General features: G+C 40.6%; 1 long non-coding RNA gene across 2 annotated transcripts; it reads left to right on the top strand.

The window, feature by feature from the left end:
• The first annotated feature begins 17,237 nt into the window (after window positions 1–17,237).
• On the top strand, window positions 17,238–91,402 carry LOC112927584 (uncharacterized). Of its 2 annotated transcripts, none has more exons than XR_011995514.1 (3): window positions 17,238–17,373; window positions 76,258–76,554; window positions 88,251–91,402. It is a non-coding gene; the product is annotated as an uncharacterized lncRNA (long non-coding RNA). The 2 variants fall into 2 exon arrangements; XR_003236571.2 differs by lacking the exon at window positions 17,238–17,373 and adding an exon at window positions 60,331–60,577.
• The last annotated feature ends 52,777 nt before the right edge of the window (window positions 91,403–144,179 follow it).

A 144,179-nucleotide genomic window follows, 5' to 3' on the forward strand; every position in this document is an offset into this window, starting at 1 on the left:
ATGAATAAATGTATTATTTTTTCTCTGTTGCCCCTTGGGCAAATGGCAATAATGCAGCCTACCTTACCTGCTAATGTGATTAAGAGTGTGAATGTGCTCGCACTTGATACCATGCTTTGCCCATTGGTGGTGCTGGATAAATGTTTGTTAAATGAATCTGAATCTAGCTGAATATGAATAGAAAAAATGGTAACTCCCGTGAGGGTTTTTGGGTCCAATGATAACTTCTGTGCCAGAGTTTTCTAATACCTTGAATTGAATGCTAGATGTCATTTATTGAGTGGTACTTTAATAAGCAAAATATTAATGAAGCAACAGCCTTACTTCCCACCCCGCCCCCCCCCCCCCCTTTTTAACAGAGTGTATATTTAATCAGAGACTGAGATAATGGTTTTTTTACCTTATGGCTCTACATACTGTAGGAGAATCAAGGGAAGACCTGGGGATTAGAGTCCCAGTGTCAGGGCTTAAATTTTGACTCTGCCCTATACTGATTGTGAGGGGTTGCAGACAAGTCACTTACCTTCTTTTTGAGCCTTTGCTTCTTTGTAGAAGATTATTATAAATAGATGGGTCTCAGATTTGATATAAGAATCTCATGTGCTTATTTTATAAAAACAGTAAAAGGTGTCCTTTTACTACTGTTACTACTACTACACACCACTGCTGATGCCAATACAACTACTACTATTAAGTAACATCTCCTGGGAATTTCTAAGCCAAGCTGTAAGGAAAACATGCTACCACTGTGCAGATCTCAAAGTCCAAAGGGAAGCAGGGACCTGGACAAATTGCATTAACTGATTGTATGCAGTGATAGAACCTAGAAGCTTCTGTCACCATTGGTAAGCTGTCTGTTCCTTAACTCTGATCGTCACATCCCTTTAGACTTCTCTTGCCACCTCAGGGAGGTTCCAACACAGTCTGACAGATCTTTAGGACAGTGCCCCTTAGCTAACAAAGAAGGTCGTGGACTTGCACATGAAGAAATGGAAATGATGCACATTGTTGGTCTGTTAATATGCCATTTCTCTTTACTGTCTGTGTTTTTCAGAAGGTGAGCAGCAGTTTTACATAAATCAGTCTTTCCTCTTGAGCTGAGATTACAAGAAAAAGTCTAGAGGTATGACCTCAGTGCACCTTGGACAGGGGAAGTCGATAAGACGATGGGACTCTGGCCACAAGTCCAAGGAGTTGTTCTTAAAAGTGAATTGTGAACATTTAGGGTTATTTAAAGATTATACTGCAAGAAAGGTATATTTGTTTATGCTGTGTTTTCCTTAGGACTTGAAAAGAACTAGCAGCTTCCCTTGGGTGTCCTTCCTTATCCAACTGCCTTTCTTTTACTATTCCTTCGTTTCTTTTTGGAGAGATCACAGCAAATTGTGTGTCTGTGTGTGTGTGTGTGTGTGTGTGTGTGTGTTCTCAGTAGCACTAGAAAGAAAAAGATAGCCCTCCTTAAAATAGAATTACTGGGAGCATATCTCCTTAAAAGAAGCTGAGATAACAGATTTCATTAAAGCTGTGCTTTAATGGAATTGAAGGGAACTCTATCATTAAGATGTGTTTGCAGAAGGTAAGTAGAAAGTGATTTTAATTATTGAATGTTTCTAAATATATCCACCCACTCCTCCCCAACCAAGCAATGCACATCTGTAGTTCCAGGAGAAACTAAATAACATCATTGAAGGGTGACTGGAGATATCCAAACTAACCATGATTTGGCAAAGCATCTTCTTAATTTACCAAAGCAGAAACAGAATTTTCTACTTGTTTAGTGGAATCATATATTTTTTTAAATTTTATTTATTTATTCACGAGAGACACAGAGAAAGGAGACAGCAGGCTCTGCACAGGGAGCCCAATGTGGGACTTGATCCCGGGACTCCAGGATCAGGCCCTGGGCTGAAGGCGGCGCTAAACCGCTGAGCCACCCGGGCTGCCCTGGTATCATATATTAAAATATAACTACACTTCCTATTTTCTGATGAATTTACCGTGTTCCCTTTCAGACAGTAGTGAGGTTTTCATGTTTCTCTCCTAAGGATAGGTTTGCCACAGTCTGTATGTAGGACTATAGAATGTCCCAATTTGGGGTTTCTTAATTAAATTTTGAATCTTGAGACAGATATACTGCCAGAAAGTCTCAGAGATTTTCCTTAATGGGTATCCTGCTTTCCAGGAAATCAAACCAGGAGGTAGGAGATCTTATAGAGAAGCTATGGCCAGCATGGGTTGGAGTAGTAGGATAGAATAGCTTCAGGAGATGCCTTGGCAGATGTGGGCAGCCTCAGAGCATCCCCACCCCTTCATTGCTGTGAGTGCAGGGCTGCAGAATGTCTGTCTGAGTGGCGCAAGATGCGGCCCAAGAACTTGGAGCTGGAGAAACTTAACAGTTGGAACAAGAAAGATGATGGTAGACATCACGTGGGAACATGCATGTCTTAAAGATGGATAGCTATAGCATAATCTTGGGTAATTAGATCACCCTTTAAAAACAAAAGTCCTTGGGGCACCTGGGTGACTCAGTCGGTTGACCATCCAACTCGATTTCAGCTCATGTCTTGATCTCAAGGTCATGAGTTCAAGCCTCACATTGGGGAGCCTGCTTTAATAAATAAATTTTAAAAATAAAAATGAAAAAAAGGTCTTCAGCACATGAATATGTGACAATTGTAGCATTATTTGGGAAATAATGGAAAATAATTAGGTAAGTTAATTTGGGGTAGTTATAAAATTAGATAAGTTAATAAAGAACCTTTAATAACATGTGCTTTTAATCTCATGTGCTTGACATGAGATTTTGACTTGATATATGTAGCAATTAGGAGTGATTGCAGCTTTTCTAGAAGGGGATAGGCAAGGCGAAAATGCTTTGGAAAGCAAAAATGCTTTTGCATGGAAGAATGCAAAAGATATTAGGTGGAACAAAGACATTTAGGTATTTAAGGGTAAGGTCTGGGTCTTCCTTGTTTTTAAACTACTAGTGCCTCTGAGTACAGTCGAATACAATTAGCACTCAATAACTGTTTGTTGCATGAGCAAAAGAGAACAGTTCTTTTTTATTTTCTCATGGGAAACCAAGTGGATTCTGGCAATTTGAAGTAGATATGAGGAAGGCGTTTGGTTTTTGGTTTTGTTTTTTGGTGAGATATTACCCCTTGAAATAGAATTGTGGAATGATGTACAACATCTTGAGAGGTCTCTGTGGTTTAGATTTATTCTAGCCTCAATGGCAGAGCTACCTTTGCCCACCTTTCAACACTAACATGTATTTGACTTAGTGAACTGTATTTTGCACATGAAGAGTGCTAAAAACCTACCACTAGCCATGAAAAGGCATGGAGGAAACTGAATGCGTATTGCTAAGTGAAAGGAGCCTGTCTACTTCTGCTACATAATTCCAACAATATGGCACTATGGAAAAGGCAAATCTGTAAAGATGGTTAAAAAAAAATCAGAGTTGGGGGAAGGAAGGAGGGTTAAGTATTGGGGGCACAGAGGATTTGGAGGGCAGTTAAATTACCCGTATGACACTGTGATGGTGCTGTGGTGAAATGGTGTGATGATCCATATTTGTCAAAACCCATAGAACTGTATAGCACAGAGTGAACTCCGATGTACACTGTGGACTTCATTTAATAATATGTCTATTGGCTCATCAGTTGTAACAAATGAATTACACTAATGCAAGGTATTAATAATAGGAGAAGCTGGGAGGGGGTAGAGGAGGTATTGGAGAATTCTCTGTACTCTCTGCTCAATTTTTCCATGAGCGTAAAACTGCACTTAAAAAATGGTCAATTAGTAGTTTTTTAAAACCCCGTAAATCATCAAGACGGAGAGAAATGAGGATTCTTTTAATTTGAGGGAGCATTTTTACTTTACTAAAATGTCAGAACTGGTATACTATACCTCTCTTTCTTTCCTAGTTGGAAAGGATTGGGAGGCATTGGGAAAAGTACCATTATTCTCCTCTATCAGACAAAAATAAAAGTGAATTGTAGCAATCAGTTCCTTTCTGCATACTCCAAGCTGGAAGATACAGGAGAAAAAAGATCCTCTTTGACTTTTCTCCCTGGCAATTGATGGCTTCTGTTCTTGGCAGTTAAAAGCAGCAGACATGTGAGCAGGCATATGGAAATCAAAGGGCAGAATGTGGTTGAGTCCAGTCCTCATTCAGCGTGTTACAAAAGCAGGGTCCAGTATTCAAAAGACAGTGGCAGATCCCATTCCCATAACTTTGATTGTGCCTCCTACTCCAGTATTTCCCTGGGGTTGTGTCTCATTTCTGGGCACACTTTGGCGCTCTCGGTGTCACCATCGCCTGCATTAGGATGCCAAATGGTATTTCTAGTTTGTATTTAATTCTTATCCAGCTATTAAAGCGGACCTAGCCTTCTGTTGAATTTTTTTAACTCCGTTGGAAATTGAGCAGATGGATTTGAATTCCTAATTTTCTTCAAAAATGTGCCAAGCACTTGTTCCTTTGTTCCTTATTTTCCCCTTGACCAGTTCCTTGTGGCTTTGCATTTTTCCTCTTTAAAGACATCCCACTGATTAGTTTTGTCTCTCTGTGTTTGAGGCATATCATTGGTAGCTAAGTTCTCTAGAGTCTACTTCCCTTCTGTTTTGATACATTATCCACCTCGTTTCATATACCTAGTGTATATTTCCGCTGAAATATTACCAATGAAACCATTGAAAGTCATATTAATAATGCTAAAATGCAATTCACACTTCTTGAGATTGCTTCAGAAAGGGAAAGAAAAAAACATTCGTCTAGTGTTTCATTGAGTACTGTGATCCAGTTAATTTGCAAATTGTTTAATATAAATTATCTTATTTTAATCTCAGAGAATACCCCTCATCCACTCCTTTCTCAAGAAGTGGGATCATAATCCCATTTTACAGAATAGTGTAGTGTGACTTACAGAAATGGATTTGCCAAGATCAGATAGCTGATGAGCAGTAGAGTCAGGAGGCAAATCCACATTTATTTTATTCTATCATCTACCTTTCTCTTGGTTAAAAAAGCATTGGTTTTGCAATCTGAGGGATTTAAGTTTGACTTTTCCCTTTTGGGGAGTGGGGATGTCAGAACAGTTACATATATTACTTAAGCCTTAGTTTCTTTGTAAAATGGGAATGAGTTTAACTTTCAGTTTTGCTCTGAGAATTCAGAGATAATGAAAGCTAGTTCCTTACACTGAGCCTGGTGTGTGGTAATTTGCAGGGTGTCAGGTTTTTGTTTTTGCTTTATATTAAAGCTATTATATTTTTATTGATGATACCATTCATCTTGGGACAGAAAAGTGAACTGTGCTAATTTGAAACATATAAATGATGTGTTACTAGATCTGTGCCCTTTACCACACCATAGGAGCCCAGGGACTGAAGCCAGCTCTTGAAGTGTAGTCCTCTGCTGATGGCTGCAATCCCATTCCCCAGCCCTGTGGCCAGAAAGTTATTTGTAATGACCTGTTTTTCTCTCTTTTCTTAGAGGCTATGTTTTTCTGATGTGTAGCTACCTGTACAATTTAATGCCAGACTTTCTTCTTCCGTCAGCACACCTGTCCAAAACCTTCTTGCTAGAACCAAAGTGATCGGTTTTCCATCCTTAGTGAGACTCTTTCTGGATTAAAGGTCAGACGTCCACATCTCTAGCTCCCACTTTCCTTCTGCGGCTGCCTGTGCAAATAGCAGCATTACATTGACTTGTTTTGCCATCTTCTTCCTGCCTCTCTTACTGCCACTCAGATCGTAAAGCTTTACCTTGACTGAGTGCTTACTTGTCTTTGCCACAGGTTTTAGGACCTGAGATGCAGACCCCCAGATTATCAAAATGGAACAAAGAAAAGTAGTAATGAACAACACAAGCAATCATTGACCTTACACCGTATAACACATGGTATATATGTTATTTTAAATTAAACACATCTTGAAATTCCTTTTTGTTGCTAGAGTGTAGCGTTGCTTTTCTTTTTGTTTTCTTTAAAACACCCATCTCAACCTTGGAAAGTCGGCCTTGTTTTCAGGAAACAGAATCCAAGTTAGTCAATAAGAACTTTTACTAGTATAGGTAGGGGGAGCATGTTGATAATTTCCTGTATCTTGGTACATTGTTGCTGTCAATATACATATCTGAATGTCTGCTCTGCACCAAATGAAACTTGCATGGTGCCAGGCACAAATTACCAAACAGAAAAGGTCCAGGAGTGCGGGTGGGTGGGGAGTTTAAAGCATGAAAACATAAAGATGCTACACTTCAGCCCAGTGGGAGGCCAGCTTCTAGTTCTGATACAACCAGGAAGCTTTAGTTCCTACCAACAAGCCAGCAAGTGAAGATCTTCCTCCCAGCAACCTCTGTGGCACAAACAACGCAGGGTAGCTCGGTAGAGAACACCTAGACAGGGTGATGAGCTCAATGGCATTTTCCAAATGGGTTTGATGGAAAGCAAAGTCTCCTAAGTGGCATAAATGACTTGTGGTGTTGATGTAAAATGGGAACCTTGGCTCCTTACAAACAGAGACAGAGCAATGGTGTTGCAGTTAGGAATCTGAGCTCTGATACAATGAAACAACATCCTAGTTGCTCTGTGGTGGGATGAGAACAGATTGGGCAGCAAAAGATCAACAACCATCCTAACTGGACCAGGCCGATGATATTTTTAGATACACCGGCCAAGGGTTCAACTTCCTTACTAAGAAGGAGTTGGAAGTTAATACCAGAATATTACTGTGTGGAAATTGAATTTTGCTGTGTGCTAGCTACATACAAGCTAACAATCATGAATGGCAAGTAAAAATCCCCAAGTGGAAGTACTCCTCTGACTTCTGGGATAGATGGCTGCTTGGGCCAGGTGGTTCTGACCATTGGCAGTCAAGGCCTCAGAGGAGGCGATACCAGATACTTGGAAACCTTTATGGCACGTGGCTTATCCGAGTGGACCTCTGTTTTCTATACCATACGTCACAATAGTATGTAAAGAATATGAGAGACAGAGTCTCTTCCTTGAAAGAATTTATAATCTAGGGGCAAGGCAGGACACGTTAGAATATAACAAATACATTGGACGCCTGGGTGGCTCAGTGGTTGAGCATCTGCCTTGGGCTCAGGGCATGATTCCCCGTCTGAGGATCAAGTCCCGCATCGGGCTCCCTGTGGGGGGCCTACTTCTCCCTCTGCCTGTGTCTCTGCCTCTCTCTGTGTGTCTCTCATGAATAAACAAATATTTTTTTAAAAGAAAGAATACAACAAATACACAAAACTATTTTGTTTATATTTTATTAGCAAAGTACTACATGTGCATGATATATAGAAAGATAAACATGATAATAACAAAGTGGACTATAATTTTAAAATACAGTCAGTCCCCTGACCTGCCAGACCCTCCTTCCAGTCCCACTAGCCAGAGTCAACTTTTAACTGCTTTTATTTTTAGCTCCTCTGGTAGTTACGGTCTCAGCAGTAAAAAAAATACATGTTTACTACTTTCTCTTTATTGATAAACATTGTATATTATTTATTGCTCCCTATGCCAATAAGATTTAGGTCACCTCCACACTTCCTCCTGTCTATAATTGTACTATTGTGTTTATTTTTTCTGATTACTTTTAAAATTAATTAAATCTGTATTTTTCTATTCTGTCAACTTTTGATGGAATCCCCTTTCATTTTCTCTCCTTCAAGCCTCCTTCATCCCTTGCTCAATTCCAGTGTTAGAGCCTGAATCTTAGAATATAGAGGCTGATAAATTTACTTCCTGTTCTGTAAGGACATGTGAGTTTCCCTTGCTTCATATGCAAATTATTTAAATAGCAATATATGAATTTCTTTACAATGAAATGCAGTATTCATATTCTAGGTTTATTCTAGTTCCTTTACCAGTTAAGAGACCTGAGAAATCAGTAAAGGTAAAAAGGAGGGAGGACGATCCATGAAGGCATTAGGCAAGAGTCTTGGAAAGTACAGAAGACTCAAATGGGCAGGGAGGTCAGGGATGTAGAGGGGACAAGGAAGCAGAGTATGTAAAATGAGTCCGGGATGGTCAGGTGATAGGCAAGTGACAAGGCTATATGGAGAAAATTATTTCTTGGAGCAAAATGGTAGATAAAGTTGGAAAGGTAGTTTTGAACCAGATGGTTGGCTATGAGCCTCAGGCTGTCTGCTTCCCAAAAGTTGTAGCCTACACTTTCCCTGCCTCCACTTCCTGCTCGCTCTCTCTCTGCAACCTCTTTCAATCTGGTGTAAGCCCACACAGCTCTATTAAAATTGTTTTCAAAGACCACCAGAAACTTAATCTAATAATTTGGTCCTAACCCACAGCCTCCTTTAGGTCTGTGGGAACTGATACAATTGGCCATCATCTGCTTCTTGATATTTCTCATTCTCTTTATCTTGTGGCATCATATTCATCATATTCTTCTCCTGTGCCTCATTACTATTATTCCATTCTCTCTTTCAGTGTATTTTCTTTAGGGGTCTGTTGGGTTTCTGCATTTGACTCTTGTCTCTCTCTCCATTGGCTGTTCTATCTACTTCTTCTACCTACCCTATGCTTTGATTCCTGTGTCTCTAGCTTTGACTTTCCTCTCAGGTTCCAGACCTACCTCACATTTCAGTCTGAATAATCAGTCAAAGCTGTTTATACTCAGCATGTGCAAAACTTACCATATTCCCTTCCACCCTGGTTTCTCTCCCTGTTTTGTCTTCCTTAGTTTTGCCATTATCCATTACATCAGCTGGGGTCAGTGCTTCATGATAGCTCTTGATTTCAACCCCCACCGAGGCCTCCTCATACTCAGTCACAGGGTTCTATCAATTTTTTACATATGTCACTTGTCTGGCATTTCTGCCTACCTTTCCCTTCCGATGTGCTCCTGCCAGGGCTCCCTTTCTGCCTTATCAGTATTGAGACTAATGTTTCCTAAGCACTTACTAATGTCTCCTCATTTCAACCAGCCCTTCCTAGTAATCACAGACTTGAATGGGTCAGATCATTTTATCCTTTGCTCAGAATCCTCAATGATTCCACCTCATTGGCAGGATAAAGGTCTAATGCTTTGACCTAGCTTGGCCATTCCAGATCATCCAGTCAGTTTTTCCAGCACTATCTTCCACTATCAGCTCTCATGTAACCTGTAGTCGGGTATATTTCTGATTCCCCCCCAACCTGCCTTTTTTTGCTCCTCTGCCTAATTTCTGATTGGAACTCTTGATGTCTTTCACACAAAACTCCGTTCAGTTGCTACTTATGTCACAGAGGGCCTTTCTTGTGTATTGCCACTTTCCCTTCCTGCCTTTCCTTCCATTGGGGTAAAATGATTTGTTTTTCCTTCATTTTTCTTTATATGACTGAAATCTTAGGATAAGAAAGTGGCTTAATTTTATATCACCTCCTCCCTTCTTGTATAGGTGGGAGGAGTTTTTTAACATAATTAGAGAGTGGTATTTTAATGTAAAAGACATGCCTTTTGAGTTCAGAATACCTAATCGGAGCTTGGTTCCTATTAACCATTTTATCTTTAGCAAATCACCAAACCTCTTCAGCTTCTGTAAAATGGGGATAAATTTGTATCTCCCGTTCTGTGAGAACTAGAGTTCTGTGAGTTGATATCTTTGGAAACTGCAAGATTCTATGTTTCTTTTTCTTTTCAGAGTTTATAGTTTTTTTTTTTCTCTGAAACCCTGTCCCCCAGCCTGTTTTATTACTGTAAGATGGATGTTACCCATAAATTCTGTTTTACAGAAGACAGTATGAGAAAGGAATGAAGACTTACATTTATCTAAACAAATATCCTCTCTCGAAATGATTCATATGCCTAACAAATAAGAATTTTTGTCAAGCACGGTAAAGTACTTAGAACCACAGAGGCAAGCCCAGAAATCCCCAGCTGCCTCAGTGTCCCTTTCAAACCCAGGCATACTGTTGGCCTATTTAACCCAGAAAGCAGCACAGGTCTTTTCAGGGTCTCTAGAAAAAAGGGTCTAGAGAAGGCTTTCCGGCTAGATGTCCGGAAAAGATGTCCCCCTGACCACCAGAGGGCACTCTATGCAACGTCAGTGAACCATAGTAATGGAAAGACGTAGTGTAGACTTTGGAGTCCTGGGTTCCAATCTCTGTCTAATGTTTTATATTAATCAACCTACCCCGCGTTTCAGAATATGAAAAGTGGCTAATATCTACCTTGCATAATTGTTAAGATCACGTAAGTGAGAGCACCTACCCCTGGTACAGGCATAGGGTTGAGACTATGAGGTGCCTCTTTGCCTTCCTTCTTCCCATCTTCCCATCCCTGTATTCCAAGATTGAGTTCACTCTCTTGGTCTGGGTCAAGAGAGGCTTCCTATAAGGTGACTATTGATCAGAGCAGGGCAGTATCCCTTGACCCATCTCAGGGCCCCCCAGATCTCCGGGGTTGTCACTCTAAATATAGCTTTTGGATGAACAAGAAAATGCAACCAGTCAGCAGCTCCTAGTGGCTTCACAAAAGCAGTTATTGGCAGGGAGCCCACAGTTAGAGAGCGTGGAGACAAGAATAGTACTCAAGGCTAGTTCAGGGCTCTTTCTGCCAGTTTCTGCTGCCACTGCACATGTGGGCACAATTGGGGATTAACTCTTCCCTTCTTTTTGCAGCTTTCAGCCATGGCCTTTATTAAGTAGGAGCTGAATTTCAGTTACTTCTAGAAAAATTATTTTCCTATACTTAATAAAGTGGCATGTTAAACTTATGTACAGAACCTTTGTTTACCATCCCTGAATTACAAATACTGATTTCAGGCTTTTCAAGTTGATTACCAGGCTGACCTTGTGTATCCACTCAAGTGGGTTTTGTATAAATCACCACCAACCTGAGACTTAGGCCTCTTGAAAAAAAATCACAGGCTCTATTTTGGCAGACACTAGCTCATTTATGTTTCCAGTAACTTTTAAGCATGATTATTGCCTTGCCATGCTTTTCCTAACCACTTAGCTTTATTGTGGTGGTTGCATAGACTTAAGATATCAGATTTCATTTGGCCTGTTTCCGTGGCTAATTCATTAATCTGCACTTGACAGAACAGGGGAGATATCTGTTCCCTTACCCTGATGGCTAGTGGTGGTTGGTATAGGTCATTGAGTTTCCGTATCCATGTCTAGTCTGTGCATCCCAGAATACTCGCTTTCTGGAGGCCAACAAGAATAGAGCCTGAGTGTTAGGAAAGAGAAATCTCTCCATGAATCTTATGGAAAAGACTGAGTCAGAAGCACATACACAAAAGATTAAGTGTTCTTTTCTTCATTGAATAACGTAGGGTTTGGTTCTAGATATTAGCTGGTTCCTCTCAAGCTAGCTTGAGGAACATGGATCTCAGTGTTTACTGAGATCGAGATAGCTTGGAAGGCAGGCTGTTGGCTGAGCAGCTAACAAGAGCAAAGATAAGAAGAGGGATTCATGAATGGCAGTCACTAAAAATTCCAATTTGATGAGCATTTACTGTACCAAATGCCTTATGTACATCATTCTACTTGACCCTCAAAACAACCCTCTGAGGTTAGGCATTATAATAATCCCTATTTCACAGATGAGAAAATGGAAGTTAAAAGAGACTAAGTTACTTGACCAAGGCCATTTGGCAATAAATTCAAGGCTCCATTAAAGTCATCATATAAATCATTTTACTAGTTAAAAATACAAGAGAGCATTTTACTTGATTGTCACTTCTTAGAAGTAGAATCAGTCACACTGATTGAGCACTCACTACTCTGTTCTAGTCCCTGATCAGGTTTATTACCTCAAGAAAGACTTTTCTTACCCCTTATGGCTGGTTGGCCAGCCTATCCCCTCCATGCTCCATCATACGTACCAGATCTGCTTTCCCACACTGTACTGAAACTGCCTGTGTGTGACAGCCCCTTTAGGTTGTGAGCAGCCTAAAGGTGTGGTGGGAACTGGGTCCTATTATCTGTCTCTCTTTAACACTGGGCAGAAGGCCTATATTATAGTAGCTGCTCAGGAAATGTTTGCCAGATAAAAACAAAGTCTGCAGAGAGCTAGCCAACGTCTTCGCGATGAATGAATTCCAGATTAAGTACAGAGGGGTCCAATAGGAGTTTAGCACAGAGTATTAGGAGACAGAAATTTCTCCTTAAATTTTGTAGAAGTAAATGGACCTACAGATGCCCATACAGAAAACATCATTGAGGTTTTTTTTAAATGGTCTTTTATGGAAATACATGAATGCAAAGTTCACGTTGCGTCCTTCTTTATCTGACACCTTCTCAAAGTGAATGTTGCTATACAGCACCAATCAGTAAACATTCATTGACTGGTAGAAGATGCCAGGACATAAAGGAGATTACTGGTCTTCCTCAAGATGTGTGCTGAGATGCTGTCTTAGCCTATTCTGGCTGCAGTGATAATATCATAGACCAGAGGGCTTATAAACAGCAGAAAGTTATTGCTCACAGTTCTTGAGGCTGGAAGTCCAAGATCAAAGTGCCAGCATGGTCAGTTTTTTAGTGAGGGCCCACCTCTGCCTTGCGGGCTGCCAACTTTTCCTTATGTCCTCACATGCCACAGGAGGCAAGGGAGTTCTCTGAGCCTCTTGTATAGGGACACTAATCCCATTCATGAGGGCTTTACCCCTTATGACCTAATCATCTCCCAGAGACCCATCTCCCAAGACCATCACCTTGGGGATTAGGGTTTCAACGTATGAATTTTGCAGGTACACACATTCAGACCAGAGTGTATTTTTCAAAGTGCTGTCTACACTGACTAAAATCACTCATGTCTGTCCATAAAGGACCTGAACTAAAGATGTCCTTCGGACGGGGGGTTAAATATCGACGTAAACCTTGCCAGATTCAGCTCTGTGTGGTCTGTGACTGTAAGCTGCAAAACTATATGGCAGACATTCTTGGGATGGGAATTGGAGCCTTTTTCATGGTCCTCTATTCCGGACCCATGGGAAGGTTTCAGTTCAGCCATTTATCATTTGAGTGTCTGCACCTTGGTTTTAGAAACAGATATGAAGGCCTCAGGAAATGGAATATCAAGAAATTGTGTATGGTAATGAAGTGTGACTTTATTCTCAATATCATTTTTGCAGGTGCCTGCTACTGTGCTGTGGGAACAAAAACAGGCACTATTCTGTGGCACAGGATCTTGATGTTTATCTCTCTGCGAAGGGTTGGATTTAGGATGCTTCATTATCAGAAAGGGACTCAGGGTTTGAAGTGCAGGTTCTGTTGGGTAACAAGTTTAGGACCAAGATCAACTACATTGCCAAGAGACCACAGGAATTTCTGTTCTCTCATTGGTCTTGAAGTAGAGTCAAGGTCTGTATGTAGACAAACACCACGTGAAATAAAAAAACCTTCAGTGTTTATTGTTTTTTTTGCTTTCTTTACAAATGCAGATTGGTTAGAGAAGAAGACTCTGTCCTATGGATGGATCTGTCCTTAAAGCATTATGGGAAAGTCTCCTATTATTCCATGCATTTATACTCTCGACCTGGCTAGACTGTTAGTTCCATTAGTATAACAATTTATCTTTGATTATGCATATGTGTGTGTGTGTGTGTAGATTTGTATTTAGATTTAATTAATTAATTAATTTATTTATTTATTTATTTATTCATTCATTCATGAGAGACATGGAGAGAGAAAGGCAGAGACACAGGCAGAGGAAGAAGCAGGCTCCTTGGGGGGAACCCGATGTGGGACTCAATCCCAGGACCCTGGGTTCATGCCCTGAGCCGAAGGCAGATGCTCAACCACTGAGCCACCCAGGTGTCCTGTGATTGCTTTTTTTTTTTTTTCCTGTGATTGCTTATATATTTTCCCTACTTGTTATAATATTTGAATATAAAGAGGGGCTCAATAACTGTGGTGACCAAATGAGCAAGATATTTGGAAACACATTTTGAGTAGAGATGCAATGTCACCATGACCTTTGTTCTCTAGTAAGGAAGAGACAAGAAATTTAGCTGTTTCTCCAGATGCCCTGGTTTAGAGTAGTTGTTTTGCCCTGTCCTGCCCTGCCCTCCATTCCTTTCTCTTCCTAATTTCCCTCCCCTCCCCACCCTCATCTTGCCCTCCTTTTCCCTTCTTTCTGTCCTTTCCTTTTAAGAAAATATATTTGAATTGGGGAAGGTTTCTTAAGGATATGAGTGTCGAGGGTGTCAAAGATGCAGTAAAAAAGACACAGGTTCTGTTTGGATTGCCTCTCAACCTTTAAGTATGTTTTGTTATTTGGAAAATGTGGGTATGACATCTATCTTACAGAGTTGGTTGCAAGAATTAAAGATTTGAAAAGTGCCTGTGGTTATTAGTAATTGGCATCAAAGGAACTCAACAAATGGTATAAATTACATTGTTTGCGAAAAACTTAGAATGGAAATTTACAACCCATTTTTCCTGCTAAACTGGATACTATGTTAGTCATTCCCCCAAACTCTTAGAAAATGGAGTAGCACAAAAAGGCTCTAATTCCCATCCCAAGAATATCTTCCATACAGTTTTACCGCTGACAAGAACAGACCCACAGAGAGCACTCTGTATTTTTTGGTATGCCAGTAACTCAATCTAAAACCATCTATTTTCCCACAATTTTTAAAAATTTGTATGTGTGATAAACCTATTTATTTTTTTTTTGTAAATAAGTGTTCCAAGGCACAGTATTAAGCCCCCAATATTGAATCTGTGGGTGGATCTATGGGTGAATGATAAATATGAAAGTTAATGTGAAATATCAGCTGGATCCTAACCTACAGTTAGAAAAAAATAATTGATTGAGAACAAAGGCCTTACCTGTTTGACATGCTTTAGCCAGTGAAGGGTAAATATGACAATGAAAGTGCTGAGCACGATTATTCAGAATAAGAAAAACAAATTTCTCAAGACTCATTTTCTTGATTACCATTTTTCAGATGATGTGACTTTGACACAGGATATTTCTACTTGGTGCACATCCTAAAATATCTTGCACTAATATAGCCTTTCATTCAATTTTTTTAAAGATTTGATTCATCAGAAGGAAGTTTGTTGTAAGAGAAGGATGTGGAATTCAGTGATAGGCAGACCTGAGTTTGAAATGTAGCAACACCATTAAGGGACAGTGTGATTTTTGTGGTATAATTAAAAAAATAAATATTTGGGTTTTGTCCATTGTCTCTTAGAACTCCAAGTTCCTAAAACTCTTGGAACTTACTGTCTTTTGTGTGCTAATGAGGTGACTCCTCCTGGAAAGGAGTCCCTACACAGTCATGTGCTTGGAGGGCTAAAACTTTCATCTGTACCCCTTGACTTCCTGGATGGGGGGAGGGGCTAGAGGTTGGGTTCAGTTACCAATGACCAATGATTTAATCAGTTGTGCACATATCATGAAACCTCCATAAAAACCCCTGGATGATGGGGTTCAGGGAGCTTCTGGATTGCTAAGCATGTTGATGTACTAGAAAGATGGCACACGTGGAGCAGGCATGGAAGTTCTGCACCACCCTCCCCTAGCACCCCAGACCTTGCCCTGTGCATCCCTTTCATTTGGCTGTCCATGAATGGTATCCTTTAACCATAATCTTTTCCTGAGTTCTGAGTGTTGTTCTAGGGAACTAACAAACTCGAATAAGTAATAAGAATCCTGAATTGAGGGCAGCCCCAGTGGCTCGGTGGTTTGGTGCCGCCATCGGCCCAGGGTGTGATCCTGGAGATCCAGGATCGAGTCCCATGTTGGGCTCCCTGCATGGAGCCTGCGCCTCCCTCTGCCTGTGTCTCTGCGCCTCTCTCTCTGTCCATCATGAATAAATAAATAAAACCTTAAAAAAAAAAGAATACTGAATTGGCAGTTGGCCTGGCAGAAATGTGGGTAGCCTGAGTCCCCCATTTGTTATCTGGCTTCTGAAGTGGGGGCAGTCTTGTGGGACCGAACCCTTAAGCTCTGGGGTCTGTGCTAACTTTGGATGGTTCACGTCAGAACTGAAATAATTGTTGGACTCCTCATTGCTGCAGGAGAATTGGGGAAGTGGTCTAGAAAAATCACATGTTAAGAAAAAAAAAACCTACACAATTCTTAAGGGAAATTTCTTTAACTACAATGAACTTTTTTGTAATCTATCTGAAAAATGGAGGACGAGGGCATTCTAAAACCTCATAGGGTGATTAGGAGATATATAGATCTAAATGACGTACATATTAATTCCCCTCCCTCATTTTCCTACTTAACTTTTAAGGAAGTGCTAGCCATCTGTGCAGTACTATTCAGAATGGGATGGAGAACATGGCAGATAAATAACATGATGATGGCTCTAAATTACATACTGAAGATATGGAAAGGGGAATTCTAGGAGCTCTGCATGAAATGGGGAAATGTGGAGTTATCTTTTGAAGTATAGTAATAGTTTAGCAGCCAAGTCATCCAAATATTAATAACTTGATAACCTGAAGGAAGAGCTATCATCGCATATTATCCCAGTCTTGTTGAACCTTGTTTTCCTTTTTCAAATGACTTAAATGAAATTATGGAGGGCTTGCCTGGCAGATATATTGAGAGAGAGAACTTGTGTTTGATCAGTGAGAATTTAAAATAATTTTTCTTAGGCTTAGAACTGTGGACCAGAACCAATAGGTGAATTTTCCCGGCAGAAATTTTAACACATGTGACACCAAGGTTGGTTGTAGACTCCCACTCGGGGATGGCTGGAGCCCATCTAACCTACTGTCTTGTTGCAGAGCCTGTACACTAGGACAGAGTGTCCAGAGAGGAAAAGAAGAGGTGGGGCGGGGGGAGTAGGGAAGCTAGGCCAGCTTAGGAGGAGTTTGAGGGTCTGTGCTGTTTCACTAAGAGAACAGGTGTTGTAACTTTGTTGATTTATTTGAAGTTCTGTCTCTCACGTTCAAGGAGAGGCAAGCTAATTCTGGTCACTCTAGAAAATAGTATTAGAACCAATGGGCTTATAGTACTGAGAGGTAAAATGCAGTTGCAATTAGGAAAGACTTTTCTGATAATTAGGGGAATTCAAAAGTTGAATAGGCCACCTTATAATGTATAGAAAGGTTCTCGTCGCTAAAAATTTCAAGCACAGGGTGCACAGTACAGTGATTAGGTTAGACAGCCTCCTCCAATTCCTTAGTAAATCCTCTAAATCATTTCTTAAATGTCAAATAACATCAAAACCAAAGAAATACATATATAATTCAGCTAACCTGGACAAGTCAAATTTAAGTTTTTATCCTGTTTTAGGTCCCCTTCCAAAGAGAGGAGATGGTGACATGTTATGGGGTTGAGTGTACCACATGTGCATTCTCAGGTTTCTTGATCGACCTCTCCAGTGAACTACCCACAGCCTCTGATTCACCAGATCACAGTCATCAAAAGTGCCGGTCGGTGAGTGATCTTACCTAAAGAACCTTGCAGTGAAAAGTATGTTTTTTGGATATCTTACAGTGTTTTCAGTGTATACTTCTCTTATCCTTTAGACTTTAAGAGGATGGGAGAGGGAGGGACGGTATTTGTTGAGACAGACCCAGCTAGATTCCTATCCACCATTCATTTCTCCTGACTTCCTTGCTAACAGAATCCAGATTGTATGCCCAGCTCAGGGAGAGAATCACTGTCCCAGGCTCCCTCACAAGTAGGGGCAGTCAGGTGATACTGCTAATGATGTTTACCTGGAAGTCAGTCAACCAGGGCCTTTTCAAGGCCCATTCATGCCTTAAACATGGATTCCTGACTGGAGCAAATACAGCTGTCTTGAGACTATAAAGGGAAAGCCCAGAGAATTTTAGAAACATCAGCCCTGGCATTGCTGAGCCATTGAACAAACCTCAGCAACTACCTTGGCCTGGTAGTTGAGATACCTGCCTTGAGATATATATATATCTGCACTTGTATTTTCTGCCACTTGCAGTTGAAATTACTCCTAATTGGTCACTTGCGCATAGCCTTTATTCACTGGTCAACAAATAATACTAGAGCTTTGGCTCTGTACCATGTGAAGTGCTAGTCCCTGGATACAGAGGTGAATGAGACATGGATCCTTCCTTCAAAGAGCTCTCACACTCGGTCCTAAAATCCAGAAGAACTTTAGGCAGCAGCCTAAGAAGAAAAGTTAGATGCTCTGTTTTTCTTTTCCTGGAGTCTAGAACTCTAAGATGTATCCACTAGAATGTTGGGAGGACAGCTGTGCCAGGAACAGTGGCTGAGGATGACCTAACATCTGAGCTTGGCTCTCCACATGCTTCTCTGAGCCTGTGCTGCTGACATTGTGGTGGCATCTGTTTTTGGTGATTTAGCCATTGAGAAAGAAGAGGTGTGAGTAGTGTTTACATCGATTTGATGGGATGTTAAATAGCATTAATTTTCTGAGTACTTTATTTAGCTTAATTTGTTTAAAAGGTACATTACCACTGTAAACTGTGAATAATATATTTAGAGATTTCTATTTAAAAACCATGTGAATGCTCTCTGTAAGATGTGTTTAGAAGTGACAGTTTACTCCCGAATACCTTTATGATCATGTATTAATATTTTCAGGGAGGATGATAAATATATTCTATTTATATATATATATATATATATATATATATATATATATAAATATATAACCCCCAAAAACTATATATACACTATATATAGATATTTAAATAACCTCTGTAAAATAAAAACTTTAAGAGAACTCCTGAAAGGGAAATGAACCAAGTGATCATCTAATGCCATTCAATATTGGGACTTGGTGTGATCAAGATCATCTTTCTACTTTCCTGACTTTATTCTAGTTTTATTTTAATTAGGATGTATTATTTTTATTTCTAGAAAGAATGAGTGTAGGGAATTATGTACTGAGCCATGACAAATGAATTGACATAGAAACAGCACAGCCATTTTTAATCTGTTTATATAAATAGATCTGTATAATTATCATTAAGCATCATAAGCAGATACTGCTAAAAAGAACAGTTCTATTTACTCAAATTGAAGTTGGATTTTATTACAATATATAGCATAATAAGTTAGATTACATTTTAGAGAGAATGAGATAATGATAACATTAAAGCCATTATATTTATCATATCTACATAATGTGTATCTGGACATTAATACCTATTTATTAAGCAGATGGTGTTACATATCCAAAGGTTTGGTATCTGTAACCTAAAAGTGGTGATACCTTCTTTTGGGGATGTTGAAAGGGAGAGGAGACTATATTCTGACTTATCCTTTTTCATGTAATATACGATTCTAGAATCTTCTGTGGAGTCTTTTCCCTGAATGAGGATATTGGATTCTTGAATCCATGAAGCCACCGTAAGAAGATCACACAATCAGATATTTTAGAGTTTGAAAAGATGATGAAATAGAAACTTAGTGATAAAGGTATCTTATTCAGTTATTTTTTTAACAATCATTAATACTTACCTGAGATACAAAGATGATTAGTGATGGTTCATGCATCACTAGCAGTTAGTGCTGGGGAGTGGTTCCAGTGGAGAAGAAGCAGGCAAGCTTGACTCGTGGAAATCAAGGGAATGAGAGGATGCCATGGTAAGAATGAAAAGTATCCGTTGCTAGCATCTATGTCAGGCAGGGTGGAGCCATTGGTGACCTTCACTTAAGTAGACTCGTGGGAAGGGTGAGGGCAGAAACCAGCTCCTGGAGGAGAGGCAAGGTGACGGAAGGCAAGTGTTGGATTTGGCAGTTTTCTCCTTCAAGGGTCAGTTGGGGTGCTGGGACCAGAATTCAAGTCTCCTGCCTCTTGGATTATTACTTGTTCTAGTAAAGCATGCTGAGAGTTCAGTGAATGCAGAATTCTATCAGTGTTGAAAGTTTAGTAATACCTCGCTTCCTATTTCTCAGCAGGAGCAGCATGTTGGATCTTTATAACCCTAATCAGATCTCACTACCTGACCTGGGCCAGGCTTCAGGGCAGCGGGCTCCTGTTTTTTGGCATGGAAGGGCTCCTTGGAAGCAGGGACTCTGGTTTTATGTACATATGTGTTTATGGACATGGTTATCTCCTTTCAGCCCCCACTGGTCTTTTATTTTCTCTAAAAATAAACCAGGGACATCTTTGCCAAGGGCATGGCCACTCCCACTCTCTCTCTCTGTTGAACTTTGGAACGTTTGGCTAATTAGCCAAAGTTAGACCAGATAAGACTAGTCACCTCCAAGAAAGCCCTGCTCCTTCATTTCTGTCAAATTGCCCATCCCTCTGAAGTCCAAATTCCCTGATTATTTCACAGTTCCTTTACTCTGGTTCCTCCAAATATTCGCACTCCGCTGGATCCTTTCCATTGTGCGCACAGAAACATTCTTTGCTTTGTTAACAGTTACCCCCCCCCCCCCCCCCCCCCCCCCCCCCGCACTCAGCTGTTCATCAGAGTGCTATTCAGCCAGAATTTAAAACCTTCATCTTCCTCAGGATGTTGTTTCCCCAAATTGCTTCTCATTGAAGACCGATCTTCCCCTAACCTCCACATTTTTGTGGGACTGGAAAGGAGGCTTGCCATTCTCCCAGATTCCCAAAGAATTCCCAGCCCATTAACTCGCTCCCCTCCCCCCATTTAAACCTTCTCTCGCTTTGGAGGTCAAGCCTCCCAATTCCATCCCTTCAACCCTTCCCCTTCACTGTGGCCCACCAGCTTGCTTGCCCCTCTCTCCTGTGGAAACTTCGAGGCCCGGGTACAGAGTTTCCTTCTTTTTGGTGCTAACTCCCCGAGTATCAGTGTGTCCCTAGCTACTGAACAAACCCAGAGAATAAAAGTGTTCATTTCAGTTGGCCTCTTCGGCATTTTTTCATTCCCGTTTTGAGCAGGGCTGTGAAGAGGGAAGCCAATTCCTGGCGAGCAGCGTGGAGCAGGAGCGAGCTGGGGCCGAGGGGCAGCTCCCAGGTCACTCTCTCGCTAAGACCGCCCTGGGGCTCCAGGGAAACAGGAGACTTTGTAAATAACTGCAGCCTATTCCGGCAGGATCTTAAACTCCTGGACCACAATGAGAAAGAGAAGCTGTTTGTTTCAGGTGCCCCCGGGGCTCAGGTAGCCCTTGATAGTAGGACAGCAGGTTTTACAAAGAGCCAGGATATTCCAGCTAATCAGGGAATAGCTTGTCAGCAAGTGGGGAAAAAAAAATCTTTCAATCATAATATTATTAATAAAGAAAAGCCAGAGAGTTCCAGGAGGCTCTGATAACAAAGCACAAATATGTTACAGTTTTTGGTGAAAGGAACTCAAAATAGTTTCCTCCCTGGTTTCCTCGGCTTGGGAGTCTGTCTTTTCTCTGGCAGCTTAGCTTTATCTGTGTTGTGTCAGTTAGATTTGACCTGTGAGGGAAGATCTTTGCTTTTCATTTCTGCTAGCTGCACGAGTTTCTTGCTGGGCAATGCTTTTGCTTCATCCCTTTTAATGGGTGACCAAAGCGATAAGTGCCGGGGGTGAAGGAGGAAGCCGTCTTATTCAGAAACCGGAATAATTCCAAGAGTCCATTGAATGGAGAGGCCGGTCTAAGAGTCTGCCTTGGACCGTCCCTATCTTGGCTTTTACTGGGAACTGAGGTTAGGGAGGTTGGGGGGAGGACTAAGGACTGAAATGGGGGGTCGGGGGTGGGTAGGGGAAGCAAGGAAGAGACAAAATGTTATTTCTCTTGTATATTGAATTTATCTTCCAGGTACATGCCCCAGTTGCAGAAAAAAGCCCCCAAAACCAGCTATTCAGAATGTTCTAAATGGACAACTAAAAAGCTTAAACTCTGAGTTATATATTTTTTTTAATTTTTTTATGATAGTCACAGAGAGAGAGAGAGAGAGAGAGGCAGAGACATAGGCAGAGGGAGAAGCAGGCTCCATGCACCGGGAGCCCAACGTGGGATTCGATCCCGGGTTTCCAGGATTGCGCCCTGGGCCAAAGGCAGGCGCCAAACTGCTGCGCCACCCAGGGATCCCTGAGTTCTAATTTTAGCTCTGATTTAATTCTTGAATGTTGCAGCCAGAAACTTAGGGATCCTCATGGAATGGAGGCTTTCCATTTTACAGCTGAGCAGATTGAGGCCGCAGGAGAATATACCAACTTGCTCAAGGCATTGTAGCCATGCTCTTTATCAGTAACCTTCTTGCAGCATTTTGCCTCCAAAAACAAACCCAAATTCCCCGAGATCCATCCCTCTTAAATGGTAAGATTCTTTTATCTTTACTAAAACTCTTAAAAATTTTATAGACTAATTTTTCTGAGAAGTCAGTGCACTTTATAGTCCTGATCTTTCATTTCACATCACTCTTATTAAATAAAGGACTTGGGTTCCTGAGGACAGTTAATACTCAGAAGGTGTGTATGACTTGTTCAAGATAAAAAGGAATTGAGAACAAAAGCTGGAAGTGACTTAGAAACCAAATCTATATTTAACAGAAAAAGTGACTTTCCAGAGTGTACCCAGCAGGGAGGAGGCTTCAGATGTAGGGAATCACTGTTATTAATCATACTGTCATGTAGGTCATTGAAGGTGATGACCTATTTGACTCGAGAGAACCCTGAGCCAGTTTATTTCCTTACCCTAATCTTCCTGCTTCCTGGTCAAATCAAGACCCAACCGCGCCATGCATCTTTCTGCTTTTAAATGATTTCACTGATCTGACTCAATATTTCTATTTGCCATCCCGTATTACACGAACAAACAGTCCGATAAAGGAAAGGCCAGTCTCTAACCCATTTCTTGCTCGTGCTGTCAGCCCTTTCTTCTGCTTGTCTTCAGCTGAACAGGAAGCAGGGTCTCGTGAACCATTTAGTCTTGGCCCAACTTGGCCAGGACACGGTGCAGAAGACAGAACATTACTTTGTACTTTTCCTGATAATTCCTCGATTGACTGTATTTCTTGACTCTTTCTATTTAACCCATATCTTAGTATACGACCTTGAAAGCCAATATTTTTTTGTCGTTGTTTTATGATTCCTCTTAACTTCCCCTTGGTCCAATTGGAGAATGTCATGGGATTAAAACCAGTGGGAGTTGAGATGAAAACATCACTTGTAGGAACTAGCAGAACTCATAATCTTAGGTAGAAAGCAATAGAAAAACCTTGCTGTAGAAAAAGTAACAACAACAACATCAATCCCCGAAAAGTTATACGGTGATTTGATATTTGTGAAACCTTAGCAATGGGAATGGACACATTCCACTTGAAGAGAAGGTTATTGGCCAGCAAATGGTAGTGACAGATAATTCTTTATTTTTCACTTAAATTGTCATTTCCTCTAGCATACAAGTCAGAGTAGTAATATGCTGGTGGTGGTGGGTATTGAGAGAACAGTTTGGGTTTTTTCCTACCTCATTCTTGTATGAAAAGGTCACTTCCTACCACTAGAGGTGAGACTATTTAAATGGCACTCTCTTATTTTCAGTAGTATATCTATGATCTTTCCAAATGATTCATGAAAAGTAAAACATTAACATTCTGGGATGAGGATTTTTCTTTCTTTCCTTTTTAAAGAGTTTTAAGTAGCAGTGGCTCCCAATTCTGTAGTGTGACTTTGGGTGGATAATTACTACAGAATACTGCAGACCTTTCTTCCCCCCGTAGGGTGATTGATTTTAACCTTTCTCCTCTGCCAAACCTTTGTTCTGTGCATGACATTTCAACCCCCACCACTTCCTATGTTCTATTTTGCTAAAGAAAATTGCATTTTCTATTTCTGGATAAAGCATGGTTGTTTGTGTCAGTCAATTTAACACAATACACCAGTTCTTATTTGTGCAGAGGAAGCACTAATAAGATTCTAGCAGGAGATGGGTCCTGAGCCCATGACCAAGCCTCCTGTTGGGCCCGGAAGACGGAAGCCACAATAATCCATTACTGACGAAGCTACTTAACGGTGATATAGCACCATTTTGTCTCAGAGACCTCCAGGTAGTATGAAGTCTGTTTCCTACCCTACACACTCATTCTACAAACGATACGTGAACATAAAGGAAAATGGTTGTGTGGATAGTGGAAAGGACAGGAGTTCTAGAGAGTGTGACCTAACTTTTCTGATCCCTGCTTCGCCATTTGCCAGGTCTGAGCCATAAGACATATTACATATCATTTCCGAGCCTCGGGTTCCTCATCAAAAAATGAGGATTAAAGAGATCATTTCTAACTTGCAGGGTTGGTGGGGGAATGAACTAAGATAATGAACACAAAGCTCTTAGCACAGTGCGTGTTCCATGGGAGGCACTCCGTAAGTAGCTATTAGGATGAGATAGCTCCTATAGGGAAGGACATACTGTGTTTTGATGAAGTAAGCAATTGTTATTCTGAGTTGTCTTTTGGTTAAAAACATGGTTATAGACCTCCCGCTCTTTTGTTCCATAGAGTATATTAGCTGTGGAGAAAGTTGAAAATATTCGATTTCACTGCAGTTTATGCCATAATTCATTTGGCATTCAATGAATGACTGCTGGATGCTCTGTGCTGTTCTAGATGCCTAAGTCAAGAAGTAAAAACAAAGAGCAAAGAGGCGGTGTGACGGAAAGAGAGAGCACAGGGTCTGGCAGAGGAAGGAGGTAGACACGGCTCCGCATTCTGTCTCCGTATTTACTATGTCATTTAGGCAGGTCGTTTAATTTCTCTGAGCCTAGTTTCTGGATCTCTAAAATGTGAATAATAATACACACCTCACAGGGTTGTGATAATAGGTATAAAGCAGTTATGATCGGGGATGATACTTAAAATGCTCCCTAACCAGCATGGTCAGGGCATTTATGAGCCAGAAAGTACCAGCTGTAGAAAACCTAGAAAGTGGTACGTACCGATGGAATAGGAGCCGTGCTGCTAGTCCCGCTAGAACAGGGGCCATGAATGTAGTACAGAAGAGCCCAGGTTTTAGTTTGGGGGTTGGGAGTTCATTATATTTTTTTATCTTCTGTATATTAATGACGTTTTGACATCTTAAAACCATTCTGGCCATTTTATTGGCTGGCCCTTTGGGAAGTAGCCAACTCTTAGAGATTGCAAAGGGCTCAGCCTCTGGGAGCAGGCCTCTGAGCAGCAGACTAACCAATCCAGAGCCATACCTCCTTTATCCAGTCTGTGCACTCCAGGAGACCATATCCCTCTGCCCTAACCATCTCAGAGCCTGGTACCAGGCCACTAGGCACCACCCTAATAGCCCAAAGCTTGAAGAAATCATTCAAACTCACCAGTCCTGAAGTGTTTAGCCTGCCATGCCTTGCCTTACCTGAGGAAACCCCATTAAAGGTTCTGTCCTAGACTTTCCTCTGCTCCTGTCTTCTGCCCCCTGACTGAAAGCTGGCATATCCCCTGTGTCCCTGCATGGTGGCAGTGCCTCCCGTCTCTAGGACCCACAAGTGTAAGAGATTTTTATTTTCCTGAGCCTCTCCTGTGTCTCCTCTTAGAGCCACATGTGCATCATGTTGAGCACAGCAACCAGGAGTGGACAGGGAGACAGGGAGATGATTGCCATATTGTATGAAACCTGCTCTGCTGAGAGTCCCCGCAAGGGTGGAGAGCACCGTGTAGGGAGCCTCCGAGTCTAGCTCATGGGGGCGGTGGGGGGATCCGGGAGGGTTAGGAAAGAAGAGAGAACATCTGAATTGAGTGTTGAAGGATGCACACAAGAGTTGGCAGGCAGAGATAGCCCCGTGCGGAGGGAAAAGCCTGTGCCACAGCATGGCAGTGCACACGTGTGAGATGTGTTTAGGGAAGGGGGCCCAGGAGAGGGCCTCTGGGGCTGGGCAAGGGATAAAACTGCAATTTACATCAGGGCTAGAGCTTGAAGGACCTTCCAAACCACTCTGATGTATGTGAGAAGCAGTTTGGAAAGGGAGAAACACGGGAAGGAAGAGCGAGCTGTGTTGCTGTCTGGGTCAGTGAGAGATGAGGACCCAAGGGGTATACCAGACCCAGAGATGTGCTAGACATGGAAGAGCAGGATCTATGTCAGTCACTGGGAATTGGGATGGGGGAGCAGGCAGCTGAAGACAACTCCTGGGTCTTTCACCTGAGCAATGGGGGCATGCAGGGTTCCCAGAAGAGGGGATGGTTTTAGGGCCAAGGGCTTCTCTGTTTATGCAACTGCATCATTCCCCCTGCCTATCGGGTCAAGTAAGGCTTGCTGCTGCTTTCTTCTGGTTTGTTGGGTTTTTTTTTTTTTTTTTTTTGGTCTCACAGCTGTAAATATTTCATGCCAGCGGCCATGTTTCTGTTTTATTTTGGGAATGGCACTTTAACTGGTTTTTCAGTTTAAACGGCTCAGGAACTGAAGGGCCATTTTTGTCTTCAGGGATATGTTTGGTGCCGAAGATGGTAGACAGTTGGGTGTGGGTGAGGACACATAGCGCCTGAGGTCTTGCAGCTTAGAAGTAACATCTTGTCGTTTGAGGATAACACTGCCAAAGGTGCGTGGGTGTATCTTTGAAGAAACAAAACAAAAAAAAAAAGCATGACCAGCAATCCGATCTGGGCGAGGTATCTATAAAAGTCATTATTTTAGTTATTGCTTTAACTCTTATGGAACTGCCTTACTGGCCTTACTGATGGCCCGTTGTTCAAAGTGAACTGCCCCCCATTGCTTTCAGGGGGTGGTTGGCCAGCCTCTCAGCAGATTTTTTTTTTTTTTGGCACTGTCCTGTTACATGGATTCATTTAGAATTTTGCTTTTGTGTTTCCTCTCCCCACCATCCTTGGCAGCAGCTAGTAATCACCCACCCCCGGGGCTACAGAGCACAACAGGCCCCTGGTCCATGTGTTCCAGCAGGCAGTATTTCAGAGCCAGGAAGGCGGTACAGAAGCCAGGCCTTACTATCTCTGTACTGCTCTGTGGCACTGAAACGATTTTGAAGAGGGATGGATTTATAAGACAATTCCTTTCTTATTGTAACAGGTGCCTATCCAACTTTTGGATTCTAAAGAGATTTGCAATGTCTGGAATTTTCTTGACAGCATGCATTTCAGGTGTTTTAAGTTTCCAGTTTGTAAAAAAAAAAAAAAAAAAAAAAAAAAAAACTAAGAACCAGGCTCTTTATATCCATCACATCATTTACTACTATAACAACTACTGTGGGCTGCGTTCATGAGCTCTTCCATATGTTAGGCCCCATGCTAAGCACTTTACCGAGATTATCTGAGCTCGTCTTCACAACAACCCCATGAAGTAGGACATGGGTACCTTTGAGTCTCAGATGACAAAACTGGAGCTTTAAGAGGCCATATCACTGGTTCAGGTTCACTCAGCTCTAAGTGGTCAAAAGTCCAACCCGGACCCTCATCACTTAGAATTTGTACTCCTAGCTACCACATTCTACAGCCCTGCGAGGTAAATACATATAAATGGTAACCAATTTTAAAGAAAACGAGACTGAGGCTTAGAAAGGCTTAGAATCTGGGACCCAGATCCCTCTGACTTTAGAGGCAGCCGCATTGCTCTCTGGGGCACCAGGTGAACAAAGCATTACTTTCAATGAATTATTTTATCGTCTCCTGACCCTGAATCCTGGGACCTTCAGAGTGAGCTCATGAGAGCGGTAGCACTTTTGCTCTAACACCTGCCATTCTTTCTCACCATCGGAGACAAAAAAGTACATAAAACAAGAATATTTGCATCATATATTGTTAACTATTAAATCCCAGAGTCAGTTTGGGCTGGCAACATTGCTGAGTCTTTGCTGTATACCAAGCACCATGCCATTAAGATCAAGATGTGGGAGGATTTCTACCTCTTTCTTTGGAGTTTACCATCTTCAGAGAAATACAGGACAGCTATTTATTTTTGTATTTATGCAAATTATATATACATATACGATGCTAAAACATAAAAACAACATATGGTTTAGAAGAATTTCCGTCAGTGCTCCAGGCATCTCCCGATACAAAATAGCGTGGCTGCTTGATAACACAGGTTCCAGCGGAGTTGGATACACAGCGGATAGAGATCACAGCCTCGGCCGGGTGCAGAATCTGGGAAGTGAGGGGCTCTTCTGGGGATGGGTGCCATTTCTCTACTCGCACTCTAGTTTGCCAGCTTCATTCATGATAAACAATTGCATTTTAAAGACGGTTGATCAGTGGCTAAGGGGAGAAACCTAGAAAGAGGAACACTTATTGGAGGATCCAGCCCGTCCTTTTGGGTTGAAACCAGCCCAAAGCACTGATCTGTTTCATAGCACAGATTTGACACACTTAGCAGAATTGGAGGCTTAGGCTTCTAAATCAGAAACAGAGGACAGCATAGAACCAGCTCCTAATGAGCCTAATCACCACTCTCGCTAATCAGGCAGAAAGGATAAAGCCTTTTTAAAAACTGAAGAGGGAAGATAAGAAAGAGGAAAGGAACAGAGAGTTCTCAGGCTCTATTCATGTGCCGGGGTTGTGGTTTTTACTGTCTTCACGACAAGTAGGTGAGGCAGATACTGTGCTTAATTCCATGTTGTAGGTGGTAAAACCTAGGCTTCAGAGTTTGCGGGATTTGCGCAAGATCATGCAGCCAGGAGGTGGTATACCAGAATGTATCCAACTCTTTCTGATGTGAGGAAGAGCTTGTTCTTTTTCTACCACAGTGAAAAGCTTTCCTGAAAGACTCCAAATCACTGCCAAATGGCATTTGCAGTCTTTGGGTACATCCTGCATTGAGATTTGGCAGAAACCCTGGAAACCAAAGGTGAGCAGTATGGCCAGCACACGGCTGGGGACTCTTCAGCTCTCTCTCCTCCCGGGCTGCTGGGTAGTAAGCATGGTCCTCGCTTTACACACCAGGCTTCATTTGTTCTGTGTACCACAATGCGGTCCCACTGCCTATAGTTCAGGAGGCAATTAATTTTCCCAATATTCTCCAATTTTTGGCATGTACTGAATGCAGCCAGAGAGACTCAGCCAGGATCGTATCAAGGACTTATGCCTGTGTCTGTGCGGAGGGATGTGCAGTTGCCATAGCAGCAATCAATCTGCTAAATAACTGGTAACATAAACTGATTCAAAGGCAAAGACTGATTTGGGTCAGGGAATGGCACTCTATAAAAGACAACTTCTCTGTGACTTCTGAGGATTTTTTTAGCTTTTACGGATAGCCTTAGGAATGCAGAGTGAGGGACTGCTCAGATGTAAGAGGGGTGTGTGCCCCTCAAGAGAGGAGCACTGTGCTGTTCCTGGGCAGTTAGAATGGGAAATTCATCAATTCCCAGAGGCTGAGGACCAACAACAGAAATAACAGCATCCATTTATTGAGTTCTCTCCATGTCCTGGGATGCTTCTCTTTCTTGTTTTTTTTTTTTTTTTTCAAAAGGAAATGCTATTTCTTCTTGGCCACCTACATGGAAAGGATTGTGGGGTTCTGATTCTGTTTTCTATGTTGTGCAATGCTGCTAATTATTTTTAATCCAACATGAAAACCAGATCTTACAACAAGAGGACTTGGCATCCCCAGAGGTAGTACTGACCAGTTTAAGTGATTCAGGTTATTGTGCTGAAAGATGAAAAAAATATTAAAGCTGTTTTTTCTTTTCCTCTGGGTTTTAAAACAGTACCATTTTGATCTAGCTTTTGGGTAAGCTTGGCTAGGGGAAAAGCATTTCTGGTCTATAGGAAGAGGTAGCATGTTGTAAAGCAGAAAGTACTGGCTTGATCGTCTGTGTTGACTCACGGGCTCTGCCACTTTCTTGCTGTGATCTTGGGTATTTAACTTCTATCCTTTTGGCCTCAGTTGTCAACACTATAAAACAGGGATGGCGACGGGGATGGTGGTGATGGTGGTGATGGTCATGATGATGATGATGGTGGTGGTGGTGGTGCTGGTGATACCACTTAATTCTCAGTTGCTTAAAATACTTCTTGGAGTGAGATAGAGGTAAAAATTGCCTCACAAGCTAAAAAAGTAAAGATACTTATAGATTGTTTTTTACATCAGGGAGGCTATTCCCTCATTCAAGTCTCCTAATTTTTTATTTTTGTTATTTTGCTTAGTGGCTCTGAATTAAATATTTAACAGATTGCTGGGTATGTGGCTATGGTTAAACAAAGTCTGCAAATTATGAGACAATCCTTCACCTTTCAATCTTGTTTTTGGTCACTAAACTCGTTGGTGCTGCAGAGGAGTTTGGGCCCCAGGAGCCTGTTAGAAGGAGATTCAGACTCCCCTTTATGTTTTCTGTTCCCTCTTTTCTGATTCTGTGACTGAAAATCAGGAGGGGAGGCAGGCATTGTGGGCTGCATTCCCATTTGGAAGCCTCCACTTGCCAGGGTGCTCAGCCACAGAGCTGGGTCAGGAACGCTGTAAATGAACTGTATGCAATGTGCAATTTGGCTCAGCCGTGCCAGCTGGAATACACCTCTAGGAGCTGAGCAGGTGAGTTCATTTGGGGGATCCTACTGTTTTTCAGCCTCTCAGCAGAAAGGACGGCGATTTCTGGTGAAAATGTAGTCTTCAAGCCAGCTCTTTTCGTGTGGACTGTCATTGGGTTATAAACATCATACAGGCAGGGCTGGGCAGCATTTTGAGCTTGTGACCTGGAGGTGAAAGTTTAGCCCATCCCTTCCAATCATTCTTCCCCATGAGGTGGTATTTTTGCATTGACCTAGAGCCCCTCTCCTGGTTTTCTGTGCATGGCACTGCTGTAATTCGTGGCTTCGAAATAAGTGCTCAATTTTTTTTCCCGTGTGTAGACATTGATTTTTTTTCTTTTTAAACCTACAAGGCAAAGGGAACTTGTGCCTGCTATCTGAATATCTCTAATTAGGCTACTTGTGCAAATCTACCAATTGACTTTAATAGATTGGATCCAATTCTGCAACTGTCGGAGGGGAAATGAGATTTCTTTGCCTCCCTAGTTATCTTTGGTACTTTAAGTACAGACAGATTTCCCAAATTCTACAGCAGGCAAGAGTTGCCGAGTCAGAAAGCAGGATTTAATCATAACACAGGTAAATTATCTCTGCCATGAGAAAATCAGAGCAGTAAATGAAACATGAGTCCACTTCACTAGGAGGTCATGTATGTTACGGCGCCACACCGACCTGCTTCTCTGATTATAGATAGTTGAGGCTTTCAAACCTTCATTGTTTTCTTTTTTCTTCTTTTCCTCTTTATATTCCACTGAGCTTTGTTTACTACTTCAGCTTCTCTGCGTTCTACCAATTAAGCCCAAAATTGCCAGTTAAGACAAAATACATATGAAAGAGAGGAGGCGGTGAGAAAGTGGACAAAAGCAATGGAGAATAAAGTTTAAAATTGCTCGTTTCTTCCTCTCCACATCATTTTCCTGGCAGCTGTGTTAGTAAAGGAGAGACTGGGGTTTGCGTGATGGATAACCAGTCACTTACCAGTTGGAATCCCTGGGCAGTCTTGTGCAGCAGTTTCCCCCTTTCTCATGGTTTCACTGTCCCCCACCCATTCCACTTTCCGTGATTTTGCTTTCCTTGGTTTCAGCCCTCCCTTGCCCCACCCCCCACCAACTATGGTCAGGAAGCAGATGATCCTCCTTCTGAGATATCCCCAGAAGGTCAGTAGTAGCCTCTGCTGTGTCCTGGTGCCCATGGCATTCCCCTCACTTCACCTCCTCACATAGGCATTTTATCCTCTCACATCATCAAAGAAGGGTAAGTGCAATATAATAAGGTACTTTGAGAGACCACATTCACATCACTTGTATTACTTTGTTGTAATTGTTGTATTTTTTTTGAAAGCTGTTGTTAATCTCTTACTGTGTGTAATTTATAACTTTAGCTTTATCATAGGTATGTACATACAGGAAATAATGTGTGACTGTAAGGTCCCCTACTGTCCTCAATTTTAGGTATTCAGTGGGGATCCCGTGCATAAGGGAACGCTTTTGTAAAACAATGTAAGAGGCAAAGTTTGTCATTTGAGCCCATCCTCTTTCTATCTTATCTTGATGCTTGCTGCTCAAGTTCCAGTGCACACCTGGGCTCCTCCACATGCAATATTATTGGATAATATTTATAGAAGTTTACAGTATGCCAGCCACTGTTCTAAGTGCTTTAGGTGGGTCATCTCATCATTTTATAAAAGCCCTAAAAGGAAACTCATACCATCTTCATTTACAGATGAGTAAACTGAAGCAATAGGAAAGTACAGTACTTCTCTGAAGGTCACACAGTTACTAAAGTGGGACTAGGATTCAAATCCAGGCAGTTTAACCTGACAGTGTTTTTGTTTTTGCATTACTTTCTAATTATAAAAGTATTCTGTGTTTATTGTAGAAGACATTTTGAAATATTTTGAAACCTAGAGAAGAAAATGAAACCATCTACTCTCTTGACTACTCTGGTAAAACTACATTTTGTTGCAGTGCGTTCCATTATTTCATCTAAATATACAAATATATCTTATGAACATTGCTGAGGTTGTGCTTCAGATACACAGTATCTTACTCTTTTTTTTTTTTTGCAGTCAACATTCTAGTGAACATTTTCCCATGCTATTGTTTTCTTTTAAGATTTTATTTATTTATATGAAAGCAAAAGAGAGAAGAAAGCATGAGCAGGGGGAGAGGTAGAGGGAAAGAGGCAAGCAGATCCCTGTTGAGCAGGGAGCCTGAGACAGAGCCCCATCCTATGACCTTGAGATCATGACCTGAGCTGAAGTCAGATGCTTAACTAACTGTGCCGCCCAGGCACCTCTCCCATGCTGTTGTTATAAGTTCTTCTCTTGGAATTAACCTTGTGTAATTAACCATTCACCTGTTTTTGGACATGTAGGATATTTCTAATATTTACATTTTCATGGTGGGATTAAGGCCTGTTTTGCTTAAGGGGAAAAATGAATCTTTTTAAAATATAAAGGCAAGAAGGAATGCAGTTTGGAGGTCAAAAGTCCTTTGATCCAGATTTATTTTCCTTTTTCAAATTGTCATTTTCACTTTATTTACATTTTTTAATGCTTTGATTCCTCAAGTCTGCTTTCCTTTTACATCTGTACTTACAGATGAGTGAAATTCAGCGTTATGATAGTCTGACAGTCTGTATAGCAAATCTTATTCATAGACTATAGTGGGCTTCATTTGGTAGCATATTTCTTGGTTTTCTGGAAAATCTTTAGTGTTACTCTGTCTCCAGTTACATTTGTGCTATATACCCCAAGGAGCTCCTTATTTTCAACTTAATCATACACCTGCTGTTTGTGTGTGTGTGTGTGTGTGTGTGTGTGTGTGGTACTGGATACTCGACTGGGCCAAGGGAAATGAACCAAGTCACACATGACTCTCATCTTGAGGACCTGTGAGTCTAGGCAAGGTTGAGAATGAAGAGCAAGGATTATGGCTTTAATGATTCAGTGCTTTGATACATATGGTTAATGGTCATAAAGGGTTATAGGAACCCAGCTTAAAATGCATGCTTCCTAGGGGCAGTAGATTTCAGCAAAATCTATGGATAAACAAGATGTCTTTAAGCTTAACCTGGAAAAGTGATTATGAATTTTGGAGGCAGATAGGTAGGCAAAGGGCACACTTTATAGAAGGACAATTATTCCTAAGAGGTGGGGTTTGTTCAGGATACATGTATAATGCAGACTGGGTCAGCGGAGGGTGAACAATGGTTAAAGAGGGAGGTGTAATGAATCACAGAGAGCGAGGTGCCAGCTTGAGAGGTTCTGATTATGTTCTGTAGACATTGATACACGAATGAGGCATTTAAGCCAAGGACATGATCTCAATTCTCAGGACCTCACAAGCTCAGAAGGGGCATCTTAGGTACCAGGGGGGCTATCCTTACTCATCTTCCCTTCTGTCTTCTTCGGATTTTGTAACCTGATTCCTATTAAATGCCTGGGGCCTCTGGAAAGTCATTCAAAAACTTTACAATATCTAAATATGCAGTTTCTCTACTCTCAGTGTCCTGTGGAACCATTTCAGACCTCTACAGTTAACCCATTCATGGCCTGCAGCACCTGGAGGACCCTGTTTCTTTCCTGCCTCGGCTGTATTACTTAGGTTTGATCAGCTGCAGTCAAAAAACAACACCCAAACTCAGTCACTTAATGCCCTAGCTCCCTCCCATTTTAGCCTAAGCAGATCAGGGCAGAGGTGCGTGGAGGGGTGGAATGTCTCTGGTTCATGCATTTGTTCATGGTCCCAGGCTTCCCTAGGAATTCCACTCATGTTTCATTGGCCAGAATTCAGCCTCAAGGCCAGACCTGATCTCGAGGAGGCTGGGAATGTGGGAAGATTCTCCCCCAGGAGAAAAGAAATGTAGTTTGGTGCCCACCCAGTTATGGCATACGAGGATAGGACTGTAGTTATGAAAGGCTTTAGTTCTGAAGGGAGGCATCTCCAGAACTACAGGTGAGGCTTTCTGGTTTTGGGGATAGCCCCTGCTCACAGCTATTGAATCATTTATGAGATTTAGCTAATTCAGTGTGGGTTGATAGTCTGACTTATGTGCCCAGATTTTTGATTTCTGCTTTTTATCCAGAATTTTTTTTTTTATCTTTGTCCCTACTTGGTAAAGCTCTTACCGCGTAAAAGCGTTTATGCCTTCTACTTTCCATCTAGTGTAGAAGTAGTGATTGTGAATCAGTCTTCAAGTTGTAAATGCAAAATTGAATATTCTATCAAAATAGTTCTATTAATTTAGTGCCATCTTAAGAAGGTAAATCAGAAGCCACTGAAAGGCTGAAAAAACTGTAAGACAGTGTGCTCAGACTACATTTATAATAGAAGAAACTGCAAAAATTATCTTCAGTTTGATTTTATTTATCTTTATAAAAGTGACTCTTATGCTTTTTGTTCCAATCTCCATATATAACATTTGCTGTTTTCACCCTGTCCCCCACCAAACGAGTCACTCTGTCATATAAGTCATATTCTGTTGTGTTCTGTTACCTCCACACCTGCCTTACTTAATTCTATGCAATCAGGAATGTGTTATGGAGAACATAATTAGCACTGCCAGCAGACCAGCATGAGGCTGCATGTGCACGCGTGTGTGTGTGTGTGTGTGTGTGTGTGTGTAAGACAGAGGAGATGCTTCTGGGTAAGGAAATACATTTTAGTTTCAAATTACACAGTAACTGTTGTAAGCCCCAAGGGTTAGGAGTTAGAACAGAAAGTATATTTTGGTAATATCGTTGACAATTAACAGGTATTTTTTTGGTTTCTCCTTTTATCCCTTCCAGTCCGGCTCTCCCTTCTTCCCTGACAGCCCATCTATCAGTCTAGGACATTCAGAATGAGAGACAAGGCTCTGGGCAGCCCCGTGGCCACCAGGTTAACTTCCCCAATAACTTCCCGAACTTCAGACCTCAAACCTCAATTCAAATGACCCTACCGTGAGGAAGGCTTCCTTGACCCATGAGGCTGGCTTGGTGCCCTTGCAGCCCACCTCCTTCACATTCTTGTTCTCTGCCCAGCACTGGTCACACTGCATTGTATCATACATAGTACTCTTAAATTAGCTTTTGATAAATTATCCACTGTAATCCTGGCACCTAGCACAATTGCTGGCACATGATTGACACTCAACCAGTATTTTTTGAATGATTGGGGTAACTGGAGATACTTTAAAAGCAGGCACACCTGGATTTCTACTTTGACTCTGCTGGTTCCTAGCTTTAGGTCTGTGGGCAATTTAGTTAATCGTTTTATGACCCAATCCCCAGAGCTGGAAAATACAGATATAAGTCCTACTTGCATGGTTGTTCTGAACATTTTAGATTAAGCAAAACAGTGTACATACAGGAGAATCCCTATCCCGTAGATACAAATGCAGTGTCAGTTGTCATCCATGGGGAACAGAGGAGGAGTTAGAACAGGGCAGTGACAGAATGAACGTGGTGCTTTATGAAAGATGAATCTGGTGACATGGTGCGGAAGAGATGAGGAAGGGAGTAGGGAAACTGCTGCATGCTTCTTGGTATAAGATGACACGGCCTGAACTTGTGTGGAGTTATCATTCCAGATGTCATCTCTGGGTGCAGCAGTTCACTCTGTGGCACTATTTAGGTGGCTTATGAATGTGACAACTACTCATTGAGCTGCCTCACTGAGCTCTTGGCCATTTTGCCAGCAGGTGCCAGCTTGGGTTAGTCAGGCTCCTAACTAAATGAGGAACAGTGACTCATTGAGACCCTCTTAAAAATGAGTTTATTTTAAGGATATCCTTCAAATGAAACAGGAAGGCTATGGGAATCTAAGACAATTTTCTCTTTTTTAACATTCACCATTTCACTATCATGGTGTGTCTTCTTTCTGCAGATTTGCTCTTTTATTTCTCCCTGATTACTTTCTAGACTCCTCTAGTGCACATCCCACAAGGCTGTCCTGTGTTTGTGTTAGTCACCATAGGCCCATGTGGAGTGTGTTTTGTGCTAGACCAGATCATGGGTCCTCAGCCTGGCTGGGAAAGAACATCCTTTAGGCCTCTTTTCTCCATGACAATGAAAACCACTGGGGTCAAGTAGAAAGTGACTTGGGGATGGCAGATAGCGTGACTGGCACGCCCAGGATGGAGCCGTTGAGAGGGCAACACACCTCAGCTGATGCTAATGGAAAAACTGATCCTGTCTGTTAGTGTAAACATGGGCCTGGTATAATGGCAGGGGCCCACTGACATAAGCAAGAAAGGGAATGTGGCTTCAGGATCATCTGAAAGAAGAGGTAATAGAAGATCGTCGGACAGAATACTCCAAGAGAAGTACATTAGTAATTTAAGAAATAATTGTTGGTGCCTTCCATGTGCACTGTACCAGGTGCTAAAGGTACAGTGGTGAACAAGACAGAGTCCCTGCCCTCATGAAGCTTATATTCTACTGTGAGAAGATAATGAAAAGGCAAGCAAATAAATTTGTGTTATAATTTCAGGTGGAGATAAGCCTATGAAGACAAACATAGTTGCATCAAGGGCCCCTGGATGTGGTGGATCACCAATCTCATTTACTCTTCCACGTGAACGCAGATAGCCTATGTTTTCCAACCTCCCTTGCATGTCAGCTGTGACCATTTGACCGAGGTCTGGTCATTGAAATGTGGGAAGAGGTGATGTGTGCCCCTTCCAGGCCTGACCCCTAAAGACCTCCCACTTGTGGGCCTCTCTGCTTTTCCCATTTTGGCCTGCTTGGAAGAAAACAGCTCCTCAGGCAACCCTGGGCATCCTTAGTTAACAATAGTTGGAGTCGTAAGACGGGGTTACTTGAATCACTGCGTGGAGGAAAGCTGCCCTGCAGGAATGCCTACCATGATTGTTATGTGAGTGAGAAATAAACTTAACCAGTGGTTGCCTTAACCAGTGCCAGCATCACATCTCAGATCTTATAAATGTAAATTCCTGGGCCATACCCCAGACATACAGGATCAGACATGTGAGAGCTGTCTGGGTTTTAAGAAGTCCTCCAGATGATGCTGATGTGTGCTAAAGCTTGGAATGTTCTAAATTGTGGAGATTCTGGGGTTTATGTGTTATATCAGTGAGCATTATCTTAACTATTAGAGTAATTTGAGTGGTGGCATGGGGTTAGCAATTTGAAATGGAGTGGTCATGAAATAGTTTTGTGGGCATGACATTTCAGTTAAGGGAAGGAGGAGCCACAAGAAGATGTGGGGAAAGACCATTTTAAGCACCAGAAAGCAATTGCAGGGAACTTGAGCGAACAGGTCTGCTATAGCTGCATAACAAAGAGGAGACTGATACGGTCAGAGAAGAACAATGACTGGGAAAGAGTAGGAGAGGAGATCAGAATGGAAAGCTGGGACCAGATCACATTAGGTCTAACAGACCATGGATAGCTTTAGATCTCTTCTAAGTGCAATGTGATTTATTTATTCAACCAGCTTTTTGTGTGTGTGGTAAAATATACACATATATAGTTTATTATTTTAAACCATTTTAACTGTACAGTTTAACATAAGCATTAAGTGAATCAGTAGTCCTGGGCAAACCGTCATGGCTATTCGTCTAGAACTGTTGGATCATCCCAAACAGAAACTACCTATTAAACAGTAACTCCCCGTATCTTGTTCTCTTCCAGGCCCAGGTAGATTCCCTTCTACTTTCTTTCTTTTTGAATTTGCCTATTTTAAACTCTTTATATAAATAGAATCACATAGTATTTGTCCTTTTGTGTCTGGCTTATTTCACTTAACATTAGTATTTCCAGGTTCATCCGTGGTATAGCATGTGTCAGAATTTCCTTCCTCTTTAAGGCTGAATAATATTCCATTTTATGGCTGTACAATGTTCTGTTCATCCATTCTTCTCGTGGTGGACACTTGGGTTCCCCCTGCCCTCGGCTGCTGTGAATGCTGCTGGAACATGAGTGCAGAGATTCTGTGTGAGATTCTGCTATCAGTTCTTCTGGGCAAGCGAACGTGGTGAGTGCTCTGCAGCCATATACTGAGAGGGAGGAGATGCGTGGGCACTCATTCCAGGTAAGAGGAAGGAGTCAGGTAAAGATCAGCCGGGATCTGTTATAGTGATAAGATAACGCCCATGCAGTGCACCTGGGAGCGTCACCAGCTCGTGTCTGGGAAAGTTTCCTAGGGGAGGCGGTGCTGACTCAGTCTGAAAGAAAAAATAGAAATGAAGCAGGTGAAGAAGAGAGGGAGGGCTGTTCCAGGTAGATGGCAGAGCATGGAGGCAGAGGCATGAATGTGTCATCTGCCGGAGAAGCCCAGGCTGGCTCAGGGTGGATGAGTGTGAAGTGGGGGAGGTGGAGGACATGCAGTGGAGGAGGGTGAAGTGGGGGAGGGTGGAGGAGATGCAGCTGACAAGATAAGCCAGGACCTGGCAAGAGATGTTACAGAGCCTGACACTAATCCCTTAGGGCAGTGGTTCTTAATCTTGACTGCACTTGAGAATTGCTCAACAGCTTTCAAAAACCTCCGACGTGGAGCCTGATTCCACCCCCGTACATTCTGGCTTCACTGGTCTGGGCTGGGGCCAGGACATTGGCATTTCTGACATTTCCCCAGGTAATTCCAGTGTGCAGCCAGGGTTGAGAGGCATTGCCTCAGGCAAGGGGAAAGCTTTCGGAAGGTTTTAAGCAGGGGAGTAACAAGATCAGATTCTTTCTTAACCACCTGCACATATTTCAATGTAAAGTGAGTTTTATGGCTGATGAGGCCTCCTTGGGGAGAGGCCCTTCTCTATGCTCTGAGGCTCCGTTTGTTCCACTAAACTTCACTAAAATGAAGATACTCCTTAAACACCTCAAGGGCTCTCGTGAAGACTGCATTTCATCCCCGCTCAGAGCAGAGGGTGGCCCACGTCTTCTGGTCAGAGGTGACAGCGACCGAGGAGCCGCAGGCAGGGGCCCTGGGCTGGCAGGGCGGAGCGGCCCGGCGCTGCGCTCGCCTGAGAAAGACAAGCAGGCGTGGCTCTGGCTGGCTGAGCCTCCTCCCGGGCAGAGGGCCGGCCGCGGCCTCTCCGGCTTCCACGCCGCTGCCCTCCGTCGGAGTCTTGTTTCCTTAACGGGAGACTTCCTGATGAGTAGGACGAATTTACAGTTGGTTTGGAATGAAAAGTAAAAGCTGATGCAGCTGTGCGTGCTGAGGATGAGGGCGCGAGGCGAGGCAGCACCTGCCCACTGGCTTCGGTGCAGCCTCCACGCAGTGGCAGGGGCGCGTGGTGTTTGCTTGTTTCCATCTTTCTGGAGCCAAAAATCCCATAGCGGAGCCCTTCACCTGCTCCCTCTACCTCTTCCCAAGAGCCACGTGTGTGACTAGGATCAAATACCAAAGGCTCAGAAGCCTGATTCTGGGGATCCCTGGGTGGCTCAGCGGTTTAGTGCCTGCCTTCGGCCCAGGGCGTGATCCTGGAGTCCCGGGATCGAGTCCCACATCGGGCTCCCTGCACGGAGCCTGCTTCTCCCTCTGCCTGTGTCTCTGCCCCTCTCTCTCTCTCTCTCTGTGTGTGTGTCTCTCATGAATAAATAAATAAGATCTCTAAAAAAAAAAAAAAACAGAGAAGATCTCAAATTGAATTAAAGAAAAAAAAAAAAGGCCTGATTCTGACTTGTATCTTTTCTTAGGGCACAACAGCCCTTAATTTTGGGAGGTGTGGGGGTGTCCTTTTTTTTCTGCCTTTACCACCCTGGAGGCCCTGAACCGTGCCTCTGGCCATTTTGTGCATTGAGCGCATTAGGCGGATTTTTAAAGTGTGTCTGGTTGCTTGAGGGTCAGTAAGAATCCACCGATCATGCTAGGAAAGGGAAGGGGAGGAATGAGGATGACCCCAGTAGCCTTGAGACGGAGAGAGGAATGCAGGGGGGTAGTGGGTCTCTGTGTATCTTGCTTCTTCAAATGCAAGTTAACAGAAAGATCTGGCCACTGTCCTCTGTGTGGAACCATTATATGTTGAAGTTGCTCCCAGAGCGGTAAAATCGCAGGCCTCTCCTACCCCACTGGTAGTAGAGCCAAACTTGATGTGAGGTGGGGCACCCAGAAACCCTGGCACATTGGGAAGCATCCACCAAAGTCTTGCTTACATATCCTTGACACTGCATTCTGAGGTCACACGGACAGTTGAAATCATTGCACACCTCTGCTCTCTTCCATTTCTGTAGGCAGTTGAGTAGTTGCTGTCAATTTTAGGGGAAATCTAGATCTGATGGCCTAAATGTTAAAGGATGCAGTGTTTTGTTCTCTCTAGGTTGGAGACATCACCTTGTTAGCTGGATTTATTTTTAGGTTTGGTACCATTCTTTCCCAATAAGCTGGTTCTCCGTTATTTTAAAATAACACCACGGGGTTAATAGTGCATTCAGGGCAAGCGTTTGAGCCTGTGGCTGTCTCTGGGACAGTCCTGGAGCCCTAGCCCAGCAGGGGACCCTGTGATTCCTAACCTCAGTAACAGGGCCTGGCCATGCATGCATGCTCAGATGACGGGCCATCTGTGCCCTGCCTTGCGCCAACTCCTAAAGTACCTCGCTTGACAAATTAAAGGTGAGGAAGCCTCAGGCTTCCCTAGCTTCTTGTGAATGTGGAAATCAGTCCTTTTGAAGTCAAGTGAGGTTGAGGAAATAAGAGAAAGGACCCTCCTGAAAATGTACCCGACGTGTCTCATCAGTTCCTTCATTGAACTCTTGTGAAGCAGGTATTTCTGTGTTTTACAGATGAAGGAATGAAAGCTTCAAATGACTGAGCAACCTGCCCAAGATCACACAGCAAGACGGGTGGCACCCAGAATTCAAAGCCAGGCATGAGTGCTCGGCTCTATGCCCGGGTTTCTCAAAATGTCAGCTATTGACATTTTAGAGGGATAATTCTCTATTATCTGCTCTGTGCCTTGTAGGGTGTCTAGCAGGATCCCTGGCTTCTGTTCTAGGTAACAGTGGTACCCCATCACCTCTACCCCAAAGGTAACAACCAAAACTGTCCCTAGACATTGCCGTTGGTGGGCAAAATCATCCCATCCCCAGATGAGGACCACTGTCCTATATTAAATACGTGTGTTTTCTCAATTCGTACAACAACCCTGTATATCAGGTACCATTTCCTCATCATTTTGTGGATGAATGTTCAGAGCCTACAGAAAGTGTGAGTTGGCCAAGGTCATACAACTTGGATAAACAGGTTGAGAATACATAGCATCTCTGAGTCTCTTCTTTCTCCCTAGGTACAGAGTGATGGATCCTGCATTAAAACCAGGCAAGTGTAACACCAAAGTCTTTTTTCCTTGGCCACTTTACCGGGCATTTGGAAAGTTTAGTGTTTGTGAAAATAAACCAGAGAGCTTTTTAAAAACTCATATTCATGATAGATTCAAATCTAGTAGACCTGTGGAGGGGGCACAGGAATGTGTATTATGAAACACACAGTGATGTAGGGATGCTGTGGTTCAGGGAGCCTGAACTGAGATACACTGAATGCTGTTCTTGGCCGTGTTTGAAGTGACCCTGAGATTAAAAAAAAAAAAAAAAACTGTGGAGAAAGAATGAAGGTGATGAGTGGAAGGGGTTTGGGATGAGACCTGATGTGCAAGTTTTGCAGAATCCAGTTTAATTGCCAGACTTAGAGGGTGATGAACATGTGTAGTCCCAAGTGACCCGAAGTGCTGGCTGGGATAAGGGATATCTCCTAGACCTTGGGATGATACGTCCAGTGCTTCGAATCCTCTCCGCCCCCTAATGTTGGATACCAAGGTTGAGTGGGCTGTCTCATTTGGAAGCAGTGCATCCTGAAATTCTAAAAACGGTTACAGTTAAACAAAAACAGCTGTGTCAATTTCCAATTTCCGCTCTATTCAGATTCACACTCTGCCTCCTCTCTTCTCTCAGAGGCTCTGGGAGGGACGCAGACACATACACACACACACACACACACACACACACACGTCCACACACACGCGCATACTGTCGCCTTTCTCTCGCTCACACTTGACTTCATTTCTCCATGGAGAGGGAACGTTTCTAGTTTTCCAAAAAGGAATCACAATCAAGAGAAGCCACAAGAGCCCAGACTACAATAAAATGCTACAATATGCTTTCAAGCTGGAGCAACTAAAAAGCTGAGAAGGAAGGCGGCAGCATAATGCCTATTTTTATCTTCAACTATAATCTACCCACTTGTGGTTTCATAGCTGTCAGGAGGCAGAAAAGGACACGTAATCAGCCCACCGTTCTCTGCTCGCATCCTCCATCCGTGTGACACAGATGGGGGTGTGTGTGTGCACATACATGGATATTTTAAAACAACTGTCAGAGGGTTCGATTGAACTCGCACCTGAGGCCAGGTTTTGCTTTTGGGTTTTTGGTTTTGTTTTGTTTAGAACCTGTCCTTTTGTCCCCTATTTCTGGGTAACCAGAAGGTGAAAAGCTTGTGATTAAAACCCGTTCTCTAGATGTCAAGGAATAACGGTTACTACTAGATGGCCCGAAGGAACAGCGGGGCACCTCTTTAGTCTTTTCTAGCCTTGCAGACTGGGTCATGGGTATGTCCTAACCTCCTGGGCACAACTCATGAATCTGGAGATTGCGTATCTCCTTTAGAGGCAGGCACACAGACCAGCGGAAACAGCAGCCTTGGAATCCAGAGGCCACCATGTACAAGTTCTGTGACCTCCAGTAAGTTACTCAACCTCTCTAGGACCTCAGCATCTTCATCTGTACGAAGCGGCTGAAAGTACCTGTGTGATGGATTGTGGAGAGAATCCAATAATGAATGCAAGCACCAAGTGGTATCACCCGGCAGAGGCTAAGGAAATGCTGCTTACTAATACTATTAATTTTGCTATTTCTGTTTTATTTGTATCAGTGCCTTAGTAGTAGAAGGGGAAGTAGTAGTTTGGGGGTGGGGTTTCTGTGTCTGTTCTCTATACGTTGTTATTTTCAGTGGTTACTCTCCTGTGTTGCTGGCATAGGGTATTGATGAGGTTACTATGTTCCTACAGCATCGTCATAGGCAAGTCCCAGGAGTAACCTCCTTTATGATGTGGTGGTAAGATTCTTTGAAAGTCTGATGCCCCAGCATTTTCCCTTGACTGGCAGATAAGAGACTTAAAATCTTCAAGGAGAAGCTCTTTCCCTCTGACGCTTGCTCTTTTAGCTATTGGAGTGACATCTCAGTGTAAATGGAGGAGCTGGGAGTAAGTTTGGTGATGATTCTTCAGGGAGTCGTGACACCAGGAATCACACAGAGCTCCGTCTGAGGGCTCCCCTGCCTTTTACTAGCCACGTGAACCTGCGATTGTTGTTGTATCTTTCAAGGATTCAATTTCGTCATCTGTGAAATAATACCTTTATTGGGTCATAGTGAGGTTCAGAGTGTGACAACACTTGGTAAACTCCATAGCTCTGGAAAACTGCTAGCTGACCATCGTGATCATTAAAGACGACAGAGGGATGATCTCGCCTTCCCAAGAGCTGAAGTCGCAAGAATCCTATTAGCTCATTTGGGCCACAAACCAATTTCTATAAATGAAGCACTTGGATTTTCGAGTGTGGTTTTTTGCTCTGTGCTTTACCCCAGCCTGCATGCAGAGCCCGAGCCACACACCACACAGTCAGTTCTTTGTCTGAAAGCTCATTAATGCAGCCACAACTCGCACAGAAGAGCAGCTGTTTGGTGGCGTCTAGCTCACTGAGCGGGACACACAGGTACTGCTGCTGCTATTAAGCATTTGCAAGATGACAGATTGCTTCAATGAAGTGTCCATGTGCTTCTCCATTATAATGCCTCAGGTTGAGAAAAAAAAAAGCCAGGACCCACCAAAAAGCTTTCACAGATTGGAAAGTGCACAGTTTGGGGGTGTTTAGCACTTCAGCACATGCTCTGTGACTGTGCATTCAAGGCAACATGTCAGAAGAAATTAGTCTGCAGCAGGCCACATATGTCAGCCAGCCGGTGGGAGCATGTGCCTGACACCCAGGCTAGGGACTCCGAAGAACAGGCTGCTTACCTTAAAACCCCCGCAAGCTGAGCATGTTGGCGACATTGTCCAGCCTCTCACGCTCCGGTCAGGTATTGCTGAGGAGGAGCACGAGTGTGGATAGGGAAGAAGGACGCAGTGCGAAGGGGAGAAAAGGAATCTCGTGTCATTTACTCTGCGTTAGGCAGAGAGAGGCGTGCACTGCTCACGTGAACACACTCAATACAACCATGCTGCCAGGCGGGCAGAAGATCAAAGCTCAGAGAGGTCACTTGGCTTACAAGTCCTCTAACAAGAGAGTCCCCCCCAAAATGATGTCGAGAATCTGGAGTGTACGGACACTCCTGCCCTTTTATGGAGCATGTGCCTGTAAAAGGGGTGAGGTTCATTTCCTTTTTGAACACATGTACCCGCTGGACCGTCACCCTCAGGGCAGAAACTCTGGCAGGCTCTGTTCTCCAACAGTGTGCATGTTCAGGCCTTGTTGGGTTCCTATTTGGGGACATCCTTCCTCAGTCTCCAGAGACCCGGTAACAGTGAGTTACCGCCTCCTGCAGGTTGGGTTTGACAAGTGGTCGCGAGAGTGAGTAGGAGTCTGTTAAAGGCCGGGCAGAGAGGAGCTAAGGTCAAGGGCAGCGGTGGTAGAGGCCTGGGCATACGTGAGAGAGAACGAGCCAGACGCTGTGAGAGAGGTGAGGGGGGAACGATTCCAGCTTGGGAAGTGGTGTTGACGCAGTACAGCTTCCCACTAAATCTGGGAGGAAGAGGAACGATGTCCTGGAGGGAGTGGGGTCAGGACAGGAGTCAGAGGGAACGTGCTCCGTCGGAGAGGACAGGCCCGCTGCTCTGGGCTTGGGAGTCAGGAGGGAGCTGGGAGTCGGCAGTTGGGGAGTAAGTGATCAGAGGAACCACGTGTGGTGGCTGCTGTTGTGTGTCAGCTGGACGGGACAAAGGGATTCCCACATTGCTGGTAAGGTGCTGTTTCTGGGTTCATTTTTGGAGGTGTTTCCAGTTGACTTAGCATTTGAATCAGTAGACTGCGTAAAGATCACCCTCACCAGTGGGGTGGGCATCGTCTCATCTGTCGAGGGCCCAATGGAACAAGAAGGTAGAGAAAGGGCATATTCTCTCTCTCTCTCTCTCTGTTACTGTTTTTTCTTCCTCACCTGAGACCTCCATCTCCTCCTGCCCTCAGACATTGGAGCCCCTGGTTTTCTGGAGCCTCAGATTCCAAGACTTAACACCAGCTGCTTGTACCCCCACCACATCTTGTCCCTGGTCCAGGTTCTTAGGCTTGTCGCCCCAGACTGGGAGTATCATATTTTCAATCTGGTTCTCAGACAATCAGACTCAGACTGATTTACACCACCGGTTTTTTCCTGGGTCTCAGGCTTGCAGACAGCAGAACGTGGGGCTTCTCTGCCTCCGTAATCGCATGAGGCACTTCCTATAATAAATTTCCTCTTATCTATATCTGTATTTATCCTGTTGGTTCTGTTGCTCTGGAGAACCCTGACTAATACACCATGACAGCAGATAGGATGGGGAGAGTGAAAAGAACACTGAAACTTAATGCTGTACAAAGGGTGTGAAGAAGAGGAGGGATGTTAGTGACTCTTGAGTAGCATCACCTCTGTTTCAAGCATATCCTCACAACCAGATTTAAATTGACTTAAATGTGTGAGAAGTGGAAGAAGAACATGATCATATTGTTTAGGCCAATCATCTTCTCCAGGCTTGGCCTTATGAAGCTCGTCAAAGAAGGCGGGCCGATGCTGAGTGACAAGTCAGTTCCTGACAGGTATGTGTGCACAACATAGACACACGCACAGTGCACCCCTCAGTCACACAGGCTGGGTTACACTGACTAAACTCTTGTTGTTGTTGTTTTATTATTTTTTTAAAGATTGTTGTATTTATTTATTCATGAAAGACACAGAGAAGCAGAGAGAGAGAGAGAGGCAGAGGGACAAGCAGGCTACATGCAAGGAGCCTGATGTGCGACTCATCCCAGGACCCCGGGATCATGCCCTAAGCCAAAGGCAGACGCTCAACTGCTGAGCCACTCAGGTGTCCTGACTAGCCTTAAAGTGTAGAAGGAAGGAAGAGTGTGGTAGAGAGCAACTGGAATACAGTGTCAACTATTGTCACCAGTCCTCTTCTTTGGTTCAGTGGTACCAAGGCAACAGCTCAGAGAGTTCTCCCTTTTGCTGAATTCTGTCTCTTCGTTGGATGGGGATGTCATCTGCCTAAACATGTGGATTGTGGATGTTACCAGGGGCCTGTGCTAAAGGAGCTCAGACTGGGGAAGACAAAGGCAGAGTGAGACATCAGCTTTTTTTTTTTTTTTTTTTTTTGAGACATCAGCTCTTAAACACTCATGCACACCTGGGCATGTGACCTCGGTTCTCTACGCCTTCCTTTCCTCCCTGTCAAATGAAGACTTCGGTGTCAACTCATTTGTCCCCACTGAGATGTCAGAAATTATGTGTGAGGCTTAACAGAGTATATTCACACACATGCACACGTGCAAACCTATTCTTAGGTCTGTTTCACAAATCCCAGGTTCTCATGAATCTGGGATTACCTAAATAGGGTCACAGTAAGACTGGTTTCTTTATTTGCTGAGTCACAAAGGCTCTTACTTCCACATGTTCCCCAGATTTTCCCGTGGTGCCCCAGGTTTGCAACACTTGCAGGAAGGAGTGCTCCTCCTTATTTGCTGCCTCTTCCCTGGAGAATTGAAAATGTAAAAAAAAAAAAGAAAAGAAAAAAGAAAAGAAAATGTAACTCGGCCCTTAAGGCTGCCTGCCATAAATGTGGACATCTGGGCAAGAAATGAGATTCATACTGAAACCCTGTGAGTGCAGGAGGTTGAGATGAGCCAGGCCTCATGTTCCTGCTTTCCCCAGGGACCTTGTTTGATTCCCTGGAGACCGAAGCAGAAGCCACCACAGCTTCAGTCTGTGGATAGGGATGTCACAGACCCCTTCACACATACTATTTCAGCCACCTTGGCCTCCTTGCTGTTCCTCGGCTGTGCCAACCATCCTTCCACCTCAGAGCCTTTGGGCTTCGTATGTATTCTGCATGGAGTAATAACTATTCTTGTCCAGTGTCACCTAATCCTTCATTTCTCTTAGGTCCCTGCTTAAATGTCACCACCTTACAGAAGAAGCCTTTGCTGAGGATTCCATATAAAATACCAACTTAAGTATCTTTCATACCTGGCTTTATTTCTTCTTCATGGGGGACCTGCCATTGCTCTAGTGGCTCTCTCTGTGTGCTAGAATATGAGCTCCGCATGTTCAGCGATATTGTTCATCACTCCGTCCTCAGCACCTGGAATGGTACCTGACCCAGGGGGCAGGTTAGTAATAACATATTTTTTGAATGAAGGAAAGACTAAAGGAGCATATAGTCGGTGGTGCATGTGCCTTGAAGATTTCTCTCTCATGGTGATACACCCTTTCACCTCATTTGTGTCCTAATTGAGAAAGAAGAGTCCCAGCTTCATAGAGTTTATGTGCTAGTGGTAGAGGCAGATTTAAAAAGTATGTACATTCTTGGGGTCCCTATGTGGTGCAGTCACTTAAGTGTTCTGCTTGGATCATGGTCTCAGGGTCGTGAGATTGAGCCCCGCATCAGGCTCTGTGCTCAGCATGCAGTCTGCTTGAGGTTCTCTCTCTCTCTTTCTCCCTTTGGCTCTCTCCTCCCCTCCAACCAGTCAATCTTTTAAAAAATATATATATACATTCTTTAACTTCAGATGTTGGTAAGTGATTTGAGAAAATAAAGGAGAGAAAAGGAAAAACGTGACTGGGTTGGAATGATAGAGATTCTCTTACGTGAGGAAAGGCCTCCAGGCAGGTGAAGAAGTGAGGAAATAGAAGGTGTAAAGCTGCTGAGGTTGGAATAAGTTTAGTGTATTTGAGCAACGCTGAGCCAGTGTGACTATAGCTTAGTAAATGGGAAGGAGCCTGGACTAGGGGCTGGAGGTCCAGTCGTTTAGGATCTTGCAGGCCATGGTGAGGATGTTATTATAAGGGTAATGAAAAGTCCCTGGAACCAGGTTGGCAGGTCGGAGGCAGTTCCCATTCTAGGATACACAACATACACGTTGCCTGTAAGTCCACTGAACTTGCCACTGCTTGTGTAGGTCACATACTCGAGCCCCGCCCTCTGGAGAATTTCTTTTCTGACAGTGCACGATGTACTTTTCCATCATCTGCTTTTGGTTACAACAATATAATCCATCACACCAGTTTTTAAATAAATGTTTTTGATATTCACCTGAGAAAAGTCAAGGTCACATTCCTCATTTCCCCCTTAATACCAATAGATAAGGGAAGGACATCATACTTTAGTGCCTGTCCTCCAGACCATATCCTTGAACTGCTTAAAATATTATGTTCATGATCCTGTAAAATGTTCTCTGTCTCTCTCTTGCTCTCTCAGCTCTAAATGTCTATACATCTTCGGCTTTTCTGGTAGAAGACTCTTTTTACTTCCTGCATTGGGTTTCTAGTGTAGGATTGCTTACATTTGTCTGCTGGTTCAGCACATTTCCGTGATTTTGAGCCACTGATAAGAACTTCCTGGCACAGGAACTCTAGGGATGTACGGTTTATGGAATCTCAGGTTTGGAAAAATCCTTAAAGATTTCCACATTTAAATGCTGTTTCTAGTAGGAACAGGTTATTGGGGTAACTGGGTGGCAAGTTAGTACCATTTTGCTTTCCTCTTAAAATCTTGTTAGGCCTCTACCTTAGTACTCTTTCAGGTGGTTGTTGGAGACCCATTGCATTATAGCCAATTGCCCTGTGGAACATAGGGCAGAGATGGCCTGGCATTAATCCAGAGTAGTGGAATCTACAGGGGGAAAAATGACTATTTGAAAGAAAATAACTTCCTGAGCATTTTCTCCCAAAATTCATTCTTAAACTTTGATGCCTGCTACCCCTTGTCTTGTAAGCTAGCAAGCACTAGCAGATGACCCAAGAAATGAACAAACAGTGAATGAATATTAATGGGAAAATTCTGAAACAGTTGATCATGTCTGGTTTGACAGCTTGTTTCTTTGTGGACATGTGGGCTCCCAGTTCCACATATAGAATTTTTCTCCTAGTAAAATTGTGCGTGCTTCATCTGATGGAGCTCTCACTACGGTGATATTTTAAGGTGGTTGGCAGAGCACGACATTTTGCAAAGAGCATTCTTTATTCTGGGTTCTTCTCTTTCATAACTTTGAGAACCATTCAGTTTCAGGGATCAGCTGAGGTCTCTCTCTTAGGAAGTCCCCAAATAAGATTCTGTCTCTCAGCCACCAGAACTTTAGAATGTTTTTGCCAGTTTGTAAAAGGCTACATAGAGATGTGGCTACTTCACCCTGTTCAGGGGTGGAAGTTCATGTCCATTTACTCATTTATTCAAATGTGGCCTCTACTTGTGCTGAACTGTCTGTTCTCAGCTTGAAATCACCTCCTTACACTTCAAAGGTCTTATAGAGGAGAAGAAAGGAACCATATGTCCCAGGATCCCCTTCCCTTTGAGCTTCCAAGTCAGAGTCTGCCAGTGAGAACAACCCAGGTGAGATTTAGGAGATGGGTAGAAAAGAGGCCATGTAGGAGTTTAGGCAGATGTGTGGACAGGTGGCAGACTCAAGCCTTACAGAAGCTTCTGGCAAGCTCCTGTGAGTTACCTGCTTTATCCTCTAGCCAGTGGAGATAGTGTGGCTATTTCTGAATCCTTGATTGTCGCCAGCTGATTTAGGCAGCAGGGGCTTCCTGAAGGTTCTTGACTTTTGCAGTAGCTTCTTGGGAACCACCTGTTTTCACTGCTGCAGAGATCTTTAGCAATGCTTATCGTTTTTTGTTTTTTGTTTTTTTTTGTCAGCTATTCCAATTGTTATGCAAGCTTTTGAACTCCTGTATTAAAACTCTTCATATTTGGACCGCTCAGAGGTTCGAAGTTTAGGAACTACTGTGTGGGGTCAGTCCTGTCCACTATTTTGACTGCCGCTAACCTCCACAATCCCACAGGGATATCATCACATGGGTCAGAGTCATCCTTCTACCAGCCTAATAATCCCCTTTGACAGCACCATCTTTGTGAAAGACAGTCTCTCTCTATCACATAAATCTCGAAGGACTCGAGAAGACACTAATCTGCTCAGATTTGACATCCATGGACTTATCAGACCCTCCTTGAACCTGTTTACATTTTCAGTGTTACCAGCACTTGGGAAATGGTTCCACTTGTCTTATTTTTCTTTATAACTATCAGCTTTAATGTCAAACTTGGCTGGTATCACTCTTAACAGTTCTTTGAGACTCCCAAGTTGAAAATACGAAGCAGGGGAAATCAAAGTTTTTCCGAAGAATATACTCCTGCCCAGTATCTGGGTTAATTGTGGGACTTAAACCTGATGTAACAGACATCCACGACTCCTCTAAGTTCACTCAACATGCACTTCCTCGTATAAAAATGTTTTCATCTTAGCTGTTTCACAGAGAAAAAGCAGCATAGAAGTTCAAACAAAATAAAATTTAAAATAGGTGGAAGCAGAGTGAAGGATTAGTTCTGTAGCTTGAATGTTTAATGGATGTAGGTAGGCTCAAAGGGCCTGCTGGGTCTGTCTCCACCATCAGTTAATCCTGCTGAGTGGACCAAGATCTCTCTTTTAAAAAAATTTTTTTTAATTAATTAATTTATTTATTTATTTATTATTTTTCAAGATCTCTTTTAGATCAGCATTGGGAAGGACACTGATGTTGGCATTTGCCTCCATAGTCCATGCTCTGTGGCTAATAGCCCTCCTCCTCTGACCAACACACTCCTCCTGACATATTAAAACATCCAATCAAGTTGTAGTTAGGTCATGTTTTATTCCATATTTAGGGCTAGTCTTCTACTGTTGTATCATTTTTACGCCCTCCCGGTTTTTAAAATATTACCCAGTCCTCTGGGTCTTTGTTGTGACAGACTTGATTTGAATCCTGTTTTGGCCACTTCAGGTGCTGTGACTCAGGGTGCATCAATCTCATAGGGTCTAAGCGCACTCATTTAAAAATGGGGCTAGGGATCCCTGGGTGGCGCAGCGGTTTGGCGCCTGCCTTTGGCCCAGGGCGCGATCCTGGAGACCCGGGATCGAATCCCACTTCAGGCTCCCGGTGCATGGAGCCTGCTTCTCCCTCTGCCTGTGTCTCTGCCTCTCTCTCTCTCTCTCTCTCTCTCTCTCTCTGACTATCATAAATAAATAAATAAAAAATAAATAAATAAAAATGGGGCTAATTTATAGGGAGATCAAATGAAGTAAACATATATGCAAAACAGATTATGCTGAATTGATGGCTAAAACCAAAACCATAAAATAATCAGCTTGCTCTTCTAATTTCATATCCTAGGCAGTGTGAAGACAAGGCTGAGAAGGTGCCCTGGCCAGTGGCATTCTTTATGTTGTGGTGTTTTTCTGTTTGTTTCTGTGATGGGCTTTTTTGTTTTGTTTTGTTTTGTTTTGTTTTGTTTTAATGTTTCAGCATACAGACTGAGGACTTTCATATGTTATGAAGGCCATGTCCCAGGAGAAAGGAAATGAGATGCGGCTTGCCCTTACCACTTCTAGAAAGAGATGGCCAAGGAGAATGGACTTTTTATTCCTTTCCTGTGGCCTGGGAAACCACTTCCTTGGAAATTGCCATTGGCCTCCTCAGTTTCCCCAAAGCAGTGCCAGAACCACAGAGACACGTAGTGTGAGTTTACTGAGTTGCCACCCATACGAGCTCTTCCTCCCGTGATGAACCCCTACTCCAGTTCCACAGGCTGTATCCCATGGCTTCTTCTGAAAATCAGCAATGGGAAACAACGCCCTTTTAATAGTAAAGGTTGCATCATGGAATCTTCTGAGTGCCTCTTAAAAAAAATGAAGCTCATTTCCTATACTTTAATGTTTAGGACGTATGATTCTTATCTTTAAAGTCAAGGTGACAAATAAGAGTAACCTCAGATACCAGCACAGATTGCTTGGCAGAGGCTGCTGATCTGTTGTGCTTTATTAGGATTCTAAGGCTACAATTAAGGCCTTGATTGATTAACAATATCTGTAATGGGTAGGAGAAAGGGTAAGCACAGTGTACCTATAATGCATCTTCCTACCCTATTTTATAGTCTCTTTAATTCTTGTTCAGACAATAACTTTATTTTAAAGGTGCAAAATGGCAGCCTGAATGAATTATGGGAGCTTTTCTTAGGCAAATGATGGAAAACAAACTAAGATACCCATTCCTAAGCAGAGTGTTTTATGATCTCAAATTAGAGGGTGCATTGATGTATGTGAAAGATGGGTTTTCTGGTGCTTAAGTCTACAGGCAATGAAAAGAAAAATATGTGTTTAAATGTACACAATCAATATGTCCCAGCTTTTGCCTCTATCTGCTAAAGTAGGGCATATATGCCTACAATTTTCAGTTGTTTTTTTTTTTTTTTAATTTTCCTTGGGGGTGTTTGCACAGTGTTCTCTCCCACAGTGGGATGTGTTCATTTCTTCCTTGCCTTTTCTCTCTAGCCCTCCACCTACATTGATGCGCTGGGAAGCCACTTAATGGTATCCTGCTCCTACAGGTACCCACAGAAGAAGTTGTTGGATGTTGGTACAAAGGATGCCATTTCCTGATGCTCTGAAAGGGTCCATAGAAGTGCTGTTTAGCTGGGAGATAGCCCCCACCTTCTACTGTCTGTGTCATATTTTGTTTCCTGGGCATTAAGGCAAACCTGCACTTAATGAATGCACAATTTCTGCTTCTGCATGCAGACCCTGTCACACAGAAGACTGATCACCCAGGGGACTGGATGAGGTCTGAGAGGCCATGCTAGGCTTCTGTCCCATATGTGTGCTGACTCTATTTCTTGCAAAACTACTTGTGCAAATTTCCAGTTGATGGATCTGTCTCCAGGGGATATTAGCACTTGGACAGTTAGAATTCTTTGATGTTTTAGATCATGAGTATTTTGTGATTTCAGGTTTTCTAATTCCTCACAGCCATTTTACTTCCAAGTAAAATGTGTTTTTTACATAGCATACTGGAATATCTGGAATAGCTGGGGTGTGGAGGAAAGGTTTGACATTTAGATTAGACACTCTTCTTTCAGATTTCATTATATTCCCTTTTGTTAATTTCTACCGTTTGTTAATTTTTTATTCATTCATGTATTCAACATTTATTGAGCTGCTCCAATGTACCAGAGGAGAATATTGAGTCCTGCACTGATAAATATGAATACTACAATCTTTGCCTTCAGAAGGCTTTCACAATTTTGTGGAGAATGGGAGATAAACGTGAACCTGAAATTCTGTCGATGAGTGAAAAATGAAACATGAAAGCATTTATGTCTAGAGAATAGCCCCAGGGAGGAAAAGATTAATCTCAGGCAGATGAGGGGGAATAAATGACTTTCAGTTTGCCACCCAGCCCCGGACACCAGTCTCTCTGGGCTACTGTTGACTTTACCCAGCTCGCAGAGGCATCATTAGTGAGCACTGGACTGCCAGAATGGTTTAAAAACTAAAACAAATTTAACAACATCCTGAGCTGGAGGAAATCTTCACTGAAAACTGCGAGGAATAGCTGCCTTGGCATAAGCTGTGTGGAATCTTAAAAGGGAGCAGGTTTTGAGGCCAAGATTTATGTTCAACAGCTAATGCTTTGGAGACAAGAGTTATATGTAGAAAAGCTGACTCTGTGTTTGTCCCTTATGGATACAAATAAGAGGCACATCTGTAATCCATGCTCTATTTATTTATTTTCTTAGTTCTTGACCTATTATAAAAGGTGGGCGTAAGGCTGATCCAGAGTGCCAAAGGTCCGTCTGCTCACTCCGCTGCAGGGCTGAAATAGGGGGAAGGAGGAAGAAGGACCTTGAAAGTCAGTCACCACCTCACCCCTAACTGTAGGGGCTGGTTAGCTGTAAATGTCAATAGTCCTGATGAGGACTGTGGAGTAATTTGTTAAATAACTGAGTGAGTGTGCCAGTCAGAATCTGCAGGATGAGAGTGCAGCATCAATTAGAGACAAAGGAAATCGCTTGCCCACTCTCCATCCAGTGGGCCCTCGGAGGCTCAGAACTGGCTGGTCCAGAGAAAGCAGAAGAAGGAGTGGGGGTAGATGAGACAACTCAGCCTTCTGGAAGTCTGAGGAGCAGTAAAGAAAGAGACCCCTCGCTCATGCTGGGAAAACACACAGGACCCGAGCCGAGGGTGGAAAGAAAGGCCCGAGGTCCCCAGGGAACTTGACAGAGCGCGTCTGACAGCCAGACTGAGTGACCAGCCTCACCATCTGCTCCCACACGTCTCCCCCCAACAATGGGGACTTCTGCAGACCTTCTGCCCCTCCCCTCCCCCACCTCCAGCATGCATGTCAATGAGGCCCCACAACTGGGGGGTGGCCGCTGCTCCCCTTGTGATCTCCCACACCGAGGGAGCCCGCCTAGTGCCCAGAATGGGAGGCCCGAGGGGAGAGGTTAAAATCTCAGCTGCCCAGAGAGATGATTACGGAGCTGCTCCCAAATTAAGCTGCTTCACTGCTGGTACTTGGGCATGTGTTGGGATAATTGTGCTTGAATACTTAATGCTTGATTGACTTGGCTGTTTTGTGTTTGACCATATTTTGAAATGCGATCTCACTGTTGGGGTAGGCAATTAGCATCGAGCCCACGGGGTTGGAAAGAGTGAAACTGAGTTGCTTCTATGGTGATTTCTGCTTCTTTCCTGGATTCAGCACAGAAAGCTGAGTGTTCTGCTGGGGCTCATTTGCCTATATTTGGATCATCTGGAATTTTGATCTTAAAGAGGAAGTCTCTTAATCTGAACTTCGGTGTGGCTGCCAGCTTTGATCTTTGCGCCTTTGGTTACAGCTGAGCTTTGCTTCCATTCCAAGTGACCTTTGTTCCGGTTCAGCAGTGGAAGAATAGATGAGGAGAGGGGAGGTCAGGACTCAGGAAAGGGAGATTCATGCCGGCTGTCAGAAAGGCGAGGACAAAATGTGAGTGATAAGTGATACACAGGATCCAGAATTTCTAGATGGCAGTCAGCTGAGTGGCTTTGGTGCCCTGTCTTATTCAGTTCTTTGTGGGTATGTCTTAATCATCTTTGCATCCCCAGCGCATAGCACAAAGCCTAGGTTTTAGTAGGCATTTGGTATTTATATTTGTGAAATAGGTATATGAAAGCGAGCACAATTTTGAGGAAAACAGAGAAGGGCAATTAGCTAATTGTTAAAAATCTGTTTAATTTCATTTTCAAATGCCAATCTTGAGCACCACTCAGGCTATGTCCCATATTATTGGAATAGTGTTTCAGTTAAGAATTATTACAGAAGGCAGACAATGTATCTCACAGATTCAAGATCACTTTTGGGATATTTGAAACTACTGACCCCCTGTTAGAAAGGAAGGCCAGGTTTCTACTCATTTAATCCCATTAAAAGCCGCATAAGCAGGTACTGATTTATTTAAAGAGAAGAGGAAAGTTAACTGTGGAGTAGTCAGATAACTTAATGTGTCTCCCTAATTCGTTAGAGGAAGGTCCATTCCATAAACGAATGCGTCACAACCCATTTGTTGAGTTTTATGAGAAAAATAAGAACCAAGGACTAATTAAATGTATTATGAAACCTAGGCATCGAGTCTTAAAAGACAATTCCCAGAGTACAGAAACTAGTGGGCTAGGCCTAAGGCCAAATGTTGATATATGCATGCGGTCGCAACCTCTGTATTGCCTCAGACCTCTGAGGTATTAGCACCATGAAAGGGGTCACTGACTTTGGCTCAGGGGTGTGAAGTCCAACATATTTGGGATATACAAATTCAATTTATTTGTAAATTGACCATGAGCATCCCTTAATCAAGGCCCGACTCCTATGCTGTTACCGTTGTTGTTACTGTTGCAAATTAAAAATGAAGACCGATTCTTGGATTTGCATTTGTTGTGTTCTTAACGCATTAAAGACTTTTTTCCTGTCCTGGATGTTTAATCAACCCTTTCAAAATTAGTTATTGACACTTCCATTTTTATTTCCTCGTCTGTAAAATGGGGATTTTAATAGTACTTACTTCATAGAATTGTTGTGAAGATTAAATAATATATGGAAAATGCTTATAATTATGTCCATTATCTAGTATTTACATATATTTGCAATGATAATATTTGCAATTATTTAATTTGAGCACCTTCTTGTTTGTCAAGGATACGATCTCATTCATATTTCTCTTTTCTGTTTAAGTATGTGTGACTCTACTTAAGAAGACTGTAGACTTCTCCAAAAGATAGTACAGACAAATTTATTATAGTAAATACTTTTGTAAGGTCACATAATGAAGTATAATAATTCTCAGTCACTGCCCTAAATTTGAAATTCTAATTATACAATTATCATAAATTCCTAGCAGCTAGGGAGTCTAGGTTAAGTATTAACAAGGCTAAGTATTTTAGTGCATCACGTAAGGCAGAATAGAGTAGTGAATAAGCAAGTGGGTTTGAATCTTGGCTCTTTCAGTTATTAACCTCTTTGAGTCTTGAGATTCTTGTCATTTAATAGAGCAGTAATACCTCACAAAACTGGTAAAAAGATTGAGTAAGATAGTACATGTAGAGGACTTAGCACAGTGTTTGGCCTTTAAAGAGAGGATCCAATGAGTGAATAAGTGAAGATGATGATGATAGCTGTGATCATTATCTTGTGTCCCAGAATTTGGAAGGTGGATTTTTTTTTTTTTTTTTTTTTTTTTACTCCTCATGGGGAAACAGCATTCAAGAGAAGCTTACTGGAGACACTTTGGCATCTTAGAGGATATACTGTGGTTTATTGCCAAGAACCTAGAGGACATGGATTGGAATTCTCGAAACGAAAGCCAGGCTTCCAGTTCCTCTTGGAAGGCTTTACAGAGCTGAGGATGACTTTGCTGCTGTAGCAGAGGGTGATCTTCTATGCCTACTCTTTGCCCCCAGTCATCAAAACTATCATCAGAATAAAGGCAGCATTTATTGACTTTCTTGTATGTGCAAGGACTTTATTTCCATTATTTTTAATCACTATAGAAAATCTGACCTACAAACTAGATGTTATCCCAATTTACAATTATAAAAAAGTCACTTAGCCAGTGGGTAGCAGAACCAAGGATTGCAGTGAGGTCTCTCTGACTGCTAAGCTTGAGATTTTCTGGCACACGTTACTACCTTAGCACCATCTCAAACTTTACCCTTAACAAAGGTCTCTAAAAACAGTTATAAAGAAACATTTTGAGAGTAATTTTTTTCTCAACTTGAGTTGTGTTTCTCTTCCTCTCCTACAGGGTACAAAATTATCAGAATCCACACATATACACACTTGTGAAACTGTAGTGCGAGTCACTACTCCAAGTGGTGTTACATGTAGTTTGGCTGCAAGAAAATGAAACTCTGCATCAGGAAATAGTTCCTAAGACCAGTATTTTTATTTTTTACTTTTTTGTATAAAAGCAGATGCCAGTGAAAGTAAATGTGAAAAAAGTCTCCCAACCACAGATAGTAAAAACATATAATATTAGTTCAGTGTTGAAAAGAGGTTGCTCAGGGTTGGTTACACAGCAAGTTAGTAACGGAATCAAATTAGAATCCACCCTTTGGATATTCTTTCCCTCACTTTTTCTTTATACCTCTACAGCTTGTCAGGTTTTGGGGTGGTAGGAGAAAGAAAAACTTTTTAAGAAAAATGGATTATGGGGGGAAATCTATTAACTGAATTGGGTGTCTAATTTTTGAGCACTTTTGGAGGTTGCCCAGATCCTTAGATTTTTTTTTAATTTTTTTTTTGTATTTATTTATGATAGTCACACACAGAGAGAGAGAGAGGCAGAGACACAGGCAGAGGGAGAAGCAGGCTCCATGCACCGGGAGCCCGACGTGGGATTCGATCCCGGGTCTCCAGGATCGCGCCCTGGGCCAAAGGCAGGCGCTAAACCGCTGTGCCACCCAGGGATCCCGAAATCCTTAGATTTGTATATCATGTGCGTAAACAACACATTCAGCTGCGGGTCACCTCTCAGTCCTGAGCATACACGACACTGGTTATGTTGTAAGGACCATTCATTCCAACTCCGTACTGCTGTAGGGGCATCGAGGTGTAGCAAAATGTCCCTGGTGGCCTCCCACTATTTCTCCCATGGTCCTCTAACTCCTTTTGATATACCTACTAGCCCTCTCATAGCCTCTGAAATCCTATTTGTATGCTTTGTTACTGAATAGTTTATTCTGACATGAGAACTGTTTTTTACAAAATTCTGTAAAAACTTACCTGCTAAGAGTTAATCACCTGTATTTGTAATAGTGCATTTGATTGTATAAAGTATCCACATATGCATTATTTTATTTTTCTTGTTAACTCTGACAAGTGGACCAGATATGTGAGTTATCCACATTTTACTCCTATTATAAAGCAGGGTTGGGGAAGTTTTTTTAAAAAAAGACTTGCTCAGAGTCGCACCGGGTAGTCAACAGTGGAGTCAGATCAAACTTCTGTCTTTTGAGGCCTCACAGGGCGTTTATCCCTGAGATGCATTTCCTCAGAGTATTTTCACTTCTAGAGAAGATGCCTGAGAAGATTGAAAGGTGCTTAATGTAAAGACTTTGGTCATGTAATTTCAGGCTTTATGGCAGAAATTAGGCAAAGATAGCCTGGGGGCGGGGGGGGGGGGCACCACTTGCTTCATACGAAGGAAGCCTAAAACCTTAATGAAGGAAGGTCATTGGAAGCATTCCTCTCTCTAAGGTCTTATCTCACAGTAAATGTCTGACGAATTTTTATCTTCAGAAAGAAGGAAATTCATTTTTATCAGTGTCAAGGTTAAACAAAAATCAATGTCAAGCCAAAAATACTCAGTATTTCTTCCACTTATCGTGTTTTAGAGCCTCTTTATTAGAGGATTTTAAGTTCTGAGATAGAGGTTAACCAAATGAAGACATACAGTGAAATTTATGGGAAATTCATAAGCGACTAACATGAAACAGTGAAATTAACTACTGGTCATATGTTGTGCATCTGTTGGTTCACAAACTCAGGAATTTCCTGGGTGAAATCTGTAACTGGTGCTGTCTGTAGCTGGCCTTGTCTTCAGCAGCCACAAGATGTGTAAATCTCTATACCTGCCCCTCACAATCTTAAAAGTGCATATAGAGGCCTTAACTGTGGTCGGTTCTTATGGTCTCAATAATACCTTACTCTCTAAGGCTGTGTCCTTGAAACAGCTCCTAGTGGGGGAGTGGTGGGTGGATCATACATTCCAAGGATAGGGGCAGGGGTGAGGAGCCTCCAGCTGCCTGGGTCTAGCTCTGAGGTCAACTGGCAGTCATGTCCTTTCAGTGACCTCTTCCAACAGCATCATGTTGGCCGTGGATCCCGTAGAAGATGCAGTTGCATAACAATCTCTGAGATTCTTTGGAAAATGAGGGCTAGCACTATAAATACTTTCAGGGGATGTGATACCTGATTATTAAGGAGCAAACAACTTGTGTACCTTGAGGGAAAAAGGTGACATAGCCATAATTGCCAGTTATATAAAGTTAAGAACATAAGAGATAACGTTGTTAATAATCGTTTTCAGTTTTTCATTTGACTCAAGAGAATCTGTAATTGCTTGTAGAAGCATTTTTGTGAAGCCTGCCTTAAAATTCTTGTCAGATAATTCTAATATCCGATTACCCTCAGTGTTGGTGGCCGATGATTGTCTTTACTCATTTAAGTTGTGATATTCCTGGTCCTTGGTATGACAAATGGTTTTTTATTGGACCCTAGACATTCTGAATTTTTTTTATGAGACTCTGAATCCTATTTATTTATTTATTTATTTATTTATTTATTATTACTATTTTTTTGTTGTTGGTAGTCTCCCCATTGAGATGTAGCTGGAGGGCTGGATGGGTACGTCTGGCTTCCTGCAGGGCTCTGCCAGTACCAGAACTGGAAGGATGATTCACACTGTTTCCTTGCAGGAGCGTGGGGTGGAAGTTCAGCTCCCCATTTAGTCCTGCAGACACCTTCTTGGAGGATGCGGGGCATCAACTTGGGCTGCCTCTGCTGCCTCTCTGTGCCTTGGTAAGATTGTACCCTGCTGACGCCGGGAGGGGGGAGCAGCAGGCTGACTCACCTGCTTTTTGCTGCTGAGAGGGGCAGAAGCTCCCTGCTGGGCATCCTTGATTTCAGGGTGCTGACTAACCACCCTCGTCCTCCCTCCACCTCATACTTCCTCTTACCACCTCATTGACGCCAGGTAGGCACAGAGGTTCAGCTCCCCACAGGGCTCCTGACACGGTGGAGGGGTCCTAGATTCACTGCCTGGTAGGGAGGGGAGGCTTTGCAGCTCATTGGACCTGATGGGCTCCCCTGGTGAGGGAATCTGCATGCACACTTACTGAAGTGGGCAGGAGCGGCAGGGGGAGACTGGATCCCCGTGCAACCCTCCTAAAACCGTGGATGCAGGAGGAATGTAGTCTTTCAAAATTTTCCAATTTCCTCGAGTAAGGCAGTATTGCCAAACAGGGTTTCTGCTGATAGGCTACCCTTTTCCTAGTCTTTTGGCTAGGGAAAATAGACTCTTCTTAGAGTTGTATATGTGGGTTTTGATGTTTTTTTTGTTTTGTTTTGTTTTGTTTTGTCTGTGCATATTGGTGGTTTCTAGTTAGAGGCTTCTGCAGCCTTGTCTGGGCTATAAAGGGTGTGGGGGGGGGGGGCATGTGGCTCCTCAAGTCCTAAGGTTCCTAGCAGTCTCTCTTCATCCTCCCACCTTTCAAAGTCTTTCAGCTTGTTTGTGCTTCTATGTTCATGTGTTCTCACCTGCGAGAGAGAGGACCTCCACCTATGAGAAAGGGAGAAATGGGCTCCTCCATCCTAGAACTAGAGGTCCTGTAACCATTTTTAAAGAACTCTTAGACATTCAGTTTGGTCAGAATGTTAGTGTGACTTTGTCAAGGGAATCCTCTGTGTGTGTGTGTGTGTGTGTGTGTGTGTGTGTGTGCGCGCATGTGCACATGTGTGTGGCGTGTTCACAAAGAGAAATTTGAATGATGGAAACTTTTTTCTTCCAATGCTCATTATTGTATTTTGCCTTCCTTACTCACATACAACACACACACACACACACACATTTTATGTTGTTGACCTATCATGCAATTTTCCTTGCACTTTTCTTTTACCCCAACTCTAAGCTCATTCCAAATCTTGCCCTGTGATTCCTTGCCTTGGGTTGGATGTAAAGAGTCAAGAGTATTAACTCAAGTCACCAAGTAGTCTCAGGTACCTACCTGTTATTTTGCATCTGTTTGATCATGTTGTCTGGTATTGTCACTTGTCTTAGTGGCCTTGTAGGGAATTTCAGCTCAGAACTCTGGACTTGTCATTCATCTTTGCATCTATAGCACCTGGACTCAGTACCTGAGACTTCACAGGTTCTCAGTGACTATTTGTTGAATAAAGGGCCCATGTAACCACATCATCCATTCATCCCTGTCCCTGTTTGGAAACCTTTCTTTGCACCTTCTCATTTGCAGTTTAATTCATTTGAGAGTGAAAGGTATGGCCTGCCTCATGTGGGATTGTCCCACGGTGCAACCTAAGGTAGTTCAGTATTTCAGTTACCTATTTCTGTGTAATGAACTATCTCAAAACTTAGTGGCTTAAAACAACAATGATTTTGCAATTTGAGTAGGACTTGGTGGAGACAGTTTATCTGTGTTCCACATGCCATCAGCCGGGGTGTTGACTCACTCTGGGGGATATACTCCCGAGATGGACCACTCACTTAACTAGCAAGTTGGTGCTGAGTGTTTACTAAGGAGCTCAACTGAAACTGTTGACCAGGGTCCTGATTATTCTCCATAGGAGCCCCTCCATGTGGTTGCTTGGGCTTCTCACAACCTAATGGCTGGATCTCTGCTAGTCCGTACTAATCCATGGCTTGGAAGATTCATAATATTTCTTTCTTTGCATTCTGTTGGGCAGATCAGTCTTAGACCCAGCAAAGAGTCAAAAGGAAGGGAGTGTAAGCTCCACCTCTTTATGGGAGTAGCAGCTTGTATGTAGAGGGAGGAGCTGAATTATTTGGGGCTATCTTTGGAGAATAACTCTCTGCCTTCATCTTTATGTGTAGAATGTCAAATGGGCAACAATAATACATATGTGATTCCTGGTACACAGGGAGTAGTGAATGCATTTTAGCTGCTTTAGCTAATTTTTCTTGCTATGACAATGGGAGAATTGCAACAAAACATCAAGTTAAAGAACAACATACCTTTTCCTCCATGGAAGTGACATTTTCTTATAAAATCCAGTTAGACAATTTTAGTATTTCCTTTGACAGCTTCAATTAATGCATCCTCTTTAATCTCCTTCTTCTTAACTACTAGAGATTTGAAAAAGAGAGACGGCAAATTGTTAGCCACCAAGTGAAAGGAATAACCCACTGTTTTGTTGTCTAATCACTTTTGGTGTCTTTGTTGGGATCCTTTCTCTTTTTATACACACTTGTGGGTATTTTGTTCTTGATATCACTTTTCAGTTCCTCCACATTGCACTTTGAAAAAGCAGCCCTCTCAAGAGATATAATGAAGGAATATTGGAAAGGCATGCCCTGGGAAGCTGCTCTTGGTCCTCTCTTTGGAAGCACTCATGTGCAGAGTTAATCCTTTAGGAATGTTACAGATCAGCAGAGGTCATCAGTCAGATAAAATCCAGGGTATAACCAGATCACTCCCAAGTCAGGTAATCTACATTTAAGCAAGTCCAACAAAGTAATTTCTTATTACTACAGGTAGAGATTGATGCAGTGTGCTACTAAAATTATATGAATTCATTGTTTTTAATAGTTGAAATGTTAAGTTGAAATGTTAGCCAGGTCAAAGTACATGGTGTCTTTGTAGTTATCTTGATTTTATATTTTAAAAAAGCTACCAATTTTGTGCTAGGTTCTGATAGCAGTTCTGACTGCTAATCTCTTATTTTATTTTGATTTCTGTGTCCATACCTATGATTTTTCCATGTGATTAAGACCACAAGTTATTCCTTCTACAGCTGATATTTCCTTATGTGATTATTCATCTCTTTAATTCTTTTAACAGCCACGTGTTATTAATGATCATTTAACGTGCAGTAATAAACTCTGTATCATTTAGTTCTTCCGGAATTTTCTGATCCTTGATTACAGTGTAATGTATTGCGTGATTAATTGCTCATCATTGCTGTTTTCAGCTTCTGCATGCACTAGTAAGGTTATTTCTTCACTTTCTGGCTTTACTATCCCTCAAAGATTCTCATTTTCAACAACCTTATAGTTGTCTTCAACTTTTCTCACTTCCTTTTTGTATTCCCTGATAGCACAGAGCATATACTGAATCCTTGCAAATGGGTGTCATTCAGTTTTGATTCAGTCTAGCACAGTGGTTCTTAGATTTTTGTGTGCTTTAGAAGCACCTATAGTACTTGTTAAAATGTAGATTGCTGGGTCCCACTTCCAGAGTAGGTCTAGTATGGCAGAGAATTTGTTTTCCTTTTTTCCTTTTTTTCAAAGATTTTATTTATTTATTCATGAGAGACCCAGAGAGAGGCAGACACATAGGCAGAGGGAGAAGCAGGCTCCTTGTCAGGAGCCTGATGCGGGACTCCATCCCAGGACCCTGGGATCATGACCTGAGCAGAAGGCAGATGCTCAACCACCGAGCCACCCAAGTGCCCCAAGAATTTGTTTTTCTAACAAGTTCCCAGGGGTGCCCATGCTGCCTGTCTGGAACCAAACTTGGAGAACCACTGCGGTAGCAGGTTAGTATGGTGGTCAGGCTGATATGGGTTCAAACCATAGCTCTGCCACTTAACTTTCCCAACCATGTGACCTTGGGAAAGTTAAAGTTTTATACCTTAAACTTCAGTTTCTACATTAGTAAAATCAGAAGAGGACCAACATTCTAGACTCCTTGTAAAGATGAGATGAGATAATCCACATAAATCACTTAGTACAGTAGCAAGATGTCAATGCTCAATAAATGTTAGTATTGGTATTTTTTTTACAAGTGTGAGGAATTAATGTTCAAGCTTAATTACCAAAATTAAGAAAATGTGCCTTTTTTTGCAAATTGGCCATTTTTCTTTGGCTCTTGATTTTCTATGCTGCTGAGTTGGAAATGCTTTTTTTTTTTTTTTTTTTTTTTTTTTAAGATTGGCCATGTGGACAGAAAGATGCAGTAGAGAGATCATGAGATTTGGAACCAGGAAAATGCCTGGGTTCTAGTCTAGACTCTGCTATTCCTGGCATTGTGACTCATAGCAATTTTCTTCATCTCTCTGATCCAAGTTTCCTGTAAATATCTTCTAAAGTGGTGACATAAATGGTAAGGATTGTTATATGGATCGAGTGAGCTAGATCATTTGGTAGATGTTTTTACTTTAATGTTCCATACAAGTAGTTATTATTGTTATTTTTATTGAGAATAAGGGTCTAGGGCAGTGTTTTATTGCACTTATTCATTATCATTGTGGAAAGTCATGCTTCTATGGAGTGACAATTATGGAAGAAACTTTTCCATTAGTATTATTTTGAGATGGTAGTGACTCTAACTAGGAATTACTGTATGTGTGAATGTGTTATTTTCTATTAGTGATCTAGTTAGATCTCTCTCTTATTGACTGAAATGCTGGCTCATCTTTCAGACTTTATACCTAGAGGGAATTAACATCCGAATGACTATATTTTAAAATGATGCCGAGGGAAAGAGAAACAATTATGTTATACCTGATAATGATGGGCACAAAAGCACACTTTTAAAACTTTTTTCTAGTGGTGTGAATTGCTGAATTTTCATAATAGATTTTATTTTTTTAAGATTTTATTTATTTATCCATGAGAGACCTACACACACACACAGAGGCAAAAACACAGGCAGAGGGAGAAGCAGGCTCCATGTAGGGAGCCTGATTGTGGGACCCGATCCCAGGTCTCCAGGAGCAGGCCCTGGGCTGAAGGTGGCGCTAAACCACTGAGCCACTCGGGCTGCCCCTGATAATAGATTTCAGACAAAAATTAGAGACCTCTTTTCAGTTGATACTACGGGATTCTCTCTGAAGAGGAAAGAATTTCTATTTAATCAAAAATTTTAAATGTTTGAAGATGCCAAAACGAACCACTCATGTTTCATACTTTCCATGTATTTTTCTCTTGAAGAAAGCAGAATGACACACACACACAAATCACTACATATGTCCCAAAGAAGGCCAAGTCAGAGGGTAGGGAGCTAAAGGCAGAGGGATTTTTTCTGGCTGGGGGATCAGCACCCTCCCGTTCTTTTCAGGCTACATGCTGATCCACATTAAGCTGGTATGTCTGAGTATCATAAGGAGCCTGAAAAGGACTTTGTGAGCCCAATTTATTGACCTTCACAAAGGATTATATTTAAACCATCTCCGACAGATGAGAATCTATCCTCCTTCGGGTGAAGAAATCCTTCCCTTGAAGGAGATTCTGTAACCTTCCTGATTAACTCATTTCGGTATTTACTATCCTTTGCTTGCTGCAGAGAAACCTATTTCAACTGCCATAGGAACATTAGGATTTGTCTGCTCTGGACTTGCTGAACACAAACTGACATCTTTATGTAGCTGAGCATCATCATGTCTCCAGGGCCCCCATGTCACTGCTTGATTACACAATTAAACAATTCTGGGAGTCAAGATGTAGTTATAGGTAAGAGCACCAAGAGTCAGGCAATTCTGGATTAGAGTCTTGGCTCTTTCACTTTCTTGTTTCTATGATCTTGGGCAAAGGTACTTAAAATTTCTGAGCCTCAATTTTTTTACCTATATGGTGAAGGTAATAAACAGCTCTTAGGGGTATTGTGAAATTGAAATTAGAAAGACGAATGTTTTAGGTCAAGCTACATGAAATCATCAATATGTGACCATTTAGACCAATAAAATAGCAATTTTACGTGGTTCATACTAATAAATGGCTTAGCAAAGTACCGGAATTCTATCAAAGATTTCACATTAATAACAATTTTTAGAAACAGAAGAAAAAACTTTAACAATATATTATCATTAGCATAGTATATATAATGTTAATATAGTATATATGTGACATAATACATATAACAACATTACTAGTGTTAGTATATTATCATTGTTACTGTCCTGGTGTACAGCATCCAGTCGAGGTGCTAGAGGATATTCCTGTAAACAAACGTTTATGAAATGATGAGAACACTGATTTATGGAGCTGTGTGATGCCACAAAACTGTGAAAGACAGCATCTAGGTTGGCCTGCAGAGGTTAGGGAAGGTACCTGAAAGGTGGCAGCATTTCAACTGGGTTTTCTAGCATCAGTTGGAGATTTTTGGGTAGACAAACTGATGGAGGAATATCGAGCCGAGGAAAGAGCATGAGCCTAACCCATGGGACATATGGTGACCTGCAGTGATTCTATGCAGGGAGAACAGAAACTAGGACTTGGAACTGAGAGTAGAGAGAAGGAAATAGCTTGAAAGAACAGTAAATTTTATTGGGGATGTGTTTTCACTGGTTTTTGCCAGTTTGGAAGATTCCTCTGGAGGTTTTGTAGAGCATGACTGGCCTGGAGCAAACGTGGACACAGAAATGTGAAAGGAGGCTCCTGCAGTGGTTCAGCTAAGAACTAATGGCAGCTGAACCCAGGACAGTAGCAGTGTGCTTAGAGAGCAGTGGATACAAATGATATATTCATGTTTTAAAGGTCCTAGTGATGGATGTGTTCAGGCAAGAGAGTGACATGGAAGTGGACTCGTGGGTGTGTGGCTTGAGCCCTAGTGGGTGATCACACTGTTCCCTGAGGTAAAGGAAATCAGAGCAGGAGGAGCAAAGCTGGGGCATGGAAAGGGTGGGAGAGAACTGAGGAAATAACAAGTTGGGTCTGGGCATCCTTGCTATGGTCTAAGTGTTTGTGTCTCCCCAAAATTCATATGCTGAAGCTCTGGTCTCCATGTGATGGTATTTGGAGGTGGGGCTTTGGAGGAGGGAATTAAGTATAGATAAGGCCATGAGTGTAGAGCCCTCATGATGAAATTGTACCCTTAAAAGGAGGAGGACCCCAGAGCTGCCTCTCTGCCATGTGAGGACATAGCAAGAAGGTAGTGTCTGCCAGAGGACCTCCACCCGTCTCCAGAACCATAAGAAATGTGTTTGTTTGGAGCTAGGTACTGCAACATTTACAGAATGGTCAACACAACTTCCGTACTTCTTCTGTTATGGAGAAATAAGTACTTAGCTTTTCTGACTACCAAGATAAGATGTGGGAACCATCTCTGCTTTTCTGGGTGAGAGCGGTGGTGGCTGTTGTCAAATAGTTTAAGGTATCTTGTAATGACTTTGTAAAATTTTGATTTAGAATCTATCCCCACTCCCTCTGGAAGAATCTCCTAAGTGAGGATTATTAAGAGCCGAAGGGACATGAGCAGATCTGGGACAGTTAGCCATGGAAGACTTCCTCATTCCTAGAATTCATGTTGGTCAGTAATATTGGTTCTGAAAATAGCTTAGAGGTAAAAATACATTTCAGAGAGAGAAAAGAATTACAGATCTATCAAGAAGGGAAAACAGGAGAAAAGGAAGATGCCATGTGTTTCCTGAGCTTTGTAATGGCATCAGCTAATATAAATCATGGATGAATGTGGGAATAGGAGAAAGAAGCATGGCTGCTAGAGTCTTTTCAAAGAACAATCTCCCTGAGTCATAGTGACTGATTACTATGTGTAATGAAAGATAGGAATGTCAGTGATGATGGAGTTTTCAAGCCTGCCTAAGTGGGGAAATGTTGGTGTTATTGATGGAGGGGAGGAATTTAGCATGCTGAGCCCAGTGTGCATGTAAGGAAAAGGATGAGCTCGGTTTGGCAAGTGTTCGTTTGAGGGAAGGAAATGGAACAGCCAAGCAGGAACATTCAGCAGGAATCAAAGACAACACAGCAGGGATGGAGTGGGAGACCAAGGTGGAAGGTATAGATCTGGGTGTCACTTGTGCAGATATGATCCAAGAAGCAGACAGAACATTTGTAGCAGAAGAAAGAACTCAGCACCCAGGCTGAATTTTCAGAAATGCTCAAGATTCAGAGTTGGGGGACAGGAGGGAGGAGAAAAGCCAGGGGTGGAGAAGAGATCGATCCAGAAGGAGGTAGAATGACTTGCCTTCGAAGTGGGTAGAGGCCATTTCAAGGTTTCAAGACAGGTGATCAATGTATCCTTGAGCTTCATTTTAAGAAATATGCCAGTAAAAGAGGAGTAATAAGATGGTAGTTAAGCCGACACCAAAGTCATACTGAGATTATCTTTCAAGATGAAGGAGAAACACACACATTGGTTTGGAAGTTTATGTAGAGAGAGTCTGAAGATGCCACAGAGAGGGAGTAAATATAGCGACTATCTTTCAGATGGGATCTAGCTTTAGTGAAAAAAGGACACCAGTTCCTTTGAGCTAGAAAGAAGGAAAAGAGGAGTAAAAATGAAGGTTGAAGTTTTTGTTTTTGTTTTTTTTAAGATTTTATTTATTTATTCATGAGAGACAGAGAGAGAGAAAGAGAGAGAGAGGCAGAGACACAGGCAGAGGGAGAAGCAGGCTCCATGCAGGGAGCCCAACGTGGGACTCGATCCCGGGTCTCTAGGATCACACCCTGGGCTACAGGCGGTGCTAAACTGCTGAGCCACCCAGGCTGCCCTGAAGTTTTTTTATTTTATTATTTTATTTATTTTTTTCTGAAGTTTTTTTTTTTAAATGAAAGCATCTGATTCTTGATTTCAGCTAAGGTCATGATCTCGGGGTTGTGGGATTAAGCCCCACAATGGGCTCCACACTCATTGGGAAGTCTGCTTGGGATTTGCTCTCTCCCTTTGCCCCCCCCCTCCAAATAAATAAATAAATAAGTAAATACATCTTTAAAAAATAAATAAACAAAGGTGTTAGAATGAAGAAGAGAATCTCTGGAATTGCTCATTAAAAATAGAATGGGAGGTGGGTGGAGGGATGGGTGGGAGGATGGGGCAACTGGGTGATGGACATTAAGGAGGGCACGTGATATAATGAGCACTGGATGTTATACAAAACTGATGAAATGGGCAGCCCCCGTGGCGCAGCGGTTTAGCGCCGCCTGCAGCCTGAGGTGTGATCCTGGAGACCCAGGATCGAGTCCCACGTTGGGCTTCCTACATGGAGCCTGCTTCTCCCTCTGCCTGTCTGTGTCTCTGCCTCTCTCTCTTTCTCTGTGTGTCTCTATGAATAAATAAAATCTTAAAAAAATGTTTAAAAAAAACAAAACTGATGAATTATTTAAAATTACATCTGAAACTAATGATGTACTCTGTTGGCTAATTGAATATAAATTAAAAAAAATACAAAATGTAATGGGAATAGAAAATAAACAAAAAAAATAGGATGGAGAATTATTTATCAAGTAAGAATGCAGATTTCAGAAGAATTAGATTTTGAAGTAGCAATTGGTAGACGGGTTAAGTAATCACCCACAAATGAGGAAGGAGCCTGTAGCTAAGTACTAGGTCCTGACTTTGAGTAGCAATTATAAAATAACTATTTGTTGAGTTCTTTCTATGTGCCAGGCATGTGTACTTGAAGCCAGAACACAGGCTTACGTCACTCACCGGCATTTCTCTGTGACCAAGGCTTGGGGGTACAGAGTCAAGGGAGAGGATTCTTTAAAGTGGAAGAGAGGCCCACACTGAAGAAGATGCTGAGCAGGCTTCCACAGTGCTGTGCCACTCATAAAGCACTTTCCAGATTCTGATACTGTTTCTTCTTTTATGCTGACAAAACTTATCACCTTCAAGATTCCTCAGAAATTACATCTGGATTTAAATAAGCTGGAGTCTGGAGAAAGGAGTAATTCCCAGAAAGGGGGAAGAGAATTAGCATTTTTTGGAAAAATAAATAAGTGGATAAGTTTTAATAGATATCTTTGATCTTTTCAGCAGTTTTATTATGATTCACAAGGTATGGCTTTCTTTGTATTTATCCAAAATGTTCGTGAGTAGTAGAATGGATAAGTAAATTCTAGTTTGTCTACATGGTGGAGTGCTATACAGCAAGGAAAATGAATAAATTATAGTTCTATACAACAGCACAGGGATCCCTGGGTGGCGCAGCGGTTTGGCGCCTGCCTTTGGCCCGGGGCGCGATCCTGGAGACCCGGGATCGAATCCCACGTCGGGCTCCCGGTGCATGGAGCCTGCTTCTCCCTCTGCCTGTGTCTCTGCCTCTCTCTCTCTCTCTTTGTGACTATCATAAATAAATTAAAAAAAATTAAAAAAAAAAACAGCACAGAAGCTGGGAACACGTGTAGGGAGCTATTAGATCGTAGGAGGATCAGGGGTGTCCTCCTAGAGAGGCATATTTATATGTGTAATAGATAATCTGGGAGGCATATGTTCAGTGGTGAGGTGGATGAACTGGTGTAATACTGTCTGGATTGAAACCTTGGGCACATCAATTACCTGCTAGGCAGTATGATGAAGCTGTGTGAGGTTAGTCACACAACTAACCTGTGCTTTAGTTCCCTCAGCTGTAAAATGGGGTTAAATTATGGAAGTTATTATATATAAATGCTTAGAAAGGTGCTGGACACACCAGAAACCGAGGAAGAAGGGAGCTCAGGAGGAAAAGTCTGCCAGCAGAGAGGAGCATTTGATTATGACATTGTTCAGAATTGCCAACATACAGTAGTCAGAAAAAGCAAACTCATTTTTTTGGTTTTGTTGTTATTATTATTATTATTATTATTAAAGATTTTATTTATTTATTCATGAGAAACACATAGAGAGAGGCAGAGACACAGGCAGAGGGAGAAGCAGGCTCCATGCAGGGAGCCCAATGTGGGACTCGATCCCGGGTCTCCAGGATCATGCCTGAAGATGGTGCTAAGCCACCCAGGCTGCCCTGGTTTTGTTATTATTTTTAAATCCTCTATCAACAGTCCAGCTCCTTATGGCTTGCCTCTGAAGCAGATGCTCCTGCTACCCCACCCTCCACCCTCCATACCACCAGGTATGTAGTAAGCACTACATAAGTGCTTGCTAGGATTACTGTTTAGGTGTGGAAGGCCATGGAGGAATGGTTCCCCAGAAGAACCAGATGGAGTGGAGACCAGCTTGGTGAGGAGGCCTTCCAGACAGAGGAACCCCATGTGCGAAGACAAGTAGGTAAAAAAAAAGTTGTGCTTACTTACACCATCAATTAACACTCAAGTCAGGAAGAAGACAGGGCTTTCCTGGGGATAGTAGTTCCATTATGGAAAAGGAAAGCGAATCATTGTGAATCTTTTCTTTGACAGGTGTCATTGAAGGCCACTCACAGTTTCACATGAGATCCTTCTGCCTTCAGTTCAACATTTTCCCCACTCCTCGGCATTGTACGTGGTTGTCTTTCTCTCTAGAGAGTCAAGGATGGCTTGAAGATATTCACCCTTGAGAGTGTAATTCTGCCAACAAGCTGTTTCTGTGCAGTGCTTCTTACTGCACCAATGTGAGAGCCTATTTTGATGATAAGAATAATCAACTGCTTTGTCTTCTAGAGGGTTCTTAATGCCAACAGTCCCGTACTTCTCTGTGAGTGCAATTAAATAAAGGGAGGGACAAAGCTCAGTTAAATAATTCATAAAAGCACAACTACAGAAAGAAAAATTTAGCTTGGTTTTTCCATCAGTCAATGCCCAGGCTGCTACCAAGGTAAGGGACTCCCTTACACTGAGGACTGTCATACCATCATAAGAGTCCACGGCAGGAGCGTACGTAAGTTGTCTTCCTGAAGAGTCCCAGGAGGACTGGCTTCACCTGCTTGGGCTGCGGTAACAAAATACCGTAGACCGTAACAAACGGGAAATCACCTCATACCTGTTAGAATGGCTCAGATCAGTTAGAGAAGTGGTAACAGATACTGGTGAGAATATGGAGAAAAGCAAGCCCTTGTGTGAGCACTGTTGGTGGGGATGTAAATTGGTGCAACCACTATGGAAAACAGTACAGACATTTCTCAGGAAAAAAATAGACATACCATATGACCCAGCAATTCCACTTCTGGGTATATACCCAACAGATTTATTCTTTTTTTAAGATTTTTATTTATTTATTCATGAGAGACATACAGAGAAAGGCAGAGGGAGAAGCAGGCTCCCTGCAGGGAACCCAACATGGGACTCAATCCCAGGACCCTGGGATCACGCCCTGAGCTGAAGGCAGATGCTCAACCACTGAGCCATCCAGGCATCCCTGAAAATGGGATTTAGAAGAGATCTCTGCATCCCAAGTTCACAGTAGCCAAATCATGGAAACAGCCTGATACATGGAATATTATGTAGCCACGAGAAATGAGGACATTCTGCCATTTGTGAGAATACGGGTGGACCCTGAGGGCATTACGCTAAATGAAGTACATTGGACAGATAAAGACAAATACTGTGTGATATCACTTATATGTGAAACCTAAAAAAGGTGAACTCCTGGAAACAGACACTAGAATAATAGTTAACCAGGGGCTGAGGTGGGGGAAAGGGGAAAATGTTGGTCAAAGAGTACAAACTTCCAGTTACAAGATGAGTAAGTTCTGGGATCGAATGTACAGCATAGTGATTATAGGTAATCACACTCATACAATTATTTACTTGAAAGTTGCTAAGATAGTAGATCTTACATGTTCTCACCACAAAAAAGAAATGATAATTAGCTGACATCATGCAGGTGTTAGCAAATGCTATGGTGGTAATTATTTTGCAATACAGAAGCGTATCAAAGCAACACATCATACACCTCAAACTTACACAATGCTGGATGTCACTCATACCTTAGTGAAGGCGGAAAAATATGTAGGATTTTGGTACAATGGGTAGTCACGTCAACATATTGATAAGGGAAGTTGCAGAGAGCACCGTTGTCCCAGATAATTGGCACACAGCACCCGAAACATTCCTTCTGAAAAGCGCCCCTGTAATCCAGTCATTGCATGTGGGATATTATTGCAGTGGGGGCTACTATTCGAGAATACCATGAAATCTTTGCCAGTGTAAGAAAAGATTTTTGTCTTTAAAAGGTTGTCTGGGCTTTGGCTGTTGTCTTGCCAGCCTCTGTGATCTTGGCAGGCACTGCGATGTTTCTCCAGCTTCCTCAGGCTTAGGAGTCCAACAGGCCTCTTTCCTTATCTTTGTTACCTCAGCCCCCAGGGCAGCCAGGACAGTGTTTTGTCTGGGTGGTGGAGGTTCTTGTAAACGCTTAATCTTCAGAACAACGCTGACACCACAGGTATTATTAAGACCGGTTTTCAACTGAAGCAAAAGAGAGATGCTGCACATCTTGGCCAGGGTCTTGCTGCCAGGAAGTGGTGGACTCGGGATTTAAAACCTGATCTCTCATCTACCAAAGCTTCTGTATGCTGTTATGTGGCAGCATTCAGCAGCATCCCCGTTTGTGGAGATGAGTTCACTATTTCTAATCTGCTATTGATTAGCTTAAATTGTTGGAAGCCTATTTCAGATACTAAACTCAAATCTGTTTCTTTTTATTTCTGTGTAAAATTGCCCGGTGAGAGCAATACAGAATGTCCACTTTCTCTTTTTTTTCTCCTGACAATCACTTTCCAATACTTGCACTAAACTCTCAAATATAGTTAGGGATAGATTCATAAAGAGGTGGAACCTGCTACGGCATTTGAATTGAGGGAAATGAGAGAAACAGACATTACAGGTAAACCCATGTGATGACAATAGAAGGATTTGTTGAGTGCTTTATTGTGTCTAGTAATGTGCTGGTCACTTGCCGTGCATTATTCCAAGTCATCCTCATGATGACTGTGCAGAAGCTGGATGCAGTAGTCATTTTATAGATGTGAAAGTATACTTAAGAGGGACGCCTGGTTAGCTCAGTGGTTGAGCGTCTGCCTTTGGCTCAGGTTGTGATCCTGGGGTCCTGGGATCGAGTCCTGCCTGCATCGGGCTCCCCATAGGGAGCCTGCTTCTCCCACTGCCTGTGTCTCTGCCTCTCTCTCTGTGCCTCTCATGAATAGAGAAATAAAATCTTAAAAACAAAAACACACTCAAGAAGAAATGTGAAGTAATCCACTTCACCCAGGTATTAAGTGACAAAGATTTGAAACTGGACTTATATGACTCCAAAAAATGTTTTCTTCGCTAGCCTTGGCCTGGGTCTTGGCTATGTAAATTAAGTAACAAAAACAGTGTAATCTGTTTAGAAGTCTGAATTCAGTGGAGTACAAGGCTGGGAAGGCCTTACTTGTTTTTCATTCACCGTCTGAAACACTCTCTGCCAATTTACTCCATTCTTGTTCTCTATTAACATTTTAAGAGGATTCCACTGCTTTTTAGGCCTTTCCAGTCAGGACAAAGCCAAGCCTGTGTAAGTCTCAGATTCCAATCTCATTTCTTTCCCCTTCTCCAGCTCAGACCCAACAACCTAAGCCAGGTGACCTGCAGTAAAGAAGAGCATGGTGTTCTCATTTAATCTTCTTTCCCTACCTCTTTCACAGACGTTTCAGTCAGGGAGCAGAGAAATGGTGAAGGTCAAGTGATCATTAACTGCTAACGCTGGAATTATCTTTGACAGTTGCTGCGTCTCTAGGTAACCCTGATCCACTATCGATGCTGGCAGTAAGGCCAGCATCCACCAGTAGGCTGGATTTTGGGAAATGAAGGACAAAGGGGAAGCAAAGTTAAGGTTTGGATGACAGAGAAGATGGCATTATGGAAACGGGCAAGCTGGAAGAAAGTGAGCTGGTTCAGAAGAGGCATAATCCAAAGGGCATGGTGGAAGCTTCTACATGATAACTTAAATTGGAAGGACAGTTAGCTTTTGCTCTGTGGAACAGGTGTATGCCAGCTGTTGGTTATAAAATGAACCCAATTGTTTCTGTTAACTGCTATTATAAATCAAGGATGTATCCCCCCAAGGAAAAAAGAACATTCTCGGTAGACTCAATTAAAAACTTCTGGTGAAAATGTAGTTGAAATGGTGGCCAGCTTCCTAGTCTCTGTGGGATTGTAATCCCACTTAGTGATTCACTTCTCCTCTGCTGTGATTTTTTGACTCCTTGGTCTCCCCTAGGCTGTCAATCCCAATCCTGCTCCCTTTGGGATAGAGTGTAGTGTGGTGTCTCTTATTGGAAAAATGACTGCACAATACTAAAGCACCCAGAGTTTTCTGGCTGGCCTATAGATGCACTCAGGTTTTACACGCTTACTCCACTACCATTTCTTACCTTTGGAACATCTCTAAAACTAAAACGACCCTATTGGGAGCACCCATGAGGGTAATTGTGACCCGTATCCCTTTATCTTTACATGAACAAAACTCCTCCAAGAAAATGATTAGACATGGCATCTTATATTTCATCAGACTCTTAGTTGTCGTATAGATCTGACATTCTCTGTGTCTGTATAACATTTATTGGTCTATTATGAGAGAGCTCTCTTGAACTAGTTATAAGAAAACCCAGTTTGGCAAATGGTAAGTTATATCCCTACCTCTGCCACCTGAGCGATTTGATCTCGGGCACCACAGGAAGTTGCAGAGGCTTGGAAGGAGAGCATGAACAGAAGACACCAGGAGATCGAGGAACTTAGGAACACCTTGGGAAAGAGAAGAGGCATAAGGGGGGAGGAAAGGGCTACTGGCAAAGATGAAATTACTTTAGAAATATTTCTGCACTGGTTTCTATGCGGGAAACCTATAATACCAATCCCATTGAAAAGACTGGGTCAATAGAGTTACCTCCTGAACTCTCAATTTATAGCACCAACATTTTCTCTAACTTTGTTACAGCTGAAGGCAGGAGTCATGTTGATACAAAACACTATTACAGCTCTTCTTGAAAAGAAGAAAAAGATTTTCACAAATGCTTCCCTTCTCATTTATTGTCACTACCATTTTTCCCCAGACTACTCTCATTCTCGGCCCACGTAGGAAATCAGAAGATAATTTAAAATTAAATGATGATGGCTCAGAGCTTAAAGCACTTAAAAAGAGAGAAGGAAAAAAAACGCATCACATCTTGACAGGGCTGGGAATGAGGGCTGGAAGATTGCCAAGGAAGCCCAGAGGAGCTGTTGACAAGTGGGCCTGTGGTACTTTGTGTGACCAGAGAGGACCTGTAAGATATTCTCCTTCCTCATGCCCTGGGATCGTGTTTGAAGTCATGAAAACCTAGGAGAGAGTTGAAAAGAATGGAAAGCAGGTATGTACAGAGCACTAGTGAGTTAAAAAATCCAAGTTAAACATTTGATTTACTAGTTAAGTTACCATCTTGAAATATAAACCTACTCAGCATTTCTCTGTGTACCTAAAATGACATCCTCATGGAATATGAAGAAATAAAATCAAACTATACATATGCACACACATATATCTAAATACATATATTTACCTATACATTTGTGTGATACGCACACGCATACGTACATAACATTATATATCACACATCCCACATGCACATAATTCCTGATCGGTACAGGGGTTAACATATAAAACACTTCTTACAGTAATGGTATTAACTATTTTTATTATAGGATATAAAGCCAGCTCTTCAGCTTACTTTAGCTGTAGTCCCACTTGCCCATATGTGATGATATGCAAATCACAAAAAGGGCCCTCCCGTTTAGCATCTTCCATTTCTTGTCAAGGTTCTCTGACTGTTAGAAGTAAAAAAAAGCATAGGTGTCAGAGTCTGACAAATCAGAATTCAAATTTGTGCTCTGCCGCTCACAAGCCATAAAACCTGGGACAAGTTACCTTTCTGGGTCTCAGAGTCCACATCTGGATAATGGCATTATTTATTATTTCACAATACGGCTGGGAAATTTAATGAGGTGAAAAGTATGTAACAGTGCTGAGCAGATTGCCTGGCATATAACATACACTAAATCAGGGACTGGCAAACTTCTGCCCAAGACCAGATAGTAAATATTTTAGGCTTTGCAGGCCTAACTACTCAAGTTAGTCATCATAGCTTGAAAGCAGCCAGAGACAATATGTAAAAGAATGAGTATGGCTGTGTTCCAATAAAACTTTATTTAAAAAAGACATGTGGGTCACTTTGGGCCTGTGATCTGTATAGTTTGCAAATCCAAGCTCTGTTTCTTCCTCTTTCCCTAGTTTGAGATGTAGGTTTTTCGTGTGTGTAACATTGAAAATAGCACCTACCAAAATGTTAGTTTATTTATCGAGCATCTGTTGTGTACAAAGGACCGAGTAAAGTGCGATGAAGAACAGAGTGAATAAAATTTGCTTTTACCCTTGAAGGGTTTAAAGAATAACAGAAAGTGTTTAACTTATCTAAGTTTGGTCTTCTTTCTTAGCCAGAAAATGATTTAAGAGTATTTATTTCATGGAGTTTTTATGAGAGTGAAATAAAGCTCAGATCTTAAGTGTAGATGTGATAGCAGCCATCGTGGAGAAATGATCATGCGACTGAACCTTTCTGCTGTGAAGAACTGTAGAACTGGACAAAATGTATGAATAAACTGTTTTCACACGTTGGACAACAGATAGCACAGGGCTGTGATGCTTGAGATAAGGAAAACACCATATTTCACTACAGCTTTCTGCCTGGGACCACCATCCAAACTTCAGCTGAAGTAAGTGAAGCCCAATTGAAAACAAGTTAAGCCTCGTCTTTTTTTAAGTGTGTTTCTTTTTAAGGTAATGGACTCACTGTGTAGAGGCGAGAAGAGAATAGAGTTTGGGGCTGCTGATGGAGCAGGAAGTAACAGGTCAGGTCACTGAAAAGCAGGCAGGTGCACACGTGAGATGGCTTCAGAAATCTGCATCAGGTTCCCTTGGAGGTTTGGGTGAATAGAAAGCTGCATATGCATAGATCAGGATTCAGTAAAAATAGGCAGAGAACAGTTATTGGGCAACTGTGAACTGAACAAAATCTTGGAGGTTGCACAGTATAGGAAGATGGAGTGATGGCCATCCAACATGAAGGGACCTCATAAATACCCTGGGCATTCAATTGAGACCCCAGAAAATTTATATCTTAAGAGTGGAGCTATTCTAGATTCATCATATAAGAGCTTAAAACTAAACCTTGATAGGATAAAGCTGATCTGTCAATAAATTAAGTGCCTTCCAGAACAAAACACAACAGTCTTAAAATTCAGACTTATGTAACAGCATAGAATCCATAATTGAGTATACATAATATATTTGAAGACATGTGAGGGAGTATAAAAATATGGCACTTACCCAGGAGAAAAAGGAGTCAATAGCAACAGACCCAGAAATAACACAGAGCTTGAATTTAGCAGACTTATTGCTCTTTGCTTTGGCCACACCTACCTGCCTTCCAGTCCTGCATCCCTGACCCCTGGCAACCACTAATCTATTCTCTTTCTATGATTTCGTCATTGCAAAAATGTAGTAAATAATATTGTACAGTAGTCAGTCATTGGGGATTGGCTTTTTTCCACTCAATGTAATTCCCTGGAGATACTTTCAAGTTGTCGCACGTATTGATAATTGGTTCCTTTTATTATGGAGTAGTATTCCATGGTGCGGATGTATCACTGTTTATTTCACTATTCATCCGTTGAAGGACCTCTGGATTGTCTCCACTTTCTGGCTTTTACAAATAAATCTTCTGTGAACATTTGTGTACAGGGATTTTCGTGTGGACATAAGTTTTCATTTCTCTGGGATAGATGCCCAACAGTACAACTGCTGGGTTCTATGGTAGTTTCATGTTTAGTTTTATAAGAAACAGTCAAACTCTTTTCCAGAGTAGCTTTATCATTTTATAATCTCACGAGCAACGTATGAGTGATCCAGTTTTTCTGCCTTTTTAAAAAAAGATTTTATTTATTTTGTAGAGCACAAGCCGGGAGACCAGCAGAGGGGAGAGGGAGAAGCAGGCTCCCCACTGAGCAGGGAGCCCCATGGAGGATTTGATCCCAGGACCCCCAAGATCATGACCTGAGCTGAAGAAGGCAGATGCTCAACCACTGAGCTACCCAGGTGCCCCTGGTTTTTCTGCATCTGTACCAGCATTTAATGTTGTCACTATTTTTTATTTCAACCATTCTAATAAGTCATGTGAGATGCATTCTAAGCATGAAGATATAGATGGGTTAAAAGAGAAAAAAGATCATTGATCATAGTAAAGATGCAGTAATTACATCAAGGATAGGCAAAGGAGAGTTCACGTAAAAGATATACCAGAGATAAAGTGGAAGATTTCATGATAGAAATATGAATTAATTATTATTCATTAAGAAGACAAAGTCTTAAATGTGAGTGCATCTATAACAGAGCCTCAAAACATATAAACCAAAAGTGAAAGGACTGAGAGCAAAAATAGACATATCCATTATGAGAGTTAGACATTTTGACATGTCTTCTATCGGTAACTGGTTTGACAAACAGACTAAAAGCTATAGATTTGAACGCTGCTGTCAGCCAACTTGACCTACTAGATAATTAGAGCACACTATTCAACAATTGTAAGACACTTTCAAGTGTACATGGGATATTTATCAAGGGAGACTATTTGCTAGACCATCAAAATGTATTTATAAATTTAACCTTAATGAATCATATAGAGCATATTTTCTGCCTATGAAGGATTAAATTAGAAATCAGTACCAAAATGTTGACACAATTTGAAAGTATTTGGAATATGAAAGACACTTCTAAATAATATATTCACCAAATGAAAAAAATTACAAAGATCATTGAGAAAGATTTTACTAAATGGTAACAAAAACAAAATAGCCAAGTTTTTGAGGTACAGGTAAAATATTGTTTAGTTGGAACTTTATAATGGCAAATCTTATATTAAAAACGAATGGTTTTAAATCAACCGTCCATATTTGCTCCTTAGGAAGATAGAAAAAGCAAAGAAAATTACACCAAAGTGCACAGAAGGAAGGAAATAATAAATAGTAGAAATTAATGAAACAAAATGATCAGACAAGAGAACAAATCAGTGAACCAAAAAAGTTGATTATCAGAAAAGATCAATAAAATTGAGAACTGATCTTTCTCAACTGGAGTTCTGCAAGAGAATTAGACTTAATATTATTGGACTATTTTCTCTATTCTTCTAAGTAAGTTACATAGCCAATACTATTTTAGATCAATAGAAAAAAAGTTTCATTTTATATGATTGATGCTTTAGAGCATTAGGGCTTAATTATTTTGTGGAATCCTAGTTGAGAACAGCTGCCCTGATAAAAATTTTATTTTTTGTTTTAGAGATTGTTTATCTGAGAGAGAGCTGGGGGAAGGGCAGAAGGAGAGGGAAAGGAGAGAAATCTCAAGTGAAGTCCCTGCTGTGTGAGAGATCATGCCATGACCTGAGCTGAAACCAAGAGTTGGATACTTAACCAACTGAGCCACCAGGCACCCCTGTATTGAAAAATGTTAAAAGGAAATAGAAATTACAAATTACCATTATCAGAAATGTAGAAGGGGCCATCACTATAGATGCTGTGAACATCAAAAATTAGTAAGAAAATACTATCTTTATGCCACAAAATTAACAATAACACTATAACTGTGTTGAATGGAAAGAAGTTAAAGTTATAATTTATGACTTTCCTATAATTTCAGATGCAGGTTGTTGAAAACTTTAACTTCATTAATGTGTGTGTGTGTGTGTGTGTGTGTATGCAGAAATATTATCAAAATATTAAAACTCGAACCTGGAAGTACATAGTTGGATAATATATATGACAATGTGGGGTTTATCTTGAGAATGAATGCAAGGTTGTTTCAACAGTTTAAAATTAATTATTTAAATGAATGTAATAACATTAATGAATTTTTTTTCAAATTTTTATTTATTTATGATAGTCACAGAGAGAGAGAGAGAGAGAGAGAGAGGCAGAGACACAGGCAGAGGGAGAAGCAGGCTCCATGCACCGGGAGCCCGACGTGGGATTCGATCTCCGGTCTCCAGGATCGCGCCCTGGGCCAAAGGCAGGCGCGAAACCGCTGCGCCACCCAGGGATCCCCAACATTAATGAAATTAAAGTAATATATCACTTAACAGATTAAGAAAAATTATGTGATTATCTAAAATTTGGAAAAAAATACAAAATTCAACACCTATTTATAACAAAACTTTCAGCAAAGTAGGAATAGTAGGAGGTCTTTCAATCTGATAAAATCTACAGCTAACATATTTAATGGTGAAGGACTGATTGTTTTCCGTATGATGTTGGAACAAGACAAAGAAGGCTTACTTCTATTACTTACTTCCATTCAACCTTATGCTCAAAGTAATGGCTAGTGTTAATAAAGCAGAAAAAAAAAAGGACAAAAGGAACAATGGCTATATGAATGTATACATAGAAAATTTTATGGGATTTATCAAAAAAAGATCCTAGAACCAAAATGTGGCTTTAGCAAGGTCAGAGAATATGGTGTTGATATACAGAAATTAGTTGCATTCTATGTAATAGCAACACATAATTTGAAGATTAAATTTAAACCCACTGCTTACAACAGCATCAAAACATTAAATAATTAGATATAGGTATGTGGAAGAACTCCTCGTTGAAAACTAAAAAAGTTACTGAGCAAAGATAAAGGTCTGTGTAAGAGAATAAATACAATATTCATGGATTTGAGATTAATTATGTTAATGTAAATTTAATGTAAGATGTACAGTTTCCTAAATTTATCTATAGATAGATTTTCACTGCAATCTCAAAATCCCAAAGCATTTTCCTTCTAAAGATTGTCAAGCTGATTCTAAGATTACTTGGAAATGCAAAGGACTTAGAATATTTAAAAGAAGAAGAGGTAAAGGAAAAAAAAAGTCTTGAAGAGGAGAAACAAGGTAAAAGTTCTATACTACCTGATTTCAGAACATATCATGAAGAATGTGTGATAGTGGCTAACAATAGATCTTTAAGGTCTATGAAACAACAGAAAGTTTGGAAATATATAAATGATTATATAGTCAATGTGATTTTTGACACAAGAGCCAAAACTATATTCAGTGAAAAAAAAGAAAGTATTTTCAAGGAATGATGCTGAATCATTGGATATTCACAATGAGGAAACAACAACCCCCAAACCAACTCAGCCCTAACTTCACACTTTACTCAAAAATTATTTCGAGATGTGTTGTGACACAAAAGCTAAAAGTACAGAGTTTCTAACAATATAATGGAATATCATCATAACTCTGAAACAGGTAAAGTCTTCTTGGAAAACACTAACCATAAAAGAAAAAAAAATGGATACATTGTTCAAAATTACAAACTTTAGGGACACCTGGGTGGCTGAGTGGTTGAGTGTCTGCCTTCAGCTTAGGTCATGATCCCAGGATCGAGTCTCACATTGGGCTCTGCACAGGGAGCCTGCTTCTCCCTCTGCCTCTGTCTCTGCCTCTCTCTGTGTGTCTCTCAAGTGTAAATAAATAAAATCTTAAAAAAAAAAAAAAAACCTAAACTTCAGCTCACTGAAAGTGTTCATTAAGAAAATGAATTGGAAAAAAAAAATGAATAGGTAGGGGTGCCTGGATGGTTCAGTTGGTTGTGTTTGGGACTCTTGATTTCGACTCAGGTTATGATCCCAGGGTCATGAAGTCGAGCCCCAATCGGGCTGGCACTGGATGTGGAGCCTTAAGATTCTCTCTCTCTCCCTCTTGCATTGCTCCTCTACCCCCACCACTTGTGTGCTCACCTACTCTCTCTCAAATAAATATGAAAGCAAATAGGTAATCATGGGAACAAATATAATACTGTATAAATATCTGACAAAGGACTTGTATGTAAAGTGCATAAATTGCATCTTCAAAGCACCTGGGGGGCTCAGTCATTTAAGCATCTGCCCTGGGCTCAAGTCATGATCCCAGGGTCCCAATACCAAGCCCCATATCTGGCTCCCTGCTTAGTGAGGAGTCTGCTTCTCCCTCTCTCTCTGCTCCTCCTCTTACTCGTGCTGTCTCTCTCATGTTCTGTCTCTCACATTCTCTCTCTCGATAAAATCTTTCTTAAAAGATAACACCTTCAATTCAACAGTAAGAAAATAGCTCAATGACAAATAGGCAAACTAGGCACTTTGCAAAGGAAGTGATTATAAATGGCCAATAAACACCTGAAAAATTGCACATTACTAGTCATCAGGGGAATGCAAATTAGTATTAAAATATCATTATACTTATGGGATGGCTTAAATTTTAAAAGCCTGATAATGCTAAATGTTGGCCAGGATGTGAAGCAACTGGAATTCTCTTCCGTTGCTGGCAGGAGTACAAAATGGTACAACCAGTTTGGAAACTGGCTATTTCTTATAAAGTTAAAACATGCTTCTACCTATGACCAAATAATTCCACTCCTAAATATGTAATCAAGACAAATGAAAACATATGTCCAGAAAAGACTTTTATACAAATATTCATGCTGCTCTATTAAAACCAAAAACTGAAACAACCCAAATGGCCATCAACAAGACAATGGAAAAATTGTATCATAGCCATCAAATGAAACTGACCTTAGCAATTAAACAGAGAGGGTAGATTTGGATATTTCTAAAGTAGAATCAGCATCAGTTAGTAACTCGATTGAAGGAGCAGTATGAGATAAAGAGAGGTGAAGATGGCCTTGAGATGATTAGGAGAAAGTGAGAAGAATGAAGGGAGGAAAGACTTTGGGAGGAGAATAAGGGTATGGATGAAGATTCTCAGATTTGCTTAGAAATGATATTTTTTTCCAGTGTGAAGAAAAATAAGTTTCTTTATTAATTAAAGGCTCCAGGTAATCAGAATTCACTTGTTTCCATGTTTCAACTTCTTTGTGTCTGTTTCCTGGCTAATTTTCAGTGATTTCAAAGGGTATTTTAGCATTGTGAGTGTACCAAGAATGGTCTCAGGAGTACTTAGTGTGCTTTAGTACTACCTATTCCTTTAAAAAAATTTTTATTTTATTTTATTTTTAAGCAGTCTCCACTACTAGCATGGGGCTCAAACTCACAACCCCGAGATCAAGAGCTCCACAGGTGCACCTTGCTGTTCTTTCTGATGACATTTGAAGTTCAGGTATTTGTGGGATTGGGTTGGATGCCTGCTTGGTTACCTTTCTCTTTAGGTTGAGGGGGTTTGGGCTGAGATGTATTATTCTGAGTGTTCAGGAGTGATGGTAAGAAAGGAGGGGTAGAGCATCATAGAATGCTGTATGTCGCGTCCTTTGGGAATCGGTCATCCCATTCCTTGAGTTATTGTTTGTAATAGAGTTGTTTTCTTCTTTACTAGTGGATGAATTTCTTGAGGGTAATGACTGCCTTATTCATCTTCTTATCCTTCCTTCCTGAAGTTTATCATGAAGTGAGGTGGCATTCAATGAAAAGGTGCTGAAAGGGCAGCCCCGGTGGCTCAGCGGTTTAGCGCTGCCTTCAGCCCAGGGCCCGATTCTGTAGACCCAGGATCGAGTCCCATGTCAGGATCCCTGCATGGAGCCTGCTTCTCCCTCTGCCTGTGTCTCTCTGTCTCTCTGTGTCTCTCTCTGCCTCTCATGAATAAATAAGATCTTTAAAAGAAAAAAAAAGAAAAGGTGCTGAAAGAGGGAACAAGTTTGCCTCTGGAGATTTTATTATCATGACTTCTTCTGAGATATAAAATTTTGTTATTAAAAACAACAACAACAAACTTAAACAGCAGTTACAAAGTGAATTTTTAAAGAACTTTCCTCTCAAGAAAAGGGGAAATAAGACAAGCCCAAAATAAAAATGGGAAGACCCCTGACTAAAAGTGACATTTTAAAAACTAGATTGGAAAGAGAAGAGTGAAAAAGGAGAGGGAAATCAGATACTCAAGCTTTCTGAACTCAGAAAGGAAAAAAGCAGAAGAGATAGATCAAAAAATCAAAACTCCATTAAGGGAAACAAATGGGAAGTAAAGGGAATAGGGTATCCCTGCAAGATACAAAAGCATTTTGATTTAAGTGTTGGAACAGAGGAAGGTCACACAAAAACAGAGGGAGGTTACCTGAACACTGCCTGCCGATACTTGGGAGCGAAGCTGAGATTGACATTCACTTTGATCTCAACATCTACGTAATGATCTGCTCTCTAGATTATGCACCTCTTGATATTTACCCATTAACTGTGATAAACAGCTTAGAATAATGCCTCCCATGAAGGAGCCATGCTACAACAGCTCAGCCACCCTGCATTTTTCTAGCCACTTCCCTGTCCCGTCAAACTCTTCAGCACTGACCTTGAAACCACTTTGGCTTCCTGTTCAATATATTCTGTTCAAAACATGGTGCAAATTCTGGTATCTTCCACATCTAACTAGGGGGATTAGTGTGAGTTGTATTCTTTTGAGTATACAAGAATGAATATGAAGAAGGAAAGTAAGATAATTATCACTTTAATGGCAGAATGGATGGCTATTTTCCTTGAATATTACCTGGCATTTGATGTCCTGAAAGTGGATATGGTCTGAGAGGCAAACTGCTTCTATTCCGGTGTCACCTTCTACAAAATCAAAATAGGTTTAGGTTTTATTATTTTTAAATATAAATATTCAAAGGGAGTTGATAGTTGAGAATGAAGGATGGTACATTAACAGAAAATGCTTTCAGAATGAGGTTGTCATGAATTATATATGAAACATGCAAATATTTCAACGAAAGCAAAAATCAGCTGAATCTGGACAAATCATTGAGGATTTGCTTCCTCAGTAAATAAAACTTTGGGTGAAGAGAAAATCTGGGGGAAAAAAAGTAGCAATGATTTTATGCTTTGGGAGTTTGGTCATTAGTTTCATATCTGCTATAAAAAAATCTAGCAAATGTAGTGGCTTTAAAACCTGCCAGCGTATTCTCTTACAGTTCTGTGCATCAGAAGTCCAGCCTGAGACTCGGCTAAAATCAAGCCTTCTGCAGGCCGCTGCTCCTTGCTGAGGGCTGGAGGGGGAATCTCATTCCCTACCTTTGCAGCATCTACAGCCTGCCTACACTCCTTAGGTCCTGGCCACTCCCCACCCCTCCCACCCCCACCCCATCCCCATTCCCCCATCTGCCAAGCCAGCAATGGTGGGTGGGGCCCTTCTTTCCTCCTGTCTCTGACTTGCCCTTCTGCTTCCTAGACTGCTGTTAGGAACCCTTGTGATTACATTGAGCCCACCTGGATAATCTATTTTCAAGTCAGTTGATTAGCAATTTTCATTCCAGCTGCAACCTCAGTTTCCCTTGTCATGTAATGTACCATCCTCACTGGGGATTAGGGCAGGGACATCCTTGGGGGATGAGTGCTCTGCCCACCACAGCTGTCTTTTGATTTCTGCCTCTGCTGCAGCATACTATGTGATTGTAGTCCCTCCTGAGCTGGACAGTCCCTGCTACATTTACTTTAGAGTTACATGTGTTCCAGGGCTGCCTGGGTGGCTCAGTGGTTGAGTGTCTGCCTTCAGCTCAGGTTGTGATCCTGGGGTCCTGGAATCGAGTCCTGCACTGGGCTCCCTGCAGGGAACCTGCTTCTCCCTCTGCCTCTGTTTCTGTCTCTGTCTCTCATAAATAAATAAAAAAGCAAATATAATCTTTTTAAAAAAAGAAGACTAGATAATCCTGCTGAGAGACTTGTAATGAATTATTTTGTAGTTATGTTTATAGTTAGTGCAAGTAAGGGTCTGGTTAGCTTTGGTTAAACACTCCCTGTGACACTTCATTGACATTTTTAGTTGCTTTTAAATGACGTGTAATGCTTTTCTGAATTTCAGGTGAATTCTTCCCTTCTAGGGACAGGTGAGTATAACAGACGTTTCAAAAATAAAATAAAATAATAAAATAAAATAAAATAAAATAAAATAAAATAAAATAAAATAAAAAAATAAATAAAATAAAATAAAATAAAATAAAATAAAGTAAAATAAAATAAAATAAAATAAAAAATAAAATACTCTCTTGATCGAGTTTTGAGCCCTGGCTATAGGCCTATAGGCAAGTCAAACCCCATCCTTGAGCAGCTTATGAAATCCTGACCCCAGTCACTTCCCTCCTCAGGTTCTCACGTTCCAGGGGCCTAGACCATTCTGCTCCTGCCCTAATTACCCAGGGGGCAGCTAGCAGATCGGCAGCTCCTCTGCCCTGGAGCCAGTTGGCAGGAATCCAGCGCCCCTGGATGGAACCCCACTCTGCAGTCTGTAGGCTGCCTCCTCTAGCCGCAGCTTGCTCTTACCTTGTCCTGGGTGCAACCCCTGAATGACCCCGCCTAACTGCTTTCTCTCATTTGGAACCCTGAGGTACAGAGAGTCCTGCCTTTCATCTATTCGAGTGCCAGTGTGTTGTGTCCCACCATCAAAGAATCTGTCTTATAAAACAGTGAGCCGTTCATCCATCTACCTGTTCTTCAGCACCACTGGCATTTACTGAGGATTCAGTAGGGCAAGGCCTGAGCCAGGCCACAGGGGTGATTACTGTGGTCTCTGTACCCAAAAACTATTAAAGATGCAGATTTCTTCTCTGAGCTCTAGCATATCGCCAAGTGTTTCCTCCCTTACCCACTTTTAAAAATCATTTGCTGCTGAAATTAATAGCTCTGCATTGCTTTTGCACAACCCAATCAAGGTAGCTGGAAATCTGTTTGCATATGAATTTTAGGAGTGAGACATTCCATTTCAGCTTATGTGGATTTAATTTGCCACAATACTGATTGGATATACTCTTCTGAGCACTTATGACCACTTGAAGATACTGACTATTGCCAACAGTTTCCTGCAAGATGCCATTGATTCATGAACTTCCAGGAAGAAAAAACAGAAAACCTATTACAGTTAACATTATGAACCAGCCATGTAATAAAAGAAATTCAAGCGACATTTTACCAAACAGTGTACTCTGTAAAGATTTTTTTTTTCTATCATGGGCAGCAGGAATAATGTTTGTTTGAATGACCAGTTCCTTCTCTTGCTTTTTGTAGGGCAGCCAAAGCCATTTTAGGATGGTGAGGGACGTGTCGCCAGCACATCTGAAACCTGTCTCTGGTGGACAGGGAACTGTATGATTCACACTTGAAGTTCTCTGGTGTTCGAAAGGGATGAAACCACTTTGACTTCAGGAGGACCAGAGGTGTTAGTTGCTGCTTGGCATTTTGACTGTGTTTTTCGAGACGAATATGTATGTATAACTGCCTGGGGAGAAAGCACATACAGCAGAACCTGAAGCAAATAACACAGGGTGATATATCACCCCTTACCATTAGTCATATCATATGCAATGTAAACAGAGTGGAGCAGTTTGCTACTTTCCCAGGTTCCATTATGTGTATGTGTTTATTTAATCAGGACTAAATGATATTACGTGAAGTTCCCCTTGCCCTCCTGAGGAATCCAGATTCAACACTTTCAGCGCTGTTCAGTGCTGGAGAGCGAGGAAAGTGTAACCATAGTGATGGAATGGAAATGATTTTCTTTGTTCAGAGGCTTCAATATCCAACAGACATTACAGTTTTCAAGGTCAAAAATATATTAGGATGAGATAAAAATTAAAGAAAAATGTGCTGGCTTAGCTACAAAAGCTAATTTAGTTTATGCATTATAAATTATGTTAAAATGACTAAAATGAGATTTCTCAGCAAGAACTAAATGTGTGGTTTCACAAAACTAATTTCCAAAGATGAACATGATTACAGAATTTAGCTTTAAAAGCTTTTCAGGCCATCAGAAAAAACAGCAAAGCTATCAATTATCAGACTTTAGTGGTGCCTCTGTCAGAAATATAATGGTATTTTTAGCATTCTGCTCAGCGTTTACTAAATTAAGAATGTCTACAAACAAATCAATTAATTGGGACATTATTTAATTAAGTAAAACATGTGATCTGCCAAAGAACCTTAAGCAGACGATTATAACAAACATCCCAGTAGCCTTCTTCTCCTATTGAGGGAGATAGCAGGCCAGCAGTAAAAAGATGGAAACTACAGGAAATGAAATGTTGATCAAACAAGCAAACACAGCCTCATGCTTTTCTGATTCATACTGCATACTTATGTAATTTTAAAAAGTGCTTGTTTTGAAAATCTGTGATTTCCTGGGAGAAGGTCAGTGCTATCTGTCAGGCATTCCAGTGCTGTTAGGTGGATGTGTGACATTTGTTAGGTGGATTTTTTTTTTTTGTAGCAATGCATATATAAACACAAAAGAATCTGTATTCTCATGCATGGCACACTTAAGTCCCTGGGTGCCAGGAAGTTACTGGGTTCCTGTTTTTTGCTTTCCATAAACAGTTCAGATCCAGTGAAAGTTTATTTTGGATTCCACCATAAGCCAGGCACTTTCCACCCAACCATCCCATTCTGCCCTTCAACAGTCCTTGTGAGTTAGGTATCAAGACCCCTAGTTTTAAAAGGGAGATTGAGGTTCAAGGAGGCTGAGTACTTTCCCTATACTCCTAAACCTGGTAGTTTCAGAGCTAGGGTTAGATCCAAAGCACGTGAGACCAAGTCCCAAACACTTCCCATTATTGCAGTGTGGACTAGCCTGGGTTTAAATGCGGTTGCAAAATACAGTGCCACCTTGGTGGGCAACAGAGTCCTTGAAATAACATTGTCTCAAGAGAGAGTTAAGCAGTCATTTGGCCGGGGAAGGAGAGAGTTGAGTCAAGGACTACTGCTTGGACATGTCAAAATATCTAATAATGGTCCAATCCTGGGGGGCCACATGGAAAAAAGAAGACTGCCTATTCACCTACACACAGCCCAGAGTAGTGTTCTATCCTTATTTGGAGTAATTGCAAGTATAGGCCAAGAGGAAGTTAAATGAAGTGAGATGGAGAGCAGGGACGTGATAATGGGAGCAGGTGTTTAGTAGCAATGTTATGACCTGTTAGAAACTTTAAAATCGAATTCCTCCCTTTTTGTTAGTGAACAAAATGTATTCTTGCACACATCAGAATAATGAGCTTGTGTATTGGGGAATAGCTCATGAGCTCTATCAAGCATCCTTGAAATAATTTTCAGAAATCACTTGATCTGAGCCATTATTATTGGTCCTCCCCAGGTGACTGTCACCATTCTGGCCAGTTGGTCTTCTAGAGCCCTTTGTTCTTTTTCTGTTCCCTTTCCTCCTCTCAGATCCAGGTGTGTCCCTGCTACGATTATGCATCTGAGCTTTCTTATCCTGCTGGGCTTATCTTTCTGAACATTTCTCAAACAAGACATGAATGCAAGTCTGCAAATCATGGACACCTGATAATCTGCAAATGATCAAGAAACCATGAGAACATGAAAGTACTTTCAAATTCTTGTCTCCCTAAATATTAATTTTTAAGTCAAAGCTTTGTTAGTTATTATTCTCCACATTTTTATTACTAAGCAATAGATTCAACTTTTAATGAAATGCCATGTGGGAAATTTGTAACTTTTCTACTCAATTCTAAAAATCAAAGAACTTACTGTGTTCATCATCAAACTAGAGAGAAAAACATCTTATTACTTGACCCATATCTGATGACCGAGGTGGATGCTGGCTGTGCTAGCTGGAGCTGCAGGAAGGGACACTTTATTTATTTAATAAGTAAAAGTTAATTTATTATCCCTTGGCTCAGGATAGTGTGTGAGCAAAATGCTTTGCTATAATTAGGGTAATTTTGTATGCAATGGGGAGAAGCAACCCCTTAAATATCAGTGTGGGATTCAATAGCAAAATATGTCTAGACATATGAGGCCTTCCACACTGAAAGAAGTTATTGAAAAATGATTCATTTTTACATCCTCCACCTGCTGCCTGATTCTTCATAATATTGATTTGTGAGAGAAAGAACTTTCCCAAATGATAGTACAGAGATGGGTTGCTAAAAAGATACGTAATTTTAAGCACTCAGCCTTATTGAGCATCAACTATGTGTTAGAGGCTGTTTAGAAAAATCAGAGTAACTGTCTTTATCTTAATTCCATTTTCATAAAAATTTTCCTTTGTCATTCATATTACTCAGTGTTTAGAATCACTTAAACATGGGTGATATTTGATCTTTTTTTTCAGAGCAGGAAATTATGACTTAGAAATATGCTTTTCATGTAAGGATAGTTATTTATTATTATAAAATTAAAGTTGTTTTTCTCTGTTATCTCACTAATCTGGATACTTTAGAGTCAGTGTGTTAGACATTCTCCTGCATCTGTTGTTTTGTTACCTGTAACTACAAGAATAGGTCAAACAGTGCCGAACCAAATACTTTATTTTTCTCACACATTGAGGAGTCACAATGTAGGTGACTGCTCTTGTTTGAGCAGCTTGATGTCAGGGGCAGCATCTTTGTGATTTTCTTTACCTTTTCCTGAGAGTCTCAATATGGTTGCTGCTGCTCCAGACATCATGCATATATTCATGTAGGATGTAGAAGGGCAGGTATGGTGCTAGAGGTTTACACTTCTTTTATCATACAGCAGAGCTTTCCAGATACTCCAGCAAACTTCAACCTGTAAATCACTTGGCTAAAACCAGGTATCTGGCCATTCCTGGTTTCAAGGAATCAGAGACAGTGAGTGTTTAGGTGCTTGGGAATGGGTCTCAGGTTATGTATTCAGCAGTGCCTGACACCTCTTGCAACCACATTTATATTTTAATGACTAGGATTGATGCTGTGGCTGAGTGAAATAAGCAATAACTTGAGGCTTTATTGTATAGGAAAAGAAAATGGACTTAAAATCATACCATCTGGGTTTAAATCTCAACTCTGTAGTTCCCGTGTAATGATCCTAATCAGGCTACTTACTTCTACAAGCATCAATTTCCTCGTCTCTAAAGGGAGATAAGAATTCCTCTCTGGAGGTGTGCTGAAAATCAAATGAATAAGATGTCTTATTAGAGTATCAAGTACAGATTTGAATAGATAGAAATTCACAAGTTCATTTGCTCATTATCTCTTTCATTCATATATTCAGTTGGCCAAAATAAACATTGCTTAGGAGAGCAGTCTGGAAGAGGTCACCACTGGTCAGGTTTGCATCTGTGAGGCCAAAGATGCAATAGTTGCTCATTTCAGAGGCTTGTTCATGAGGAGGTATGTGTGTGCACACGTGTGTGTGTGTGTCTGCATGCCTGTGCATGTGTGTGTGTGTGGGGGGGGTTGCTCCAGCCTGTAGATGGCAATGAGGCAGGGAAGGACAGAGGAAGGAAATTAACTTGTATTGACCACCTCCTACATGCCTCTCTTAACCTCACATTGTTCTTACCTGATGAAGCAGACATTTCTTTTCTCCGATGTTAAACCAGGCTACTGAGCTACAAGCAGAATGGCTTTGACCTCTCATATTTCTAAGCTGTACATATTACACAGTTTTTCCATCTTATTCTGTCTTTTATTTCCCTGGGAACCCATCATAAGTTCCTGGGGGCTGGGCAGAAACACAAAGACAGTTTTGTTAAATACTGCTCAGGGTCACACACCAAATCTTTTCTTATTTTCCACCTCCAACTGATATTCCACAAATAGGTTGGTACCTAATTATCTCTCTTCTGAGAGGATATTTCTTCCCTATCTTGAATTCTTCCATCCAGTTCCTATCAGAGAGAAATGATAGCCATTACTTAAGACTGATTTGGAATCTGAGTTTCAGGAACTATTGTCTGCTTCTTCCAGTGTTGGCTCTTCTCTGGAGTTCACTGCACCATCTTGGCTGCTCTGCCCAGATGTAGCCGACATGGCATATCCACATTTACTGTGGGTTTATTCCCTAGACCTGTGATCTGGAAGCCTTGCCACATACAGGTTATATAACACTGTCATGGGCAGTAATTTCTAAATATGAACATATGAGCGTAAATATGTCTTCTGGGCAAGGAAATGCAATCTCTTTTGTCCTTCGCCCTCACCTCTATCCATCTCTTTTTCCTCCATTCTTGATTGTCTCTTCTTTCCTTCTCCCTCTCTTTCTGCTTCAGCCTCTGCCTCTCTTCCATATCTAAATAATCTGCCGAAGAGGGGCACTCTGAGGGATGACTAGTAATCTGTATGTAACCACTGATGCATTACAGATTGAGTAATGATCCCTCCTGATGGATGGTACATGGAATCAAACCAGTCATTGAATTTTTGCCAGAGATGCTCTGATCAGCTTCTGTAAAGGATCAAAATAGGCATGATGATTAGAGCTAAATACTAATTCCTGACTTTCCTCTAGAGGGAGCTGGTGGTCAGGCTAGAGAAAACCGACAGTGAGATTGGTCAAAAACTCGTGAGAAAGCTCTAAATGTAGGCAGCATCACAAGACTGGGTGGAACTGAGCAACTAATACTAAACCTGTGAAATTAAAAGACATCAGAAATTCCAAGGGAAATATCTGAAACAACTGTTGTCAACCTCATCTAAATGCAATGTGCCCATACTAGTGCTAATGTTTTGGTTTCAGTCCTGGAAACATTCAAAAATGTTTATGACTTTTCAGCCACTCATTTATTTATCTATCCACTTCCCATTAAAATTTGCTGAGCTTACATCATATACTTAATGTTGTGCCAGGTATTGGGCGTGCAGAACCAAATGGTCATTGTTCCTAATCTTAAGGAACTCACAATGTAATGGAGAAAATAAATATAGAAGCAGATAGTTATAATTTAGTGCAAAAGTGCTACTTTGAAGATTCGTATATGACATGATAGTAGGGAAGAAAGCAACAGGAGATGAGCATGAGGAAAACCAGCTTCAGGCTGACAAGGCAAGAAAGAGGGCCATTGTAAAACTCTTGGGTCAGGGACTCCCCATCACCTACCATGTAACTTCTTTGTCTGGTATACAAGGCTTACCATTCTGTAGTTGGCTTTCAATTCCCATTGGTGGTTCCCAGAACACGTCTTGTTATTTTATATGTTCATGTCATTGTATATTGTCCCTTCTTTCATTCTGCCCTCCTATCTACCAGATATCTAGAATGTACCATCTTAGGATTTTGGATTGACTTCATTCTTCATTCGATGTCAGCTTAGTTATGGAGCTGGTCTGGAACCTTCACTTGAACAGACAGTAGTAAAAATTTTTTGTCCTCTGGCACTATGACCTCTCAGAAAGAACTTTTCTGACCATTCCATTTAAAGTGGGTACCCTCTGCTACTAGCTCAGCTTCTTCTTTTTCCCCCATAGGAGCCTAGCTAATGTTTTATTATGATTTATCTCCTTCTCCACATACCCCCACTACCTTCTGTTTGGTAGTCTTCATGATGGCAGGCAGATACCCTATTGTCTACTCCTGCCACTCCAGCTCCTAGCACAGTGCTGGATACCTAGACGTCAATAAACATAACTTTATTGTAAGTTAATGCTCCTGTATAAGACACACCCATTAGTAACATTTACCCTCAGACCACAGTATTCATATAAATGTAGTAGTTTGTGATTAGTGCATAATTTCCTATGCACAAATGTAACTCCACATCTTTTTTCACTGATAGAGCAATTTGGTGTATTGAGACACCACAGCAACAAATCATTTATATATAATGTACAGTTTATAAGGAACGGAGGGAGAACATGGTTCTTTAAGACCAAATATATCATTTGGGAAATTGAAGAATGTGACAGGCCTTGGAAAACATGTATGTTGATAACTTCTTGTGGCTTACTGTTTGGAATTTCTTGGTCATCTGAATTCTTCATACATTCTGCTTGCTCGGTCTCTCTCTCTCTCTCTCTCTCTCTCTCTCTCTCTCTTTCTCTCTTTCTCTTTCTCCTGGCATGTGGCTCATGGCTCAGTAGTATAGGCATCATCTGAAAGCTTGTTAGAAATGCAGACTTGGGCTCTGCCACAGTCCTGCTGAACCAGAATCTGTATTTTTCTTTTTTGCCACTTATTTGCTTCTCTTTATTAGGCCTCAGTTTCCACATCTGTAAAATCAGAAAGTTCCAATAATTCTTTTTAAAATTTATTTCATTTTATTTTATTTAAATTCAGTTTGCCAGCATATAACACCCTCTGCTCATCTCATCATATGCCCTCCTTGCTGCTCATCACCCAGTCACCCCATCCCCCACCCTCCCCTTCTGCAACCCTTTGTTTGTTTCCCAGAGTTAGGAGTCTCTCATGGTTTGTCTTCCTCTCTGATTTTTCCCCACCCAGTTTACCTCCTCTCCCTATAGTCCCTTTCACTATTTCTTATATTCCACATATGAGTGAAACTGTATGATGATTGTCCTTCTCCAATTGAACCCTCCAGTTCTATCCATGTCAATGTAAATGATAGATATTCATCCTTTCTGATGGCTAATACTCCACTGTGTGTAGATGTATATATGTGATATATATCAATCACATCTTCTTTATCCATTTATCTGTTGAACATCATGGCTCCTTCCACAGTTTGGCTATTGTTGGACATTGCTGCTATGAAGTCTGGGTGCAGGTGTCCTGTTGTTTCACTGCATCTATATCTTTGGGGGTAAATATACAGTAGTGCTATCGCTGTATTTTAATGTGATTCTTAGGTGATGTGTGTTGTATGTTGTAAGTCTGAGAAGCATTTATAGATGATTAGATTAACTTCCTGCTTTCTCCCTCCTATTGCTGTCAAATTAGCTTTTCTGTCACTAACCACTGTGGTTTTTTTTTTTTTTTTTTTTTTTTTTTTTACCTCAGTGGTTATGAATAATTGAGTTTCTTAGCGTCTTAAAGGTCTTAGTTCTCTGGACAGTGATTAGCCCTCTGTGATGCTTGGGAGACTTCCAGGTTCATGAGAACTTGGCTGAATGTGCAAACAGATCTTTTATGATCCCTTGCATTGGAGCTTCAGTCATGGAAATTGTAATTAAAGAGAAAAATCATAATGCAAATAATAACACATGCATTACATTTCTGTGGTGTTTTTCTTTTTAAAGCACTTAATACGTGATATTATGCTCCCTAAAAACTTGGCAGGGGTAGGGGTCGGGGTGGGTAGAACTGGTGTTATTATACCTCAGAGTGATGAGTCTATTCCCAGACAGCACACTTGGTACATCTTTTGACTCTGGTTCTCCTTGCACTACACAAGCCAAATCAAGTTAAAAAATGAACAGGGGGCATGTGATAATGAACTCATGACAAAACATGATTTGTCAAGTCATCGTAAGAGGCTGATTACTAGCTTTAAGGACCCGAGAATATGTCTTCATGCCTTGAGGACTTTTCATGCTAAAATATTTTATGAAACAGGAAGAAAGTCAACTGAGAAGAATATTTCAAATGAGAGATGCCATTAGAAAATCCCTAAAAGCAATGTCGCCAACATTGTGACAGGCTTGATTGGGTTAAAGTCATCAGTCCCTGTGTTCTGCTGTTGTCTTTGAAAATGTTCAAGGAATGCCAACTTTGAGTTTGCATCTCCTCAATTCATGGACTCAAATGAGTTTTATTTCAAATGGGATTGGTTTGGAATGAGGTGTTTTATGCCAGCTTTGGAATAAATCCTCAGGTATAGTTCTAGGTGGCTGTGCTCTTTGGTGATGAGGCCAGCTATTGACTGGAAAGCAAGGCGTTTTAAATTCCTATTTGAAATAAGCACAAGATGAATTGTATTTATTTTTTAAAATTTTCCCTTTCTCAAGGAGAGATCGATTGGGCACCTTTGGAAGGGACTAAATGTGCTTTCTTACATTTTCTTCAGAATTTTGGTTACTCTTTGTGTCACATATAATAAGGCTCTTCCTGTGTGTGAAAAGGGGCTTATGACTGACTGCTCAGGGCCACCCAGAGATGCCCAGAGATTCTTTGGGCTGTGAAAAAGTAGGGGCCAAAAGACAAACTGGCCCTGGCTTAGCTGGGAGATATTTTTCACTGAGCTTTCTCTGTTCTGGATACCTTGATGCCACTACCTCCAGTTTTCCAATTCCCAGGCTGGACTTTACTGCCTGCATTGCCACCAAACCTGCATACTTTCCAGGTGGTTGACCTCCTTTTGGGGTAGCTTCCCCTGGCTCTCTCAGCAGTGTCCCTAATTTGGTCCTTGGGTTTCCAGAACTAATGAAGCTTTTCTTTACCTTTAATTTTTTAAAACACTAATTTCTTTTTCTGTCTCCCTTTCCTCCTGCATCACCTCTTCTACCTCCTCCTCCTTTTGTCTTCCTTGATACAATCCTCTGCTTCTCCTTTTGGTTTCTCTAATCATTTTTTCATTTGAAATGAAGACAACTCTTTTCCAGTGAAATCACAGAAGTGCCCAGATATTAATTGAAAATCTGAAGCAATCACTTTAGAGTGATATACTAGAGAGTGGTTTAGTTATTTTGATGACATCTGTAGGTTGGATACCATCTGTCTGCAACCTGTGTATTTAACCTGGACCAGCCTGGCCTAGCACCCAATAATAGAGTCCTATTGCCTCTGCTCTGTTCATCACAAGAATCCTGTACCTTCTCATCTTGCTACACTGGTTCAGCATTTTTATTTAGCTGCAGTTGTGCAATTGCCTACATTTTATAACTTTCCCCCACTATTTTTGCCTTTACCTTCACCATAACAATCGATTTAATTTCTGTGATTTTTGGTAATTTGAGATTTACTCTTTAGTTCCCTCTGTAAATAAGGTAATTAAATCCTGACCCTGCGACCCAACCCTGGGGCTGCTTGATGGGGTTGGTTTCTCATTCTCCCTAGCTCAGCCTTCAAAAAGTGCTCAGTTGACAGACCCAAGTCTTAAACTTCTGTCTCATAATTAAATAGAGCCAAGGAATCCTTATTGATGCAGTGAAGGGCAGGGCTACCCTAGGTAAAATGCATGCATTTTTCTTACAAGTTTTCTACCTCTTTATCTCTTAAATATTTATTGAAATTTATCTAAGTGAAGAAAGCAATAGGGAGAATATAGCTTACTTTCTCCAATAGATATATTTCTAAAAACATGTATAAATAGAAGGCCTGTACCTGAATTCTTACTGATAGATCTTAGGGGATATTTAATGAAACATCAGGATAAAACTTTTACAAAGTAAAAGGGGGGGGCACCTGGATGGTTCAGTAGTTGAATGTCTGCCTTTGGCTCACGTCGGGATCCCGGGGTCCTGGGATTGAGTCCCACATCAGGCTCCCCAGGGGGAGCCTGGTTCTCTTTCTGCCTATATGTCTGACTCTCTTTGTGTGTCTCTCATGAATAAATAAATAAAATCTTAAAAAAAAAAAAGTCTTTGTATTCTGTATCAGTCACGATAGGCTACTTTATGCTACAGTAACAAATATCTCCCTTGTCATAACAAATGTATTTATTCCTCATACTATTTGTCCAAAATGGGTTGGTCAGGAAGCTCTGGAAATTTAACAGAAACTCACACAATATGAGAAATAGTTGACCAGCCATGGAGGGCTTTGAAAGTGGAAAGAGACCAGGATCCAAGGAATGTTGGGCAGCATTTAGAAGCTGCAGAAGATAAGAAAGTGGATTATCTCCTTGGGTCTCTAGAAAGAACACAGTCCTGCCAACACTTTGATTTTAGCCTAAAAGCCGTTTAAGATGATCTGAACTAGAAAAGTAAATCTGCATTATTTTAAGCCATCAAGATTGTAGTAATTTGTCACAGAAGCAACAGGAAATGAATACACATGTTAAGTCTGCTCAGAGCTTTTAGCACTAGCTTTTAACACTATTGCCATATCCTTAATTTAGTTTTAGCTACTAGGCAGAGTTTTAATCAGACTTTGTTGCTTAAAACTCTTTCTCAATTACATATTTTACTGTTTAAGTATGAAGAGTAGTCGTTTCTTGTAACACTACCAGCCCTTGAATTAGGGAACTTTCTTTTTCTTTTTTATTCTAGCTCATAAACCAACCAGTTCGTTTTTCAGCTTATCTCTACTGTAAGCTTATCTCCCTGTGTCATATAGAGCCGATAGCAGCCAGCACATTACTAACATTCTGTTTTCCGGCTCACTCCCCTACTTGTCCAATTGTATTAGGTATATAGTATGCCTTCTAAGATATTGCACATGAAATTTTACCAAATTTCCTGTATAACATGGATCACCATTCTTCCATCTCCACAGACGGTTTTCTTAACACAGTTTCTAATTAATGTTACATTTTTGTTATGGCAGGCGCTCATTTCTGTGTACTAACTTCTGTTGGTTAGAAGCTGTGTCCGATCTACTCATGATGGAGATTATGAGGAGAGATTATTCAACAAATAATTCTAAAATCTTGTGGCTTACAGAAGAAAGGTTTATTTCTCATTCACACTATGTCTTTCCTGGGGGCTCTGCTACCTTGTGCCATCTCCAAATCCTAAGCTAGTGGGATATCTACAATCTGGAAGATTACCAGTCTCTAAGGGACAGGGAAAGAGTGTATGGCTAACCACATACTAGCTTCTAGGCTTCCACCAATAAGCGACACAAATGTTCAGTTACGTTACCTGTAATTGGCCAAATCAAATAACTCGCTACATCAAACTCAAGGGAACAGAGAAATGAAATCTTGTGATACATCTGTAAAGAGAACAGCAGATATTTGGTGAACAGAAATAATGACTACCCCATCCTTTACTGACTTTTGTAAATTGGGGTTTATTATAGTAGGCTGCAAGTATATTCAAAAATGGGAGCCATGCTATGAGAAAAGATGACTCTGCTGAAGTATTTTTTTGCATATTTGCAATGGAATTGTAAGTGATAGACACATATGGTCAAAATCAGCTGCTTATTCTGACTTCATATTTTTAAAAGCCTCTTAGTTTACAAGCATATTGAAGAATATAAGGAATACTTAAAAAAAGACTGACATGATACCCCAACTCAACACTTCAGTATACATCCAGAAAGAAATCCAAAATTCCAACAGTAAAAATGTGTGATTCAGTGTTATTTATAATGATAAATTTGCAACATCCCATACACTTTTAAAAAGTACAGCATATACACTTACTATAATATTATGTGGCAGTTATGTAAATAGTAAGTGGTAGAAATTGCTCCCAACCTGACATTAATTTAAGAAGTAGAATATAATACTGCACATATGGTTTGAACTTCAGCTTTTATGAATATGTAAGGAGAAAAATGAGAGAAAAAATATGACCACTTACAGTGGCTGTATATAAGTGATGGGTTTATGCTTGGTTATGATTGATTTTTTCCATTTTTATTTTCCAAATTTTCTGTAGTAACACCATTTACTTTCATGTCCAAAACAGTAAATATAATAATGAAGAAGAAAACTGTTGAAATGGAAATCAAAAATTAAAACTGTAGAAGATGTGGTATATATACACTCAATATAATATTATTCAGCCATTAGAAAGAATGAAATCTTGCCATTTGCAATGACATGGATGGAGCTAGAGGGTATTATGCTAAGCGAAATAAGTTAATCAGAGAAAGATAGAGGTCATATGATCTCACTCATATGTAGAATTTAAGAATCAAAACAGAGGACCATGGGGGAAGGGAGAGAAAAAGAAAACAAGACAAAATCAGAGAGGGAGACAAACCATAAGAGACTCTTAACCATAAGAAACAACCTGAAGGTTGCTGGAGGGGAGGGAGGTGGGATAGGGTAACTGAGTGATGGGCATTAAGGAAGGCACATGACGGAATGAGCACTGGGTGTTATATAAGACTGGTGAATCACTGAACTCCACCTCAAACTAATAATACACCATATATTAATTAATTGAATTTAAAAAAATTAAAACCGAGTTAGGTGGGCAAAGTTCTAATGATGGCCCTCCAAAATCCCGATTACCTGACATTTAATTAAACACTAATTGGAGCATGCTGTAAGAGGATTCTGAAGATAGAATTAAAGTTCTGAATCTGCTGACTTGTAAATCAAGTGAGTATCCTGGGTTATCAGCATGGGCTTGGTGAAATCACGTGAGCCCTTAAAAATAGGAGAGGCAGAAAGAAGAGTCAGAGATGTGGCAGAAAGTGGGGAGATGGTCAGAGATACTCAAAGCCCAAGAAAGACCTGCAGCCAGCCTTGATGGCTTAGAAGTCAGAGGAAGGGGACCACACTTCAAGAAGCGCAGGTAGGGATTCAACAGCTGAGAACAACCCTTGGCTCACAGCAAGGAAACTGGGACCTCGCTTCTACTATCACGTGATAACTGAATGAGTTTGGAAGCAGATCATTCCCCAGAGTGTAAGTGACGAACACAGCCCTGAAACACCTTGGTTTAAGCTCAGTGAGACCTGTGACAGATTTCATACACATGGAAACTGTGAGATAATACATTTATGTTGTTTTAAGCTGCCGAATAGGTTGTAATTTGTTACAGCAACAAGAAAAATACACCATGTAATGGAGTTAAAAAAAACCATACTGATTTCAGAGGACTAATACAGCTATAGTAAATGAAGATTAAATATGGCTTTGAACTCAACAGTCAAGGCAGAAAAGGGAACAGTAGGTGGCAGTTTTATTTAGGAGACCTCCAAACATTCCTGTGACAATTGCTTTAATGGGTTCCTGGGTGCAATAATCTCATCATATACCTCTTTGTCTTCAGTGAGAGTCCATCCCAAGTCCAACTTTATATTTGTTGAAGAGAATAATCTTTCAACAATCAAGCTGAATTATCATTTTCCTGCTTAATATCCTTTGGTAGCTTTCCACCGTTGACAGAATGAGTTTCAGTCTCTTCAACATGATACAAAATCTCCTTCAAAATATGATCCCTGCTTCTTACTTCCAGATTCACTTCCGCCATTGCCATAAACTACCTGCCTCCAGCCACATACTTGCAGGTTTCTCAAACCAGCACCATTTTTACTCCTAGCATTTACAGGTGCTCGTTCCTGGGCTGAGAATGGCTTTTCCTTCTTGTTCTCCTGGGATATGATTCATACATTATGACTCAGCTGAAGTGTCTTCTCTTCGATGAAGCATTTCTTCATTACCTCCTGGCTCATCCCCTGCAGGAAGACAAAGTCCCTCCTTTCTCCGACCCTTTTGTGTGCCCTCTTCCTTCTTCTATTGCAGTACTTAGTTATTTGCAACAAAATCACTGCTTTGTATGTCAGTCACATGTTACATGGCAACTTACTAGAAACATACTATCTGAGCCTCACTTTCCTCATCTATGAAGCAGGAGAATAATATCTATCCCATAGGTGATTGTAAGGATTAGTTACAGTCTGTAAAATGGGTAGCACAGACCCTGGCACACTATAGATATTTGGGAAGTGGTAGTGTGACAGGAAAAACAAAAGGAAAAGCATTGGGGAAAAAAAATCATTGGGGCACCTGGGTGACTCAGTTGGTTAAGCATCTGACTCTTGGTTTCAACTCAGGTCAGGATCTCAGGGTCGTGAGATCAAGCCTGACGTAGGGCTCCATGCTCAGTGAGGAATCTACTTCTCCCTCTCCCTCCCCTTCTGCCCCTCCTCCCATATGTGCACTCTCTCTCTCTAAATAAAATAAAATCTTTTAAAAACATCAATGAGTATGGTTGTTACTTAAGAGACAAACTTTTTATTTACAAGGTTGAAGGAGAATATCAAAAACAACTTTTGAGATATAAGTTAACTAATATAGAAATAATAGCAAAGAATTAGCTCCAATAAAGATTGGGGAAAATATGTGGTTAGTAGTAAGGGGAAGTTTCAAGCTCATAAAGCACCTCCTCTTACACAGAGAGGAGTTGAAGCTAGCATGTCGATCTTGAATTTTATTATAAAAAATAGTTTCATAATTAATCTTTGGTAGATCTAGCAAATTTCATATATTTCACAGTGCTTATTCAACAGATGACAGAAAATAGTGAACTTAGCAAGAAAGGGGAAAAAAGGAAATTAAGAAGGTAATGCAGAAGTGCCAAACGTATTTATTCTACACAGTGGCAAAAGATCCTACTACAAGAGCAATTACACGATGTTGGTGATATACCTAAAATAAATGAACTTGGAAAGGTAAAAAATAACCATATGGGCAAGAACTGACCCTGCCAAGAAAACATAAAAGAACCAGGAAAGGCAAAGGCATGTATGTCAACACAGAAACAGAGTAAAAAGCACTTAGTAGAAAAAAGATAATTTAACATTGATAAAAGTCAGTGGTGAAATGTATTAGTGTACAATGCAAAATGTGTTGAAAGCACCAAAAGAAATTGTCAGTGACACAAATGTGGTACAAAATGTTGTTAGATCTGTTAGATCCCTATGGGCATTCACATATTAGGTGGGCAAAAGGAGTGAATCCATATGAATATAGAGAATTTGGACACTATCCTAAGATTGGTATTTGTATCAAATTTAGCAGCTTTCATGTACCATAGAAAATTATTTTTAAGTTCATTTCAAATGTTAAAGTTCACTGGTCAAATTCTCTGACTGTAACAGTTAAGGGAAAACAATTCTACTAGAAATTACAAAAGGAGAGCTTTTCTATGTACTATCGGATTAAAAGGGAGATAAAAACTATTCTTATAAAAGGGCACCTGGGTAGCTCACTAGGCTAAGTTGTCTACCTTCAGCTCAGGTCAAGCCCCGTGCCGGGCTCCCTGCTCAGTGGAGAGCCTGCTTCTCCCCTGACTTGTGCTTTCTCTCTCTCAAATAAATAAATAAAATCTTTAAACAAAACCCTATCCTTATAGATTATTAAAAATAATATGTACCAAAACTTGAGGGTATGTTCATATCTGTACTTAAATATTTTTATGCTATCATGATTAATTAAAAACAAAAATAAATAGATAAGCAATAAATGGAGAAATCTGAAAAACCACGAAATAAGTCCATGGAAAATAAGAGAATTATAAAAGTAAAGTCAGAAGTCAATAAATTAGGGAATACAAAACAGTAGGACTTATTAATGATTTCAAAATCTGGTCCTTTGGGGAAGAAATTCATCTTTTAAACAGTTTAATGCATAAATAACATTTCAATAAAAAAAACAAATGAGACAAAAAAGAGTGAATGTAAAACTAGGACCAAGTAAGAGTATAAAAGCACATATATCAACCATTTTCAGAGAAATTGTGAATTATCAAAATGATGGCAGAGGAGGTAGCAAAGTTGAGTTCATGAAAAATACATGAGCAAATGGGAGAAAAAAATCATTTGGCCACAGTTTTATGAACAAATAGAAATTCTGACTTTTAAGGACCATGTAATCTCCATGTTTTTGTACTATGTTAGAAGACAGAAAAACTTTGCTGTTTGCCTATTCTTTGTCACTAATAATTCAGTTTGATAAAGGTACTCTCTTCCCACGTAAACACACTGAACTATACAAAATTTCACTCATGAATAAACACAAAACAAAAGGCCTACCTAAATCGCTAGCAAATCATATACAGATATGTATAAAAGAATAATAGATTATGACCAAATGAAACTGGTTATAAGAATATAAAAACTACATTGTTGTCTAATATAAGAATAATGACCCCAGAATTATGACCCTGAAACAAATCTGAAAATATACAAGAATTTGATATACAACAAAGCGATAAAAGAAACCGGAAGGGGAGTATAGGAGTCATTCAAGGAATAGTGCACACTACTGGTTGACTATTTGGCAAGATAGAAATGTTGATCCTCCTCTCATGGTTTATGTCAAAATCAGATAAAAGTTAAATGATAAAAGAATAAGAAGAAAGTAAGGGAAGGAGAGAGGAAGTGAGAAAGAAAAATGATGGATGAATAGAGAGAAAATAACTGGAGGAATGGACAGGAAAGCAAGGATATCTAGAAAGAACATAGAAATAACTAAAGATAGTGTGGGCAGATTATCTCTCTGAGGGATAAGCATAAAAGCAATGGTGAAAAGCACAAAGAAAAACCTGCCTTGATTTAACTCCATAAATGTTAATTTTTTTGTATAAACAAACCCATCGGTATCAGTGTCAAGCAACCAACTTTTTTAAAGGTTGCCACAAATAAGAGACTGGGTTAATCTCCTTGATGTATAAAATATATTCAAATGGAAAAATATACAAATTAAAGAAGAAATACAATTGATAAAGTGCTATGAAGATATACTTGGTAGCTTTTGTACTAAGCAGAAAAGCTATGGTCTAGGCAAGAATGTCCCAAAACCACAACATCAAACCTAAAATAAGAAATAATTAGTTTCATGAGCAAAACACGACAAAAACACTCATCACAAAATTTTGGGGGGAGTGAAATTATATTTAATATTTTGGGATAAGGAATTCACAGGGGGAAAAATACAAAGAAAAATCTGAGTAATGAAAAAGAATTTGGTTAAGATGATAGACTCTAAACGATAAAGCGTAATTTAGAGGCATTTCTAAATTATTACATAATTTTCGTGTTAGGTATATCTGATGTGGGAAAAGCCCAAATTATTTTCTAGGGTAATCTCTGCTTACTGGCTTAAGGCACAGCCAGAAACCCAGAGAATCCAAGTGCCAAGGAGGCAAGAGGGGTGCAGGTGAGAGCACAGGTACTGGCAGCCATTCTCTGTTCACTTGATATTGCTGAGTTCCCCTGGGCTGGTGATTTAATAGCTGCAAATTTCATGTTTATTCATTTGAAAAATAGGCAACTGCAGTTAAGAGAATCAAATTATATAACCCATACAGAATGCTTAGCATGGTTCTTGACACTTAGATATTACTCAATAAATGGTTACTATTATCATTCTCATCACACTGGGCACAATTCACCAGGAAATGTAACATGGTCCTTTCTGAATAGTTATTGAAAAGAGACAAAGTGACTCTAGCTGAGAAGTTTTGGGACCCCATTTGCATTACCAAATGAAGTCCTACCTTAGCTGAGTTGTGTCTGTAATCAATCTTTAGTTTTCTTCCCTATAAAATGGGGTTTTCACCTGCTTTGACTCCCTCTGAGAGCATGTGAAAGTGCTTTGGAAACAGACACAGTGGAATTTATCACGACTAACAAGTCACCACAACTATGACCAGAGTCCCTCCTTTTCTTGTATTATTTCTTGCATTTCCCACCCTGGGAAGGGAACTCGCACAGTGATCTCAGAAAACCTTCACTTGGCATCTCCACTGTGTGTGGTCTAATACAAGGGGTCTTGGCTGAGGAAGATAGGCTGTAAGATAGAAACTCTCGACTTCGAGCAGAAAGATTGATATACTAGCAAGGTGATAGAGAAGAAAGATCGGAGTTGGGGAGACCAGTCAAGAGGATTTTGCAATAACACAGGTAGGAAGTAATGAGTACCTGCGCTAGAATGGTGGCAAAGGGAAATGGTTGAGCCCCTTGGGTCATAGTCTGAGCATGGGGGTCTGGTTTGTGACAGTTTAGCTTACATGGCTATCCATGGCCATCTTTGCTGCTGGAGCTCTGCATGCTCTCACCCAGTCACTTCCTGTCCTCTCCAAATCCTGGGACAGAGATGCTGTCAATAGTGATGATGATCATGATGATACTAGTTATTTATGGAGTGCTAACTATGTGCCAAGCTAAAGTATCCGTTTACTCACTTTGGCTCCTCAGAGAAATCTGGTAAAATTGATGCTATTATTGCCTGTATTTTTCAGACAACTGGAGGCAGAAAAATGTTAAATAATTTACTTAAGAATATACTGTAGTAAGTAGAGCTTCCTTAGGCAGTCTTACTCCAGCGTCCTATTCTTATCCACTGTTCCATAATGATAATGACAGTATTAAGGAAAGTATTAATGATGGTATTAAGGACAAATATTGTGGGCTTTCTCTGTTATACCCTGTGCTGAAGGCCATACATGAACTCTCCACTTGACTGATCAAGTATTGACAGCTTGATCACATGAATTCTTTCAGCAAGGCCTCCACTCTTGTATTAAACAATTAAACCAGGCCAGTGCTGCTGACTGCAGCTACAATTCCTTTGAGTGTATGGTCCACATCCAGGGCATGGAGCATTCAGGGGTGGAAATGGGTCTTGCAGAAAACCACATTTCTATTCTCAAAAGTTGTGCCTGCTGCCAGAAGCTCTCCAGGTCTCATTCATTGACTCCATCCGGAAAGAAGCTTGCCAACGCCTTGACCCAGTATTGTGACATTGCTAAATCAAGGGAAATACCCTTACGTCAGTGCAGAGAGGCTTCCAGGCCACCACTTTGCTAACATGAGGCCCTGGAGCATATTATCATTATTAGTTGTAATTCTCTCAAAAGCATTGTTTCTCTTCATTTTCCCTTAATTTTTTCCCCCCTGAATTTTGGTTATCCCACTCTCTTGGGTAGGTTAATGAATTTCTATTGGCCTTAGTTTCCTCATGTATAAAATGAGGATAATAGTTGTGGGGATTAATTGAGATAGCCCATGCATTACAGTACTTACTATAGCGTTTGACCCACATAGTAAGTACCCCATAGATGTTAGCTGCAACATCATCTTCATTTTCAACTGCCCCGCCCCATGGTCCATGGAGAAGAAATGAGTCGTACTCTGGCATAAGTGAAAAATAGTAATATGCATAAAGATGTTCCCAAAGAGCTGGTTATGTAGAAAAAAAATAGAGAAAGATGGGGTTCTTGTTCCTCATCACAGACTTTGCGGTTAAGAATAATTTAGGAACATAGGCTGGTAGGAAATTAACGAGCCTTCTGAAACATAACCTAAAATGCTACAGAAAAAGGCTCAAGGGGGAACTATAATTATTGAGACATTAGTTCATTTCCACTTTGCCCATCCTCAACATTCTCACCTTTGTTTTTCTTTTAAAGGAGAAAGGAGGTTAAATCTCTGGTGGCCGGGGATTTGGAGGATGATGAAGGGAGAGTTTTATAGAAGACCTTCAACCCACTTAGTCTCCACAAAGGTGGGAGGGAAGGAAAATCCCAGGGCGAGAGAGCACAGTCAGAAGGAATGTGAAGTGCAGGTGGTCTAGGGGCAGTATCACGCGGATCTCCGTGTGCTAATGATGAGAATGCTGAGGGGTGTTTCGAGGTAGGGGTTAGAGCCCTCGAACACTGGCTCCAGAAGTGTGTGAAGAGGGATCTTCGGCGGAGCAAGACAGGAACAGCGAGAAGAAGCCACCGCACCTGGCACTTCACCTTCAGAGCCCTGGTGTGCAGAGAGCATCCCTTGCCTGTCAGGACTGAGAAGTCCAGGAGTGGGTGGTAGCTGCCTCAGCCTGGTGCCTTTAAACCCTCAAATCTCCCCTGACGACATGCAGCCAGAGCCAGGGGCAAATCAGCTATCATCTCAATGTTTTCATGGCCTCTTCCCTAATCTGACTCTGACCCATTTTGCACTCCATTTCTGAACACTTTCCACTCTTCTCCAGTTTTGGTTACATTATCTGGTAAGTGCTTATGACTTTTCTTTGCTCTTGGACCAGTAACTCCTTTTGGCTACAGATTGTCACCTCCTCAGTCCATACATGTTTTTGTTCACCCTGGTTGCTGGGGGACCTGGTGACTTTGTGTAAACAACTGACTGATACACCTTTAGGGTTTGTTCTCACCCCACGAGAAGGACCAGGACAGGTGCAAACTATTCATCTATTTCATCCAGAAAGTGCTCGGAGACTAGGAGGAAGGGCATCAGGCAGTTTATGCCAGCACACTGCTTTTCTCTGATCATTTTCTCCAAGCGGATCACCCCCGCCTCTCCTCTAGGTACAATTCTTTTCTAGCTCCAGTTCTTTTCACGACTATATGGTTGGTCATCTGTGTGTTTGAATTACATTTGTGAAAAAAAAATTTGAATGAACAAATCCAATAAAGTAAAGGCTTTCTAAACTGGGCTGAGAAGTATTTTGAAAAATGAATACAAATGATTTCACTGTATTTTTTTGTTAATACATAATACACTCAGCCTGGAATAATTTTTAGCTTCCTAGGGAACACAGAGTTTGATTAAAGAAAAATATATGCGTTTATGAATCCAAAAGGAACACAAGTTAAATTTGGTAAATGCAGACATTCTTATAAAAGAGGAACAAAGAAAACAGAAGTCAAATGAGAAAAGAGCCCCAGATATTAACATATGAAGAAATAAAAAAGATGCTTCTTTGCTTCCAACTTTTCTTGAAAAGTTTTGGAGTTAAGAGCAAATGAAAAATCCGGAGCTCATTTATGTGACTTGATTACCTTTTCAAATGTAAAACAAAGAAAATCTTTGAGAGTAGAGAAGATACTAGGAAATGGGAAGTTTCCATGCAGCATTTTCTATTTTCAAAAGAAAATCTCAGGCTCGAAAAGAAGTACGTAAGCATGGATCAATAGCTCTGATATTTACCTTTCCTTGTGGAAAAGATTACAGCAATCTACAATATCCGATTCGTTGTCTAGATCACATTCTATAGTTGCCAAAGCTGAGACAGCAGCAAGTAACCCTACGCAGGAGTGACTTTTAAAGGAAGAAAAGGCCAAAAAAAAAAAAAAAAAAAAAAACCCCTATGCGACAACAAAAAGCACATCTAAACCCCCTCTTATACTCTATAAAATATACCTGGTCTTGTACTCCTGAAAACATGAAGATTATTGCATGGTAGCAAAAGTGTCCCTCGACTTCACTCAAATATAAGAAATGTAGAGATGAAGCTAAAATATTAGATTCCTAATAAAACAATAGATAAACACAAACCAGTTGGGATATATACAAAGAATGGACTATGACAACCCTAGAAGATTGTTTAATATAATGTCAAAAGCTACCAATATAAAAGATTCCAATTTACTCCTGTCTCCAGATGCTGGAAAAGCTTTTGACAGTTAATTGGAAGCTTTTATTTTTGACACTGAAAAGCATGGACTTGCCACAAGAATTCATTTCATGGGCAGAAACATTATCTGATCATCCAAAGGCCAAAATTAAGGCTAATGTGTATAATTGGAGACCTTTTCTTTTTCTTTCTTTCTTTTTTTTTTTTTCTGTTTTTGACAAGGAAGCAGCCATAGGCCGTCCACATTTTCCTCTATTATTTGGTTCATCAATAGAATCTCTGGCAGGCAAGATGAAGGAATAAAAATGGGGTACTTAAGGCCCACAATTTTATTGTGAGTAGATAATGTGGCTCAATTCTGGGTTGCATGTAGACTTGTGAAATCCACTTCTGGAGAGTCAAGTGGGAGGCCGAATCCCCTCTCCTCGTGGAGGGGCCTATTTGGTTTAGCTCAAGAGGTATTTTCCTCTTAGGAACAAGCTCGTTATTGCTAAATAAAGATGCATGTTACAGATGGTCCCTTCTTTGTCCTTGGAAGCAGTAACCTATTCAGATTTCAGCCTATTTCTCCTGTTCTTGCCCATTTTTCCCCCTGGAATAATCTCAGTGGAACAGAAGAGCAGAACTTCTAGTTCTAGTAATAGCCATATATTTTTCTAATTCTCTTTTTCTTTCCTAATCAAATATATAAGGAATTCAGGTCATTTGATGAGTAAATAGGCACATGGAAACTCTAAGTTTTTACATATAAGCAGAAGATACAGATATTCAACAGATCACAAAGGAAGTATGGTAGAGAATTGCTTTAAAGCTAGTTGCACCTAACTGTAATAAAGAGTGGGAGGTATGGTGTATTGTGCAGTTCTTATCCTCTCTTTATAAACAGCTTTATTGAGTCTAATTCATGTATAATACAATTTACTCATTTAAAGTGTACAATCCAAAAAAAAATGAAGTGTACAACCCAGTGATTATGGTATATTCACAGAATCGTGAAGCCATCATTATAATCAATTTTAGAATATTTTATCATCTCTAAGAGAAATCTCATATGCAATAGCAGTCATTCCCTACTTCTTCCCATCTCTGAAAGCCCTAAATAATCATCAGTCAACTTTCTGTTTCTATATATTTGCCCATTCTGGACACTTCATATAAATGGAATCATACAATATGTGGCTTTCTGTGTCTAGCTTCTATTATTTAGCATAATGTTTTCAAGATTCTTTTCTCTTGTAACATAAATCATAGCCTCATTCCTTTTTATGGATGAATAACTTTTAATTGTCTGAATATAGCACATTTCATCCATTCATCAGTTGATGGATATTTGGGTCTCCATATTTTGACTATTGTAAATAATGCTACTATGAACATTTATGTACAAATTTTTATGTGAACATGTTTCCATTTCTCTAGGATTTATACCCAAGAGTGCAATTCCTAGGTCACTTGGAAACTCCGTTTAACCAGAGTGGTTTTCAAAGAGCTATACAATTTTACATTTCTACCAGCAAGGTATGAGTGTTACATTTTTTTCAGATCCTCACCAACATTTGTTTTTATCTGTCCCTATGATTATAGCCACCTAGTGGGTGTGAAGTGGTATCTCATTGTGGTTTTAGTTTGCATTAATATCATGGCTTATGAAGTTAAGCATCTTTTTAGTTGCTTATTGGTCACTTATATATCTGTTTGAGAAGTGTCTATTCTTACCTTTGCCCATTTAAAGTTTGATTGTCTTGTTACTATTGAGTCTTAAGAGTCCTTTATATATTCTAGATATAAGTCTTTTATCATGTATGTGATTTGCATATCAAATTTCACATTCTATGGGTTATGGGTTGTCTTTCCATTTTCCTCATAACATTTTTTAACCCTCAAAAATGTTTAATTTTCATAAAGTCCAATTTACTTATGTTTAGTTTTTTGTGCATTTAGGATGTATCTAAGAAACCAGTGCCAAACCCAAAGGTATGAGAATAAGCACCTGTGTTTCTTTTAAGAGTCTGTAGTTTTAACTCTTATATTTAGGCCTTTGACTCATTCTGGGTTAGTTTTTGTATATGGTGTGAGTTGGGGTCCAACCTCATTCTTTTGCATGTGGCTATCCAGTTGTCCCAGTGCCATTTGTTGAAAAGACTCTTCTTTTCCTATTGTATGGTCCTGGCCCTCTTGTCAAAAATCATTTGATCATAGGAATATGGGTTTATTTATGGGCTCTTAATTCAATTGCATTGATCTGTGTGTCTGTTTTTTATGTCAGTACCATGCAGTCTTGAAAATTGTAGTTTTGCAGTTCATTTTGAAATCAGGAATATGAGTCTTCCAACTTTTATTTCTAAGATTATTCTGGTAGGTACATCCAGATGAATCTTAGGATCAGCTTATCAATTTCTGCAAAGACATTAGCTGGGCTTTTGATATTGTATTAACTCTATAGATCAAAAGATCTAAGGAATGTTCCATCTTAACAATATTTGGTCTTCTGATCCATGAAACTGGGATGTCTTTACATAGGTCTTTAATTTCTTTCAACAACATTTTGTAGGTTTTTCAGAAATAATTTTGGCCTTTGTTTTGTTAAATTTATTCCTCAGTATTTTGTTATTATTATTATTTAAAAGATTTATTTGTTTATTGGGGAAGGGGAAGGGCAGAGGGAGAGAGAGATAATCTAAGCAGACTCCAGGCTAAACTCAGAATCTGATTTAGGGCTTGATCCCACAACCGTGGGATCATGACCTGTCAATGTTTTTCTATAAGTTGGTTGTATTTCTCAATATTATGCCTAGAGTATATATTATATCTGATCAAACAAGTTTTATATGTAAATTGACTATTTGCATGTCATTTGTAAATTACTTATTTTTTCCTTTAAACTATAACCTTATTTTGTTTTATGGATGTTATATGATTACTAATCTTTTTTCTTTTAAACAAGGTGCAAATATTTCTTCTGGTGAATTATTTATTTTTGATTTATTTGTAGTATCCTCACTTTTGCAGAATATTTTAGTTTGGATGTTGCCAGATTTGTTAGTTTTTTCCTTCATGAGATTTTTGTGTTTGATTTCAAAAGATCTATCATATCCTGAAGGATTAAATATTCTTCAACATTTACTTTAAATATTTTGTAATTTTCTCCATATTTATGTAATTTATTTGAAACTAGCTTTTATGAATTCTGTAAAGTGAAAATCTAGCTTTACTCTTATATAAATAGCCAATTACCTTCATAATTATATTGAATTTCTTTCTTCCACCGGTTTGAAATATTAAATCTTATAATATTAAAGGATTTTGAATATATTTTAAACATATATTTTCATATATCCATGGGTTGGATTTGGGGCTTTATACTTAGTTATTTGTTTTTAAAGATTTTATTTATTTATTCATGAGAGACACACAGAGAGAGAGAGAGAGAGAGAGAGAGAGAGAGAGGCAGAGACACAGGCAGAGGGAGAAGCAGGCTTCATGCAGGGAGCCTGATATGGGACTTGATCCTGGAGCCCAGGATCACGCCCTGAACCAAAGGCAGATGCCCAACCAGTGAGCCACCCAGGTGTCCCTATACTTATTCTTAATTTATAACCAAAATGGCAGTATTCTCATTGTAATAGTTATATGCTATGTCTTGATATTTGGCAGGAAAACATTATCCTTTTGATTCTTTTTTATTTTTAATTTTTTTGATTATTTTTATAAATTTTATTTTCCATATGAGTTTTAGAATAGACATGTGAGATTATACCTGAAAAAATCCTATTGAGATATGTTGTAATTTGCATGAATTTAAAGATTAATTTGAACAAACTTGACAACTATACACTGTTGAGCCTTCCTACCCAGGAATGTGAAATATTTCAATATTCAAATTTTATTTTATATCATTTAATAAAGCTTTACCTTCTCCATGGTGATTTGAACATTTCTATTTTTTTATTCCTAAATATTTTGTAATTTTTGTTTTTATATGAATGGGTCCCTTTTTTTACTACATTTTGTAATTTTAATCAATATGTAGGTACTTGATTTTTGCATATTGATCTTGATATTGCCTCTTTGCTTATCCAATTTTTTTAAATAATTCACCAGTTTAACTTATATTTATAGATGATCCTTATCTATCAGCAATGATAATTTTGTCTCTTATCTTCTAAATTTTGTTTTATATCTTTTTCTTTCCTTATAGTATAGTTTCTAACAGTTTCTGCAGGGAATGTCTTATGCCTGATTTTAAAGCAAATGCTTTAGTGGTTTACCCTTCTATGTTATTTGCTATCAATTTCTGATGGATATTCTCTATCTTTTGTCAGATTAAAAATTTGTATACGTGACATATGTGGATCTGTTCACAGGATATAGATCAAAATGTTAAATGTGATTTTTTTTTCTAAGAAGTGGGATTTTAGTGATTTTTAACCCTCCCCCCACTGCAATTTGGAGGTTTTAATACTTTTGCAAACTAAAATGCTTTTTTTGGGAAAGGGAAGTAACATGTAAAATATACATTATTCATCCCAAGCTAGCAGAAGAGGACCAATTCCCAATGGTATAGTCAATCTCTCTCTCTCTCTCTCTCTCTAATATTTATTTATTTATTTTAGAGAGAGATAGAGAGTGAGCGGGGAGAGGGGCAGAGGGAGAGGGAGAGAGAAAATCCTCAAGCAGAGGAGTCCAGTGCTCCTGGGGCTGGATCCCAGGACTCGGAGATCATGACCTGAGCCAAAATCAAGAGTGGAACGCTTAACTGATGAGTGACCCAGGTGCCTGAGTGCAGTGAATCTTCAACTTCTGTGTTTTAAGATTTCCCAAAACTTCTTTCTTAAGGTGTTATTAATTATTCCTTGTAGAAAGCTTTTGTGGTCCATTCAATTTGAAAAATATGTAAGGCAAAGTTAACTATGACTTTTTTTTAATGTAAGATTTCTTGGAACCTTTAATACATATATGTGGAGTGAAGCCCCAACACTTCTAACACTGTTAGAATTGGAAGGTAGAATCTAACATATCTTCCAGGAGCATCTCGTAAGCAGTGTGTCAGTGTACTCTGTTGCTCAGTGGACTTTTGATATTGCTACTATTGCAGTCAGGGTTATGTGTGCCTGATAGGGCAACAGTTTCCTTCAGAAGCCCTGGTTAGACTAACTTGTAGCAAAAGCTCTCTAGAGAGCTTTACACTTGTCTTAGAAAGCAAACCAATTAAGGCAAAAAGTCAACTCTCTTGTGCCCTCTAGAGTACTGGACTAGGTGGTATGAACAGGAGAAGATGAACTGGTGTTCACAGTGTTGAAGAATTAGTGTGGCCCTCAAGGAGTTTCCAGTCTAATAAGATCTGTATCATGTGTCTTTCTTTTGACGCAACAGAATAATAAGACCATCGATAACCAGTCTTTTTATCAACTGAAGACACAAATACAGATGGGTTGGTGATGCAAGTTCATGCATAATGGAGTATCAGTTGGGAACAGAGCAGATTCGTTTGACTACACTTAGAGCACCTTACTTAATTGTCCTTACTTCCTCTCCTACATAGTAGATATCATAGATTATGGGATAGGAAAAGTGGGTGAGTGGGAGCTAAGCATTTTGGAATATTAAAATAATTTAATTGGTCCCAAATGAATTAAGATGTGTGGGAGTCCAAATTATATCCCAAATAACAAGCTTACATAAAGCCAATTTACAAATAATTTAAATTAACTAAATAGAATGACTGCCTCATGCTAATACAAAAAAATGCAAAAAAAAATTACACTGAATGTATTGAAATAAATTTTATTCACCTCACATCATAATTATTAAACTTGTATTTCAACAAAGAACCTTGGAGTTAAAATCACCTTGAAGTATGAAAAAATGAGTTACCTATATCTAATTTGAAATATATGTAATATAAGTATTACTGAACAGAGAATAAATGTGTTGGCTTTGTTCATTTTAATGATCAGTATATGTTTGCAGTATTTTTTTTCCCAAGCAGTAAGTATGTATGTGCACAAAGAATTCTGTACAGACCATTTATCTACAAAATTGTGGGTTGGCGCCCTCTGTTTAATAATAATTCCATTTAATAAAATTTATTAAACCTGAATGCAGAGTGAGAATGTCCAGTTTTCTTTTTCTTTTCTCTCTCCCTTTTCCTGCTTCTCTCCTAACTTTTAAAACTCTCTGGTGCCTTCGAGGAGCTCAGTGAACCATTCTTTTCCTCTGACTAAACAAAGCCCCTAACTTCCATCCTCTTCTCTTGTTTAATCCTTTGGGGCTGTGATCCAATATAACTTTTTACTTCTCCCTTGGGAGGCAGCAGGTACTAGGAGTATAACACTGAGTGCATCACCATGCATACAGCACCGCAGATTCTCCACATAATAACTAATTTTGTGGACTGTAGTAAATGAATGATGCATGGAATTGAAGCCAGCATATGGTTGTGATCTTTATCTGGGAGGAAGACAGGGGAGAATCAGGACCGGCAAAATGATGTGTTGGTTTCTTTCATGATTCCTAAGTGTCTTGCTTGGGTGGTCAGATAGGGTTTTCTTTTAGTACAGGATTTCGAGGCTTAGTCACTGTAGAATTCTCTAGTTAGGAGTTTAATCTCCTGTGAAGATCAAAGTATCCAGGCACCTATCTAATTGTTGATGCTGATGCTGGAATGGACACACCTGACCCTTCTTCAACTATTGAATGCCACCCAGGTACTCAGTTTTGGGCTTCAAAAAGAAAGCCCATTGCAGATACTGATTGGAGAGAGAGATTGAAAACAATAAACAACTTCTTCCCATTATTATTTTTATTTTTGGCAAATGTTAGGGTTAATGAGTAAATCAGCAAATGGATAAGAAAGACATTTCATGGCCCTCGCTCTCAGAAGTAAAGGATATTGGATGGTGTTGCCTCTGAAAAACTTCAGCTCCTGATTAAGGAGTCAGGCAAAGTATCTTCCTTCTTTGCTCAGTTCCTTTTTTCTTTTCCCTCATTGGGTCTTGAAGACTTATTTGCTTGGTTTAAATAAAAGCAATATTACTTATATTTGTTTATGTTAACTGGCTTCTTATGCCCAATGAACTTACGACACTATAATAATTATTCATCTCATTAAGTAGGAGTTGGATTAACTTTGTTATAAATTACATGTGATAATGGTGCTGAGTTTTACTTAAATGAAGTTAATGATGTTTCTCATCAATGTAATTATTTGACTTTAAGTTTTAAAATTTTGTGGAAATTTCTGAAGTTGGTCATAAAATTGTGGCATGCTGAATACAATTACAACTCAACTATGAATTCATTTATTCATCCATTAATTTATTCATGCATTCAATTAACATTTGTTCAATGACTCAGAGTGGATTAGGAGTATGAAAGCCATGGCTCCACCTTCTAGGAATTCACCATTGAGGTTGGCAGATGAGTGAACGGACAGTTGTAACTCAATGTGACAGATAAGTAGATAAGGATACATAGGGCATGACTATAGGGGATCAAGGAGATTTCCTGAAGTAGATTATAGTAGTGTTGAACCTTAGGTAACATGCAACATTTAACCAGGCAGAGACGTGGGGAAAGCCGAGATGCAAGCAAGGGAATAGCATCATCAGGGGCATAGAAGCAGGAAAGGACATGGTATACTTAGAGAACTCCAAATATTAGTGTGACTATGCACTAATGTGTGGCAGGGTGTGTTTAGTGTGATTGGAGACTAGTATGTGATGGGAGTGTAGGAGATGATGTCAGAGAGAGGCAAAAGCCAGATTGTAGGGGACTTTGGCTATCTCTTACTGAGAGGAGAAGAGCAGTCCATATAAAATGTATTTCAGTTTCTTGATGCCAGTCTGTTAGATAATGCTTTCCCATTGCAATAAGCACTGTACGCTTCCATGGTATGTCTAGAATTCTACTCTGCCTTGTGATGAATACATCTACTTCAAGGAGGTCTCAGGTGAAATTATTACCCGAGTTTGGCTTTTCATGTATAATACAAAATTTAGGAAACTGTAACTGATAAAGTGTAAACATCCTGTTCCTAGTTTCATGTTCTGTATTTTTAAGCAAAATCTATTGATGAATCAAATGAAATACACTTGGGGTCTTTACTGAAATTGATCAGTGTCTTTCTAATAAAGCATCTTTGAAGTGTTTAATTCTTGTAGCTCTGCTTTTTAGTTAATTGGCCAAACCATGGATTCTCCAAAATGCAGGAGGAAAGATGGGAGACCTTAAGTCACAGTGGTATTCAAGTTTTGGAGTCTTTGAGGTAGATGGAGATTTTCGTAAATTGAGAAAAAAAAAATAACCTTTCAATACTGTCATGTGATGGTGAGTAGACAGCACCTTGATTGACAGGACCCATGCACTTCCTCCTGGTACCACAGCTCTTTTAATTTTGACTTGAGGGTAATCATGCCACTGGACAACATGGGGGCCATTTGCCAGCCTAGAGGATTAGGGAAATCTCACCCTCCTTTGTAAGTTCTGTAATATTCTTCAGCAATTGTTTATTGAGAATCTACAACAGATGCCTTACACATGTTATTTCTAAACCGCATGTCATTGAAGGGACCCATATCTGTAGGTTAGGATACCAGGGGCATGAGAAGCTAAGTATTGAGATATTGTCTATTGAAACCAATGCTCTTCCTCCTATGTCTTGTACACTTTCACAAGAAATGCTAATTCTATGAAGCTCAGGCTCACCTTCACTAAAGGCTTTGTGGATTTTAAAAAATTGAGACATAATTCACATACCATAAAATTCACTCCTTTACAGTGTACAGGTTTTTAGTGCCTTTGCAAGGTTGTGTAGCTAATACTGCGATCTAATTTGAGAACATTTTTGTTGCCTCCCAAAAAAATCTTGGTACCCACAAGCACTTGCTCTAGATTCTCTCCCATTCTCCAATCCCTTAAGCTGTCACTAATTTGCTTTCTGCCTCAATGAATTTGCCTATTATGGGCATTTATAAAGACTGAGTAATACAATCAGTGACTTCTTTCCTTTAGCATAATGTCTTCAAATTTCACCCACACTGTAGCCTGTATCAATGCTCCATGTCTTTTCATGACTAAATAATATTCCCTTGTATGGATATACCACATTTTTTCCTTGATTTGTCAGTTGATGGATGTTTGAGTTGTTTCCACTTTTTTGTCAGTTTGAAACACAGCTGCCATGTCTTCGTGGTTTTAGGTTGCACTAAGTGACAGTGTGTTTCATAGGACATACAACATTATAATTATGAGGTATTATTATTATATTGTCTCTTTCTCCTGCCATTCGGTCAACTCTAAGTGCATGAAGCGTATTTGTCTTGTTACCATTATATCAAGCATAGCACATCCATGTAAGAAACATGTAAATGAATAAATTAAAGAAGGCACTTCTGTAGCTCTAGGTGAGAACTTTGAACTGCTCATCTAGCCTGCCTTCTGTCACTTCACTGAGGGGGCTTTGTCCCTCACTCTGTTTAGAGTCTGTGTTAGAGGCTGAGGATCCTGCTCTAGATTTTTCCTGACATTTTTGATCGCTGTGAAAGTGGAGGTTACATTGATATAGCAGCCTTATAATTTGTTTGGTTGAGTTGAGTGTTACCACCTATCAGTGAAAGTCAGAGGAGAGCTAGATTTGTTCTGACAGCTGGGCGCTGGGAGCATTTGGGACATTTATTAGTAAGGGAAGTAGACCATGATCCCAACTTTGTCTGTTGTCTTGCCAATTAAAACTGCCTGCCTGGGCATGTGTCACGGCCCCACCATGGGATTCTTCCCACTGGGGACACTGGGAAAGCCCATCAGTGTTACACTTATTGTTTCCTTTGCTTTTATCCCTCGTTGTCTACCTCTTCCTTGATCATCTCAGAACTCATTCTGGCAGATTTTCTGTGGCTACTGGAAAATGTTGCCTAACTCCCAATTCTCTTCTTCAAAGATAATAGGATTTAATCAGGGCAAAAACCTCTCATTTATTTCTTGCTTCAGATAAAGCCCTGATTGTTGGGGCATTCCCTTTCCTGTGGGACAGTTTGCTCAGGTACTTAGACCTATTCCTCAGTCTTGAGCCCGCCAAGAGATCCTGAGGATTGGTAGGCACTGGGGCGGCCCTGTAGTGGCAAGTCTGAATGTGGCAAGTGCCCTGGCAGCCTCTGCTTTCCCCTCCCTCCTGCATCTGCCCGCTCCTCAGCCTAGTGAGAATGACAGGAAGGGAGAAGGAAGCTGCCAGGTTTCCTGTATGCGTGTCTGTGGGAGGGAGACGAAGAGGGCTGGCAGCCATGAACTAAGTGGGCTCCATTCCATCTATCTTTTCTGATTAAAGTGAAGCAGATTCAGGCTGCTGCCTGTGAGCTATGATGGGAGCCATAGCTCAGAGACAATTCCTGGAATGACTGTTCTAGACATTGCACCCATTTCTACCCTGGAGCAACTTACAGACTGAGGGGGTTGAGAAGTCTAAAGCTGTCGGTAGTGTATGCTTGGTATTTGGATGAAAATCTCCATGTGCTATTATATAAACTTCAGAGAAAATACTGTGAAAATATAAATAAAGATGTCCTTAAAAGTATGTGTTTTTGGTGTAGCATCTCATGGCTCTAATTTTTATGCTGTTTTACTGCTGTCAATCTCTCCCATTTGGGGTAAGATGGGTTTGGCTTCCAAGTAGTTGTCATAAAAGGCAGAGGTTTAAAGACCCGATGCATCCATTGTTTCATCAAGATCCAATGAATGCATTGTTTTATTTCAACTTTTGTGCCTGATTATTGCAACAGATTCCAGATCCTCCTGGATGGTTCTATAAACATTCATCTATTTTTGCATGAATTCGTAATTTCCCAGACCAGTCTAGGGGAAGACTGTCAAGAATGTGGGTAGCAATCACATGACAATAAAATCCTATCTTGGGTCTGAGCCTCCTTGGTGGAGTGTCAAGATGTAAGGCCCCTGTTTCCCAACCAGTATCCTGGCATAGCTCATCAGGGCTTCTTGGAGGAATTAAAATTCTGCTGTATGCTCTGGGGTTAATCTCCACTCTGACCATAGAAGGTGTTAACAGCTGACATCTTCCTGCAGCTCATTTCCTAAGGATGTCACTTCCATGCACATGAGTACCGTCACTCTTCCTCTTGCTATAGGTGATGGACCTTCCGTGCTCCTGGTCCCTGCTGTTGCTTCCACGGTCACCTTAGGAACTGCTAAAGTCACAAAGGGTGCACCAGTAAAATCTTTCTGCTTTCGTTTTCTTCTCTCTTACTCAGAGGGCCTCTATTGTTGTGACTGTTTTTTTGAATGAGACTTTAAGGTTAGCCTCCCACTTTTCGAGGAAACTTGAAATAAATTCTTTGGGCATGTACCAGAGGGTATTTTGGAGGCATACTACCTCAAAGTAATATCACTGTAGTTATTTAGAGGCTCAAACTGACAGCGACTTCAGCATTAGAATGCCTCCATCTCCCTGTCACATTTGGAGTTTGCAGCAGTAGAAAGGGAGTAGGTAAATACAGATCTTAGATGCTTCCCCTGGGAAGTGATATGTGTCACTTCTATTGGCCAAAGAAAGTCACTGAACAGGAATCTTCGTGAATTCTGGAAGTAAGGGGCTGGGGCTTAGCCAGCAAATTGCTCGGGAAGAGGTTTGAGAGGGTTGGAAGGTATAAATGATAAGCCCAGTGCTCCCACAATTGATTTTCTGCTGATAGCATTTATCATCTCTTTCCAGGGAGCCTAAAGAAGATGAAATCAATTGGTGTGGATTCTGTAACTAAATGATGCTCTCACAGGGGTAAAGCTATTTGGGGCTTCACTCCTTACTAAGATATACTATAGGAGTGGCTGAAGTGTTGGTAGCAGTCAGCCTGTGGGGCCATTCCGCTGTGCCTCTTTTATATTCGCCACCATCAAGGGATTACTGGAGAGTGTGGGGGTCACTGGATGCACGTGAGACCCTGCTTGCTGCGGCTTCCTGGTGAGCGTGCACCATCTGCCCACAGGAAGGACAATGTCGCCTATGGCTTTGACACAAGAGTCACTTACACAGGGAGTTTGTGAGAGATGTATGACACAGCAAAAACTTGCTTTGAGTAAAACCCAAAACATAGGAAAAATGCAACTCTTTAAATAGTATAGAGTTTTCAAAAATTGCCTTGTACTTTTCTAAGCACTTTTGTGATGCTATTACCTTTGGTTCTTAAAAAGTATAGAAACCAGGGGCACCTGGGCAGCTCAGTCAGTTAAGCACCTGCATTGGGCTCAGGTCACGATTTCGGGATCCTGGGATCGAGCCCCATATCGAGCCCCATATCGAGCTCCCTGCTTAGCAGGGAGTCCGCTTCTTGCTCTTCCTCCGCCACTCCCCCCACTCATGCTCGCTCTCCCAAGTAAATAAGTAAAATCTTTAAAAAATGTGTGCAGAAATCAGTTTTAACCTCCTTGTCTGCTTTATCTTCTTAACACTTACCACCACCCAACATTCTAAATATGTTAGCTATTCACTTTGTCTGTCTTACCCCAGAATTCAATCTCCCTGAGGCTATTTTTCACCAACTATTATATTCTTGAAACTGAAAACAATACCTGGCATTGAGTAGCTCTCATCAAATATTTATTAAATACATGAATGAATACTAGTAATTCTTATAGAAGCTAATTATTACTAATTATGGAAACCAATTTCCTGATTTACCTTCACTCACTGTTCAATATATAATACTTTTCGAGCACCCACTAAATGCGAGGCATTTTATGCATTAGTGAATAAAACAAACATCCCTGACCTCCTAGAGTTTTATATTCCCATGGGTTGGTGTGGAGGGAGTTAGTCAACATAATAAAGTATACAATATTCTGAGAAGTGATACATATTAGGAAATAAAGGAAAACAGAGTAGATGAAGGGGATAGATTTTCCAGGGATGGGCAGAGGAAGGAAGGAGCAGAAGGAGCAGAAGCATTATTTTGGGTGGTCAGGGGAAGCTTCACTGGCTAGGTGAGATTCAAACATAGCGTCTGAAAGAGGCAAAAGAGTTGGTAGTCCCAGTGGATATGGTGGGAGGAGTGTTCCAGGGAGAGGAGATAGCTGGGACTCAGGCTAAGGCAGGAAGTTTGAAAAATATTAAGGAGGCCATGGGGGCCCTGGGTGGCTCAGTTGGTTAAGTGTCTAACTCCTGATTTTAGCTCCGGTCATGACCTCAGGGTCGTGGGATCGATCCCTGAGTTGGGCTCTGCACTCAGCGCAGGTTCTCTTGAGATTCTCTCTCTCTCTCTCTCTCTCTCTCTCTCTCCATCTCCCCCTCTGCCCCTCCCCCAGCTTGTGCATACACTCTTGTGCTCTTATGGTGCGGGGGAAGCAGTAGGAGATGGAGTCAGAGTGGCGGCCTGGTCAGGCAGGGCCTTGTGAGCCACTGGAAGGACTTGAGCTGTGACTCTGAGCGAACCCAAAATCCTTTGCAGGATTTTGAATGGAGGGATCACAGGGCTCGACATAAGGAAATATCCTTCTGATGGCAACATTTAGAATGGACCGTAGAACAGGATGGCTGGATGTCATCAGGTGGTGGTGAGGTTACAGAGGAGTCCAGACCAGAGGTAACAGTGGCTTAGATGGGGTCAGAGATGGTGGAGGTGGTGAGAAGTGATCAGGTTCGGCAAATATTTCCCAAACTCTGGTGGCTGCTTTCTGCCTTGCCTCAGTGTAGGTATTAGGTACACTGCGGCACACTGTGGAGTCCCTGGAGTCACTTCCATGACCAGACGCTTCTCTGGTACTTGATACTTCCTTTGCAGAGACCCTTCCTCTCTTAGCATGTTATGTCCCCTTGCACCTCCTTCGTACCAAACAACAGCACTTACTAATTGAAGGATGATGGTTTGAAATTCATTTGCATTTTCAGCTTTTATTACTTGAACTATTTAATATAAAATGTGTGCTCTTTTCTTTTCAAGGAACCTTAAGCATCGCTAGCAGGAAAGGAGAAGTATGGTCTTAGAGGCCAACTGCTCAGCTTTTATCAACTAATGCTTCTTATCTAATCTGGTCCCTCAAATCACAGTAGCTGCTCCATAGATGAGCTGGGGACATTCCTAATGACGTTCCCCTCTTCTCTCTTCTTTCTTCCTTCTCACTCAACCAGATCAAAAATAAAACCCCAAACCTTTTTAACTGTCTCATGACAAGCACATTAACTCTCTCAGACACCTTTGAGGTCCTGCTTCTTTGGAGGTAGGTATTGTTCTCAAGCAAGGGTAGTTTCCTCTAGAAAAAGGATTCTGTTGCCAGGAATTATCATAAAAACTTTTTGTGATCTTATTACATTTGTCCCCTAAATAATCTCTTCTTATCCGTGTGTGTGTGTGTGTGTGTGTGTGTGTGTGTTTAAGGGGTAGGTGGTGACCCAGAAATTAAGTCTTACCTAAGTCCATAAGATTGTTTATTTTTTTTTATTTTTAAAGATTTTATTTATTTATTCATGAGAGATAGGCAGAGACATAGGCAGAGGAAGAAGCAGGCTCCCTGTGGGGAGCCCGATGTGAGACTTGATTCCAGGACCCTGGGATCACGACCTGAGCTGAAGGCAGACGCTCAACCACTGAGCCACCCAGGTATCCCTCATAAAATTGCTTAGTAGCAGAGTTGAGATAAATGACCTTTCTGTGTTCATGTTCCTTCTTTGGTTTAGAATAGGTGGTCCACAAAGTTGAAGATTTGTAAATCCCATTTATGGGGTACAGTCAGGTCATCCTAAAATTAAGACAGGAAAGTGATGGGAGTCTGAAAGTGTGTTGCTGAGATGGGACTAAGCACTAACCACTAAACTAAGTGGCCCGTGTCACTCTTGCTGGGACGTGGGATCCTCTCTCACGTGCTGTCTTTCAGGATCATCTCATCTCAAAACCCTCAATTTAATCACAGCTTCAAAGACACTTTTTTAAAATGAGGTAACATTTACAGGTTCCAGGGATGGGGGTGTGATTCTTTTTGGGGCCATCATTAAGCCAGCTGCCAGCCCCCAACCTCAATTCTTCTTGTCTCCCTTCTCTTCTAATCTCTTCATGAGTTTTAAGAACATGTAGTACATTTTTTTTCTATCACAATTCGCATTATTCACATCAATATGTACTTTCTAAAAATTACATAGACCTTTTATCTTATTTTTCTAAAGTGAGGTTGATAGGCTTTTCCTGTTAAGAGCCACACAGCAAACATTCTAGGCTGGTATGCCCTATAGTCTCTGTTACAACTCTTCTTCTCTGCCCTGTAGCACGAAGGCAGGCCAAGTCAATAGTAGAAGAATGCGTGGTCGGCACATTGGCCTTAGCTTGCTGACCCCATTCCAAAAACCACTCTATCTCCTTTATCATCTTTACCACTAAATATGAAGTTTTGATGTTTTGACTTCAGTTTTCTTTGCTATTAGAGATAGTACCATCTACCTATTTGTTTTTTACTACCACCAAACTAAAACAATTTGCACAGAAATTCGGTAAATTGTAGTTTAGTACTTCCTAGATGCATTTAAAAATTTTTCCTTTTCTTTTGGCTATGCCTTCTCACATCTCCCATTGAATTATGGATTCTTTGATACAATAGGTATTTACTGTGAGTGTCCTGGGTGCCAGACATTGTGTCCAGCAACTGAGGTCCACGTGAACAGATGCACATTGTAAAGGAATTTAAGAGCGGGGTTTGTTTGGGGGATTTAGGAGGCCAAGTCATTGAGATTTAGTGGTGGACTTGATATGGACACAGGAGGGAGAAAGAGATCTCAAAGATGACTCCTGTTTCTGACTTGACGATGGTTGGAGGGCATGCTGAAAGGGGAAATTTTGATGAACTTGTAATTTTGGTATTGGATGTGTTGACTTTGAGGCATCTTTGAGGTCTATTTGTCTCAGGAGCTTTTGCTCATTACCTACCTAAGCATTTCTTCTTCTTAATTTACTTTAACCATTTTCCATATATGTAACTATATGTATGTGTGTGTATATATACGTAAATGTGTATATATACAAAGGTGTGTGTTATGTGTGTATACATAGTACACGTATTATTCCTCTAGGGACTATACCAGTAATCTACCATAATTTTGACCCACTTCACATAGAAATTCTGGTAAGAGATAGGATAGCTATTCTTACACCAATTTATGTAAAAGGAAAGAACTAAAATAGCACCAGTTATAGATACATTTTTATTTTATTCTTGCAACTAATCTATGATGTACGTACTAATGTTTTTTTTTTTTTTTCTGTTATGCTTATATGTAGAGAAAGCTTTGAAAAGGTAATAATTTACTCAATCTCTGAGTTAGGATTTGAACCCAATCAGTCTTTTATTCCTGAGTGAGATGATAGACTTGTAAACAATTCGCTTATAATTTTACACATCAAATAAGACTTTACGTGGGAGGTCTTCCCAGAATACCCCCTTCCCAGCCCTAGAACTACAGTTTAGATGCCCCTCCTATGAACTCCCCAAACGTTATGTTTTTCCTCTTTCCATAGCATTTATTGCATAACCTTTTTAAAGACAACGTTTTTCAAGGGCAAAGACTTTTATTTTTTTATTTTTTCTCCTTTCTTACAATACTCAGCTGAAAATCAGTGCTCAGCACATGTTTTCTGAATTAAGAATCTCTTCTTTGCTGAAGGGCTATTAGACTGACATGTTTTCCCTTTTGTAGGGACTTGAGTATATACCGCCCCTGAATGGTTTGTTAGTTTGGGACATCCCTGTTCTAGTATTATAGTAATTTTGTTCTTGAGAATTCTCGACTAAAAAGAAAGCAAAGTGAGCAAAGCAAAACAAAATGTAATAAAATAGCAAAACACTAAGGAATGAATATCAAATTCAACAGAGTCTGATAGAAATGTTTTGGGACCGTTGGTCCTCATCTAAAGTGAGCTCTTAAGTAAAGGACTGTACATGAGACAAAGTTGCATTCATCAGCTTCGGGTATTAGCTGAGGCTGAGCTCAGAGGTAAGACGGGCATTTGACAAAAAAGCTTTCAGAGCCTCTTTTCACACTTTGAAGATAAATGTTTTACTATTATTATTATTATACCTATGAGGAAATGAGAGCCAGAGATGCTATGTAATTTGCCCAGGGACACACAGCTGCTAAGTGCTGAGCACAGGAGCAGCTCCGGTGAAGCCTAGGCTTTATGATGCCACTCCAAGTAACGACATTCCCAGGTGATTTGTAGATTGAGCAAGGGCACAATCCTTCAAATTTCCCTAAAGCACTTCTCAAACTTAAATGTGCAACAAACTCACGTGGGGTTCTTGTTAAAATGCAGCTTTTGATTCAGTGTGAGGCCTGAGTTTCCACATTTTTAACAAGTTCCCAGGTAATGGCAACAGTGCTTGTCCACGGACCACATTTGAAGGCATGAGAGACCACGGACGTGAATCCCCACCGTGATAGGTCCAACAGCGTACAAACTATTCCCAAACAGCAACCAGCAGCAAATCTTAGGTGGAGTGAAAGTAGCTGTGGGAGTGAATCTCGGAAGCTTGTCATGCTTGGTGCTGCTCCTTAAGACAGGCTGGCTTACAGGCGAAGGGGAGATTGATGACACCATGGAAAGAGAACAGGCTAGAAATAAAGTGAAGATTTGTCTGTCATATCCTCCATCAGCAGTAACTGCCTTTGGCACACTGTGTTATTGTTCATTTCTCAATACAGGCTCACTGAGTTAGCTGGTTATGTTACAAGAAGGACCCCATATAAAATCTTTCATTTTGGTCGTTCCTGGAGATCTAGGGTTTTTTTTTTGTCAAAGCTCTTCCTCAACATGAGACTCTGATGAGTTAGAGATGAAGAGATGAGATTCTGGTCTCTCTTCTCCCGAAGGCTTTCTTCCCCATTCAGAATATTAGAGAGTCTGGGGAATCTTAGAATCTCAGGGCTGGAACCCGAGAGGAAAAAGGATGCTAGAGATGGCCCCGGGTTGCAATGGCTTCTCACTCTCCCAAATGCTTACTGATGGGTGCTGGCTCTTTCCTGATGGGCCAGGAAGTAGTGGCATCTCTAACATTCCCATCATCTTCTGATAACGGATTTGGGGCTTGGGAAGCTTAGCATCTCCCATGGAGCAGCAAATGACTACTGACAAAAAAAAAAAAAAAAAAGACGGGAGGGAAAAAAGGAGGAAGGAAGAACAAAAGTAATAGAAAAAGCGAACTTATCATGTAATCTTTGCCATTTCAATTGCTATGTGATGGTCTGTTCTATGGCAGGTGTTTGAAGGGATGCTTCGGTACCTAAAAGCACGTTTCGGTTTAAAGAGCATTCCCTCCTCTTTTCCCTATCCTATCCATCTCTTTTGTTCTATGACAGTTATGTTTTATATAGCCTGTTAGAATGGATATAAATAGGAAATAGAATTGAGAGGCAGCATGAAATTGTGGCACAAAAACTGACCTAGAGTCTAAAGCATTGGATTTTAGGTTTTTCTCTGCCATTAGCTTTTTCCCTGTGGAAGTCAGCTGGGAGTCTGTAGAATTTTAAGATGGATTGAAGTCATGTTTCAAGAAGCATGGAAGGTTGAAGCCCTGAAGCCCTTCCCAAGATTTCCTTAGTTTCCCTTGGAGCTTATGCTTTGGTCGCCTTAGCCTCAATTTTCTGCTGCTACTGAATGTGTGTTTTCTTTGCAAAATCTCTTATGCCCAACTCAGTGTGGGCCGCTCACAGCAGTCACAGACACAGGCTGCTGCAGATCGCACATCTTTTGAGTGTCTGTCGGTCTTATCCCACACGGCTGACCCAGCGGTGCCCGGCCGCCACAGCATCACCAGCTATCACTCCCGGGCGCTGCCACTCGCCTCTGTTAATACGTGAGCTTTCAGCCACCTTCTCCTTCCCCTTTCTCTCTCTCTTCCTTCCCATTCTTTTCTTGCTTTGTAACTCACATGCACAAAAACAAGAATAAAACTCGACTTTTCTTACAGAAAGCACTTTACCTCTAAGACTGCCAAGGTCTCTTTTTCTACCATGATGAAGTATTTTCCTAAAGCAAAAAAGGATTCTAATGCCTCATATTACTATAATAAAGTTATGACCTTATTACTTGTGTCACTTAACATGAAATCATCTTTTATATATATATTTTTTTTGGTAGGCGATGGACCAGAAATTAATTAAGTTGATAGAATTGCAGAGTTGATAAAGTTGAGATGCTACAGAATCCTGTGGGCTTTTTGTTGTTGTTGTTTTGTTTTGTTTTAGTTAAGAATAGATGTTGTACAAAGCCTAAGATCTGCAAATCTTATTTGTGGAGCATGGATATGTGAATATGATCACAAGGGCAAGTGTCTGGGATTTGAAGATATGTGGTTAACAGAGGAATAAGCATTGTAACTCCTGAATCCTTCTCCATTAGCCTCAGGAACTAGAACTCCTTCCCGAGTGCTATTTCTTATGCAACAGCTTCTTCTTTATTGGGCAAAACTGAGTATGACCAAATACAAACTTTTAGGTACTTTAAATATTGTGATGAAATAGTTTTATTGAAATCAAGTGGCAGGGATCCCTGGGTGGTGCAGTGGTTTGGCGCCTGCCTTTGGCCCAGAGCGTGATCCTGGAGACCCGGGATCGAATCCCACGTCGGCTCCCAGTGCATGGAGCCTGCTTCTCCCTCTGCCTGTGTCTCTGCATCTCTCTCTCTCTCTGTGTGTGACTATCATAAATAAATAAATTAAAACAAATCAAATGGCAGTCAGAAATTCATGAATGAGTAAGAGAGCTTAAAAAATACACAGGTTCTTAAAATTACTGGAGCAACATTTCAGTACTAGAGAAAATGTAAGAACAAGAGAAACGAAAAGCTAATTTGGAATTTTAATATCCAGAGAGAACAAGCACCATTATTTTATATCTTCTTGTGGTCCTAATAGGCAGCTAGTTTTGTACCTTCATTTATTTTATAAGCATTTTCTGCAGCTCATGTAGTTTTTATGTCACTGTTTTAAATGGTTATAAAACAAAGGAGTCGATCATTCTTTTTGGTTTAAAATAAAGTTGTTTATAATTTTGCACTATTAGAAATAATCATGATGTGAAGATGTCTATAAATAGATAGAATATATTTTCTGAGAGGAAACTCCCGAAGGTTGAGTTACTGAACCAAAGCCTCTTACCAATATTTAATGCTCTTGCTCTAAGAGAAAGGGCTTTTATATACCTTTATCAAATAGAATATTTCAACTTTAAAATAGCTGATTTAATAAGTGAAAAATGGTATACAATTTTTCTGATTTGCCCTTGATTGATAGTGAGTAGAACGTGTCTATTTGTACCTTTTTCTTTTGAATATATTATTTATATCCTTAGCACGTTTCTCTGTTGTCCTTTTATTGTCTTCTTACCCATTTGTGGCTATCGAGAGGCTTTTTAGAATTATAGGAGTGACTAAGCCAAGCAATGCTTTGTTTAAAGCTAGACTATTTCGGATGAGAGTTTTTTTGCTACTAAAAGCAAAGGGGTGTGGAATTCCATTCTGTCCTGGCATGTGCTGACTTTTTCGGCAGATTTCAAAGCTGTCTCTGGGCTTCATGTCAGTGTGACCTAGAAAGGAATGAAAGCTCAGCCAGCCCAGGTCACTGTCAGAGCTGTAACCTTCACTCTGATTTCCTGTTTCCCTGAGGTTGGCCTCAATATAGAGTCTACGTTCTCAAGCAAAGTGCAGCATTGGATTTATTTTCTTTTTGCTTTGTCAAGGCGCATTAATGCACATTGAGGTTAGAGACTGCCCAAGAATAACAGTAAACAACACAGAACTCAGTTTGGTACCCCTGTCTCACTGTCCAGTGATCTCATGCTGCCCCAAGAAGCTTCAGGATCTGCCTGTTGTACCACGTGTTCTGGACCTTTTAAAGCCTTCTCCTGACCATTGAAACCTCCCTGTCAATTACTTTATTTCCTCTGAATCCTGTTGTCTGCCTGCTGTTTGTGGCAGTGTCCTTGGGTGAAGTCACAACCATTTTGGATTGCCCATTTTGAAAGAAATGCATAAACAAAGGAGGGGTCTCTCTGCTTCCACATGTGTGCCAGTCTTATTTGTATGCTATATCACAAATATTTCCTCTGCTGAAAATCCCTCTTGTAAGATCCTTCCCACATGGACTTTTGTCCAAGATTTTACTCAGTTTCTTTTCCAATTGATTTTCCCATTTGGGTTATACCTCTTTCAGCTTTGATCCTCCCTAGTATATTGTTTGCTCTCTTCTATGGGCACATACTGAATTCCAATAATTTCCATAGGCATCCTTTCCCATGGTGGGTTATATATTCTATAAAATAGAGATTATGTCTATTTTTCTTTCTTAGTTTCTCACAATTAACCAATGTATTTCCTTATATAGTGAGTACTCATAGTTGTTTACTTGAGTGATTTGAGTGATATTAATGGCTAGAAGTTCAGGCACTATGACAGGCTGAAGCAAAGGGAGACATTTTTTGCTTCACATTATTTAATATAGATGGATGCCAAACATGGCTTACAGGGAGGGCAGCCATTAGTTAAGTAAGGCAGTTCCTCAAGGAAAGCTAAAGCCAAGTTTTAGTTGGTTTGGTGATGCTCACTCAGCAATATCCTTAAACATCTGTCTTATATCTGTACTTTGTAAGAGACAAAATTGTCAAAATGAGTAGGGAAAGATGAATACTTCCCCAACAACTGGGATGTAGTTGTTCAGAAATCCACTGAGTAAAACTTTGTGTTCTTCTGCCACAGGTTTTTCTTTATGTCACTTGGTGTTACCTGGACAAGCAGTGACGCTGTGGTGATAGCATAGGAGTTCTGATTGGCTCTTGGCTGTTGTGAAGGTGAAGAGCTGTCAAGCCAAAGCTCCAGGGTTGGCTCCTGGGGAGACACACTCGATTTATACAGCTAGGTCTGAGTTCACTAGTATACAAAACTTGATTTCTGGAAGTGACCCTTTCATTTCAAAATTGCTAATGTGTCTTGATTTTCCACTAAAATAAATACATGACTATTTCACAACCTTTATTGGGGCAATCTTAGTTTTTCAATTAGTAAAGGATGAGGCATTAAAGAGTTAAAATTTCTATTTTAACATATTTCAAAGAAACTTTCTAGACACATCCCTTCCCTGTGTTGTTCAGCAGAGCATACTATAAACAATTCAAGTGTACTCAACAATTTTTCAAACCAAGCAATTGTTTTTCAATGAATCTAGAGTCATAGCTATTAATTAGCACTATTCTGAGCCCTAGGGAATGCTGGGAAGATAAAGAAGATCTTGTTTCTATTTTAGACACGTTTAGGCCATATTCTTTATAGTACAAGTCGGTCGGTGAAAAGCTACATCATAGAGGTCATATTCTTATGAGATTTGTTAGCAGAGAGATGCAGGACACAGACCCTACCTTGCCTCTGTCTGTTTGACTGTAGAACTTACTTTCCAGAAAGAGCTTCAGGTTTCAATTCACTTTTTAATCATTGGGATCCACTTAAAGGCAGACTTGACATTTGGAACAGTAGACATTGCTGATTTTCCTCACTTTGGATCAATAAAACAAAGGCTTAAGGTATATTTTTCTAGCTTTCTCAACTTCCAGAAAAAAATATCATCTTCATTGTGATTGGGGCTTTTGACTTGTCAGCACTATAAAATATCATTTCCGGTTCCTACATCACCAACACAGTGGACCATGGACAACACCCCTACCCACTCCCAAGTTGGTACCTCCCTGCTTTTTTTTTTTTTGTACCTCCCTGCTTCTATTTGATTTTTCTGATATGACACCCCCACCTCATTCTAAGTTTTCAGCTATCGTGAAGGCTAATGATTATGGGAAACTGACAATCATGTGATAAAACCTTGTAGACCCTACAAAATTCAAATGCCACTGTTTGCCTTGTCTTCTAAGTCCTCATTTCCTTCTTTCTCTTTTATATTGAGAGATCCCTGCAGCTCAAAGTGGCAACATCTTTAGCAGAAAGAAGGACATGATGACTAAATTTAAATCAGAGTACATTAATGATACAAGAACAGACTGACACCTAAGTTTTACTGGGTTCAAGATAGAAAAAAATCTTAATTTTTTTTTTTTTTTTTGTGTTTGGGAGGTACTGCCTTCTCCTAAGTGACTAGAAGATAGTGTCCATAGTCTAAGCCTGGCACACATTACACAACTGCCCTTGACTGTTTACTGGGCTAGGAAGGAGCATCTGAACTTACTCTGGTCAGTGACATGTGAGAATATTGCTGGCAAGCAGTTACAAAATGTCTTCTCTCTGCTCGAGAGATATCTAGGACACAATATTTGCTTTTCTTCTAGATGTAGTTGTGTCTTTATGGGATGTCTCTTACTGTGGTTGACGTCTTGGAAGCATAAGAAATGTCAGTTGGGACAAGTAGGGGACAGACTGAGTTGGGCACACAGAGATGGGACAGACTTGTCCCTGTTTTAGTGCTTGAGACTTCCTATGTTAGATAATAAATATCCTTATTATTTTGACCACTCAAGTCAGAGATTAAATTACTGGCACCCAAATTTACCCTAACTGATAAAGTGTGATTTGCTGGCGCAGGTTGAAAGACATGACCCTCTAGATCGTTTTCCTCCCATGCTGCCATGTTCCCTAAAATTCTACCATCAGGCTTTTCTGTGAGTCAAGTCATCAAGGCCTCTGTTAGCTATAAATCTGCTCTTTGGAGGGTGTAACACATTCACATTTTATCTCAATATTGAGTAAAACTCTCCCGTTTGTAACCAATTTCCTGAGAAAGTTGCAAACGAAACAGCAAGATTTGGTGAGAAAGGAGCCAGGAAAGAGTAGAGCATGAGATAATGCCAGGAAGAGCAGTTTGAGAGGATGGGCTTCGAAGCAGGTGAGCTGGGAGCGGCTTGGTGACAGCACAGCGGAAGCAGTGGGGAGACACTGGGCAAAGAGCGGGGGCCCGGATGGGCACTTGAGGCAAATATGGCTTATCCCAAATGGAATTCTACTATCCAGGGCTGCCCCAAATGGCATAGCTCTGAGGAGGCAAAAAACTGGGGTTTCTCATTTAAACTTTTCAGATCCTATGTTTCCTGCATCTCCCATTGTATATAGATGCTATCAAGTTTTACCGGTCTCAGGTTTTCCGGTTGGCTGAAGAAACTCTGTCTCTGCGACATAATGGGATTTAATCCTAGGGCAAAATATTATTCCTAACAAGTAGACTCTGAGTCTAATGACTTTGGTGTATACAATTTGATTTGGATTTGATAAGACATATCGATTTCAAGTCTTGAAAAGAACATTCTCTTCTTGCCTGTCCCCTCCCTTCCTCCAACTACCTGCCATCCTCTTAAAAAGATAAAATCTTTTCTCTTGTGTGTTTCAGAGTAATAGAAAGTCATATGTTTTTTCTTCTCTTGGTGGACATGGAATGGAAAAAAACCCAAGCTGAATAGACTCCCCGTGAAGAAATATATGATGTGGAAGCCGAGGACAGGTGCAACTTCTGCAGTCATTCTAGATCTCATTTTCTAAACAGAAACTTCTCAACTCTGCATTTTAGTCTGAAACTGATGTACCTCCCCCCGCAGGTGCTGCCCACACGAGCAGAGCATATGGTCCAGCTAATGTGCAATAAAACTTGAGAGAAACCATTGAAGCTTGCTCTCTTCTGGGAACAGAGAATCTTTCCAGTCAATTCTCCAATGATCCACCCATGTCCTCTTGGCACCTCCCTTCTGGGTCCTGCCAAGCATTCACTCCTGGCTGCATTTCATCTCTGCCTATTTGCTCCTAAGAGGCTAATCCCATGTATTCCATTTGCTGCTTTTAGAAAGGGGAGGAGGAGGAGGTAAATCAAGAGATGAAGTTGTTTTGGAGATCACCTTAAGGCAATTTCAATAATAAATGACTGCAGGGCTGAGTTTCACATCCTAATTATAAATGACTACTTGAGTGGATGGGCTCCTCTACAAAGCACTTGGAGTTATGGTTTGCTCTTAGCTTGGTACTATTTCAAAAATACGCCTTTGCTTTATTATGCAGCCCACGGAGTGACCAGTATAATTAAGTTGCCAAACAGCTCCCCCCGCCTCTTTATCACCTTCTCTTTTCAATTACTGCAAAGTTTCTGAAAAATTCAGATTAGTGCCTTCAATTTCTGACTTGATCCAAGCAAACGAGGCCAGAGAAAACAGATGGCGCTGCTGCATTTCGGCAGGCACGAGGCCCCAGATGCCGCTGGACTAGAGGGAAGACATGCACGGATTGGGGTGCCTCGGGCTCCGTGCTGTGGACATCTTTCCTCCACAGAGTCACAGATCTTATGGTCTGAGCAATGGGATCATCTATCTGAGCTCTGTGAGAGATGCCCAGAGTATGAAGTAATTTATAAGGGCGTCAGCAGTGGGATTCAAAATTTTAATAAATAATTACACATTTATTAAGGTGAAAATTAGTTAATCTGGCACTCTATCCCTTGAACTCTCAATTAAGTTGCAATTTTGCCCAATTATAGTAAAACACAATTAGTGCCTATAATGAGGGCCCTGTGTCCCTGCAATTATTGGAATGCCTTCTGAATCATCCAAGAGGGATACCACTGTGATCAGCACAGTTAATGTGACATTTATTATGTATTCCATTTTTTAAAAGTGTGAGATTCTGTCCTTGACCTAAATGGCAACTCACAAGCCTATGAAACTTACTATCTTCTATTGAGATGAGTTTGGAACTATTATGTGTACAAGGTACCATGTGTATGAAGATCAGAGGAGAAATTGTTTCAGATCTTGCCAATTACTTGACTTGATTGATTTGCATAAATTGTCATGTTGCTTGCTTCGCATTGGCCTCTTGGAAGCTTATGGGCTGTACGCTACTATTGCATGCTTGAGGTGGGATGCTAATCCTATTCCTTGATTTTACTCTCTCACCTGTTTGTCTTACTCCCTTGTTCCTTGAGCCATTTATTTTATCTTTTTTTGTATGTGTTTTGGTTAATCATCTCATCTTGTTTGAAGAACGGCTGAAAATATAAATGCTGTCTTTCCTTTCCTGGGTCATGCTTAGCTATTTAGGGAATGAAGTATCACCTGATTTTAAACAGTGAGTGTCTACTAAGAGTAAGATTTTCTGAGAAAACTATGAGGTGGAACTTCATTTCTCCACCCAGTTTTGTGAGTAGATATGTACTGGTTTTTCTAGATTTATGTCTTTAAACATGTGAAAATGACTTACAACACATAACACCATAAAGCTGGGATATTCGAAATCAGTTTTTGTAGGACTTCTCTGTCATCTAACATGAACCATTATGTGACCCTAAGTCACAGCACTCTGATCCCGACACATAGAGTCGGGTTTTTGTAAGGCATTGTAAGACACTCTATAAAGAATAGAATACATTATGCAGCTCTTTAAACCTTGAATGTCCTGTCTTGGTTCCAGTCTCATTATCCACTTTTAATGGAGCATTATACAGTATTAATACTCATTTTTCAAGTCTGTACCCTTTCTGCAAAATGTGTTTATACAAAAAGCTGAGGAAGACATGTTTTTCCCCCTATTTAAATTGACGATGAATAAGTGGGTCATATGCTTGCAGTGGTGTGTTTTGGGGTGAGAGAGAGTGAGAACAGGGTGAGAATAACAGGGGTGTTAGGGTGAAGGCTGGAGTCATCCCACTTTTCCATGTCTCCCTGGAGCAGTAATCCTCGCTCCATTAGTACAGAATGAGAGGCCATTTGGGTAAATATAGTCACATAAATATATCATTAGGCAGTTTTGTAAAATTCACATTATTTACTCAAGCAAATATGTAATTAGAACATTTTTTAAAACACAGATTATCTACCAAAGAGACTCAAACTGTTCCTTTGGAGCATTTAAGCCTATTGGGTAAAACTGTAATTAGGCCATTAATTAAACCCAAATCATATTATTTATTAAAAGGTGCTTTGCTGATCTGATAAGCATTTTCTTTGCTCTTTTAAGGCATTTTAATAATTGATTATTGTAAACCCCTTGGCTATCACTTGCCCTTCATTCATTCCTTTCTGATTTGCTTCTTATTTCATTTTATGATGACGGTTATAGATTTAGATTTCCCTGTGGATAATATGTGCAAAAATGCCTGATCTAGCATTGCCACCCTCTTTCCCTGAACATCCCTTCAAAGATGTGAGGATGAAAAACCAGCTCACTATTTTTTTTAAGCTATATCCCTTTTGAATTTTTTTCTCCCAGGGGAAGTGGTTAGTAGTAATTGTCCTTTTATTTTTTCCTCATTGTTACACATGGACTTGATAAGATAAAAGTTCTTTCAAGTTCTGAAACATTGAGATTGTGTGAACTTTCTGGAAATGAATTTGTTCTGAACCAAGTCACTTCCCTCTTTGGGCCAAAGCATGTGTATTTGTAAAATGCTTAATTCAACGTAATCTTCTGTTTGTGGTCCTGAAAAGAAGTGATGACCCACATAGGGAACAAACCTTAATTCAGTCTCTGGTTTGTACACAGCAGTATTTGCTTATGGTCTTCCAAGGAACACATGTCCCAGAGGATTTTGATGGTGGATGTGTGAAAAGGGTAATGTGTTTTTTGCCTTGCCTTGCTCCAAATCCAGTCTCCATATTATAGCTGGGGGTTCTTTTTTTCTTTCTCTTTTTCTAAAAATGCAATCTGATCAATTAATTTCCTTTTTTTTTTAAAAGATTTTATCTATTTATTCATGAGAGACACACAGAGAGAGGCAGAGACATAGGCAGAAGGAGAAGCAGGCTCCCTATGAGAAGCCCAATGTGGGACTCGACCCCAGGACCCCAGGGCCACTCCCTGAGCTGAAGGCAGATTCTTAACCACTGAGCTACCCAGTAATCCCTGATCAATTAGTTTCTTAAGAGCTTAGAGTTCTTTTCTGCTCAGTCTTTGTTTTTGATCTACTCTTTGTTTGGAACCCTGCCTGTCTCCTGACTCTCTTTTGCCAAGGCAACTAAAAAATGTGCCATGTGAGTTAAGAAGTAGGAGCCAGACTGTCTAGGGTTGAATTCAGCTCCCCTTCTAACTAGCTGAACAAACATGGCAAGTCACATATGTTCTTTGCTCCTCAGTTTCCTTATTTACCTCTTCTTAGGTGAAGATCAGGGTGAGTTAATACACAATACATTAACACATAACACAATACATTAATATAAACATTCACACATAAGATGCCTATGTAACTTATCACTATTACTTAGGCCTTTTGTTTCTGAGAAGCCTTCCTTTACCCTCCACAGCTTGGTTTTCCCTGGAACCTCTCCTGTTTTCACCCTGGCCATACCTTGCTTTGTACATACTGATAGATGACCTTTCTCTTAGGCTAGGCTAGAAATTCCATCAGCAAAGGGACAAAGTCAATCTTCTTTAATGTTCTATCAACAACACCTAGCACACTGCTGGCAAAATAGTACCTTGTCTAGGAACACCTACATCATTCAAGGGGCTGTGTTAGATGCTAAGGATATATTAGTGAACAGAAAGAACATTGCTCACCCTCAAGTAACTTACAGTTTAGTAGGGAGGATACATTTTGAGCCAATAGTTATATAGAAAATATAAATAGAAAGTATAAAACTGCAAGTAAGACGTGCTATTCAAGATAGGTATGTCATTTTATAGAAGTCTAAAGTAGGGGTGTTTGGCCTCATCTGGGAGTTAAAATAGATATCTCTGACGAAGTGAGCACTGGATGAAATCTGAAGAATGAGTGGTTATTCAGCAGAAGAGAAAGAGAAAGAAACACATTCCAATCAGAACAAATGGCTTGTGCCAGTGACCTAGGTATGAAGCCAGCAAGTATGGCAAATTGCAATATGTCCAGGTCTTCCAAGTGAAGACATTGAGGAGAAAAGAGATGCTACATGAAACTGGAGAGGTAGATCAGGACCATGCATGCAAGACATTGGAGACTGTCTTAAGAAGGTTTTCTCTATCAGAAGTTAAATGAGAAACTATTGATCTGTTTTAAGTAGAAAGGGGATGTAATTATATTGGCATTCAAAGACACCACTCATCTGGACATGTTGTCTGGAAGGCGGAGAATAGATTAGATGAGCACAGCTGATGGAGAGTACTTCTACTCCATGGTGCTGCAAAAAGTCTAAGAGAAAGATTATTGTGACAAAGGCTAAGGTTGTAGTTTAAATAGAAAAGAATGCATGGATGCGAGAGACATTTAACTCCAAAGTCAGCAGGATCTGATGATGATTGGTTATGGGTGGTGGGGGAGTCACAAAATGAGGCCCTGGTATTGGTAAGCAAATGAATGTTTTCTTTTTTCTACCATTTCCTGAAAGCAGACTATATGAAGAGGACGAATTTTGGGAGGAAAATAACAAGCTTTTCTTTGGTCATGTTGAACTTAAGAGGGCTTTGGGACACTGTAGATAAGATTTCAAATAGGAAGTTTGAAAAACAGTTCTAGAACTTAGAGATGAATTTTGAAATATTGATATAAGTCCCGGCATCATCTGCAAATAGGTGGATATTAATGCAATGGATGTAAATGCAATCACCTAGGTAGAGACCCTCAAGTAAGATGAGGAAAGAGCTGGAGACTGAGTCCCAAGGACGCCCAACAATTGTTGACTGGTAAGTGGTTGATGAGTTGATAAAGTAGTAATGAGAAACACACAGAAGGAAGGAAACCAGATTTATATTGCAAAAGCCACGCCAAGAGTGTGTTTCCAAAGGCGGGCAAAGTCTATTATGTCTAGAGCTGCTAAAAAGTCCTTTGGATTTAGTGACCCAGAGGTCATTGCTGACCTTAGCAGGGATAAAGCAAATGAGTGAATTCATTGATGGAATAAATTTAGTAGAATCTGGATAATGAAAGAGAAATAAGTTTTCTTTAGTGAATACTTTCTCAGAGCCTGTAATAGATGTATCACGACTCTCACAAAGAAATATACTGGTATGTAGGTTTTCATTGTCCTTGTCACCCTTTTTTTTCTGGTGCATCTTATAGGGTAAGATGTCCTATGGAATTCCACTTTGGGAAACGTTAGCCTAGGAGTATTGTTTAGGTGACAATTTGCGATCCTGCCAAGTGTCTCATTTCACAGGGGATGGCTTTTTACCTACTTTCCTTGTCCCATGTTAGATTACAGTGTTAGAATTTTGTGGTGGTTAAGCTAGATATCTAAAGTTTAAATCCTCTTGCATAGGGTGATTAACCAATGAGATGGTTAATTTTATGTATCAATTTGACTGATCTAAGGGATGCCCAGATAGCTGGTAAAACATTATTTGGGTGTCTCCACTAGAAATTAGCATTTGAATCAGGAGACTGAATAGGGAAGGTCTGCCCTCACCAATGTGGGCAGGCCTCAAACGGTTGAGGGCCCAAGTAGAAGAAAAATGCAAAGAAAGGGCAAATTCTCTCTCTCTTCTTATTCTAGGACCTCCATCTTCTCCTGCCCTTGGACAGATAAGTTTCTCTGGCCTGCAGATGGCAGATCATGGGACTTCTCATCTATATAACCAAGTGAACCAATTTCTATATAATGTATATAGCACAGTCGGTTAAATGACCAACTCTTGGTTTTGGCTCAGGTCATGATCTCTGGATTGTGAGATTGAGCCCAGCATCACACTCTACGCTCCATGCTCAGTCTGTTTCAGGTTCCCTTTCCCTCTCCCTCTGCCCCTTTGCACTTTTTCTCTCTTTCTCTCTAAAATAAGTAAGTCTTAAAAAAAAAAAAAAAAAAGCAGAAATTGAAATATGCAGAGAATGGGGGCATACTCCCAATTTGTGTTTTCTTCATCTTTGCTACCAAGCAGACCCTACAAGAAAGCATTTTCTTCTCCTCGGTATATTGACAGAAACTAGTTCTTTCATTCCTTGTTATAGTAAAAAGAACTAATGGCTCTTCTGATATTTTAACCATCATCACTAACAGTTTTAAATTGCTGCTAAGTGTTAGTGTACTAAATATACACATTAACTCATTTAAATTTCCCATAAGTATCACCATGTGCATTTTATTAAGGAAACTGAGGCATAGAGAACTTCAGTAACTCACTTGAATTAGGATTCTCCAGAGAGACAGAACTAGAAGATTTTATATATATATATATATATATACACACACACACACATATATATACAGATATATAATACAGGCACCTCTCAATTTCTGCTTTTTAAAGCAAATGTTTATTGGATCTTTTAGAGAGTCTAGAATCAGCCTATGTGTGCCTGCATGTGTTGGGCATCTATTCAGATGCATATAGGGTAGGCCTCTGAAATTTCACAAAATTGACTGGTCCTCTCTTCCAATCATTTGATTAATGAAGTCTGCAGCTTTATCATTCATATGTAATCCTTGTTTTAACCAGGGAATATTAATTGTCTGCTGCTCAACTTTTCTCAAAATCTTTGTTAAAAAGAAGTGACTGATATTCTTGGAGAATTGCATAAAAGATAATCAGTTTGACATTTCCTTCAAGTTCTTTAATTTTAAAATTTACCCCTAGATCATCAGGCTGTGAGACTGGTAGCTATGACCCATTACTGTGACCTTGTAGAATTACTTCTCAATAGCTCAGTAAACTGGGCCCTGGGTGTGCCTGAAGGCATGGTACCAGAAGGAAGTCTCTGAAAGTCATTCTTCGGCATTACCATGGGAGATTTTTTAAATCTCAGGCCTCTGCCTTTTCATAAACCACTAGTATGCTATTAATGATAAATGCTCTGAGTTTTGGAACTAATCATGTTTCTAATTCTGCTCTGGCCAGTTAATAATATGGCTATAACTGAATGTACAAGCTTCTGCTCTGTATTGGATGTCTTCTCTTTACCCCTTCTCTTCTGCACACTGCTCTGGGCTCTGGAACCTGACCCATACATACGGACTGTATCAAGGGGATTCTGTGCCCTCAGGCTTCCATTAGATTTGGGCCACGTGAGGTATCAGAATGAGATCTAAAGACAAGAAGAGAATGAAATGAGGTACTTACACCTGGAGCTCTCTGCAGGTTAGGACACTGCAGGTTAGCTGCTTCTTTTTGTATGTCCACAGTTCCTACCAGGCAGCCTGTCCCTGCAGAGTTATTTCTCTGGGCACCAGTAACTGTTCCCACACCGTGCCTTCAGGTTTAGAGTAGTAAAAATTCCTGGTGGAGTCTTTGTTTGTTTTTTTGGTTATTTCCCCAGAGGCATTCCACTCACCCACTTTTTCTATTTCTTAAATACCTCCAGCACTTTTTATAAATAGTCCCTTTATTAAACTCTCTTTAATGGATTCAATTTGAATGTGCCATCAGATTCCTGCTGAGACCCTGACTGATACACTCTAGCAACTGCTGGTCACCGACTCATCTCCTTTTGTTTTTACTGTGCCCTATTTTATTTATGGATTTATCTTTTATTCCTTTGAATGGTAAACACCTCTGTTCCATAAGGTGCCTCAAAATATTCTTTTGCAAAGAGTCAAAGTGTAAATAAACAAATGCATATTCAAAAAAATGTGCGAGGTCCTCTGCTTTATGCCAGGATGAAAAGACAAGTCTTAGTCCTTTAGGAGATCACAGTCTGTGAGGAAGACATTCAAGGAAGCAAATAATCACAATGCATTGTGATGAGTTATAAAGAAGATATAGGCAAAGTCCACTGGGGACCTGATATGTTCCTTCCTGAGCTTAGAGGTAGGGATGGAAAGTGGTCACCGGGACCAGAGGGGAAGAAGCTGATATGTTCACAAAAGGTGGAGTTCTTAAAGTCAAGGGGAATAGAATAGATACAGGCACTGTACCCAGAGGGGCAGTTATTTATGTCTCTGAAACATCCATGATCTCACTTGGTGTGTTGGAGTTCCCAATCATTTCCTCTGAGGTTGATTATTATTTTTAAAGTTCGTTAATTTTCAAGGCTTGATTTAGAAGAAGAAAAAAAAAGCTGGAAAATGCAAAAGACTTTGTGATTCTCCAAAGATTTATGTTTAACTCAAATGTGACTAATGAGCCTCACAATATGTATCTAATTCCTTCTCCCTTTCATATACTACAAGGCTTACATAACTCACATACCCACTTCATCAAAAGAGTTTTTTAAAAAGTAAGATAGATTATTACTGGAAATATGAGCAGCAGGTAAGTCATGTCTAAGTAGCAGAATACACATATTTCGGTTTCAATAAGAGGTGAAAATTGTAACAGTGCTTTAAAAGGAAATTGTGATTTACTATCTGATCTTGGACTAAGCCGAAGAATGGTCCATCAAGAGCCTGCGGGCAGACACAATGTGTCCTGCTCTGTGTACTAGAGATGGCTATTTATTATCTGTCACATATGTTTAAAAAAAAGACTAAGTGATCAAAATCTCTGAATTGTTTAATTTTGGATTAATCAGAAGATGAAACATGGGTGCTAGGTCTTTCATCAGCCTTCAAAATGAGTCCTGACCTAGTCTGCTAACTTAAAAATAAAACCGAATGCAAACCTTCCCTGCTGTGTGAAAAGGTTTGGCTAGCAGGCCTCCTGGACTTTTTTGTCTGTTGGGTTTTTAATGAGGACCAAAGTCTGGGTTCTGGAACATTGCGAATTTTGATTACAGTGGGGTTCCAGCCTGGTTGGAATGGGGGAAATGTCAGAAACCTCGTGAGCTCACTAGCTAGCTTCTAGATGAAAGGCTTGGGAGAAGCTTCTCAAATGCTGCTCAACTCTTGGTTTTTGTCCAAACCCAAACTCTAAACCCACAGAGGTTCAGTAAGCACAAAATCCCAGCCAATCATTGGCTTTGTGAAATGCCAATTCCTCTTTTAGCAAACAATTATAAGGCATAATTGCTAGTAGAGAAAATCAATCGACCTTCATAGATTTTTAATTGCCCATTTTATTTTGCTTCCTTATAAGTATCAAGAAGATGACATTGGATTTAGTACAATATTGTGTTTCTGTTAAAATCCTGACATCTCAAAAGTGAGGAGGAGCCTTAATGGTTTCCCATGATCAAAGTGCCCCTTGACAGCTCTGATCTCCAGGGAAAGCATGCTTCAAGAGTACACTGAAGCTAAAAAGTGCTCAGTTTCTTAGCTTTTCTCCAGAGACTTCTGCAGAGCATGCCAATTAGTGACTTGATGGGTGGTTTGCATGTATTGATAGACATCAAGACATAAGGATCATTCTAGGCGTGATCACTGAGCCACTCAACTATAAGATGTCTGTAATTAATGTTAACCCTTAACCAATTTAGAGTAAATAACCCTTTGTCAAAATAAACAACTGATACTGTCGTGATCATGTGTGTTGATGCTGCTGTGATAAGGCAATGAATCTCAAACTCTTCCCAATCTCCTTACATATGGCTGGCTATATTCTCCTGGTTTAGCTGCATTTGTTGGATTATGA

This window comes from Vulpes vulpes, chromosome 12 (genome assembly GCF_048418805.1).
Source record: "Vulpes vulpes isolate BD-2025 chromosome 12, VulVul3, whole genome shotgun sequence".
Taxonomy (NCBI): Eukaryota; Metazoa; Chordata; class Mammalia; order Carnivora; family Canidae; genus Vulpes; species Vulpes vulpes.